Below are 115,544 nucleotides of genomic sequence, written 5' to 3' on the forward strand. Positions count from 1 at the left end.
TATGCCCACGTTGCTCGATCAGTTTCACAAGCTTAATTTTAATGCTCTTTTAGTGTGTGATTGGTTTCATATTAATTTTATCAAATTTTAATAGATAAATCACACATATGTGATGAATTTTTCCTTTTTTGTGACGTCCAAATTAATAGTCTTAAATATGGTTCATTGTGTACTATTTATTTTGTATGTAAAATGTCCACGTTCTCCAGTTTCACAACTATAATTTTATTGCTCTTTTAATGTCTAATTATTATATATCTATCACTACTATCATAATTTTTATTGCAAATAGCTTTCTTAAATTTGTTTTAAAATTTTCTACCTTTTTGTTATATTCAGAATAAGTTTTTTAATATATTTTATATTTCAAGTAACCTTATACATTTATCTTAAATATATACATTATTTTATTTTTGAGCACTTGATAGTATTTTTCTCTTTTTTTTGTCAACAGTATTTTTCTCTCTTTTTTTTTGGATATACCTTTGTTTAACAAAATTCACCTTTTTAAATTTTTAAAACGGTAAATAACATAGATCATATATAATGTGCACCAATTTTTTGCATCTTAATCAGTAATATGATATGATTTTTTTTATTTTAACAGTAACAAATATAGTCTTAAGTTTAAAATATATATATATATATATATATATATTATTTTATTATACTGTGACTCCAAATAATAATTTGCATCAAATCCTTCTACTTTTTAATTGGTGACATGAATATATAATTTAACACAAAATGAATAACTTCTTATTTTGATTACTAAACCATTTAATTCTTATGTTTTTTTAAAAGAAATTCTTATTAATCACTAATCTTATCAGATATGTGAGTCTTTCTTTCCAATTAAAATTTTAAAATTAAATCAATTTCAAATCTAATCTCAGTTTAAAGTGGAATTATTTACTTTTGAAATTAAAACCGGTTTGACCTTGGTTTATCTTGACACTGGCCATTAATTTTGGTCAATATAGATTACTTTGGTTAATTAATGAAGTTAACGTTGATTGAATTCGGTTAAGCTCTAAATCCTAGTACATGTCATATTGTAATCAAATAATCAAATGGCCCCGTCCAATATTAAAAAGTAGTGGACTTCACAAAATTAGTAAAATATATTGAAATGCTGATATGGATAACTTAGAGTGAGAGAAAACTCTGTTATTATATATATAGATTTTTTCTTGTTATACTGCCAAAGTACGAACGAAATACTCTATTCCCTACTATCATCAACAATATCCAGTAAAACCTCTATATACTAATACTGTCGGGACATTAAAAATCTACTAATTTATAGAGCGATCTTTTTAAAATTTAGTGATCTTTAAAATATATATATATATATATAAAACGAAGATTTAATTGTTAAAATCAATATCTTTTTAGAATCAATTACAATGAAAAAAAGTTATCTTGTCTTGAACAAAACACATGTAAAATTTGGCTAATATTTGGATTGATACATCTTAGCCTAGTCCATATCTTAACATAATTACTGTTTATGTACAGACTCGTATTAGAGCAGAATATGTATTACACCGCTATTTGCAACGTGCATCTTGCCTTTATAATTCATGGCGTGTGTAATTGGGTTTGAGGACGTGGCTAATATGCCGTGGCAAGGCAAAATTGTACTGGACCTTTCTAACTGTAGTAGAAGCCTTGCCCCTATTACCCGTCATTCCTCTCCCTTGCACTATGTGTATTATATCAAATTTTAATTTATATTTTATATAACACTAAAAGTAACTAAGCACAAAATATATTAGAAACCAAACACTGTTTTAAATATAATATATCCATACGCCATAATCTCATAAGTAATAAATTTATCTCATGTCAAACTAATTATATTTTTATTTAGGGCTATATTAATAAAAATACACTTCTTCAGTTATAACTATAAAATGTAATTATGCACAATTTGTTTAAAATGACCAAAATAAATATATAGATATATATATATTTTCGTTATCAAATGATATATATGTTTATAAAGTTCTTTTGAAAAAATAACTCATAAAACAAAAGAAAAATAACAACCAGACAACAAAACTCATCTCTTTAATAAATTCGATTCTCATCTACAAATCCCAATAACTAGACCTTCTTGTTCAACAAAACCAACATACATATATATATATATATATATATATATAAATCTATGTATCTCTACATATTTATTCCCAAAAATATACAAGTAACATAAGAATTCAAACACATTACCCAAAAAAGCAAAACAAGGTAACAAACAAACAACATTTAGGATCCTACTGAAAATGGCAAATGTTGTTGAATCTGCACCTTCTTACCTCTTTTGGGTAAAAAGGTCATAATAAGAACACTATTATGAACGTACAACTTTGTTCTCCTTCACACATTCCGGTGACTTTAGGTCCTTCTTACACTTCCATGATGGTCCTCCTATGACCTGAGCCGCCACACCACTATTAGAACCTTCTTCCGTCTTACTTACGCTTACATTTTTTTCGAGTAATGTGGTACCGTTTTCTTGATCTGTAGAGGCACACATACTCAAAGGTAGCTTCTTTAGCTTCACTCTTCCTCTTCTTTTCCCCAACGAGCTACCTTCTTCCCATGTTTTCTCCTTCAGCGTATTATCCCATAAGAGCAGCTTCCCGTTTACTCTGGTTCTGACTACTTCCTCGTCAATCGAACTGTCTGAATCCACAACACCAGCAACGTCGTCATTCCCATCGTACATAGTACTAGTCACGGTACTATTCGCATAGGATGTAACTAAACTCTTTTGCTTCTTGTTTCTGTGACCAGAACAATCCGTCAAGACTCTAGGAGAATTGTTTATAACACGATTCAACCTACGCGCTAAATCCTCATCCGCAAGTCCTCCTCTCGAATACAAAACCTGAACCGGGACATGTTTCTTCTTCCTTGGAGACCTCTCTTTACACCCAACAGGTAAAGAAGCAAACAAGTCCAAAGCACTCTTGGCTGCAGCCACTGCCTTTGAAGCAATCATGGCCTTCTCATTAGCAGCTGCTCTCGCCGCCTTTGCAACCTTAACCGCTAAAACCGCGTTGGCCTTGGACGTCTGAGCTAGCTCTTCGGGAGACCGAGACTGGTCATCATTGAGCTGGGAAGTCATTAGACTGGTCATCACTGTTGAAGCAGAGGAGGAGCCATTTGAATAAGTTGTAGTAGACGTAGAAGAAGAAGAAGAAGCGAAAGGAGGGCTCGGTGATTCATTGCCGCCGCCGGTTTTAGAGTTCTGTTTCTTGAATCCGGCGAGTAAACGCTTCCGTGGTGGTAAATGCGAATTAGATTCGAGCTGCTGATTCGCATCGCACGCATTTGTCGCCATTTGATGAAGCCAAATCTTTCCCGATCAGCTAATTCAATTAAATTACCAATTCAATCACAAATCAGGATCTGACTTCAAAATCATCAGCTCGATCAAATGAAATCAATCAGTATATTCACATTATAACAATTCAATACTTCAAAATCAAATCCTCAAAAACACCATAGATCAAAAATATTCATCCTTAAAAACCAAATTATCAAAACACACAAATTTTTATTGATCAAAAGATAGATTGTTCAAAATTCATGAGAGTGGCAGATGAAGAAGAAGCTGTTATTATTATATTGAGAGTACCTGAGACCTCCTTTTTTTTTTGTTCTTTTTTTTTTTGTAATTGCAAGGTGAATTCACGAAGCCTGCTTTGAAGTTTACTTTGCTATCTTCTCTGTTCATGGAAGAAACAGAGATGAGAGACAAAAAAAAAAACTCAATATGAATAAAAATTAGGGTTTTCAGAAAATGGGGGAAGAAGATAGATAGAAGATAGAGAGGAGATTTGTTTTCTTTTTGTTCTTGTTCTGTTGCAAATCTCTCTCTGATCCATTTTTTCGTTTTTATATGTAAACCCTACGAAATCAATTTTAATTATCTCTTAATTTCATTTTTTTCTAACTTACGTTTCTTTTTTTTTTTTTTTTACATTTACAATTCCGTTTTTATGAAGTAAATGTAACCTTTTTTTTTTTTTTTTGAACTAAAAGAAGTAAATGTAACCTATAGGACCTTTCTTTGAAGTAAAACCAGAATATTAACCCAAAAAAAACAAAATTCCGTTTTATAACATTCTGTTATTTTATTTGTTTTGGACAAATGTTTTTATTACATTCCGTTAAACTGTAATAATAACGGTCGTCAGCAATTGTTTATTTATTTCTTAGTTGAGCTACTTAATAATAGTACACTAGTATCTGAGAACTTTTTAATACTACTAGTTTTCCTAGTATTTGTTATTTGTTAAAGTTATAAAACATTTTATGAAAATTATAAATATTTAAATCGCGTTCTAAATAATAATTTTGTAGATGTAGCAAACGTCTTTCCATTAGTAGTTAATCAAATACTTAACTGTTTCTACATTAGGACTCGATTTTTGACTATGCGAATTTATTGTGAATGTCGATAACTTTTTTATTAATTTTTTTTTGATGCGATATTCAGGTTAGCAGTATAGGAAAGAAAACACTAAAACCATCGATAAATAGAGCTGTAAAAATAGGTTATCGACATTTATATAAATTTGTCCAATATTGACCATCTTGATTATAGACAAACAGTAATATTATGACCATATCCATTAACGATCATATCCAAATACTTATACTGTAAATTGTTTTTTTTCTTTTTTTCCCAAAAAATTCCTTTTATATCTGATATCAAAGTTACATCATCATCCATCAATGGAGAAACTATTTTGGAGAGCCAAAGTTATTACAGCAAAATTGAGAACAAACTTCTTTTAACTTACAACGTAACCACTATAATTAGTTGGAAGATAGTGAAGTAAGCCCATCACCATCACTTCTCAATAACACCTCCCATACAATGAAGATCATTGTACCTAGTCTTAAAGCATACATCATAACCAAGAGTAATGATAGATTCTTACACACCACCTCCGCATCTGCAAAATGATTTCATCCAAAGGTCTTCATGAATTTCTTCCATGACCTTTATCCTTGAACAAAAAAACCATAACCAAGGTACACCAATAGATGTAATAAGCATCCACAGTCTTAATCTAAAGAGAAGAGATTATTATTTAAGCAAACTAAAAACCTTAAACCAAAAGTAAAATCTCAGAGATAAGTGTTTGCTAATTCTCTGAGATTATTGACTTGTTTTTAAATTTCATGGAGGTTCATGATCAACCGGATAGAACCTCACTCCTGGATCCTTTCTGCATTGGCTAATGTTTCTTGCAAGCTCCATTTGTATTTGCTTCCCTTTCTTGCGCTTAGAACTCTCACCAATTTCACATTTTCCTAATGCTCTCCTTCCTTTAGCTATTTTAGAATCAGATAAGACTTTTAAAGAGGCTATGCTTTAGGAAGGACACCTTTGAAGATGGTTAACAGCTAGAAATTCTTCCAGATTAGGCCCAGGATTAGTAGGTATCAGTGGTTGTGAGATGGGAGAGTAAGAGGATAACTCAGAACTTTGATCAGAATGATTTTCTTCAGGAGCGTTGGGATGGTTGGAACCCTCTCTCTCTTCAGGAGCTGCTGGAACCTCTAAACATTCCTCATGAAAGATCGTGGGAGCAAGATACGGGTAATGATTAGAGTCATTATTGATGCGGCAACAATTGGTACATATCCTTATGAGTTTCTCATACTCAAAACCAATCATTGCCCCATCTCTTAATTCAAATCTGACTCTTCTGAAAAACCAAAGTCGGTCTGTGATTCCAATTCTTATCTTAATTCTGATAAAAGCAATTTGTGTAGATGTTTCTTCATTGAAATCCAGTTCAACAACCTCACCAAGTGTATTATTAGCAATGAACCTAACAATTGTTTCAGAAACATAAGGTAAGGGTATACCTCTGACTTGGACCCAAAAATCAATAAAGGTGAGGAAATCATCTTCAGGAAAGTCTTCCCACCTTTGCAGAGCAACAAACTGAAGATGTATTGGTCTGTTTGAAGTAGTGTCTGTGTGATACAAGAAGTGATACATGATTGCTGTTGTTTTATGTGACTGAGAAGTTTCTAGAAGGTTTGAGAAGACAATATTGAAATGACGGTTTGAGGATAAATTGAAGAGGAAAACTACTATTTCTTTGGTTGATTAAATTGGAGTTTTGCAAGGAAAAGGAAAATAGCAAAAAGGAAAAAGTATTTTTCTTATGAGAAGACTAAAGAGCTTAGAGAGCTTTCTGTTGGTGTGCGGTTTAGTTTAGCGGTTTGGTGCTTGTGTGATCAAGCTTCTTTGTTCGTCGGTGTGGCATATGTGTAAAGGTTGCTCAAAAGAGTTGAAGATCTGAAGTCTAGGCTCAGGGAGAGTTTAGCCCAAGGTTAGGTTATCTTGGTTTAAATCTAGGCTTGGTGTTAGTCTAGTTAAGGCTAGAGAATTATCTTTAAGATTTCATGTTATAGAACAGAGCGGTGATTTAAGAGGATTGTGCTTAATTTACGCGTTTGCAAATAGGTTGTATTTGCTTTCTTGTTCTAGTGGAATTGAAATGTGGACGTGGTCCCGGGGAGTAGGAAAAATTGAACCTCGTTAACAAAGTTCTTGTGTTATTTATTTTCTGCACTATATTTACGCCTCATCCACATATACACAAACCAGTTATTAAACAACCAAGGTCCCCTTCTGAGTACTGCTGATAATTCAAACTCCGAACGGAACTGAAACTGGACAAATACACACGCCCATGAACCCTAGCAGATACACCCCAAGAGTTACGCAAAGCAAGGATCACACGCATAAGCTCTTGATCGTTGGTATTAAGAGGACGCCCAATCAAACTAACCCAATTTCTAGCTAGAACTCCAGCATATGCTACATGGGGAATAAACAGTTCTGGATCGTCTCGGCCCAGAACCATATATTGCAAATTATTCGACAGTTCGTCAGCCATAAGAAAAGGTAGAAAAGGGAAGGAAAGTTACACTAAAAGAAAAACAAAGGAGGGTAATATATAGGAGTAAATAAGTAAAAGGAATATCTTAGTGTAATACTAGAAATTATTTGATAAGATTAAAAATGTCAATGAAGATAAAAAGGAGAGCAAACCAAAGAAAAAATGATTATATAGATATAATCACCGCTTAAAAACCCAAAAGTCTTCTCTTTTTGTTTTTTCCGAGAAGTTTCAAGAACACACATTCTATTCTAACTATGAACGACAATAATTAATGGGGTAACTTTTTTTTGTGTTCTTAGATTATATATATAGTGAAAATAATCTAAAATCAGTAGTTAAGATCATATGTTAAAAAAATGGGAGAACTAATTTTAATGTTCTTAGAATAAAGATATAATATTTATAAACATTTTACAAATTATAAAAACTTTTAAAATAACATTTAAATTGCAAACTTATAAACTTGTACTATAATTCAAAATACAATACCAAATTTTTATTAAACAAAAAAACATTGTAAATAAAATGTTAAAAAAACAAACAAACATACAACTCTTGTTGTTGTTGTTGTTGAGCCTTGAGGAGGAGCAGTTGAATTCATATTCGTGTTTGTACTGCTTGCTGAGATATCGGTCTCGGTTGAGGCATATTGCAGCGCGGGAAATGCGAAGGAGGACCTGAAGGAATTGGAGCTTCCGCTGTTGTGACTAAGGGTCAAGGAGGAGCAGCTGAATTCATAGTCATGTCCGTTTGTACTGCTTGCTGCTGCTGCGTTGGATGTTGGGAGCGGAAGTGAACACTTGTAAGCGTTCACCAAGAGACTGTTCATGGCTATCAAACTCCTAAAGGCTCCACTCGTACTCACTGCGTGCTTCAGCCATCTTTCTCTCGAGTTCAGCCTTCAACTCTAATGTCTGTTTACAAACAACAAGACAGTGAGCAGAGAAGACAGAAAACTGAATAAAGATTAGATTTTACCGAGAATAAACTAAACAACAACAAACTAACCGTTTCTTCAAAGTTTTTCCTTAAGGTCCCTTGCTCTTTGTTCAACTTCTCCAGTTCGTAGTCACATATGTCACTGCACGAAGGGAAATGTAACCGAGGAATCTGTCCCATAGGATTGTTGGGAAGAGATGTATCCGCTGATGCATTGACTGTTGATCCACTATATGAGATGTTAGGAGGCTGAACACCTGCTTCATGGACATCCTCAAACTAGTTAACTACATAACAATCAATAAACGCACCAAAGCCTTTACATTCTAGTAAACACCAACTATTTAGTTAAAACATTTTTAATCACTATCTCTAGCAAGATCATGACCTAAAGAAGCTGAGATTCTTCCACAACATAACATAATCCTATAGTTTTCGCTTAACCCACATTCAGTTTCAAACCAATGATTCTTACTTAGCTACGATTTTTTTGATTGATAACTAAAGATCGAAACCCTAATCCCCAAATAATCTCGTTTCCAGATACAGAAGCATCATCCTACTTAACCAAATTATCATCCAATCCAAATTTCAAACCCTAATTCCCAAATCCTCTTGTTTCACCAAATTGAAACCAAATCACCGACCTTCACCAACGGATCCATCGCCCAAACCACCTCCACCTGCAGCACACACATACACAAAGTACACTCCAATCAAAGTCTACTTCCCCAAATTTTACAACAAACTATCTCAAAAGAACCATCGTTGAATTTTTTAGTTACCTTTTTGGAATCGATGGAGATACCAAAAGAAGGCTCGTGACTACCAGCAATGGCTGCTTCTGCTGACTCCACGGTGCGGTACGAAACGGATCCAAACCCTTCTTTGTCAATTCGGATCCGGGAGATTGAACCGTAGATCTCGAATCGTGATTTCAGCTGGAGAGGTTGTTGGAGAGAAAGAGGAACAGAAGGTGAAATGAAAAATGAAAAAATTTCTTTCTTTCCAAAAAATCTCAACCAATGAGGTACTGCCACGTTCAATTAGAACTAGCTTTAAATCAGTTCTAATTGAAGAACAAAAAAAATGTTCTTAGACCACTGTTCAATTTATTTATGATTTAATTGGGCTAAGAACACACAATAGTTCTGCCGTTAATGATGGCCTGAACGACAAAACCAAAACTATAGATATAATAAAGATGTATAGATATATAAACGAAAACCCAAAAAAGACTGGTCAATGAAACAGTAAGAGATGGCTAGTTCAAATAGACCTTTCAGCCATATGGGGAATCCACGAGCAACATATGAAGACAGTCTCAGATCCACAGTAACACTTTTTGCAATCAGAAAGGCACCAGTGTTATAATTGGTTGGTTCAAAAAGAAGAAACCAGTTTGGTTTATCTTTACCATGAAGAATAAGAGGAGCAATGTAACTTATAATTGCTGGCCAATGACTAGGATTGTGCATAGCCTGGATAATTTCCAAAGTAGATGCTCCAAAAGTCATATTCTCCAAATACAAACTTACCATACTTTCCAAAGCCCATTCTCAACTCTTTATTTTAGCTTTAACACCTCTAGGGATGTTAAAAGTGGGTTAAAACCCGATGGGTACCCGAAATCCATAAATAATGTAGAGTTTTCAGACCTATTTTTCAATCAGAAAAAGTAGGTAAAAACGGGCGGGTACCCAAAACATTATAGTCTTACACGGTTTACCCTATAAGACTATGAGTACCCATCGGATTTTTTTTTCTTTCTAAAACCTTTTTATTAAAACGACACTGTTTTATTCATAATAGCCCTAGTCTAATTGCTTTCACTTGATTCCAACATCAAATCAGTTGTGTACTTGTGTTCTTCGTTGTTTCATCTTCGGATGGAGCTTCTATGGGTGATTTGCGGTGGATGCTTCTCTTAATTGATGAATTGGGTGGTTTGTTCGTGGATTTCTCGTGAGTCGTGACCCTCTCTTTGTTAACACCTCTCATGTACTACTCCTCTTTGATTTTTCATTTTTTAGGTTGGTTTTAAATTACAGCCTTTGATTTTGGGTGGAATCAAGTTTCAATTTTGATTTAGAGTTTTGAATTGTGAATTTTGATTTGTTATGTGGTTTTTTTTTCCTTCTTATTTCTCTATTTGACAGCCATAGTATAATGAGATATAGATATTAGACTTTAGTTCAAATTAAGATTGTTTATTGTGTTCAATATTGAGCGCTTTTTTGAAGAACTTGCTTTTAGTTTTTGCTTAATCTAATTAGAGATTATAAATTTTTGAAAATTGTCACCAATATAATAAAATACACAAAATATATAATATAAATCACATTTGTTTTTGGACAAAAAGCTATAGACACAAAAATACATAATGTAAAATATAATACATCAGATAAAACAAAAAAAATCGGGTATCCACAGATTTACCCACAAGACATAAAATCCGTTCGGATTTACCCACAAGACTTAAAACCTGTTGAGATTTTTAAAATTCGGATTTTCTTTGGATGGGTATTTTTGGGCTGGGATGAGTTTTTTCACCCACAACAACATCCCTAAATGCCCCAAATCATATTCCATCATAGTTTTGGAATTTGATTCTGTTCTTTTTTTAATCAAAATCATTTCATTATTTATTACAAATTATAACGGAATATGATTCACTGAAAAAATTGTAAGAAAGTGATGTTAGTGGAATTTTTAAAATCAAAGAATTCTTTCACAGAATCATATTCCATTATAATTACTAGGCAACTTGTTTATTTATGGATAGATACCAAACAAATTTGGAACTCCATGCGACTCGCTCCTTGTTTTTTTATAGATGATTTGCCGAACAAGAATGAAGAGTAAGAAAATAGCAATCATGTAAAATATTGTCATCAAATGGTGTTTTGAATTTTTATTTTCCTATTTTGTTCCTAACACATAGACCTTTTAATCTGAATACTTCGGAAGCTGCCATGGCTGTCGCATCCCTCCTTTGTTCTCACATCACTACTATATCCAGAAAATTTTCTGACACAACCTTTGCTGTTGACACCTCCTATCTTATTTTTTCTGCCTACATCTTCTTTACCATGCGGCTAGGTTTTGCTTTGTTTAAGCACTGGTTCAGTTCAAGCAAAAAATGCCATGAACACCTTGTTTACAAGTATCATTGATGCTCCTCAGGTGCCATCTCATACTATCTGTTTTTGTTTGCTCTTGCCTTTGGTACAACTTCTAACGGTTTCATTGGTGTAAGTCAAAACTTCTTTGGCTTAAGCTCTTTTCCAGAAGACTCACGCTGTGACTACGGATTTTTGTTTTCCAATGGACCTTCGCCTTCACAGTCTCTGGTATAACAAATGGATCTATGGCAGAGCGCACAAAGTATGCTGGTTACCTTCTATACTCCCCTTTTCTTATTGGTCTTGTCTATCCAACAATCTCCCATTGGTTCTAGTCAAATGATGAATGGGCTAGTCCAATACGGTCTGATAAGAAACCATTGTTGCTATAACATCGTAGAACCTTGGGCCGCAATCCTTTGTGGTTTTGTGGCGTCTTGAACTCTGATCGGACTCGAGGTGCTGGCTAAAAAACATAGATACGTACGATGATCCACTGCTGGCTGCACAGCTACATGGCGGCTGCGATGGCACCTGAGGCAGCAATAGCATCATTGCATCAATGATACTTGTTAACAAGGTGTTCATGGCGTTTTTTGCTGGTACAGAACCAGTTCTTAGCATAGCCTAGCTGCATGGTAAAGACGATGTGGGCGAGAAAATAAGATAGGAGGTGTCAACACTCAACATCAAAGGTTGTGAAAGAAAATTTTCTGGAGATAGTAGAGATGTGAGAACAGAGGAGGGATGCGGCAGCCATGGCAGGTGCCGAAGTATTCAGGTTAGAGGTCTATGTGTCAGTGGTAAAAGACAGGGCGTTGGCTAGATCAGATCACCAATCGAGCAGGCGGTGGTCATAGCACACAATAGATAAGAAATATTAATGTGTTTGTGAAATGAGTCTAAATTAGGTATATATATATAGTGATACTTGACGGAATCGGAATACTTATAAAGTGGCTTTTGCCCAACATATGCTGAGCACGCTTTATAACAAAAAAAAAAATATACAAAATACTCTTGAGATAAAATAATTCGTGAATATCAACACAAAATTATAATTATTTCTATTTTTGTTTTTCTTAAAATGATCCACGCAATCGTACGTCGTCAGTTAAACACGTCAGTAAGGTTCTGTTTTAGCGGTTTACGAGCCATGAGTACTACTAGTCCTATCCGAGAAGATGCTTTATCTTTTACTAGTATTAGCATGTGCTTTGCATGGGACAAAACAACATCAATAATATGTTTTGTTTATGTATAATCCATGCACCTATTACACCCTACCAATATCACAAAATACTGTTTATTTAGTTTTATTTTATCGAAATATATTGGTTGAATGTATTCAAAACTGTTTTGTACTCTAAAAGAAACAATCCCTAATTTAACCAAAATTGTGATATATTAGTGTCAAAATTGAGGAAACTTTCATTGCATTTTATAAATAGCCAAAGATTTTCCATAAATACAGAGAAAGAAAGAAAAAGAATAGATGAGATGAGAAAGAATAGATGAGAATGAATGAAGCCACTTTTTGAACAAAGGAAAGAGAAAGAATGAAGCCACTTTATTCTCCAACTTTAAAACAATAACAATCGTAGAAAAATGTTTTGTATCAAAACTCTTAAAAAATTTGAGCATATTAGATGGTTTCACATTTGATTTTTTCGCACGCTAGGCCGTGGAAGAAATGCCACCCATTTCTCAGATTGCTTTTTATTCTTCTTCTTTTGAATTGGAAGCCCCAAAACATTTGTTGTTGCGTTGCTTCACTATATAATATTCTCGCAAACTCTTGTGGTCAATTTGTCGAGCAGCTGGTTGTAAGAAAATAGTTATTGTATGTGGTCTTTTAGTTAATAGGTTATTTAATTAGCTTTGTTATATTTTGTTTTAATAATTTGGGAATCAAAAATGACAAGTGTTAAGCTATATGACATGTTTATGCTTATAAAAGGACAAGTATAAAGTTGCATGTTGTGTTTGAAGCAATGCTAGACACTTGTCCTCATCTTTATCACCAATATCTTCATCTCTATTATGATAGATGGTTGAGATTAAATTAGAAGACAAAATCCTTATGAGGAGTAAGGTCCTCTTCTCCCTTATAAATAGATGGTTTACTTCATCACAAATCATCACAAGAACAAAACAACACCTAAAGAAAGAGTTTATAGGAAAGGGGAGAGAAACCTTATTTTCCACCTAAAGATCATCTACTAGTTCCTTTCAAATCTTCAAGCCATTAAAGAAGAAAGCTTCAAGAAACTATTCATAAGAGCATCATTTCTATAATCATTGGAGGTATTACTTTAATCCTTTTTATGATTATATTATATGATTAATATAGATGTTTAAGATCTTGGGGTTCATGTTAAAGTATGTTTAACATGTGATATCAAAGCTTATGGTTATGAACATCTAACTAATCCATTAAAAATAATAGATTTACGGTTTAAGAAACTGGAAATTAAAGCTTTAAGTTATGATGTTTGTACACTTGAATTTTTGTTTATTTAAGCTTCAAGTTACAATATTTGTTCAAATTAAAAAAAAAAAAAAAATAATAATAATAATAATAATAATAATAAGTGATAAAAGATTGGTTTCTCTTAATGTGCATAATAAGAAATTGATATCACCGTAATGGTTTTATCTTATAATGATTTACACATAGAAAACCAAAATATTTAAATTTCGATATGTTTATGTATTAATTAGCTACCCACAGATAGGCTATTGACATAAAACATGATCAATAATTTATTAAAATGTTTGTATGTGAGTTAATTAAGTATATTCACAAATAACTTAATTAATCTGATACATCATTCGAGAAAAGTCTTTGAAAGCTACGACCTTAGGATATATTATAATGACGACCTATAGAAGCAGTATAATTTGAAGTCATACGCATTCAATAATTTTGTTAATGTGTTGTTTAAATTTTGAACCTCACTTAAAGCATCATTTCCTGCTAGTTTGCCATCTATGATCTCTATTGTTCCGATCTTCATTGGAACCAACTTCTCAGAATGGAAAGAGAAAGTTAAGTTCACATTAGGAGTACTAGATATGGATTTGGCACTTCGTGAAGAAGAGTCAGATCCCTTAACTATAATTAGTATTGAGGAAGAAAATGATCTCCATAAAGCTTGAGAGAAAGTGAACAGATTAAGCATGATGTTTTTTAAAAATGACAATAGCTAGCAATATTAATACTTCCCTTCCAGATGCAGATAAAGCTAAAACTTATCTAGCAGCTATACAAGAACGATTTAAGACTGTAGACAAATCCCTTACAGGGAAACTTTTTGCAGATCTTACAACCATTAAGTATGATGGGACAAGGTCTATGCATGAACATTGCATTGAAATGACCAACCTTGCGGCTAAACTAAAGAATTTAGGAATGAGTGTGGACGATTCATTTCTTGTCCAATTTATCCTAAATTCACTACCTCCTCAGTATGGACCATTTCAGATCAAATATAATGCAATTCATGAAAGGTGGACATCTAATGAATTGGCTAATTAACTAGTCCAAGAGGAGGCTAGACTTGGTCGTGAAGGCATTAAAGTTTCCCATTATGTTCAAGGAGATGGACCTAAAGTTGGGAAAAGGCATAAAAAGATCCATCAAAGAGCACTACCTACAATTGAATGAATCCGATCAAGTTAATCCGAAGAAAAAAGCAAAGAAAGATTACAGGTGCAACTTTTGTGAAAAGGTTGGACATTTTTAGAAAGATTGCGCTAAAAGAAGAGAATGGTTCGAAAAGAAAGGTAATCATATGGGTTTTGTAAGCTTTTTCGAATCTAATCTTACTCATGTTTCTTCCAAAACTTCGTGGATTGATGGCGGTGCTAATGTACATGTAATGAATTTCGTATAGGGATTCCTTACGATCTAGACCATAAATTCAAGTGAAAACTACTTACTAATGGGAAATCGAGACAAGGCACCAGCGAAGCTATTGGCACCTATCTTCTCATTTTAGATGGTGGATTTTGTCTAGATTTATATCAAACTCTTTATGTTCAATCTATTTTCCGTAATTTAGTTTCTGTAAGCAATTGGTGACAGCTTGTCCTGTGGGAAGGTTGTTAAAGGGTGGGGACCAGGGTTCGAGGAACGCCTGGCGCACCAATAACCTACTGGTGGATTTGGATGAATAGTTCCATTTCCACGGTGAGGGGTTAGGATCGATGCCCTGCAGGGCCAGCTTCGGGCCTATGGGGGCAAGCTAGCGGTGGGCTAGTGGGGTCAACGGGATGGTTTGTCACAACCAACAAGTTCGTGTAATTCCTTACACGAATCATCTTCTTCAACCTTGTTTCTCCTGATCTTAGAAACACTTATGAAGACCTTTACTTGATTCTCCTTGTTTCTCACAACAGCTCCACCTAGAACCAGAACTTCTGATTCACCCATAGGTAACACCTGAATTTCTTGTGAAACTTTGGTCTTGAAACCTTTAGAATAATAAAGCTTGAGAAATCAACCTCTCAGAACACGATTACAACAATCACACAACCTCTTCCATGGTTTCTGAGAAACGCCATAGACCTCTTATTATGATTGTATATCATATGTATCCGTCTGCAACCTGATTCACTTGGCCGACCTTTGATTCCTCTCATGTGCACCGAGCTTGAACAAAAATTCCTTGAATCCCATGCAGAACACATGAATCATACATGCTTCAATCCTGAAACAATCCCTGATTCATCATGTAAACAATCTCAACTCAATGCATTACTCCTGAGATTGAGTTTACATCCCATCTGTTTAACCAACTGACTCTTGAACCCAGCTTGTACGATCTGACAGTACAAACTCTTGTTCAACCTCATGTTAAAACGGATGTCCAACCAGCAGCTTCTGAAACTCTGCTAGTTTTCCAGTAACAGCCTTTAGTGCTTCAATCTAGAATCCTTGAAGCCACATCTGCTGTAACATAACCCTGCAATAGTTCTTCACAATTGCAGATCTTACCAAGAAGAAACTTGGTACCAATATCATACCTTTTCTCACCATCCATCAATACCACCTTGACATGTCTTCACCATTGATGAACCCTCACTTAACCTCCATGTAAGTGACCTTCCTGAGAAATTTAATGATGTTGCTAGACCCACTAGTCTTGTCTATTATAACATGCATCTTTAACCAACAGAGATCTACTTGAATCTTCCCCTTATACTCACGTGCTTCCTTATTAAGTGTCAACAAAACACTTAAACTTCCTGCAAGTGAAAACCTTCAAAAGATTCATCCACCAAATCATCTCTGTAGATGCAAACAGGCGAACCAAAACTTTACAGATTCTGATTCCCTTCTCAATGCAAAACCTAACCCCAGTCACCTTGCGCCAGCCTTGTAGATTCTTACACTTACTTGCAAATTCTTGCACAATCCTGCAACGTCTACAAAAGTCTTTTAGAGATTTTAAGTCACCTTGTAGAGCAAACTCCACCTTGACAAAGAAAATCTCACTGACTGCAACTTCGACTCTGGGTACTCTTCTCCATTCCCATTCACTGTAAACCTACCCAGATTGTAATCTTTTCAAATCTCTGACAACCTGATCCATTCATGAGACTTAACCATTCACCCAACACCTCTCAAATCTGATCACTTCAACACAAATTGTATGGTCATTTTCATACTTATCTGGATTTTGGACATAACCTGTTGACCTAACAACCCTCTTACACACATATTCACTTTAAGGCGTCCCTTAATAAATATATGACTCATGTAGTTGTACCTTCAACCAAATCCTGAACACCACCACACAAACGTTCAACAACCAGACCAAACAAGATACCATCTTGACTTTCCAATAGTTGAAGACGTCTACATCCTTGTGTTCTCCCAATGTCTAGATTCCTTAAACTAAGCAGCTTTGAGTATTCAGAAGCTTCAAAACAGAACATCACATGTATCTTGTGACCGTAGCAGAAATTGAGCTCCTGTTTTGATAAGTTTGAGCCTTTTGGATGATCCTTTGATTCACCTTTCACAGCCATGAACCAGAATCAAACACTGCATATAACTCCACCTTAAACCAACCCCATAATTGATTTAACCTTCGATCAAGAACACCTTCAAGATCATGAGTCTTCTGCAAAAATCACTAGATCTTTCTTGTATGCTTACAGCGTCAGACCTGATCTATGAAATCCTGAGCCTGAGCTCTGATACCACTTGTTGAGAATCGCAGACCCCAATTCACCTTTGTAGTGAACCGCATTCCGCGACTCTGCCCCTACTCCTCGTCTACTTCACAGATCAATCTGCATAACATAAACATAACACAGAGATTTAATGAGTTCCCCTCATGCAGAGAGTACATCTTGTGTGGGAACCTTCTCCCACAAACATCCACTATCAATCAACCAAGGTTTACACACAGTGTTTTCATATACAAGCTTAGAGAACTACTAACTACAAAGAAACCTAAAGAAGAAAACACATAATAGATCTAGTTTTTTTTTTTCCCATTTCTTTGTCTCTAGTTCAGCTCTCCCCTCCATGTATAACCCTGAAACACCTCCAGAACCCCAAAGAAGCAGCTCAACCTTCGTTTCTCATCAGAGTGTCCTGAAGATACCTTAAACCTAGACAAGGTTATGTCCGGCTCTCAGCCCTTCTACCCCAGCCGAGCTTATGCTCCTTTATCACGGTTCTGCGCACAGCTTCAAGCTCCATGTATGATGCTCTGCGCATGCTCTCTGCACTGCGTCCTGCATCTCTGCATTTGCCCTGCAGGGCGCTATGCCCTACAGCCGCCACCAAGGTACCACCAGCTTCTTCTAATGCCTGCGTGCATTCGGCTTCTTACAGTTTATCTGTTTCTTCAACCCTAGCTTCTCTTATATAGTGAAACTCTAGAGCTTATGTCGGTTGACTCCTGCAAGCCACACAACATAGATCTTGTATGGGCTACACATCAATATAGGTCCAGTTCATGATTCAGACCAAATAAGCCCATATAAAGCAAACATTTACAACACCTACGTACATAAGTGTATGTATACTTCTGTAACCTTGCAACCTTAATATATGAAGAGCTTACCTTGACATATCGCTGTATTATATATATTAAGAATGTTGGGTGAATTGTTGGTAATCGAAGTGGCTCTCACCAAGGGTCGGAACCCTTACTTAATCTCTAGCTAGAGTATTGCTTAAGCATATTGGTTTAGTACCAGTCCTTCTCAACTTTTGTTGCAGAAATCGTGAAGTTGCATTTTTATATAAGGGTTACTCTTTTTCTCTAGATAGAGTAAGCCTAACACACGATTCAAAGACCATGTCATGGTCTTTTATTTTCTTGTTCTTTTAATTTCAAGTTTTACAAATTCTGTAAGTATGGTGATGCTCTGTCCCTAGTTTTGTAGTAGCAGAAATTTAAATTAAGAATAATTTTTTTTTTAATGATTTTTTTTTTTTTTTTTTAAAGAGGTAATTAGGATTACCTCAATTCGGCTACCACCAAGAAGCATGATTTTCTCTGTGATAGACTTCCCCTACAAGAAATAAATTACCCAACTAAGGATCTTCACTTCCGGGAGCGTTCGGTAAAGCCAGAGTCGAAACATTCATATCTTCGACCCCCGTCGTCATCCCATGGAGGTGGAGAAAAGGTCTGGCTTTTTTTGCCTACTCCATTCGGGGGTACCAATATGGTTACTCGAACCCTAGTGAAATTCCAATATCATTGCTGAGTCACCACCACTTTGATGGTCGAGCATTGGTGGCCTAATGTCTATTTGATAACTACTTAATGTTATAAACACACGAATGTTTAAATATGTTGCAATCTCTATTAAAATTTAGAAACTCTTTTTAGTATTAGTAAAATCTATACTATTAAAAGGGAAACACTATTTCAAGGCAAAAATGAAACATGAGAATATATGACATAAAATAACCCTAAATAAATTAAAAAGCATACAATAGGAGAGGGATATTAAAGTAAATTTTATGGTAAAAATGAGAGGATTCTATTGTGAGCCGGATTGATTCTGTTTGGATCATGTATTAAGTGTAGGGAGCTGTTTTTCATAGTCCCATATCCAAACAGAATCGAAACAAGCATCTGTAATAATTGTACAACTTCTAAAATATGGATGTTGTGAAACAATCAAGTTATAATTGATTTTTTCTTACGATTTTTTTTGAATAGTAATAGTTTTTTATGTTAGTACTTATATATACATTAATTATAATAGTGTACTTTTGCTGCATGATTTTTTGTTTTTTTGTTTTTTAAAAACAATCTATGATTATATTGTTACACGTAGCCTATTGGTATTAAATCATATTAGTGTGATTGATTTCTTCTTTATATTTTCTCAAATCATAATGAATTTTACAGTGAACTACTCGGTTGTTATTTATCTATGTGGCAAGAATTACATAGAATTGGAAGAGGCGAAACAAATATATATTTTCAGAGCTAACATGGATTTGCATGTCTCGATGATGTTCACAGTGTTGAAGATGACTTCCCCCCTCCCCGATCAAGCTTTCTTCTTTGTATCTTAATGGGCATCATTAATACCTCAAATTACATTGTGTTCGGTTCTATTTTATGGGTGATTTTGCAGTTATTCGACTAAATCTTCATATATCCAATTAGAGTTTTTGTAATTTTTTATACTTTCAAATTTAATTTAGCATACTCAGCAATTCTATTGTTATTTATTTTAGTCAAATTATTTGATTAAAGATCATAAAATTTGGATTACTAAATTGACTTTCAGAACTTCAATGTTATAGGATTTCTGACCCTTTTATACTTATTTTCTTCTTTGAGTTTAATTTTAGTTTTTCTTTTTGGTTGGTGTATATAAAAATATTAACGATATTTTCATAAAACCCGTATAAATATGTTGGACTAATTTTCATACAAATTTTTAATATAAGGATAAAAGAGATAGAAGAGAATAGAACATCGCATGTGTTTAATATTTTTTAAAATAATTGGGATGATTGCAATCTTTCAACCTCAATCATTTGTATATATGATAACTTAATTAAGATATACATACGTTTGTTTCAAACGTATGTTACTACTTACCTATAACATATACATGCATAAATGTGCGGGTCTAAGAACATGTATAACTAAAATAAAACAACAGTATTTTTAATATGTTCTTTTTCTTCAGCTTAGCTTGCGGAAGCATGTACCAAATCCAGTTAACTGAATGCGATTGTGTGCTAAATTTTGTTTCATTTTGTTTCGAATCAAACAATTACATGATTGTGTGCTAAATTTTGGGAACATGATTCTGAGGAAATGATAAGAGAATAATGGGAAGGAAACGGGATGAAAAGAGACGAACAAGATGAGAATATATTTTTTCAAAAAATAAAGTCCAGGGTCATGTTAGAATTAAAATGAATTAATGCTTCCAATATATTATGTAACATATTTTTCAGTTTACATAACATAAAAATGTTCAATATAAAAAAATAAAAAACATTAAACCATGTTCTATAATAGTTAAAAATAAAAATAAAAACAAAGAAATGTAATCCAATATAAATTGACCATATATCAAAGAATAAGAATAAATAGGTCAACTAATTTTCTAATATTTTAATCATATGATATGATATATAAATATATTATGAATTATATTTGTGTTTGTCTCAAACGAGACTTCAAGAATTTATGTTTTCGTTCCGTCCCGTTTCTATTTTAGGAATATAAAATTTTTCCCATATCGGAAATGTATCATATTGCAACAGGCCATTACAAATGGGTATAAGATAAAATGGAACACAAAAGAACAAAACATGAATTACGCTCGCTCCTAAATTTTTTTATTTGTTTCTAACAAGTTTTAATCAGATTTTAATCAGGTAAGGAACACATAATCTGGAAAATAAAATTATTAGCTAAACTATTCCTGATAAAATACAGGACAAGAATTATGGGTAATACAAATTTAAGCAGGATATATACGGATCAGACATAATTTTTAGTCATGTGGATTACGTGGAACAGATTTTCCATTGGTCATAATGCTTTTATCCATTGCAAAGTAGGTATAGCGGACCGGTTTGACCTTTTTGACAACTACATATTGGTCATCCGGTTCATGAATATTTTATTTGTTAAACTAAAATATACAATTTTAAATGAAAAATTATTATTAAAATTATAGTTTTGAGATGGAAAAATACGACATATGCGGGATATGACGGAGTTTCTGCCCTATAGACATACTATCTTTCTCTTACTATTTTTTTAAAAAATAATTGTCTTTACTGATAACAAAAACAAATTTGATGATTCTTTTTATCTAAATCAAATTAAAAAACAAATCAAATATTAATTTAGTACGAGTTTGGATTATGAATGTTAATAAAATTCTTAATAAACGTTTACATACATAACCCACATGTACATACTAAATTATAAATATGTTAGTAAACTTAGTTTTTTAAATCAATCCCGCACGTGCGGGTCCGAATCTAGTAGTAATTTATGTAGCAATCAGAAAATCTTAGCTTCCTGGTACTGCAGGAAAACATTTACAGTTATCATGGAAACTCACTTCTTCAAGAAAAAAAAAAACACTCCATAAAAAAAAAACCCCCTATTTACAAAAAGAACACACCAAAATTAAACCATTCATATTCACCAAACCAAACCAATCAGATATGTTTAACTCTTATCTTATAAGTTCTTAGCTTCTTTGCCTTTTTAGATCCTTAACAAGTTCGTCAACAAGATCAGCCATGATCATGCCTTCAACTTCTCTCCCCAATACATTAACTTCTTCACCAATCAAACCACTCCATGGAAACCTATCCATGTCCCAACCAATGATCCCATCCAATGAACAAAAAGGTTTCTCTGGCTGAGAATATAAATACTCGGACATGATCCTCCATGTTGATTCCAACAGGTATTTACCTCGTATAGTCGTCGATTCAGACAAAGACGAACTCATAAGTTTTCTCTTGAACCCTGACTTTGTCAATGGTCCGAGCACCACCGTGAGCACTTCATTCAGAAGATCAAACAATATGTTATGATTTTCTTCACTTAGAGTACTCTCTTCGGCATCGTCGTCTTCTTGATTAATCTGATTGCTTCTTTTCTTAAGATTCTCTTTAGTTTCTTCGAGAACAGACCTTTTAATAAGCTTTGCTAATGGATCCCATCTAGACAATGATATATCTGATGTACCTTCATATAAACCAGAAGCCACAAGAAGATCTCTCACAAATGCTTTGTCTGGATTTCCTAAATCAACTATGGTCTCAATGTCTTGAATCGGTTCTTCATCCACTGGCGTTCGCACTTGTACATCGGATTCAAGCTCATTTATCTGTCTTCTTAGTTCTGAATCAGAAGAAACAGAGAATGAGAAACATTTCAAGATAGTGTGTGAAACATTTCAAGAAAATGGTGAAAAACTTTGTTTATAGTTTTCTTACCAGTTAGATTGGAACTGATGTCTCTGAAGACTTGAGGCATACCGTTCTCATCCGATACAGTCACGTCAGGTGTTGAAACTTGGCTGAGATAATCCACATTTCTCCAGAACTCGTCTGGTGTACTGCTGCAGACTGATGCAGGGCTTGGAGGCACTTCTGTTGAGTTCTCCTGAGAAAGACACAACTTGTCTTAATTTAGATTATAAGGACCAAGAAATTGAACATATATATATACAGAAGAGAGAGTTAAGAAGTTCTTACATTTCGATCATAAAAGTTGTTAAACTTGGATCCTGTCACGAAATCTTTGATCGATTCATCCTCAAAACTGTTTGATTCGATCATTGAACGTATCTTTTTACCAAAGATTCTTCCTCTAAGAGTTGATCTAAAGCTTGAAACTTTTTTCCTGAGATTGAATCTTTCTTTCCTCCTGATCGGATCCACAACAACTGGTTTTGTTTCTGATTCTGTTTCTTCTCGCTCTGTTATTGTAGCCTCATGCTTTCTCATGATCTGTGCGCCTGTCAAAACATGCCGGTCCTCTAACAGAAGCTTACCAAACGACATCCCTGAGACTGGAGCAGATAGTGATCTTTTGAGATTTCTTGGTGATGAAGAATCTTTCTTAGGAACATCTCTGTTAGTTCTAGAGTCTTCTTGATTGATTTCATCAAGTTGCTTCGCTGCATCCGACACGGTAGGTCGCAAACGGCTACTACATTTGATCATAGAATCATCGGAAGGACTCATCTCTTTTCTCAAAACATTATTCAATCTCTCTGCCAAGAGTTTTCTAGTATCTCTACTTATAAACTCAGTAGGAGAGTCTGGTGCATTGCACTGAACCTCACTATTGCCGTATGGTCTCATCGGTTCAGACCTCGGAGAAGGTCTTTCGCTGAAAGGAGTCTCGATTCCGCTTCCTCTCACCGATGAACTTCTCTTGAGAGCTGCTTTTCCTTGAAGCTCACCTTTTAACCTCTCTTTAACTTCCTCAAGAAACTCTTCGATGCTGCTTCCTCTGCTTCCTTCCATTGTCGTCCCTGAAGAAGTAGTCAACGAATCTTCGTAATCATACGCTCTATGAAGACCAGGTCTCAGAACCACAATCCTAGTTGGAGCAGTTCTATCTGACTTCAAGTTAAAATCCCGACCAAAGCTTCTAGTTCTAGTGAAAAGCCTCTCTTTATCATCCCGAGCCCCCACGCAACCCGAATCAACGATTCTTGAACAATCTTGAAACCTTTTATCAGCTTGCCAAGCTTCAAGCTCTCTTCTGAATCTTTGAAGCTCCTCTTCTTGAGGATGTTCACGACGCATTGGTGTCTCCATCACATCTAACGCAGTCACCGTCGAGGAAGACAACCTCCCTTTTCTACTTTTTCTTCCTCCTCCTTTCTCATTATCAAACCGATGATCCGCTTTACTCTGACGAGGAGGATAGATCCAAGGGGATGACTTAGCAGTAGAATCCAAAGGAAGTGCATCCATTCCCATCAGCTTAGCTACAAGACTAGGAGTGTTGTTGTGTTTATCGTTGGAACGTTTTTTAGAAAGCTCATCGATGATCTTCTTCTTCATTGATTCCTCAATCGGGTAACAACTTCTCTCGTACCATTCCTCTTCCTCTAATTTATCACTCTTCTTTTGTTACCAAAAGAAAAAAGTCAAAAACATTAAATCATATTACCAAAAAAAAAATTATGTTTTTCAATTTCAGATATTAAAAAAAATAACAAAAGTTGAGTTCGTTATTTAATTTACCGGTTTAACTTTCTCGTTATGGTATGACTGAAAGTTATCGACTTGTAGCTCGAAACTATTCCTCGGAGCTTCCAGATCTGCAGAAGAGAACAAAAACAAAAACAAAAAAACGATTGATTCAATAATGATCAAAGATTTGTATTTTTTTTTCAATTAAGTGAATTTAACCTTCGTCGCGGCTTTTGTGATGAGAGAAAACTTTCCGGGAGAAACTGTTGTTGTGGAAATCGAAGAGATGCAATAATCCTCCCATTTTCTCCGGCGATTTTGGATCTTTCAAACAGAGATCTGATGAATCATGAGACGAAATCCCGACAAGAGAGAGTGAAGCTCGGGAAACTAAACGTCTTTAAAGAGAGAAACTTTATTAAAGACAGACAGAACAGAAACAGAAACAGAGTATAAGAGAGACAGAGTCTGAAACAAGGAACAGAACAGAATCAGGTTTATTATTACGCAACGTATCGATCGAGAGAGAGAGAGAGATGGGGAAAATATTAAAAGAAAAATATCAGAAAAAAAAACTGAATTGTGTTTTCTCGTGAATCAATGAAGCATCGAAAAAAGGAGATTGTGAAAGGATGATAGAAGAAGAAGAAGAAATATGGGGAGGGGAACAGAGGAGAGAGGAGAGTCGTTTTCAGACAGAGAGAGAGAGAAGACTAATGGTAAGTAGACGAAGAAGAAGAAGGAGGAAACTGACGAAACAGCGAGACGAAACACATCTCATCCAAAGTACGGAACTCTGGTCGCTTTCTCACTTTTGTTCAAGAGAGAGAGAGAAAAATATAAAAACGGAATTTTTGGAGAGAAGAAACGTGGAGATTGGAAGATAAAAACAGAGTATTCTCTCTTCTCCGGTACGTACGTGGTTCCTCTGAGCCGCTCCAAAAATTTCACTTATTATTATGATGTTCCAGATTCATTATTGTTGATTTTCATTATTATTAGTTGAGTTTTTTTTTCCTTCCTGTTAACCGTTATCATTATTCTCATTTTTTATTTTATTTTAAAGAAACAACTTATCATTCATTATTGTCATTATTGTAAGAAATAAATCATCAGAAATTATTGAAATTAATTTTTCTGTTTTTTCTTTTTCTTTGTTTTGGTTGTATAAAGACGTTTTGAAGATTGATTAGTTTGGCAGAACCTTTTCGTGATGTATATATATATCATGAATAAAAAGTGTACATGGATGGAATGGAAGGTTGTTTTGAAAATATATCTAATTTGAGTAAACTTATAATATCGAAAATTCGTGAGAGAGAAGTTGAAAGATTCCTTTATACTACTATTTTTTATTGAGGGGAAAAAAATAGTAATAAAGTGAGAAATATGAAATGAAATAAATGAAGAATGAATAAGACTTCTTTCATTCTCTTTTGTAAGTTGGAACGTGAACAGAAGGGTAGTTGGATTGTGAAATCAGTCTCTTCGGGTACTAACTTTTAATTAATAATTTAACAAACTAAGTGCGATAAAGAGATTAAGGAAAAAAAAAAAAAAAAAAAAAGTTGACCCAATTAAAAAGAGATTATGGAAAATGATGCTTCTATTAAACTTGAACAACATAAAGAAACCATGTAACGAACAGAACAGCTCATGGAAGAGACATTTGGACCGTCATTTTTTTGTAATTATTGTTAATATTTAAGCAAACTTTGTATCAACCATAGTTTTCTATTGGTCTACCACTAGTTACTAATATCAAATGCTTGAGAGGTTGAGACTAAAAATTTAAAGTGATTTAAAAATTTAAAGTTATATAGTTATTGATTGGGTTACAAACGCTTGCGAGTTGCAAATGGTTGGAGAGAAGAACCATCTAACATTATTAATTGCATCCTAGACTGGGGCTGCGATAGAATTAAACATCGAGAAAAGGACATGTTGTGGTGCTTAGTTACATGTCATGCATATGTAACGGGTGATTTGTTTCTTCCAAATAATATGAACAGGCAAAAAAGATCTAACATGTTTTGTAACACAAAAATTTCTAAAACTTTTTAAGTCCAAAATCTATACACATTAGGGACCATTACACTTAACAATTATTTCTCCATATAGAAATTCGAATCCCAAAATATTTTTCGTTTTAAATATGCATGGTTTTATTAGTTGTGAGAAGAGAACATCCTAAAATCTCAGTAAGAATATCTTTTACGAACGAAATTACCCAAATAGTTCACTGAGTAAAAAATAATTACATAAAAACAGGCACCTATATAATCTATAGACGTTGCTGCATACATGCAAAACACTAATGACCCATTACTAGATTTAGTTATGTATATTTCCAAATTAATATATATGCATGTATTGTTCGTCAAAGCAGAGACCCGCCCCTAATTGCAAAAAAAAATCTAGTTTAAAAAAATCATTGTAATAATCTAGTGGGTCTTACGATTAGTTAATATTAAACCATCTACGTACATGGTCAATAACCCTCAAATTAGTGTCATAGAACATGTTATAACATTAAAAATAATTTTGATATCACTCAACTACATAAAAATGTACATAAATTTTCTCTTTTTTTTTTTTGTCTAGAATTCATGAATGCATATGACGTAAGTAAAAATCAGTAGGCTACAATCATAAACCAGAAATCAAAACACAAATATCATTTGTTTTTAGTGTTTTTTTTTCTCTTAAAGAAAACTTAAAGAGCACCAACTCAAGTTCCGCACAAAAAAATCTAATTCACAATGTTAACACCTAACACAAACATTATTATATCTCATGAAAGCCTAAATACTAAATAACTAGGTACTAACCCGCGGAGAACCGCGGGTTGAACATTATTTTAATAAAAAATTATAATAATTTATTTTATTATTATGTTATTTATAATAGTTTGTGATTAAAAATTTGGTTTGTTTATAATATAATTTCTATATTTTAATTGAAAACCAGTCAATAAAACATTTGTATGTAATGAATAAAATTGTTTAAATCTTTGTCAACTAAACACAATCTTTATTAACGTGTAAAAAAAAACAACTAAACATTGCTAATAAAAGTTTTAAAAAGTCTCTTTGAAAACAACATTCGTTGTTTTTTTATGTGTCTTCATTTTTTTGTCTGTAATAATTTTAACTTGTGGTAGAATTTTTTTTGATAAAATTTGTAGCTGTATATTTTATTCGATTTGGTTTTTAAAATCTTACCTGTTAATTGTTCTTTAAGTATGAATTAGTTTTGATTCTAATAGATTTTTTTTTACTTTTCTACAATTTATTTTATTTGATGTGTCCACAATTTTCATGTTTTAAGTAATTTTATTTATTTAATTAATTAATCAATCTTAATTAAGTTTTTTTAATGGCAATTGAATGTAATTTTTACACATTTTAATGTTAGTTTCATATTTGTACTTCCCAATTACTATAGTAGGATACAATTTGTAGTTGTAGATTTTATTTGATTAGATTTTAAAAATTTTAGCTGTTAATTTTTTTTTATACGGATTAGTTTTGATTCTAATAGATTTTTTTTTACTTTTCTACAATTTATTCTATTTAATGTATCCCTGATTTTCGTTTTTTAATTAATTATACATATTTAATTAATTTATTAATCTTAATTAAGTTTTTCTAATGGCAATTAAATGTAATTTTTTACACATTTAAGGTTAGTTTCATATTTGTACTTCTCAATTAATATAGTAGGATTAATTCACATACTACAAAGAAATGAAAAGGTTGGGAATCGATAAGAATACAATATACATACAACTCATGGTGATGGTGATGGCATTGTGGGGGCTTTTAGTTGTAAAGTTATGACTCAAAACACGCTTTGTTTATTTTTTGTTTATATTTATTTAATTATATAATGTATTAATGATGGATCGTCATGTGCTTCGTATCCCTGGCCTCCTTCGACTCTCCTCCATTATTACATCTTTTTATTTCATCTCATTTTTTTCATTATTTATTGTTATTAAAAGTTCATACAACCTTCACATCTGTATATGTATTTACGAATCCAAACTGTGCATAGGTTTTAGACATTTTAAAGCTATAGGGGCACGACTCCCCCCTATATTTTGCATACCTAGAACGCTCATTCTGATTCTTATTTGTTTTTACGTGCCTAACTACGTACTATTGTGATTTGTGAAACTCAATACAACAAATCAATACCGTTGAATGGACACAGTAGACAGAATTGTAATTTCTTAGGTCAAGTGTGAATGTGTAGAATTTTGGTGAATTACAATAAACGCATACAAATGTATGTGTGTGTAGTTTAATTTAGTGATTTTTTTTTTATTCTACGATGCAACAATGTTGTAGAAACAAAGTGATGATATTGGTTCAATTTTAATTCATTCACGTTAGTGCTTACTTTCAACGTCTTTTTAGAGATCCAGAGTCGTAATATCTTTTATGAACTATTTTTGTTTTGTTATATTTATTGAATATATAATACTCGTAAGATAAAAAAATTTATACCACACAAAAAAAACTAATGACGCATTCCAGTGATATGGATGGTTTTTGAGTAGTTATTGAAGAGATTAATAACATTATACAATAGGAAAATTTCACTTGAATGTCCTAATTCTTTTCGACTTATGGGGGGAGGTATATGAATAGGGGTTTATAAATATGTTTGGTCTTGTCATTTTTAACGTATCACTTTTATTTGTTTGAACTTATGCAAATAATGTAGTTTAATCCGTAAACAGGTAGAATCGGGTGGTTTGATTCGAAATGCACACACTTGTCAAAAAGAAGTCTATTATATATTCCCTCCCTTCTAAAATATAAGATGTTTTGAGCAAAACACGCAGATTAAAAAATGACCACTTGAAAAAAGTTTAACCAATTACAAACAAGTCTACATAATATAAAGTATTAAATTAATCTAAAAGTTACATAGAAACTTGAAAACATTCTATATTATGAAACAAAAATTGTTTTAAACATCCTATATTATGAAACGGAAGGAGTAGTATTCTTTACAACAAAAAATGCACTAAACCCAAACTTACACAACTAAAATATCTATGGGGCCGACCATAATAATATTTTGTCTTTGATCACATCAGTTCCTAAAAGTCGCATCAGACTCACATGCAATCGAATTCTTCCTCTCCTCGCGGCTTCTTTAATCATATCACAAAAATATGGAATAGTACTTTATATCATTTTGTTCCTTTATAGGTTGGTCCCAAATAGACTTATTAATAAGTATCTAAATAGACTTATCAATAGAGATCTACTAAGAGGCACCAAAGTATATTAGAAAACCATAATATCGGGCTTCTCATATATAGCCCAATTATTTAAGATAGTGATCCAAAACATCTCGTACCACATTCTCCGGAAGATAAAAAGTAGCGGTTTACCATCGAAGGAAGGGTAGGAAACAAACAATGACTAATGACGAGAATGCTCAAAGACCATTACCATTACGTCAAAGGTTTGGATGTACTCCACAGCTAAGGCTAAGGAACACTTTTTTTTTTTTTTGCTCAACAACAACTTTTCCATTCACCAATGATTAAACAGTGTCTACATTCACAATGGGTCTTAACCAACTAGGCACAATAGCGTACAACTTAGGATCAAGGGTAGGCTAAGGAACACTTATGAGTACTGATGATGAGATCAATAGGACTGGACAAATAAACAACAAAACACGAAAAAGAAAACACATCGAAACAAAACCAACCAAAATTTACTTGCCTGGACGAGGTCAACTCGTGATCAAGAAGACGAGTGGCCTAGGCTACTGACCTCACGTCATTATTTGTGGCAGGGGGTTTGCGTTCGCACAGCCCCTTAAATAAATTAAAAAAAAACCAACCAAAATTTTGACTATAGTCCCGAAAAATAAAATGATTTTACTAGTTAATGACATGAAAACCGAAACCAACTCAAACCCAAACAAAGAACCCATGGTTTATATTATTAAAATTGCATTTTTAAATTATATGTATTATAAAAATCAGTTGAAATCGTAATGCCTACTGTATAAATTCATATTCATTACTAATTTGAAATTTTCTTGTTATTGAACTATCGTACCTATAGTAAAACTAAACTGACTCCAACTCAAAAATCAAATCAATTCAAACAGAATTTGTGTTTAACAAAAGAAAACAAAACATATTTTAATAAAATAAAAACCACAAACAAACCAAACCACAAATCACATCGACTCTTCTAGACTCTACGTGTTCAAAAGGAAGATCCAAACAATAAAAATGGAATTCGTAGATTTCCTAAATATATTATAAGAAATTTGAAAGCAATATTCAGGAAATTTCTTCAAAATTGATACTCACCCTAACAAGCAGCGATTTACCACACAAGAAATAACAATGAATAATAGACTCCAACATAATGCCAAAAGCTCAAAAGCAAACAGACAGATAGATTGTATCATGGCGTACGATCCAATCCAGCAAAGAAGATTCTGTCCCAATCAAAAGTTGGATCAAATATTCCCTTAGGAAAAGCCAGATAAGTTTAAGCTTTCCACAGTCATAAGAGTCAAATACCACAAGATGACAAAATCAGTGACAAGTAGAAACAGAAGTCAACAATAAGTATAATAGGTAGATATAAAGCTGATACTAAATAACCAATACCACACACGAAAAGTTGAAACACATGAATCCTAGTGAAAATAAGGAAAAGGGGGAAAATATAGCAGTCAAGTGATATTATCCCTAAACACTGGCCTAAAAAACACATAGCAATAGCAAATGAGGTTCAATATCACAAACACAAAGCATAACCATAGTTTTAGTTTTTGGTTCATAATCTAAGAAAGTTTACAATCTCAAATCTGAGTCAAGTCAATGGCAAGACCTAGATGCCTCAATCATCATCTTCCTCCTGCAAAGCAAAAAAATCCAAGAGAACACAATGTCATACATCATAATACATGTAAAACATACCAAAACAATAGTAGTTAAAAAGTCTCAGTAAAAAACCTCTTCGCTCCCTGCTTCATCCACTTCAGACTTGTCATCCTCTTCACCTCTATTGGTTCCACTAGCCTAAACAATATTCACACAATAATAAAACTACTTAGCAACTATAAGAAACAACAGTCTCTCCCCAAAGTGAAAGCTATCAATGACAAATTCATACCAGTTTCATGTTGTACTGTTGCATAGTCTTGAGATACTCAGTCTTCCTGCTCTCAGCCTTGGCGACATAAGGAGCTTTATCCTGTAATACAGATTCAAACAGCCACAAAGTTTTGAATACAGATCCACAAAAACCTAATTATACAAATCAAGCATTAGAATAGCCACAACTACTCACTTCCTCAGTCATAGACTTCCATCTAGCTCCAGCCGCCTTACCAACCTAATATACGCACGAAAACTAGGTTTGAGATTACAGATCTGAGAAAATTTCCAGAAATCACGGAGAAATGTACTTACAGTAGCGACGGATTTGTTATTGGGATTCGCAGTGTTGAACTCTTTTCGGAAATCCTCACTTAGATCAACAACAAAGAATCAGTTGAGAAAATTTGATAAAATTCAAATCAATTCGAAAAAATTCAAAAATCGGAAGGAGGAGATTCGTGAGATTACTTACAGGAATACGAAGAAAGCACTTGGAGGTCTCTTAGGCTGATTTGGATCCTTCTTAGTCTTCTTCCCAGGCTTCCTACCTCTGGTTTTGAGTCTACGAAATAAAATAAAAAACGAGAAAATCAGAAATCTGAAGATCTGGATCTCAGATGTAACAGAGGAAACGAGGAAGAGTTTGAGAAGATGAAAAAAAAACCTCTGATCAGTGCTCGTCGATTCAGCTTTGGATTCGCCGCCTTTCATCTGCGATGGAAGAGAAACAAAAAAACGAAGAAGAATCGTTAGTAAGAGAATCGGATTGACTCGGGACTGAGTTTGGGCGAAACGGTAGGAGCGAGTTTTTTTTTTTTTTTACCTTTAGGGTTCTTTTTTTTTTGTTTGACGAAGAGAGAAGAGAGAGCGTATGACTAGTGTTGAGTAATAGGGTTTTTGTTTTTATTTGCTGGGGGCTTTTATGATGATAAAATATTACTATATTTTTAATTTTTTAATGTAAAAAGAGATTGAAAATTTTGCACAGTGGCGGGATTTTTTTCGTGGAAGAGCGGAAATAATTTGACACGTAAGGGGGAGAAGGAAGAGCAACGGACGGGAATAATGGATTGGTGCTCTCTTCGAATCTTGACCGTTCATATTACACGTGTACTTGAGTTTTGCAGATCTCATCCCTTTTAAGTACATTTATAAAGCTTTGTTTGACCAAAAAAGATTTTAAAAAACAATCTTAAAATGATTTGCTTAAATATGTAATATGGTAATTTTAAAGCTTAAAAACTAACAATTCACATTAGTTCCAAATTATATAAAATTTGGAGGTATTTTTAAAAAAATCAGTTATTTTTACAAAAATATATCCTACTATATTAATTGGGAAGTACAAATATAAAATTAACCTTAAAATGGGTAAAAAATTACATTCAATTGCCACTAGAAAATTTTAATTAAGCTTAATTAATTAATTAATTAAATATAATTAATTTTTTTTAAAAAAAAACACTCACAGATAAAATATAAAAAAATTTAGAAAAATATATTTTCTCTCTCTAATAAATTATGGACGAATTACTAAATATTTTTTTTTAAATAAATAAACCAATCAGAATTTTAAAAACTAAGATTTTATATCCAAATATACAATATAATTTGTTTTTAATAACTAAATTTCGAAAATTTTGTTAAAATTTCAAAATATGATTCTCCTATCATCTTTATTTTATTTTATTTACAAATTGTTTGGAATTTTTATATAATATTTATGATTAATAAAGTACAGAATTTTTTCTGCATTTGTTGTGATTTGAATTTTTAAAAAACGAAAATATATTAATTAATCTATGAAAAATGTATGTTTTAATTTCTACATTGGCGGGATGGTAAAACTAAATTTATATAGATAATAAATTAATAATTTTTATTTGCTCACAATTATAATATTAAAATTACTACTTTATATTTCACAAAATAATGAATCAAATACAAGAAACAAACAATATAAAACTGTAATATAAGTTAATAAAAAAATAGACTAATAGATTTACAGAACAATTAAAAATAAATATTATCTCAAAAAAAAATATTTTTAAAAATATGTAACAATAAATTTTATTATTATATTAGAAATTTTTAAAAAAATGTTGATCCGTGCTTAAAGCACGGGGTATCTCCTAGTTAGTAGAACAATTTTAATTGACAAAAGCTTGACTGTTACCGGTTTTCTCCAATCGATTATGGCCAAAAGCTGAATTGTAAATTTGTGCAAATAAAGAAAAAGTTAAAAATAAATGGGTATTCCAAACATTTTGAGATTAGAACTAAAAATGTAGAATCATATATGAGCAAGAGACTTTTTTTCTTTTTTTATAGTGGCACTAGATTTATAACCCGCGCGTTGTTAGGGATTATAATTTTTTTATTATTATTAATACGAATTGTTGAATATAATTATAACATTTTTCAATATTTTCACAATTAATTAGTTTTTAACCATATTTTCCGGTATACACTCGTCATTTCTTGCATATACTCTCTTTTCACATTCTATTATTTTACTTATAGTATATCGATTATGAAGACATATCATAACTATTTTTCATCTTCCAATATTTTTTTTTTTTTATTGGTTGAGTGATCATCACTTACTAACGTAGACGTAAAAAAAGTCTTAGAGAATGTACCCACCATTTGTCATGAAGTTTCTTTGAGAGTATTGTAATACATATAAATTTTGCTTCCTAGTAATGAATCTCATTATTGGACTCGTTTCTATCCATAAGCATTATATTATAACATCAAATATTACATTTTTATCTTAATTGTTTGATAAAAAAAATTATGTTTACATATATAACTTTTTCTACTTTGAAATATGTATAGTCTACTATGCTTCTATATAGCGTTCTTTTATTTTGGTTCTACTAAATCTACAACCTCATAAGATTATTCTAACTTTTAAATATGTGTATTTATCCAAAAATAATTCTTTTAAAATTTTAATTAAAATTCTACAATCTACAATCTACAATCTGTCACTACTATTATAATTGTTTCTTTCTTACAAATACCTTTCTCAATTTTTTCTTAGTATTTTTCACTATTTTTTTTGGGTGTGTGATGTTCAGAATAAGTTTTCTCTAATAAGTTTTAGGGAAATTACCTAGAATATTACATAAAAGTAGGTTTATTACTAGACTAACACGTTGAGATTTTCGACTTACTAGAATAACAAATAAAAGTTTGTAAATTACTTCTATACCAAGCTCTTCTGGGATTGGACCGAAGAAGAAGTTGTTAGAGAGTATCAACATCTCTAGCTTCTCGCCTCTGCATAAATCCATGAGGATAAGTCCGGTGAGGTGGTTGTAAGAGACATCAAGCTTTTTCAGATTCCCGTTCCGGCCAAGATTCGTCCCTGCGTCTGATATGATTCGGGGCATTGTCACAGAGTGTGGGGTTGATTTCGATGAGGTTGGTTCCTCAGAACGTGGATTTATCTTTTTTTTTTTTTTTGTGGGAACAAAATGCGACCTAGGATTATTGATTTATTAGCTGTTTGTTTTCTTAGGATTCTTCAGCTATGCTTATTGATCATACTAGCTTCTCCGTCTTTGATGTTGACGGCAACCACACCTTGATTGCTGCCGACGATTTAGTGAAATCTGATGTCATCTTAGGAAAAGCCAAAATCGAGGTACCTTCCTTGCTTTCTAGCTGAGTTGTGTCGCTAATGCTCACAATTGTCTCTGATGGTTTTGGATTTAAGATAATGTTTGAAAATTTGGGGTTTTGGGGGTTTCTGATTAGTGAGAACTAAGTTCATTTTTGTGTTTGGTTTATGAATTACAGGCTCCCGTTCTCTTCAGAGGAGTTGCACATTCGTTGAACCCTACCAACAGTCTGGTAAGTTGAAGGAATGAAGAAGATACCTGTTTGTTCCATTGAGTAGATTTACAATATTAATGTTTCTTATGAATAGCTATGCCTTGATGTGGGAAATAAATTGTGCTAATCTATGCCTCGTACTCTATTACTAGGTTTTCAAAGTTCTTTCAGCCTCTCCCTCAGCTTATTCTGCTAACCCAAGCTCGAAGTTGTCTAGTCCTCCTCAGCTCACTGGGTCTGCAATTTCGCTAGTCTCGGTCATGCAGGTTTGTCTCTCTTCTTCTACCAGATATATGTACCCCTGGATAATTCGATGTTCTTGTGAAGCCTGAACTATCATGTTTTTTGGCTGCTGTTAGCGCTCTTCTTCTGAACAGTATTTTTATTCACTGCCTTGAGCTCTCATTCTCATATTTTGATATTTGTAACTGCAGGCTAGGAACAATGCTAGGGTTGTGATCTCAGGCTCTTTGCAGTTGTTTAGTGATAGGTGAGCAAATGTTCGATGGTATTCCTCCAACTAATTTTATGCCTATGGATGTTTCTGATTCATAGTTTGGTTTGCACGAGACATGTTAATCAGATCTGGTGTCCAGAAAGCAGGGAGTCAGAATCAGTAAGTAGACACATAGTTCGTCAAGTGAAACTTGTAGTTCGAATGATACGTAACTACACAGATTTAAGGATTCTTTTGTCAAAGATACTATGATAGATGTCACAATACGTTTTGAAATAACATTAACTGATCTTATTCAACACTTTTCCAGATACGAAAAATCTGGCAATGAACAGTTTGTGACTAAACTTAGCAAATGGGTCTTCCACGAAAGAGGCCATTTGAAGGTATATACTTGTCTTGCTCTCTCCTTTAAACCTTCAAATCTGCAGATGTTAATTGCTTACACTCCTTTACATAATCAGATGATAGCTTGTTTGTTCAATTAGTCACCTCTGTTACTTTCATTAGTATGTTCTTCACCTATCTTCTTTGTCCCAGGCTGGTATTCTTGTACACCATAGGGTTGGAGAAACAGATGAGCCAGCGATATACAAGATAAAGGATGACCTGGTATGGCTTTAGATATACAAGATAAGTTGTGTGCTTAATCCTCTCTCTCTTTCTCTCTTTCTCTCTTTCTTCTTCTTCAAAAACTCTCTCTTTCAGATTTCAAGAAACCCTTAAAATCCTCTCTCTGTCTCTTTCTGTTTGTTTGTTTTCTTGTTTCCTTCTCCCTCTCTCTCTCTCTCTTTCTTTCTTTGTCTGCTTTCCCAGGTTTTTTCTTTTGCTCTCTCTCTGCTCTGCGTTCTTGACTCTCAAAAGACTCTCTCTTTTGTGTTGATTTTGGATTCTTAGGGCTCTTTCTTTTTGTGTTTCTGTTGTTGTTGTTGTTGTTGTTGTTGTCTGTCTCTGATGATTACTGAACTTGAGATGGGGAAAGGTGAGAGTGAGCTTGAGCTTGGTCTTGGGCTGAGTCTCGGCGGTGGAACGGCGGCCAAGATTGCTGGTAAATCAGGTGGTGGCGCGTGGGGAGAGCGTGGTAGGCTTTTGACTGCTAAGGATTTTCCTTCTGTTGGCTCTAAACGTGCTGCTGACTCTGCTTCTCATGCTGGTTCATCTCCTCCTCGTTCAAGGTTCGTTTTTTTTCAACTAAATCAAGTGTTTGATGTGAAATTGTTATTCTTCTCGGAACAGAGTTTGTTTAGGAGTTTCTTAAAGACTCTTTAGTGTGTTTAGCTGTTGTTAAAGAGCTCTAGCTCAATCATTCAGAAAGATTTAGTGTATTCTTGATGTAGGAACAAGGGCTCTGTTTTTGGAATTAGGAATCTTGATTAGCTGAATCTGTTCTTGGTTGTTCTTGAATTTGGATATAGGAACAAGTCCTGACTGATATGTTTGCTTTGTTTGTAGCAGTCAAGTTGTGGGATGGCCTCCTATTGGGTCACATAGGATGAACAGTTTGGTTAATAACCAAGCTACAAAGTCGGCAAGAGAAGAAGAAGAAGCTGGTAAGAAGAAAGTGAATGATGATCATCAGCCTAAAGATGTGACAAAGAAAGTGAATGGGAAAGTGCAACTTGGGTTTATTAAGGTGAACATGGATGGAGTTGCTATTGGAAGAAAAGTTGATTTGAATGCTCATTCTTCTTACGAGAATTTGGCCCAAACACTAGAAGATATGTTCTTTCGCACTAATCCGGGCACTATCGGGTTAACTGGTCAGTTCACTAAACCGTTGAGGCTTTTGGATGGATCGTCTGAGTTTGTACTTACTTATGAAGATAAGGAAGGAGACTGGATGCTTGTTGGCGATGTTCCTTGGAGGTAGTAGAATGTTTTATTATCTCTTCTATCTGATAAATGTGTTTCAATGATCTAAAATGTTTTCGTCATCTTTTTAGAATGTTCATCACCTCGGTGAAAAGGCTTAGAGTGATGAAAACCTCTGAAGCTAATGGACTCGGTATGTAAACTATTTTGTCTTGATGTCTCTTATTGTTTGTTGAAAAGATGGGATGAAAAGGTTGGATTGACTGAAACATGTTAATATATGCAGCTGCAAGACATCAAGAACCGAAAGAGAGACAACGAAACCAGCAGGCTTAGAGCTCTTTTTCGACAATACGCTGTTACAGGTTTTATATTTTGGGTTTTTTTTGCAAGTCTAGTAGTATACTTATGAAGCAAGACATAAGGGAGAAGAAGCATAAGCTAGATTGATCTTTATATCCAGTTTGTGTATTTATCTTGGTTCTTCTAATGGTTTTTTTCCTTTTCTGTGGTTGTCTTTAGGTTTCTTTTTTTTGGGCTGTCTTTTTTTTTTTTAATTTGCGGTTGCGATTAAACCAGCAGGCTTTTTTTTTTTTCCAAAAAGTTCATCTTATATATGAGCTTATACTGTTACATTCATCAGAGAAGAAACCAAGTTGGAGAGTCAAGTTATTACAACAAGCTTGGAAACACAGCAGATTTAAACTACAACATAACTGCTAAAATAAGGTAGATGCTAGTGAAGTAAGTCTGTCTTCATCACTCTCTCATTAAGACCATCAAAACAATGTAATTCATTGCAGCCGGTCTTAAAGCATACTTCATAAGTAAAGAGGAATGACAGAACCTTACATCTCACCACATCATCTTCAAAAAACAGTCATCAAAGGTCTTCATGAATTTCTTCCACGACCTTTACCTTCATCAAAATAACCATAGCCAAGGCACCAAGAGGTGAACCAAACACCATTGTCAACATAAAAAAAACTAAAGCAAGACACATCTTACAAAAGGATTAAACCAAAAAGAAGAATCTCAGAAATAAAGGCTATTAGTTCCTGAGATTCCTGACTTGTTAATCATTTTCCTTAGAGGTTTATGGTAAAACCGGATAGAACCTCAGTCCTGGATCCTTTCTGCATTGACGTGTGTTCCTATCAGTCTCCATGTGCACCTGTTTCCCTTTTTTCCTCTTTGAGCTCTCACCAATTTCATAATTTTCTTTTGGATTTCCAGTTTTAGAAAACAGAGAATCTGATGAGATTTTGATGGAGGCTGAACTTGAAGACGGGAAACATTGGAGAGGGTTAGCAGCTAAAAACTCCTCAAGATTCGGCGCTGGAGAAGCAGGTCTCGGCGGCTGAGAGATAGGGGAATAGGAAGAGATTGCGGAGCTCTGATCTGATTTAATGTCTCCATTACAGCTGTTGTGAACGGATAACACTTCTTCTTCCTGACCAGGAGCCAGAGGAACATCGAGGTAATCATCATCAAAAGCCGGAGGAGCAAGATACGGACAGTGAGCCAAGTCGTGATTGAAGCAACAACAGTTGGTGCATACTTTTTTGAGTTTTTCATACTCAAAACCTATCATGGCTCTTTCTCCAGTTTCAAATCTGACCTTTCTCTGATTTGAACCCACAGGTCAATAGATGTAAGGAAATCCTCTCCAGGAAAGTCTTCCCACCTTTGAAGAGCAACAAACCATTTTTCAAACACCCAGGGTCCCCTTCTGAGAACAGAGGCTAAGTCACTCTCTGAACTAAACCTGAATTGAACATAACTATCATCCAGAATTCGACCGTGCACCCTGTCGTAAAGCTCCCATTGAGCAGGTAGGGCAGTTAAGACACGCCCACGGTCTTGGAGAGTAGGGTTAAGCAGACGCCCAATAAGGCTGCGTCTATTCCTTGCCAGAGCACTATCATAAGCTGAACTAGGAATAAACAGTTCCGGATCATCACGACCAAGAACCATATATTGAAGATCATTCCAAAGTTCATCAGCCATGATAGATAAATAAAAAACGAGAGAAAGGGTAACTACTAAGGAAAGAGAAGCGAGAGAGGGTGGTAATATATATGGGTGACTAAGAGGGAATAAGTTAAAATAGGACTAGAAAATATGAGATAAGGAGAGAAGAAGGTCAAAGAAGATAAGACTTTTTTGTGGGAACTGAGTCAAAACTTCTAAGGAAGGAAGAGAAAAGATTAAGAAACCAAGATAATCACCGCTTTAGAATCAAAAAGTCTTCTAGATTTGTTTTTTTCTGAAAGTCAGAATATAAACCATTCTAACGATGAAAAACAAAAAAATTTTACTATTAACACTAGATAAGAGAAATAATATAAGAAATTTCTGGAAGAAGAGCAAAAGGAAAATACTAATGCAAAGAATTAAAAATCATGCTTTGCTCATGATCAAAAAAACCTTTCAACCACATAGGCTTACCAGAAGCTACGTAAGAAGATAATCTCAAGTCCAGAGTGACACTTTTTGCAATCATCATAGCTCCCGAATTGCTTTTTAAAGGTTCAAAGCTAAGAAACCAAAATGGTTTCCCTTTACTATATAAGATGAGGGGAGAGATGAAGCTTACAATTGATGGCCAATGACTTGGGTCATGTATAGCTTGAATAATTTCGAAAGTAGACGCGGCAAAAGTCACATTCGCGAAATGCAAGCTTGTCATACTCTCTAAAGCCCACTCCCAACTCTTGATTTTAGCTTCAAAGACAGAATTGACAGAGGCAAAGGATCTTCTACTATGCATGAGTACATTACCTGTAGGATCTCTTACTACCCAAGAAGCTCCAGATAATGAAAACTTTTTGGACCATGAAAAGCCAATGTTACATTTCACTTCATCATGTAAAGGGGGAAGCCATCTTTCGTCCTGGTTTGAAGGGTCAATCTCGTGGCAGCGGTTTAGAGTCTGCGCTGCACTCCATTCCGAAGAAGCCTCCCATGCTTTTTGGACAACATCAAGTGGTGAAAAACAGACTCCTTGAAAGAGTAAGGAATTCCTGTTTTTCCACAATTGCCACAGAATCCAAGAAAAAGATGAACTAGGTTCTGCAACAAAGTTCCCTTGACTCTTTAAACTCAATACGTGATGCATATTTTCAAAAATTGAGTTGCCAAAACCCAAGAACGGAGATGGAGTATTGGAAAGAGCCCAAACTTGTCTTGCGAAAGGACAGAGGAACAAAATGTGGTTGATAGATTCTATCTCTGCACCACATATCATACAACCATCAAAAATTCTCATTGCTCTAGTCCTAAGTCTTTCTGTAACAGCAAGAGCTCCAAGTAAAGCTTTCCAGAGAAATATTCTAATTTTTGGAGATGTAGCCACCTCCCAACAAGCTCTTAAGACTGGATTTCTAGAAGGGCAGGCACATGCAATCTGCAGACTTTCCTTTTTTCTCACTTTAAACATCAAATTGTAACCAGAGCTCACTGAGTAAATTCCATTCCTTGTTTCCCCCCAGCAGAAAGAGTCTCTATAACCTAACCTAGATTTTATAGCTTTAATGCTTTTTATCTCAGAATGATGAAAAAGAGCACTTAAGAGATGATCATCCCATTTTCCGGATTGCTGATTGAAAAGATCAGACACTTTAAGTTCAATATTCATCAGAGAATGAATACCAACAGGTCTTGTAGGGCTACCATCATATAACCACTTATCAACCCAAACAAGAGTGTCTTTACCATTTCCAATAACCCGGCGAAGATTATTTGAAAGAAGTTCTTTACCAAAAAGAATACTCCTCCACCCAAAAGAAGGGCTTCTTCCAAATGAGGCATCAAGAAAGTCAGTATAAGGAAAATATCTGCTTTTTAAGAATTTGGAGAAGAGACAATTTGTATCATGTAAAAGCCTCCAAGCTTGTTTTGCTAGCATCGCTTGATTAAAAATTTCCAAATCTTTAAAACCAAAACCACCATCTACCTTTGGTATAGTCATCTTCTCATAGCTTAGCCAATGGATTTTTTTTTTTCTTGATTATTATTCCACCAGTAATCCATCATGACAGAAATCAGATTCTTGATAGTATACTTAGGCAATTTGTAGCAGGACATTGCATAAACTGGTAAAGCCAAAGCAATAGACTTTAGAAGAGTTTCTTTACCTCCTTGAGAAAGATTCTTGGCATACCAACCAGTTAATTTAGACTGGAGTCTCTCCTTGATAAAACCTAGAAGCTGTTTTTTGGAGCCACTCAAACATTCAGGAAGACCAAGATATCTACCCTCCCCACCTTCTAAGCTAATCCCTGTTTTGTTCTTTATCCAATTCCAATCTTGAATCTCTGACTTTGATCCAAATGTAATTGCTGATTTTTGCCTATTTATCATTTGACCCGATATCTTTTCATAGTTCTGAAGGCAATTCAACATTTCAGCACATTGAATCCTATTGGCTTTACAAATGAAGAGGCTATCGTCTGCAAAAAGCAAGTGATTGATGGCTGGACCAGAATGATGAAACTGAATCCCAGAAATTTTATCCTCACTTGCCGCTTGATTGAACAAGTGAATCAGCGCCTCAGTACACAACACAAAAAGAAAAGGCGATAAAGGATCACCCTGTCTAATGCCCCTAGCCGGTTTGATCAAACCATAGGATTCTCCATTGATTACCACTGCATAGCTAACTGAAGAAACACAAGCCATAACCCAAGAGATCCAACGTTCATTAAATCCAAGAGCGATAAGCATATCCTTCAAAAAAATCCATTCTACTCTATCATATGCTTTTGACATGTCAGTTTTAATCAACATAAACTCTTGAGATATCCTTGGATGTGTGTGAAGACTATGAACAATTTCATGAGCTATCAAGATATTGTCTGAAATCCATCTTTCTGAAACAAATGCTGCTTGAGTAGGAGAGACAATGGATGGTAGATGTCTTTTCAGCCTAAGCACAAGGATTTTTGAAACAATCTTGTAGATCACTGAGCATAAACTAATAGGTCTAAGATCTGACATACGTTTTGGATCTGGGATTTTCGGAATGAGACAAAGAAGAGTGTGATTCCAATCCTCAGGGAGATTACCAGTAGCAACCAGCAGGCTTAGAGCTCTTTTTTTCAACAATATGCTCTTTATTTCTTTTTACTACACTGTAAATATTTGAAGCGCTTATCTAATAGTATCGTCTTAAGGGTTTTTTGTTTATGAGTTTGCTCTTGTTTTTGATCCGAGAAACTATGTCATTTGTGGATACTTTATCCTCCTCAAATATTACAATCATGAGCATTTAGATCAAATATGTTTTCAGAAACAAATAACAAAGTTATGGTGTAAATAATATTGTGTTTACAACTCAAAAACGTTCCTTACCTCCTAAAGTAATGGATTACACTAATCTGTTAACGAACGTTGTCACTTACATGCCTTTGGTGGTGAAATTCTTGGTGGTCTTGATCTTTAATGCTCTTCCTCAAACGGTGGAGATGCAGAACTGCAGATTTTTTTTCCTATGTTTGTGCTTTGTGAGATGCTCAAGTAGTTGAGCTGGCGGGCTAACTTGCGAGTAAAGAAAGTGTGTACGCATATTAATGGTCTGACCGTCTGACCCATAAAACACTTTGACCATAATACTTAGAATAGTTTTTTAAATATTATGACAGAGACGAAGGACAGAGATTTGTTTGGTTGTAATTAATGGAATTTTAGGGTGAATGTGAGGTCATATGTATAACAAGATCACTTAGGTAGAAAATTTCAGTATAACTTGAACTATTTGGTGCAACTGTAGTAGAATTATTAAAAAAAATTTCAATATGGATCATGTGAAAACGAATAAAAAATAGATTTTGGCGGTGGAATATTCATTTAAAATCATCACACTGTGGTAAAATGAACCAAAGACAACATGATATTAGAAAAAAGTTATTTGGTATACACATAATTATACATAGTTATCCAGTTGTACTCTCATATCCATAGTTGAACTTTGCATTTTTTTCGTATTTCCAGTTGGACTATAATATAAATTATTAATTAGCAGTTGGCCACAAGATTTATCAGTATTAATTAGCATATACAATGTTTTCATAACACAATGTTCATAAAAACTTGGGTTTCACCTCTTTTGCTTCATTTGAGGTGATCACTTACTAAGTCTTCCTTATACTATAAAGAGTGTTTTATGTGAAAACGATAGTATATATTAGAAAGTGATAAATTCTTGTATTGTTGATTAAACATGGTTCTTTAATAGTTCAATATGTTTTAGAAATTCTTATAAACCTTAATTATCATTTTCATATTTTAAATATAAATGCAAATCTAAATATATATTTAGTTGTACCTAGTTGAACTGAGTATTATATATTTATGTTATCTAAATATTACCCTCTATAGTTAAAATGTAATTTTGTATGGTTATTGTTCATTACCTCTCGAAAATATGATAAATAAACAATTACGAATTACATAGGTTGTTCTAGTAACATCTCTTACTTTTTCTAGTAACATCTCTTACTTGTTCCATTTCCGGTGAACAACAACGACAATTTTAGCTAGGGTTATAGAAGAAGATATGTTGAAGATGACTACAAAATTACAATAATATCGTTCATTAAAACGGATTTATGGACCTACACTAAGAAAAAGAACGTTATGTACGTACTCTATCTCAAGAACATTATGTACGTATGCGTTCATATGTACGTACACGTTTATATGTACGTACACGTTCGATTTTAGGTTTAATGAACCCGAAATTACCAGAATATCCTCGTCTTCTACCTCTAACATACGACTGAAAACCCTAATTTTCCCTGCCTCACTTTATTTTTTTACGACTTATGTCTATTTTTTTGGTTTCACTTGTGGGTTTTTTATTCAACTATTATAGATTTTCATCTCAACATCTGATTTCTAAATTAAAAACCTATAAAAAGTGAGTTATATAGATTTTCGAACAAATATCTAGCTCTTCCATGGATGAACCCAGAGGAAAGATTAACGAAACAGAGTAGGAAAAAGACGTCTGCTACAAACGTTATTACATGAACACCATAGATCGGAAGAACAGCAAACGTGTTTAGATCTATCTCCAATAAGTCTATCGCAACGCTAGACTGTCTTTGACAGCTCAAACAAATTCGTGTTATTCTGGTAAGACTTTACAGCTGTCAAAAATGCTTACTAAATCTACCACGGACAAGAAACCTACCATCACACTCCGAAAACTATTTCAAAAAAACAAACAAGTATACCAAAAATATCTGTAAGGAGAGAAGGCTGTCGCAAAAATCTGTCGCAACAGGCCATTAGTCTACCATAAATATCTTCCCACCCTTTTACGTTTGCCGCTACACGCGCTAAAAACAAAAGTCTATCATCAAAGGGAAATTCCTCTACCAACTTAATCTACCGAATCGATTTCATGTACGTCCACCGATAAGTGTACCAACACTACAACTAAGTGTACCATCTACAATGACCGATAAGTGTACCAAGACTACAACTAAGTGTATCAAAAATATCTGACGTACACCTTTAATCAGTCCACGTGTATAAATCTACCATCAAAAGATCGGTAGACTTAGTCCCAACTTCCAATGTTTTTTTTTTTTTTTTCTAATGGCATTAGCCGTAATTACGTTTTTTCTCAACACTAGTTTCAGGGGTAGTATAGGTACAATGTGTTAGTCTAGTCATTACAAACAATTGTATGTTGCTTTTGTAATAAGGAAGCTTTTATGCAATATTCTAGTAACTCACCCTAAGTTTTATTTCAAGTAACCTTATACATTTCTCTTAAATATATACATTATTTTAATTTTTGAGCACTTGATTAATATTTTCTCCTTTTTTGATATACCTTTTAGAGCAAATTTAACCATTTTCAATTTTGAAAACGATAAATAATATAGATCACTCAAACTATTTTAATTATTTATATTATTTTGATTTCTAAATAATAATATAAACCAAATCCTTCTGGTTCTAATTGAATACTAACAAACATAGTCTCAAGTTTTAAATACATATACATATATTATTAATTATATTATACTATAATTGAAAAAAAAAATATACACTAACTTTTAGTCGATAACATGAATTTATAATTTAACACCAAGAATTGAATAACATTTTGACTTAAAAACCCTTTAAATTTTTGTGTGTTTTTTAAAAAAAAACTCTTATTTTTTTTACCTAATAATTGTAACTCTTTAAAGTAATTATTGTTCCAATAAATATATGATAGATTTATTTTCCCCTTTTTCTAGTTTTTTACAAATGTTTACACAATTATTATATGTTATGATAGAAATATTTAATTTTATATTTATGTAATATCTATTCATATTTTATTTTGATATTTTCTGGGTTGTAATTTTTTTTTCGTTTTTGGTTTAAATTTTAGTTTAAGTTATATAATAATTAAAATATTACAGAAATGAGTGAATTAATTGATGCATTAAATTTAGATTTTATGGTACTTTGATAATGTGAATTAATTAATTTGTTAAAATTGAAAATAAGAAGTGATGAAGTGAAGGAAAGAGAAGAGAGAAAAGCCAACTTCATATATATATAAAAATTAGTTGTTTTTGGCATTTTTCTTTAAACGCTTTAAATTTGGCATATTTTTTAAAACGTTTTAAATTTGTCATTCCTTATATCTCAAAACAGAATTTTACACATTATATTTGATTTTATTTGGTTCCATTCTTTTCTAGGATATAGTATTTGCTATTAAGTAGTATATATTTTGTGAAACCATTTTCCCAAATGTCTAGTTTTAACTTTTGAGTGACAAAATATGAAAAATCTAAAAAACTGAAGCACATGGCAAATTCAAAAATTGTTGAGCCAAAAATAGCATATTCAGTAATAATCTAAAAATGAATAATATATGGAAGTTGCAAACAAACAAACAGAAGTGGAGATTCACACAACAAGACTAATGAGTATGGTGATTACAAACGACATATAACATGTTTACACAATGAATACGAAAGATGATTTTGTCTATATATCTTTGAGATTGATTGGGTTTTTGATTTATGCTAACCTTGTCTCTGATAACCTTGTTTTTATAAGAGAATTTTTATGTGTTTGTCGTGAGTGAGTCATCTTTAAGATTCTTGATTTGCATTAATCAGTCTCCTTCATCCAATTCTTACATTTACATCGAAATGTATTTGGCTTGGAACATGGTTTTTAATTAAATTGCAAATGAGGAGGTGATCTTGTGTCCATTTCTTTGTTATTGAATTGGTTTTTAATTTGTGATGATTATGTCTTTTGATATCCTTGGTTCTAAAACTGATATTTTCTGTGTTTATCCTGAGTAAGTTATTGGTCTGGATCTGTTAGACCTAATAATCTTTAGCGTTCTTGGTTTGCACTCAAAACTAATTTGATTCAATTTTAAAAGTTTAGTTTACCCAAAAAAATATTTAAAGCAAATCATTTTTAAAAAAAATACGGTAATTCAAAACTTAAAATATGAAAATTTCACATTGTTTCAGAAAATATAAGAGTTCGAGGTAATTTTTTTCAAATCAATTATTATTACAAACCATATATATATATATATATATATATATATATAGATTTTTAATTGATGAAAGCTTGATTGTTTCTTCCGATCGATTATAACCAAAAGTTGAATTGTAAGTAACGAAAGAAATATAAAAATGAAATAGTTAGTCCAGTAATTTTGTGATTAAAATTAAAATTGTACAATCATAAAAAATTACAATCGAACTGAAATTATTACCATGCCACTTTTTAAAACGAAGGAAACCAAGGTAAGAAGAATTTTGTAGTTATTTGCCACAAAAAAAAATAGTAGTTAATGTCATCATTGATGCTTTAGGGAATTGATGTTGGCCCTGCAGCAAGAACTATTTGCTACTTGTATATCAATACTAGGGGCTATTCCGCACGCGGTTTAATTTCTAATTATTTGTTATTTTAAGTATATTTCTATAATATTTTTTTTTGTTTAAGTAGAATTAATTTATTTGATTTGAACTGTGAGTTTTTGGACAATACTACTCTCAAATAGTTTGATTTCAATTTTTTTTTGTTTCTGTCAGGCATACACAATTAAATGAGTTTACAATATAATGGACAGGAGAAATAAGAAAAATTTTTAACTTGATGGTTAAGATTCTACTGATAATATGCATACATATTTAGCAGATGCTTTCACATAATGAACCAATGTAACTTACTAAAATATTATGGTTATTAGAAAATGTATTAACTTTTGCACCACAATCACGCATGTGTCCGTACCAATTAGTTAAGACTTAAGAGCCGAAAATATCAATACATTTTGTTTTTATAACAAAAATAAAATCACCATTGAATATCAATCCATCTTTCACTACCTAAAACAAAAAAGAGATTCTTTACACTCCATCAAAATGCTCATGAGATACTTCAAAAAGACAAAACTTCATTATTGTTTACAACTTCCTCTGCATAAAAAAACAAAAGTATACACAAAAGATACAAAACCTTACCTTTGCATCAAGGGCTTAGTACAGTTTCCAGCTTAACTAATTATTTGGTTCATAAGCAATTGAAAGTCTGTTATCCTGAAATTAGTCACTTATTGTAGATGGCTTGTTAAAAAGCCAAAGACTTTGTTTCAACCACAACAAGTGATGATTACTGTATACACCAAGTAAATACAAATAGACAATGTTATATTGGATTTCAAATTTTAAATGTTTTTGTACTAATTAGGAATGAGGATCAACCATGGAATATAATATAGGTTTGTGATTACTTTTTGTAGCCTTAAAAATAAAGTTGTGGACATCTATATATTCTCAGATTCTCTAGCAGGTTCTTGTGAAACTGAGCACTTACCATTAAAAGCATTTTTCAATTATGTGGAAGGTGTCCAATGTCTATACTCTATAGTCTATATAGTACTCGAATGTAATCTCTCTCTCTCTCTCTCTTCTTTGAGCTAAAATATGTATACATTTTTGGTAATGTAATTAGCAATAGCATGATATACTTTGAAGGTCATAGTATAGAGTCCATAGACTAACAAATATTTCCAGTTTAGTAGTCGTAGAAACACACATCACATATTATTTGGAACTCTATTGATTCACTTGTTGAAGAGGAAGCTTAAATGTGTGGTAGTGTTGGAAAAAGCATCAAATCTGAGATTTGTCTTCTCGACCTTGACATAAAGAGATCATGATATCACTTAAAATCAAAAACCATAAGCAAATCACAAAAAAAAGCACAATTTTTAATTCTAGTATAACATGGTTTACCTTACTGTTGATTTATTTTATGGTGTATTCATCATATAATCGGGGAATGGTTTATCTTTTTGAAAACTCAGATTTCTCCTCTATCCATTGTGTAACATCCACAAACTCTATATGTATGGACCACTTGAATTGCAGTCCATTAAAGGCCCATTTTGAAAAGAAAAAAAAAAATATTGAAACGACAAGGGTTTGGTCGTTGAGTGAGGCCGTATATATGTATAAGCGTAATCATCTCCCTCTTCGTTTGGACAAGAGTAAAAACCTAGTCTAAGCCGCCAATAGAGAGAGAGAGAGAAGAATTGTTGAGAACCAAAGGCATCTACCACCACCAAAGCTACACCGTTAGTCACCGTCACACACAGGAGACACCAGAGATTGTCACCGCGCTCAGCCTGTGCTGCCGTGTGAAACGTCTTCACCGAAAAGGTAAGATCCGTGAACCAAACCTGAGAACTATGTTGTGTTTCATAGATTGTTGGAACCAATCTAATCACCAAGCTTGAACCACCGCAGATCTGTGCTGCCGAGTCCTCCACTTCGCCGTTCAGTTCGTCAAGGCCGTCGAGAAAGGTTGCAGAAAGAGGTAACAACGAAGCTTTACGTCTCGTGTTGTTGTCGTTGTTAGGTTTTTCGTTTATAGCTAAACCAATACTTAACCAACTAAACCAGAAAATTATGGAACGTACGTGCATGAGTTGTTTGTGGTGTCATGCATCGTTAATTACGTACGTTCTCGTTGACGATGGTTAATTAAATATTGGTGGATCGTGTATTATGGCTGGTTTAGGAGTTGGTATTAAATCGGGAGCATGTGATTGTGGAGTAAATTACGGTGTTATGAATTATTAGATTGTTGGTTTGATTTAATTATTAAACTACATCTAATTAATTTATTTGGGAAACACCAACACAATTAAATTGGGTTGATAATTAGATTAAATCATGGATTATTATTGGAATATAATCTTTGATGTTTAATCTAACCATTGCAGATTGAGGTTGTTGTTGGATCGGATTCTTTCGTTGCTAGCTTCTACTTGAGAATCAACCAAATTGCTAAGGTGAGGGCGGGATTTGCGGAAATACATTGGTTACTTTCTAAGCATAATTTCATGAATTGCTTGTATAGGCTTGGAAACTATGTGATTGGTTATGTCTATTATTTGGTATTGTGTGTTATGATGTGATGACTTGATCTATGATAATAGAAGTGTGATGACATGGTATGATGATATGATGCATGATAGAATGAGTTGATGTGTAACATGATAATTGTTGAATGATGATATGAAATGAGATTATGTAAAGGGGGTGTGAACATGAAATTTGTTTCGCGTCTCGTGAGGGTGCGAACATGAGATTTGTTTCGTGACTCGTGATGGGCAAACCTGAGATTGGTTTTGTGCCTGGTGATTGGACGAACATGAGATTTTTTTCGTGCCGTGTGATTGGACGAGCCTGAGATTGGTTTTGTGCCATGCTAAACTGATGAGATTTCGGTTTAGCGTTGTTTGATGATGATATGAGAAATATGGTTTAAATATTATTGGTATGTACTAGGTTGAGATTATGTGAAAACGTTATGCTTGCTAGATGTATATCAAGAATGTGGAGTCTGATTCTATGCTATGCAATTATTGTTGAATGTGAGTAGATTGTCGTCATTGTATTCCAGTGGGCAGTGTTGACCCCCCTCACTGAGTAATTAATTACTCACCCCTCCTTTCTATTTATTTTTCTCAGGTTAGTTGTGTTCATTATTTGAATTTTAGAGATTGCGGTTTTGAGCCAAACCAAGAAGTCAACCCGCTGACCAATTCCGGATACCGAGTTTGGGTATTACAATTTTGGTATCAGAGCCTCAGGTTATGTCAAACCGGTTCCGACCCGGGAGGCAGTCCTGAGGAGGGTTACTAATTTGGCTTGTTTCCAATTTGTCTAGATGCCACCAAAGGGAAAACGTGGAGGACAAGCAAAGGATGCTACACAACCAAGAGTGAGGGCTGAGAGCCCAGTGCATGAAGAACAGCCGGAAGTCGTGCATGTCAATGTAGCTCGGGCGGGAGAGCCTAATGAGATGGCTATGTTTGAGCAATTTCGTCGGTTCCAGGAATTCATGCAAAGGGAGCCAAATTTGAGAGGAGCACCAGGAGTGATTCCACCACAACATGATGCACCAGTGAATGATGCACCAGAGAGGGTAGCCCCACCTCCGCCCCCACCGGTCCAGGTGCAGGGTCCGTCATACTGGGAGGCTATGAGGAATTTGAAGGACATGGGCATGGAAACTTTTGGTGGAAAGTCTAATCCTATTGATGCTGACAACTGGAGGAAGAGATTAGAGAGGAATTTGGATAACACTAGGTGTCCACATGAGTATCGTAGGGACTTGGCGGTGCAATATCTGAAGGATGAGGCACTGGTATGGTGGGAAAAGGTGGTAGAACAAGCACAAGGACGGTATGAGCTGACTTGGGAGGATTTTAAGACCGAATTCTCAAGGAAGTATTTTCCTAGAGAGGCTATGGATCGTATGGAGAATGAGTTTCTGGAGCTTCGTCAAGGCTCCACGACGGTGCGAGACTATGATAGGGAGTTTGATCGACTGAGCAGGTTTGCTGGTAGATTCATGAATGAGGATGAGTTGATTCGTAGGTTTCTGAGGGGTTTGAGGATTGAGCTCAAGAATCGATGTGAGATGTACGACTATCACAGTAAGATTGAACTAGTGGAAAAAGCTGCTAATTTGGAGATCGGGTTGGAAAAGGAGATGAATCAAAACAAAGAAGCACATGCAAAAGCTACAAAGGGGACAATCTCTAGTAAGAAGACTTGGGATAACCAAATTGATGGACCAATGCAGGATCAAGGACTAGCATGTGGTACTTGTGGAAAGTCACACCGTGGAGTTTGTTGGATAACTTTAGGAGGTTGCATGAAGTGTGGTGAGTTGGGGCATAAAAGGGAGAACTGTCCAAAAGGTGTTGATTATTGCCATAAGTGTGGGCGACTCGGCCACTATGCCAGGGATTGCAGAGTGAAACAATACAACAGAGATGAAGAGCAATTGCCACCATCACCAAAAAGATTAGCCTTGGGGAAACGGCTAGATTGATGTAGGATTGGATTTATGTTTGGAATTTGTTTCTTTTCTTTTACCTTTATCAGATTTTGGGATTTTCGATTTATGTTTTATTCAGTTATTGTAACACTACTTGTTATTCGATTCTTTAAAGGACAATTGAATCGTTTTAAGAGTTATGTTAAGAATGCCATAAGCTCGTTAAGGATGAAAACATAGTTGACGTGCAAACCTGAATTCGAGGACGAATTCCATTTAAGTGAGGGAGAATTGTAACATCCACAAACTCAATAAGTATGGACCACTTGAACTGCAGTCCATTAAAGGCCCATTTTGAAAAGAAAAAAAAGAAAAATATTGAAACGACAAGGGTTTGGTCGTTGAGTGAGGCCGTATATATGTATAAGCGTAATCATCTCCCTCTTCGTTTGGACAAGAGTAAAAACCTAGTCTAAGCCGCCAATAGAGAGAGAGAGAGAGAGAGAGAGAGAAAGAGAGAGAGAGAAGAATTGTTGAGAACCAAAGGCATCTACCACCACCGTAGCTACACCGTTAGTCACCGTCACACACCGGAGACACCAGAGATTGTCACCGCGCTCAGCCTGTGCCGCCGTGTGAAACGTCTTCACCGAAGAGGTAAGATCCGTGAACCAAACCTGAGAACTATGTTGTGTTTCATAGATTGTTGGAACCAATCTAATCACCAAGCTTGAACCACCGCAGATCTGTGCTGCCGAGTCCTCCACTTCGCCGTTCAGTTCGTCAAGGCCGTCGAGAAAGGTTGCAGAAAGAGGTAACAACGAAGCTTTACGTCTCGTGTTGTTGTCGTTGTTAGGTTTTTCGTTTCTAGCTAAACCAATACTTAACCAACTAAACCAGAAAATTATGGAACGTACGTGCATGAGTTGTTTGTTGTGTCATGCATGGTTAATTACGTACATTCTCGTTGACGATGGTTAATTAAATATTGGTGGATCGTGTATTATGGCTGGTTTAGGAGTTGGTATTAAATCGGGAGCATGTGATTGTGGAGTAAATTATGGTGTTATGAATTATTAGATTATTGGTTTGATTTAGTTATTAAACTACATCTAATTAATTTATTTGGGAAACACCAACACAATTAAATTGGGTTGATAATTAGATTAAATCATGGATTATTATTGGAATATAATCTTTGATGTTTAATCTAACCATTGTAGATTGAGGTTGTTGTTGGATCGGATTCTTTCGTTGCTAGCTTCTACTTGAGAATCAACCAAATTGCTAAGGTGAGGGCGGGATTTGCGGAAATACATTGGTTACTTTCTAAGCATAATTTCATGAATTGCTTGTATAGGCTTGGAAACTATGTGATTGGTTATGTCTATTATTTGGTATTGTGTGTTATGATGTGATGACTTGATCTATGATAATAGAAGTGTGATGACATGGTATGATGATATGATGCATGATAGAATGAGTTGATGTGTAACATGATAATTGTTGAATGATGATATGAAATGAGATTATGTAAAGGGGGTGTGAACATGAAATTTGTTTCGCGTCTCGTGAGGGTGCGAACATGAGATTTGTTTCGTGACTCGTGATGGGCAAACCTGAGATTGGTTTTGTGCCTGGTGATTGGACGAACATGAGATTTGTTTCGTGCCGTGTGATTGGACGAGCCTGAGATTGGTTTTGTGCCATGCTAAACTGATGAGATTTCGGTTTAGCGTTGTTTGATGATGATATGAGAAATATGGTTTAAATATTATTGGTATGTACTAGGTTGAGATTATGTGAAAACGTTATGCTTGCTAGATGTATATCAAGAATGTGGAGTCTGATTCTATGCTATGCAATTATTGTTGAATGTGAGTAAATTGTCGTCATTGTATTCCAGTGGGCAGTGTTGACCCCCCTCACTGAGTAATTAATTACTCACCCCTCCTTTCTATTTATTTTTCTCAGGTTAGTTGTGTTCATTATTTGAATTTTAGAGATTGCGGTTTTGAGCCAAACCAAGAAGTCAACCCGCTGACCAATTCCGGATACCGAGTTCGGGTATTACACATTGTTTGCATATGTCGAGTGTTAAGATTGTTTATTCCTATGCTCAACAAAAAACAGTTGGTTACTTGTTAAAGCGGGGAAACACAATCATAATTCACTATATTATAGAAATCTACTTACAAAAACAGAGAAGAAATGCATAGTAGCTATTACGACGTTGAGGTTTGATTCTTCGAGCTCGTCAAGCACAATAACATGTTACTCGTCATAGGTTAAGTGAGTTTAAACCTTGTAGTCCATTAAAGTGCTCTATTTCCAAGAGCGGTATATCTTGGGTACAGAAACTGGCAAAAGAAGATAAAAATGTTGAGAAAAAAGCGTTTGGTTACAACTTATGAAGAGTAATAGCTGACATAAAATTTTGTTACCCAAATCATGTGAGCCAAAGGGCGTCGGAACTCCATGACTGAACCACCATTAGATGTCTTCAGTGTTGTAAGTTTGTTATTTAGAAGCAGCCAGATTATTAGTTACTTCCATCATAAACTATCTTGTATTTCACTGTAGGAGATAGGGGATATTGATAGTTTAATTATAACCTAACCAGAGAAAATAAGCAAAACTGAATAGTGATGAGTTGGTGCACACGATACTCTATGATCTGATCCTGATCAAATATAGCTATATGTTGTGGAACCACATATTTGATAGCAATTAATGATCAAAGTTAGATGATGGCATGATGCATATGCTGATGTGGTTTAAGCCAACGACACAAATATATTATATAAACATCACAACAATCAATAAGATATCAAGCCTACCAAAAAAAATCAATAAGATATCAATATTAAACTAAAGTCGGAGCTTACTTTAGGATAATGAAGTCGGATGATTTTAATCACCAGCGCTTCCGCTTGTTTCTCACTTTCTCTCCATGGATAAGTTGTCTTCAAAGTTTAAAAACTTGATCCTCCATCAACGTTTCAACCTTTTTGATTATTTTCTCGGTCTTCTCTATAGAAATCATGTGCGTGGGAATGCTTGTTTCAACGGAAAATTAACAACTAAAATTAGAAGAAAACCAAATAGGTTCAAAGAATCATTAGGAAGGGAGATATTAATACAGGTTGAGGTATAGAGGGAGAAGAAACGATTCAGCTTCGACCTATTAAAAGTTTGCATTTTGGGTTTTGAGTTTGGTACCTATATTTATTTGCAAAATTGCATTGATAAAAGTTAATGAATGACATGGGTTGTAGAAAATTGTGAGTGAAAGAAATTTTGAGAATATGATGTGGCAACTTGAGAACATAGACCGAAAAAACTGATGTAGACACTGTTAGAGGGCTCAAATTGTCCCTTTTATTAGTAGTAATTTACTAGGATTGTCACTGAACTAAAAAAGCGGGTTTGAAGATTTCACTTGTAGATCATATAACTGCCAACTGATTCTTCAACCAAGTACTGCCGACTGATTCTTCAACCAAGTTATCAAGGAAGAATGCTTAAAGAAAAAAAAGGTTAATGTAGGGAAAACGTTAATTTTTGGAGATTATTATTATGAATTTGCATGTATATGACTCTTTTACATAATATGACTATATGTTACCTTATCCAAAACGCTATATACAAAAATTCTCTCTCAGAGTTTCGATATCCCCCAAAACAGAGAGAACTTTTCAAAAAACCAAATCTCACCAACTCCCTTTTAGCGGTTAATAGTATTATCCCCTGGACTTCTTTCGGGGCTCAAACAAAACACGCTGGTCCATGTGATGGCTCCGACGAACTCAGGCGCTGCTTCTTCCTCGTCCGGCGCTCTCAACCTCCAAACTCCCCTCCTGAACACTCAGAACACTAGTAAGCACTCTGCTATGCAATTGCTCTAACTCGTTTCCCATTCTTGATAACCCTTATAAACTGTTATAACCCTTGAAACCCTGGTAAACTGTATAACCCTGCAAATCTCATCATCCTTGTAAGTTTCCTCTTCGCAACCCTGAGATAATTTCCAACCTCACATCAAAAGGAATCATGGAGAACATAATCCCACATCACCTCAAAGGAAAAGAAATTGCCCCAAGTTACTCCCCCCTCCTCGAAAGAGAATCCAAGCTCCTGCTTTAGATACCTCTGCTTTGATAGAGGAGAACTCCCTCACCCTTATGGGACGCCTAACAAACCCTACGGCACAAAGAATTTGGTCACTCTTCCCGTTCCTCGCCAATCGATGATGGAACCTGAAAGGAAAAGCTACTGGATCAGATCTGGGCCGTGGCTGCTTCCAATTCTGATTCGATTTTGAAGAAGATATGCAACAGGTACTGAATAATAGACCTTACCATTATGGTCAGTGGATGGTTATCCTCCAAAAATGGAAGCCTGTGATCTCTGACACGTTTCCCTCCAAGATCCCCTTCTGGATCGAACTGCAAGGACTACCAAAACACTACTGGCAGCCTCAAATGCTGGAAGTGATAAGTAAAGAGCTAGGCGAGCTTGAAGAAATGGAAATTACCTGTGACTCTGCTAAGATCCAGGTTCACATCGATGGTCTCCAACCCTTGACCAAAAAAACTATTGTGGATTTCCCGGATGGCAAGGAAGCATTAGTAACCCTAGACTACAAAAACTTGAAGAACCACTGCTCCCACTGTTTCAGACTCACGCATGAGACGAGACTATGTCTTGGTCTTGCAAGTGAAAAGCGCATTCCTGAACCAAGTGTCATATCACCAAGACCCTCACACCATGAAGTTCGAAGAAATTACTATACTCCGGAGAATAACTTTAGAGCTCCTAGAACTATCTCAGGCCAATCAGACTTAAAAAACTATGTGTCTGCTAATGGAAACTACTCGAATCGGGCCTCCTTGTTGGTGGATAGTAGAAGAGCCTATTTTTCAAGAGATATTAACCATGAACGCAGTGCTCATACGACTAGAAGGCATCCGGAGAGGGAAATATCCCACCCTTATCAAAGAAGAGAGTACAATAGAGATTCTTACCAATCCCACCATCTCTCAAGGGATCACCGACGGATAACAAACCGAAACCTCTAGTCGAGAGAAAAACCTGTAACTGAGAGTGTAGAAGCAGGGGAGCGCTCAGATTCCTCGAGACCAAGACAACCTCCACTGGAGAGAAGTTGGGAAGAACCGTACCAAAACTCACCTCCCACACGTGAGTCTCCAGCCCCAGCACCACATGACAACCTTTTATCTGATCACCCTGCTACTCCAACTGTAATTTTTACAAAAGAACAAGTTATGGATGAGCTTAGAGATGTTACTATCCAATACCTTGCAGTCCCTGACCCGACAGAGAAAGCGGCTAGAAAACAAAGAGTGATTATTGGAGAGGGAAAAAATCTGATGGCTGAAACAGCAGACAAAATTGTTCAGGCTGCATCTATTTATGCCTCGGCTGAACCCATGACTCCTCAACCTGAAGGGACCACCATGGAAACTATAACAACAACTGCCATGCAGAACAATGACAACATGGAGCTCCCAATCCCCCCCCTCAAAGCGAGGACGGGGACAACTACCTTCAGCAAAAGCCTCTCCCAGAAAAAACCTAAAACTAGATGGTGCTAAGAGTCAAAAAAGGAATTTAGCTATTGGATCCCCAAAGAAAGCACAAATGCAAAAAACTGCTTCACATAAAAGTGGTTCCTTACCTAGTTCCAGCCGCAAGACTAACGAGAAGGGACGATCTACACTGCAAAATGCTAACCCTTCAATCCCTCTACGCTCTATAGTTCCAGCTATTACGAAGAAAAAGGTGGATATTCACAATCCACCACCTCCTCTTCCTTAAAGGTATTGAGCTGGAACTGTTGTAGTTTGGAGAATCCCACAACAGGCCGGCGACTCTGTGAGATAAACTCCACTATCTCACCTGATGTAATTTTCCTCATGGAGACAAAAAACTCTGATGAGAATGTTATCTCTTCTCTCAACTAGATGCATTACTCGAACCATTTTCTGGTTTCCCCCCATACTCCTGGGAGAGGGGGGCTTGTTCTCTTATGGAAACAACATATGGGCATTGTTGTTCTGTCTTCCTGCAAAGATTTCATTGACACCCGCATAACTGCTGTAGGAAAATCCTTTTTCTCCACCTTTGTGTACGGGTAACCTGATATAACAAAAAGGAAGGTTGTGTGGAATGAACTTACCAAGCTGGGCACTGCTAGAGAAGATCCTTGGTTCTTGACTGGAGACTTCAATGACATCATAGACTCATCAGAGAAACAGGGGGGGACCAGACTTGCATGAAGGAACATATGTTGATATCCGATCATTCATGACGGAGTGTGATCTCTATGACCTAAGACATTCTGGTAACTTTCTCTCTTGGAGAGGGAAGAGACACGATCACATCGTCCACTGTCGCCTAGATAGAGCAATGGCTAACGGTCTATGGGCAGAGGAATTCCCTCATAGTCGAAGTGAATACCTCCGTTTCGAAGGATCTGATCATAGACCTCTTCTCACTTGCCTTGATCTGTCAAAAAGAAAAAAGAAAGGCATGTTTAGATACGACAGACACCTAAAAGGGAATCTCGAAGTTAAAGAGCTGGTATCTAAGGCTTGGAGTTATGATGAGCTTGAATCAGTGCAAAATAAAATAGCCCGATGCAGAAGAGAAATCATAACCTGGTCCCGACAGAAACACCAAGATAGCCAGAAGGAGATTGAACTGCACCGACAACAACTAGAGGAAGCCATGACAAACCAAGCTCCGATGGATGAGTTAATCTCCACCATTAACTTAAAACTGCTAAAGGCGTATAAAGACGAGGAAGAGTTCTGGAAGCAGAGAAGCAGACAATTATGGCAAACTTTGGGAGATAAAAACTCTGGATACTTTTATGTTGTAACCAGAGGAAGACAGGCAATTAATAAATTTTCAGTAATTGAAGATGAAAGTGGGGTTGCTTTTCACAAAGAAGAACAAATACTTACTGTCATCACTAAGTACTTCCAAAACCTCTTCACATCTGAAGGTGGTGACCGTGAAGGTATCATCCGGGAAGCAATAGAACCTTGTGTTACACCTGAAGAAAACCAAACACTCATAACTATCCCGCCTCCGGAAGAAATAAAAAACGCATGTTTCTCTATTCACCCTGATAAAGCTCCTGGTCCAGATGGATTTTCTGCCAGCTTCTTCCAGTCCAACTGGAACACAGTGGGAGACAATGTAGTCCTGGAAGTCCAGAGTTTCTTTCTATCAAACAGAATTCCTGCAACTAGTAATGAAACTCACATCAGACTCATTCCCAAGATTCAAAGCCCCCAGTAAATGTCTGATTACCATTGCTCAGTCTTCTACAAGATCATCTCAAAAGTGTTAGCAAAGCGACTCCAACCTATGCTCCAGACGATAATTTCAGAAAACCAGTCAGCATTTGTACCTAAAAGAGAAATAACAGATAATGTGCTAATAACACATGAGAACCTTCACTACGTCAAGACCTCTGGAGCTAAGGTTAGGTGTTATATGGCGGTAAAGACTGACATGAGTAAGGCGTATGACCGTATTGAGTGGGACTGCATCCGCTTGGTTTTGGAAAGAATGGGCTTCTACCAAACCTGGATCCAGTGGATAATGCTATGCATAACTACAGTCTCCTACTCTTACCTCCTAAACGGATCTGCACAAGGAAATGTTGAACCACAAAGAGGAATTAGACAGGGAGACCCACTCTCACCCTACATCTTCATCCTTTGCAGTGAGATCTTATCCGGATTATGTAATAAGGCTCAACAAGAGAAACACCTACCTGGAATCAGAGTGTAAAAAAAGAGCCCGCGAGTTAACCATCTCCTGTTTGCAGATGACACCATGTTCTTCTGCAAATCAGACAAACAAAGTTGCAGTGAGTTAATGGCCATCCTTCAGAAATATCAACGAGCCTCTAGACAAAAGATAAACAAACTGAAATATGTTGTTACCTTTTCCGCAAAGACGTGTGAGCACACACAAGAGGCGGCTATGCAATTACTTGGAGTGAGACAAGTAGGTGGACTTGGTAAGTATCTGGGCCTCCCGGAGTTATTTGGTCAAAAAAAACGAGATATGTTCAACTCCATCGTGGATATGATTAAGCAACGATCAAGAAGTTGGTCTAATCGGTCACTCTCCTCTACTAGGAAGACTACCATGCTCAAGTCAGTTCTTGCTTCAATGCCTACCTACACTATGTCGTGTTTTAAGCTACGTGGATCCCTGTGTAAAGGTATCCAATCTTCCCTCACCCGTTTCTGGTGGGATGAATCTGAGGAAAAACGAAAAATGTGCTGGTTATCTTGGTCAAAGATGACAAATCTTAAAAAGATTGGTGGCCTAGGTTTCCGAGACATACCTGATTTCAATGATGCACCCTTAGCTAAGGTAAGCTAGTGAATCTTAACTCAACCAGAAAGCCTCCTAGCTTTCTTTCTTATTGATGGGCAAGTACTGTGGTGATGCTTCTTTCTTAGACTGTGAGGTGCCTGCCTCAGCCTCCCATGGATGGTGAGGAATTTGTATTGGCAGAGACTTGATCAAATCTCAACTAGAGAAAGCAATAGGGTCCGAGACCTCAACCCGTATATGGTATGATCCATGGCTATCTCTATCATCACCCACATGCCGATGGGTCCTCCGCCTGAGAATTCCCAGTACTCCACTGTGGCAGACCTCATATGCTCATCCACCATGACTTGGAATCCAGAGAGATTAGAATCAATGCTTCCTGAATACAAAGATGACATTATGGCCATTAGACCCAGTAAACATGGAGCAGAAAATCGATACATATGGCTACTTACAAAATCTGGAGACTATACAGCTAAGTCAGGCTATCACACTTTATCTTTGAAACAAGATCAACAAGCACAACAGGAGAATATGTACCAGGATTTTAACTGGGAGAAAGAGATTTGGACTTTACTTTGCTTACCAAAAATCAGATTCTTCCTTTGGAAGTTACTGAGGAATGCGCTTCCAACGGGTGAGAATTTAGTAAGTCGCGGTATTAACCAAGCTGCCACTTCCCTTTCTGTGGCCACAAGGAGACTTGTCTCCACTTGTTTTTTCACTGTCCTTTTGCCAGGGATGTTTGGATGCGACACCAACAAAAACCCCCTCGACCCATCGATGATCAAGAGTTTGGACATGGGACTCAAGACAGCCCAACTTCTGGTCTGCCTCCCACCGACTGGAATCGCAATAGGGGCTCTTGGGGCTTGGATTCTGTGGTCCATTTGGACATGCCGTAATAAGCTAATTTTCGAACAAAGATCTATTTCCCCGAAAAAGGCAATGACTCAAGCAATTACACAAACCCGAGAATGGTACTTAAGCCAAACCCTAGAAAATCCTATGACCCATACCTGTGCTAACCGACAGCGTCTCGAAGAAACCCCAGATCTGATTCGCTGCTTCACTGATGCGGCTTGGAGGGAGGAATCCCAAGATGCGGGTTTTGGCTGGATCTTCAAAGGCTTTCCTCTACACTCTTAACAAACAGGCAGTGCAAGCTCTCACCATATCCGATCGCCACTTATGGCGGAAGCGGTAGCAGTGTATTTGGCTTTACAACACGCCTCTGAGCTTGGCTGTCTAATTTACTTTCAATTAATGGTTTACATCTATCTATCCCATATTAGAGAGGGGGAGGAGGGGTATTCATTCATTTGTAAATCAATATAGGATTTGAAAATTCTTATTGATTTTGAAACAACATGTTTTACCCATAGATTTTAATTATTTAATTCTTCACTTTCAAATCCACTCAAATTTATTTAAATTATAATGTTGATTTTGAAATTCAAAAACAAATAACTAAAGGAATAACATAGGATTTTACCTGATATTTATAATTATTAATTGAATAACACAAGATTTTGATAAGAAATTTGAAATCAATGATTAAATAACAAATAATTTTTTTTGGATTGGATATTTTTCATAAAATTTAAATCCATAATTGGATCACCCCCTCTAGACTCATTTTCTCATGTTTTTTACAATTAAAATCTATGATTGGATAAACAAAATTTGTTCACACAATACAAAACAATGATTAAATGACGATATCTTGTGTACGTGTCTGGAGATTCACACAGCTAATGATGTTTATGACTACAATGACATCTAACATAATGATATAACATGGGATTTTCGAGTTTATTTTTAACATAATAGACTATTAGAATTGTGATTCCGCAAAGGTGTTTGTTGCAACACCAAAAACTGCAATAATTAAGAGCGTCATGATCTCGTTCAAATAAATAGATACTTAGAAGTTCTAAAAATTATTTAGAATAATATGAATTTTTAAATTTACAATTACCATATTTTTAAGAGGTTTTTAGTTGCGTATCTTGTGGATGGTTTGAGGCTTCCACATGTGTTACTGGTAATCAATCTCACATATCCAACAACCGCTAACACGATAGCCTAACATGGCATCTTTGGGTTCGCTTTAGACCTTCTTTACCGGCAGGTTCATAGGAGAGTTCTTAGCATTTTGGGGCAAAAAATAAATCAGAACAAAAGAAAAAAATCTAAGAGAGCCCCTTATATAAGAGACTGAAACTTGGTTTAAAGGACGCTACGTGTCGGTATTTTGTTGGGCGGGAGAAAAATACAAAAGGGGAAAAAAAAATTGGGAAGCTCGATTTTTTTTTTTCTTCTCTCTCTCTCTTTCTCTCGCGATTGAATTCCCGAAACGACAAAGGCATTTGGAATCAGAGGAAGGGTTTGTAATCGAAGGATCTAGAATCAGAGGAAGGGTTGAGTAGCGAAGGCGATTGACTCGGCGGAGGCCAATCGCGATAGACAGAATCGAGTCCGAGATTTGGAGATGGATGCGATTGAATCAATTTGAAACACAAGGTAAGTTTCTCAGTACAATAGTATGAAATCGCAAATTGTTTTATGATTAGGGTTCTTTGTTGAGACTATGTACAATATAATATAACTGTAAGCTGCTGCTTCGTAATCTCTTGTCCGTATAGAAACCTTGCCATCGTGTTGTTGTTACTGTTTATTTCGGTCGGAAAAAATTTCTCTTTGTCGTCGTTTGATTCGGGTTCATCTGCTTTGTGGTGGTGTCCAAGCGAAGAAAGAGATGTTGGGAGCTGGATTTCAGTTGACTCAGCAGATACTGAGAGCTCAGAGCGACCTTTCCAATGGCTGCAGATTGATTCACACTAAGGAACGAGATAACGGGTCTGCATTGCATAAATCCAATGTCCCCGAGGCGTCCTCAAGTAATGTCGAACGGTTTTTTGAAGTCGGTCACACCATCTGTGCCTGCTCACTATTTCTCTAAGGTACTACTACATCATGTCAAGCAAGTCAAAACCTTTTCTTTGTAATCAGTAGCTTGTTCATCTGAATGATATGAAATTTTTTATGAGCAGACAACAGTAAAGGAAAGAAGAGGTAGTGATGTTGAGTTGCAGGTTCCTTACTTTGTTCTTGGGGTTAGGAATAACGATTTGGGGTTTTCTTTTATTGGTTTTAGGTTATTTGCACAAATCTAGCTCACTCTTCTTTGTTTAATCGATGTAGTTATGACTGTTAAGGATATGATTATGTGTGTGGGATTTTGTTGCAGCTTGGTTCTATTGCTATTGGAGTAAAGACTAAAGAAGGAGTTGTGCTTGCTGTCGAGAAGCGTATCACTTCTACATTGCTGGTTTAGTTTCTAACATTGAATTCTCTGTTTTTCGATTTGTTGAATAACTTCCAATGGAATTTGAAAAAGTGGTGAAGTATTAGCGTTGTGTGTTCTTTGTTAAAATGCTTTTTCTTTTACTAGGAACCGAGCAGTGTGGAGAAGATTATGGAAATTGATGACCATATTGGTTCTCTTAATACTTTTTTAAAAGGTCCATTTTCTGCTGCTTTTAATCATTCTTGTAGTATTGTTTTGCAGGATGAAAGGAGACCCATTTGAGAACCATGACTTCACAGAGCAAGCCTCAGGAAAATAACAACTTCCAATGATGTAGAGGTCTACATCAAGACCGCAGATCGGCCAGGTTGGTGGAAAATGGAAACCACAAACCGGTGTTATATGTCAATAAAGACTCTGATGTGTGTTTTATATGTACTGTCAGAAAATTTGGAACACGACGATGGTGAACAAACCTGGAAACTGCAGAGAGAGTATGATGGAGAGTAAGAAAGAAGAAGGTGAAGAAGAAGAAGAAGCAATCAGATTGAGAGTGAAGAAAGCGGTTTTGTTTCCGCAAGAAGCAGAGAAAGGACTATGGCCGGAGAACTACAATATCTCGGATCATGCTTGCCTGACCGTACAATTCTCTCCGGTCAAAATGCTATGTAGCTAAATTTTGTTGATTACCGGCTCTTTGTGAAAAACATGTAAAGAAGCAATGAGATTGAGAATTGCAGAGAGAGAGAAGTTTACAAACCTAAAACTTTTGTAATTTTGTATAGTTTTTCTTTTTGTAATTGCATCATTTTGTATGATATAAAGGTTTAATTTGTAGCAAATCAGTATTAAAATTAATCATTTTTTCCATTTATGAATTTCACTTCTATTGTAATATGTATCAATGTTTTTATTATATTTTGTATATTTGAAAATTAATTAAAATGCAATATTTTCTAATTTTATAAAATCTTAAATGTTTACACATTTATACCACTTCTATTCTAAAAAATTAAAAAAAAAAATTTTTTTTTTTAAAATATTTTAAAAAATAAGAGACCCAAAATTAGAAGTTATCAATGGAAGAGAAAATTTTATCTAAGAGATTATGAGTTCTTATATTCAAAACTATACACAATTAATTCATATAATAATCAAACAGTGTTTAAGAGACTGAAATTATCATACTACTGATAATCTTGCTCTTAGGCCAATATAATAGCTTATCTTCACTATTTGGTTAAGGTAACAACAATAAACCGAGTAAAACTAGTTTGTGTGGTTATTTAGTTGAATATTATTATTCTGTAGAAATATAGGTTTCGAGCAATGCATTCATTAGAATGATATAGGTTGAGAAATATTTTTTTCGAGGACATTTAAAACGTAATCATAGACTAGATTATACGTGGTGCGATGTGATTTTTCATAGAAAAAAAAAAAGTAAATTTGTATTTATTAGTGGTGAATGGTGGTGATTGGTGTATCGTACTTTGTAGATTTGGTTCAAACAAATTCAAATCATATATATAAAAAAGTAGAGTTTCAGTCTCTCCTTATTGGTCCACTTGACAATTTCAATTTTAACAAAAAAAAAATTATATTAAAACACAAATTTAAAACAATTAATTTTCACATTTAACTCACATAATATAAAACTGAAATCTTTGTAGCTTCTCCCTATAAATTATGCATTAACTTTATTTCTCCACTAAGTTGTACTCCCTCCGTTTCAAAATATAAGATGTTTTAGAGAAGTTTGTTGTTTCATAATATAAGATGTTTTCAAATTTCAATGCAACTTTTAGATTAGTTTAGTATTTTATATTATGCAATATTGTTTTTGATTGGTTGAACTTATTAAAAGTAAAGTCTTCTTATTCTGCGTGCTTTGCTTAAAACATCCTATATTTTGAAACGGAGGGAGTATTAATCAATTGTATTAAAACAAAACAATAAATTAGAATTGTAACTCTTATTTTTCTAAATGTAATTTTTCATCATTTCTCTTCCTATAAATACTCATTATTTTATTCTCTTAGTCTATCACTCTTTCATTCTCTCATCTTCTTCCACTACTCTCAAATCTCTTTTTTGTTTTGTTTTGTTTTGTATTTTTGTTGTTATTGTTGTTGTATGGGTTATAAAAAATCAAATCAAATATCATTGTAAAAGCTTAGTTTTAGAGTTTGTATGATATGTATATTTTATATATTTATTTTAATCTTTTAAAATGTTCATCTCCATTTTTTTTGTATTTTTTTTGTTATTGTTGTTGTATGGGTTATAAAAAATCAAATCAAATATCATTGTAAAAGCTTAGTTTTAGAGTTTGTATGATATGTATATTTTATATATTTATTTTAATCTTTTAAAATGTTTATCTCCATTTTCTTTGTATTTTTTTTGTTATTATTGTTGTATGGGTTATAAAAAATCAAATCAAATATCATTGTAAAAGCTTAGTTTTAGAGTTTGTATGATATGTATATCTTATATATTTATTTTAATCTTTTAAAATGTTTATCTCCATTTTCTATTTTATATTAACATCTTATAAGTCATTATGTTCATGCTTCCTTACAATATTCACCACACAATAAGATCATAAAGTTGAAATGATCCATATGTAATTATCTATTATGTCTCTGGTTATCTCACATATTCATGTATCATTTTAAATAATTTATAAAGATCAATATAATATTTAAAGATCAATATAATTATCAATTTATCCATTTATAAAGACTATTTTGTTTTGTGATCCAATTGTAAATCTGCAGAGATCAATATATTTTTTTTTTTTATGATTTGAGGTTTTTGAAAACAAAAAGAACATAATTAAACAATTGGTTTTTGTGTCTTTAATCAAAATAAAAATGATCCAAAAAACAAAACATATTCAACTGGAACTTAAATATAAAAATAAAATATAATTTTAAAAATATCATTTCACTAAATTCTCTAAAGATGAAACCATTAGTATGAAATCTAGCACTATAAATTAAATTGATGAGTGAAAACCAAAAAAATATAAGTTATCTTTGGGATTTTAAAAATTATTGAGATTGAAGAATTCATATAATTTTATAAGAAAACTAATTTAGTTTGTCACTTAAAAAGTAATATTTTTTATTTTGAAATATTATGTGTAAGTGTTGAGTTTATATCAACAAACAACCAAATCATGTGAATTTTGATTCAGTCACTTGGTATTCCTTTTATTTTAGGTTATAAAAAATTAAAATATTTATTTATAATTAAAGACATGTAACTCCATTTAACTCAAATGTAACTCATATCCAATAATTGTACATTAATTCATTCCTCCTACTAACTTATTATCTTTCAAGAGAAATTATTTTTGGTTAAATTTTAATATTTTTTATTTATTTTGGTTGGCTAAACTTATCTCAACTTATATTCATATTTTGGTTGGCTAAATTAATATATTTCTCATGTAAAACTATTGTTTATAATATATTTCTCATTTCAAAGTTTAAAGCAATATATCATATATATAAAAGTAAGGTTTTGGTCTCTCCTTATTGGTTGATTTTCATTTAATGTTTTCTAATTTTTTTTTTATATTTTTTATTTGCTTTCTAATTGCTTTAAACAATATTTAAGATCCAATAAACACAATACATTTAACTCACACATTAAAATAAAATTATAACTGAAAATAAAATAAATTATGCATTAATCATATTCTACCACTCAATAAGCATTCTTATTATTGTAACTCCATAGTTCTAAATGTAACTTCCATCATTTCTTATCATATAAATAAGCATTCTCTCAATCTATCATTATCTCATATTGACATTCTTTTACTATCTCATTTTCACATTCTCTCATTCTCTTCTACAATACCTCAAATCATTTTTCATTTTTTTTTGTTATTTTTGATTTCTTATTTTTGTTGTATGGGTTGTAAAAAAAAATGAAATATCATTGTAAATTGTTAATGCTAAATTTTAATTTTAGAGACTACATGATATATATTTTACATTGTTCTTATTTTAAAAGATTTATCTCCTTTATCTAATTTGGATTATTATCTTATAAGTAATCATTCTCTCTTCCTCTCCCACCAATATCAAATGTTGTTATATCTCATATGTGTTGTAAGAGTTTGATTCTATATTTTAATTTAGAAAGTATTATATTTATATAGATATTACATTGTTCTATTTTTTAAAGATTCATCTCCATTAATTTGGATTACCATCTTATAGTAAACATTCTCTCTTCCTCTCCTACCAATATCAAATGTTGTTATATCTCATATGTGTTGTAACTTGTAAGAGTTTGATTCTATATTTTAATGTAGAAAGTATTATATATATTTAACATTGTTTTCAATTTTTATTTTATTTATATAAAAAATATTTCTTTTATATTTCTTGCCTTTCTAATTTATTCATATTTATTTTTTAAATTTGCATAGTTAAATTTAAATTCACATATGTTGGTTTTAACAAAACAATCAACTTTATTTGAGAATTAGATGTTCCTATTCATTTTTAAACGATCAATGTGTAACATATAAGCATTTTGTCTTGCAATCACAAGTTCCATTTCCATTGCTTAACTCCATGGTTAAACTATAATATATGTTGTCCTATTTGTAGGAATAACAACATACTTATTTAATTTATTTAAAAGAGCCGATGATTAAACGAAATAAACATTTCTCCAAATTTTATAATTCAATCAGTGAGTGTACTTATTACTTTGAAAAACTTTTACATTAAAGTTCATAAAATCATATAAGAAAACTAAAATACTATATCACTTCAAATTTGGAAGGAAACACTTGGTATTCCTTTTAAAAAAAGTCAAGACACATATAAAAATTTATTAATATTTAACTCACTTTAAAGACATTAAAGGTCATTTAACTCAAAAAATAACTTCTATCCAATATTTGCATACATTCCTCCCAGAAATAAAAAAATATATATATATATGTTCAAGATTGTATTTAAATATTACATAATTTTTTAGTTAGCTAAATTTATAGTCACATATATACAATATATATACATAAGAATTTATATTACTTATTAACACCATAATTCGACCCATTATTTGCTTAACTTAATATTGGTTTCAAAGCCAACTAAAGAAAAACAGAAACGATCTTATTGATATTAGACCAAAACATGGGCATACAAACATAATCACTTACACGGAAGATATTTTTAAAAAATAACTTATTATTGCAACATCAACGTATGAAGGGTTTACATAAGCAATTAATTAAAAAATCTATAATACAATAAATGTATTGGAAACAATATCAGTCAATGATAAGATTGGATCCTCAAAAGCAAGAAACAATATCTTCATAATTCATAAAAACTAAATGCCACAATTATACACATCTGAACGAAATGGTATAAACATATAGTGTATAAATAAAAGTGACGGCAAAGCCCGTATATGCCTAATTAAAACGAAATAATACAAAAGAGAAAACGAAAAAGACCAAAAAAAACAAGAAAGTACCAACTACACTACAACCCACGCGTTGCGTGGGGAAGCACCTAGTCTAATATGAATCGAAAGAGAACGTAAACTGTAAAGAGATAAATCCGGTAAATAAATTTAGAACTCGAAACGTAGAAGTCAGTTCATACTTCTTCACACGTAGGGTTAGTTTTTACATTTGAAATCCAAAAACCTAAAATAAAATGCAATGCAATGCAGAATGCACCAAACTTTCTAATAGGAAGTCCCGAACCGGGTTATACCGGACTAATCAGATTTAACCGGTACTGGTTTTTATATATTTCTTCCCTAGTAAAAAAATATTCCTTACTCTCTCTTCTCTTCTCTCTGCCTTTCTCTTTCACAGTCAGAGCTCTTGAACGGAGAATCTCTGTCGACTGTCGCCGCCGTCAACTATTTGTAAAGAAGAAATATTCATCTGTTTTCGATTCAAAGAGTGAAGAGCTTTTGATTCCGAAATCGATTTCCTTTACAAGCTAGGCACGGCGCTTGATCTCGTTATCTCTCAGGTAGGATCGAACTGTTTAACACCTTGCTTTACCAAAAATTTTCTGGATATACTTGCTTTGGAGTATTTTAAGAGTTCTCACGCTTCTGGGTATTGTTAATATCGGAGTTTTGTTTCTTTGTGTTCTGAATCTGTTGATTGAATTCGTTTGATCCAATCGATGTTTGTTTCGATATTCAAAAGCATGCAAATTGATTGATTGTTTTGTTCGTCTTGTGCTGATTCTGTTTTGGTATTGTGTTTCAAGTGTTAGTTGTTTTTTTGTATTCTTCTATTTGAGGGATATTTTAACTAACTCCATGGGTTTGTGTGAAGCAGCCAAAACTATTTATATTGGTGACGTCAGTTTCTTGATAAAAGAATTCGAATTCTTCACCTAATACTGATATAGAACTTAGTACTGATATTTTCAACATATTGTAACTTGTAGGATTGGTAATAAATAAAGGGCAAGTTTTATTATCTGTTGTTAAATTTTAGTTGTTCCAAGAGCATCATCTATCTTGGTTTGGCGTTACATGTGGATACTTTTGGATGATACTTGTGCAGAACTAATTTTAGGTTGCATTGTGTGCTGTTGATGTAGCTTTGTCTTTTATCCTTTTACTGATAATGGCTTTTGAATGTTTTGCATTCCCTTAGAGATAGCTGAGGATACTAGAAGGTGGAATCTCAAATGGCTGAACTTGCGGGTCAAATAAAACGTATGAACGGTGGAATTAACCAACTGCTCGAGCAAATATTCGGGTTTTCAAGAAGATGTTTGTTTCGTGTCATATCTATGGGTCCTATACCTAACCATCTCGCCTTTATCATGGATGGGAATCGTAGATATGCAAAGAAGTGTGGTCTTGAAGAAGGGTCTGGTCATAAAGCTGGGTTTTCTGCGCTTATGTTGATGCTACAATACTGCTACGAGCTTGGTATTAAGTATGTAACGATATACGCATTTAGCATTGATAATTTTAGAAGACAACCTGAGGAGGTACAGTGTCTAATGGATTTGATGCTGGAAAAGATTAAGTCTTTGCTTGAGAAAGAGAGTATCGTGCATCAGTATGGGATTCGGGTGTATTTTATTGGTAACTTGGCGCTTCTAAATGACCAAGTGAGAGATGCTGCAGAAGAAGTCATGAAGGCCACAGCTAAGAATAGTCGGGTAGTGCTTCTTATCTGCATTGCCTATAACTCGACAGATGAGATCTTACAAGCTGTCAAGAAATCTTGTATTAACAAGTTAGATAATATTGAAGCGTCTGGTAGTTATAAACATGAGGATAGTGATATAGAAGCAAAGGATATGGAGAACCAAGAGAAGAAGATACAGTTGGTGGATATTGAGGAGAATATGCAGATGAGTGTGGCGCCGAATCCTGATATACTCATCAGGAGTTCAGGAGAGACGAGGTTGAGCAATTTTCTCTTATGGCAAACAGGTAATTCCCAGCTCTGTTCTCCGGCTGCTCTGTGGCCTGAGATCGGTCTGAGGCATTTGGTCTGGGCTATATTGAACTTCCAGAGAAGCCACTCATACTTAGAGAAGAGAAAGAAACAATTGTGATTTGTCATGAAGGATATACAAAAGCTCTCTTCTCTATTTGGCTTCGTACTCTGGTGTGATGCTTTTGTGGTATACTATCAAAAGGAAACTTGGGATTACAAAGAACAACAAACAATGTATTTTACACACAAACTCATTCGAGATTTTGTTTATGAACCATTAACGAGAAAGTCCCACCCACCTAATGACATCTTACTTCCTGGTTTTATTCTTAATCTCTTTAAGTTTTGTTATGTACATAGACTCTTTTCTATCCTGCAAAAAAAAAAGATTATAGATAACCACTTCTGTCTACAAATCCAGTCATGTACATACATAAAACTCAGTTCATAACTATATTACACTTCTTCATTTGCGCTCCCACAAGCTTGGAACCGTTACTATTACGATATAAGGCCTCATCATCAAGAACCTACCAAACATTCCTTTTGATCTGTGATTGGATCCTTTGAAACCCCAAAGAACACAACCAAATCGTTTTGAAACAAAGAACCTTGACTAAAGACAATGTTCCCTCACAAAACACTATTTTAACTGTGTGCCGCAACAAGCTTGTTGTAGTGATGAAACAATTTGACTGCTGTTTTTCAAAACCAAAATAAGATCTGAAGCAATAAATTTAGATCTTTACCGGTTCAGCCTTGATTGCAATATGAAATTTCGGTTTAGCTATAATAAAACCCGAAAAACCGGGATTGATACTTAAACCGTACCGGGTTTGAACTCTGGTTCGGTAGGTTAGAGTAGTACACACTCGTGACTTAAACTCGCAATTGAAACCTAAAACGTCGCGACTCTCTCTGCTCTCCGCAAAAAAATGGTTCTACTTTTGGCTTAAAAGAGCCATGTTTTTGAGTCTTTGCCATGGCGGGTTTCATTAGGCGCAAAGGAAACTTATTATTTCGGTCTCAAAACTTAACTGCGGTCTACTCCAAGGTGGGTAACTTTCTCCTCTTCGGATTCTCTCGTTTAGTTGATTTAATCTCTTTGCGGCAATTGGTCGAACACTTCATCTGCGGGTTTCTTCTCGTCTCTAGTTGCAGAGAAGTAACTGCACGCTTGCTGAGGGAGTCATGGAGAAGTGTTCTACCATCCGTCCAGTTATTGATGAAGATATAAATTCAGGTGCTTTTGTGTTTTTGTTGGTACTTGTAAGCTGGATTGGACGTAACTACAAGTTCAAAGTTAAAGGTTGTTCCTTTTTTGTTTTTTTTCTTTCTTTATGGATTGATTTTGACAGTTGATACATCGAAGTGGAAGAAGGTACGAGCAAGTGATGCTGGAATTAGAAATTCAATGATCCCAGAATCCTCTATGAATGTCTTGAGACTCCTTAGACGTCAAGGTTTGTATTTTGTATGTTTTAGGATTTAGGTTTACTGTTAGCATTGATGTGGAAGAGTAAGAAGAAGCTGAACTGTTTGATCATTGCCTTAGGTTTCGATGCATACCTTGTGGGTGGATGTGTAAGGGATTTGATACTACATAGAGTGCCAAAAGACTATGATGTGATCACTACAGCTAATCTTAAGCAGGTTTAGTGCATTTATTTTCTGATTATGTTACATTGTTTAGGACTTTATGTATTATGGCTTCACGTATCTCGTTTGTTTTGTAGATCCGACGGCTGTTTCATCGTGCTCAGGTTATTGGGAAACGGTTCCCTATTTGTCATGTGTGGATGAGAGGTTCAATAATTGAGGTCAGTTTTATGGCCATATAATTTTATGCTTTTCGCAGTTTTCTTTGTGTATTACTTGACACTTCTCTTATAGGTATCCAGTTTTGATACCGTGGCACACAGTGACAGTGAGCCTGAAAATGATTTGGAGAAGCCTTTTCCACTAGCTATCGAGGCAGACAAGAATAAAAGCCTCTTCAAATTGTATTCTGGTTGCGATGTAAAAGACTTCAATCGTTGGAGGAATAGCTTGCAGCGCGATTTCACAATTAACAGGTGTAGTTTCTGAAATACTTGTATGTGCGGAAACGGACTGTTGTATATTTGGCTGAATCATACACTCCCAACTTATTTGTGGTATTTAAATCTTGGTGCAGTTTATTCTATGATCCCTTTGAACTTAAAATTTATGACTACACCAACGGAATGGAAGACTTGACGGATCTTAAGGTGACTAACTCAGCTTACTTTTCCTGGATACATCTATTTGTTTTTTCTTATGTTATTAATCATTGTTTGCTATTGCAAATGCAGCTTCGTACACTTATCCCTGCAAATTTTTCATTCAAGGAAGATTGTGGTATGCCCTTACATATTGTACTCACGGCCTTGTATCTAGACAGTTATGTAGTTTAAAGTCCTAACCATTGTGTCATGGTTTTATTTCCAAATACAGCTAGAATTCTTAGGGGGTTAAGAATTGCAGCACGATTGGGTCTATCATTATCAAATGATGTTGAGACTGCAATACCTGAATTTGTATCTTCCGTTGCGAATTTGGACCAGGTACTTTGACTGCTTGAACTGTGATATACTTGGAATCACTTCCTTTTTGTTAAATGAAATATGTTCATGGTCTCAGCTATTAAAATCCTCCTCTGTCTTTGCTCAGTTTAGATTAATCATGGAAATGAATTATATGCTTGCGTATGGAGCTGCTGCTCCTTCCATCCTTCTTCTCATGAAGTTCAAACTACTTCACGTGTTACTTCCTTTTCAGGTATGTCATTTGTCAATCTTCAACTATCTCTCTCTCTCTCTCTGTCTCTTCATTTTAACACTTTTAACTTGGATAAATTTGGATTTCAGGCAGCTTACCTGGAACAAGCTAGTGAAACATCTCTATCGAGTTCCTTGCTAGCGGTACGTGATATCTTCATGCAGAAGCATTTTATAGTGAATCCATTTTGATATTTCTGAGTTTTGTTTATGGTTTATGTAGAGGTTATTCTCCAATATGGACAAACTGATTTCCTGCGATCAACCTGCAGATTCCAAACTATGGTGCGTCATATCTGTATATCAATGGGAATATGAATCTTCTCGTCGATGAGCTCTGGTTAATGTCTTGATTTGTTTTACACAGGATTGCAGTGTTAGCTTTTCACATTGCACTAGTGCGTAACCCCCAGGAGGCTATTGTGGTGCGCGCTTTCGCTGCTTTGCTCTACCATAGAGACTGGAGCAAAGCTGTTGAATTTGCTAGAGAAGATGAAACTTCAGTAGTCGGATACACTCCTGAGGTATATAAATCTTTGAGAAGGAGATCTGATGAAGATCTTGTTGAAGCCGTTTCAGAATTCACATGTCTATTAAAAGATACTCAGTACGTTCTGACTGGTATAGAGGCTCTCCGCGAATCCCTATACCTATACCCGGATTTCAAATTCTCTGGTCTGGTTAGTACAAAGTGCATATTTACTTCTCAGTATGAGTACACAGATTCATTGTGTTAAGACATATATTCTTTATTCAAGTATGCTAATCTATGTTTGAATCAAACCAGCTAATAATGGTTATAATTGATGGATGTGGTTTTTCAGGTGTTCATACCGAAGAGAAAGGGGAGAGATGTAGCAGAAGGGTTTGCGAGATTGAGTGATGTCAAATCATACGAAAGCAAAAAGGAGGGATTCTCTATTGACTATCTCTCACTTGGGAAGGGAAATCCATGCGAAGTAAGATTTGTTCTTGGCAAAATCATTCTGGACACCATCACAGAAGGTATCGTCATGGAACCTCTAAACTCAGTCAAGGAGCAAAGCACCAGTGAGCAAATTGTTCCAGCGGCTTGCTTGGAGAAGAAGGATGAGTTGGTAGTTTCTAAATCCTCCAAGGAGGATAACAACAATCAAGCTCCAGTCCATGGCTCAAATGCATCATCTGTTTTAAAAATTTTGAAGAAGACGAGAGAAGACAGTGAGAACAAGAATGATCAAGAGACCGAGGTATGTCCAAGAACCCTTACTGGTCCAGCAAAGAATCAAGATCAGTCTGTAGTTCAAAAGCTGAAAAGACGGCGTAGCAAAGAAGCACCGGTCTCTGAGCCGCCTAAGCAAAAGACTTCAAAGAGGTCGAGATCAGATGACCAAGAGGCGTTTGGAAGTCTCTCTGTTTCAGCAGCAGAAAATCAGCATCAGAGTAATAAGCATGGCAAAAATGCACCGATCTGTGAGCCGCCTAAGCCAAAGACTTCAAAGAACCGTTCAAAGGAAACACAAAAAGTAAAACACAACGACTTGCCTGTGAAGGAGCTTCAAGAAGCAAACAGCAGCTTTGTTTCTGACAAATCTATGAGCGATCTTCTAAAAGTTCTTGAGAAATCAAGTCAGCACGCGTCTAGCAAAGAGGAGAGCGACTCCTTATCATCAGAGAAGACAAAGAGACCAAAAAGTCTCTCAAGTCTGTTCAGGTGAAATTGGTAACCCTACTCGTGTTTGGGGGCCTGAAGTCAAGCTGCACCTTCAGAACGAGTCAGAAGGTCTCTCGTCAGTCACGGTCTCACTTCACAATTTGTAGGTACGACATGTTGTTGTAACTTGAACCAATTTGTTTCTTTTCGTTTTTATTTGGTCACTGGTAGAGAGAAATTTTGGCCGTGAGTAATATAATAGTCGCAAATTAGATATTTATTCGTATCTTTGTTTCATTTAGATTTCAAATAATTTTCTTCCTTTCTATCAAATCAGATTCATTCACGATTCCATCGTTCTTGTTCTTTGGATCCTGTTTACTACACATTTGTTCAATTTCTTTATACTTAAATGAAAACGATTTATTGTTCTAGACGTTTACAAACTAAATATACCAAATCTGTGATTTTCTTAACATTTAATCCATAATTTGAAATGAAATTTTTTTATAGGAGTTAAGGAATAAAATGCCATTTTGAACATAATATAAAATATATCTCAATACTAAAAATTTATAGTGTAAAGGTTAAATTTCTAATAGACTCTAAAATATACAATCAATTTTTTTATTATTATTATTTTGTTCAACATCTTTGTGAATGTTATATTTGTATTTGTGTGAACGAGTAAATTAATTAGCGTCACAATTTCATATATAGAATAAAGGTTGTTTTTTTGTCAACAACGTACAAGATCAGCTCAAACGAGCCAATTGGAAATAAAATCGTTTACAAAAAAGTTTATATAATTAAGAATAGCTACAATATCCCAATTCGCTATTTGCAAGAGTTATGAAGAATAGATATTATAGAGATGATACAATATTAGATGCTTGTGCTCGGAAAAATCAATCCTATGGTTGGTCATCTATATTGATAGGGTTGGATCTTATTAAGAAAGGGTCACGGTACATAGTGGGAGATGGGAAGAACATACGACTTGGTATTGATAATATTTTCGATTCTGATCCTCCGAGACCAGTACAAACATTAAACCCTCACACTACGTTACTCCTTGAAAAGCTGATCTCAACTAGTGGCGATATTCAGACCTGGAACAAAGAAAAACTAAAGATTTTCATTCTAGAAATAGAGCATAATTCGATCCAAAACATTCATCTATCTCTGGCTAAAGACATGGATGAACTTATATGGAACTACTCAAGATCGGGTCAATATACTGTCAAAACGGGATATTGGTTTCTCACTCATTACCCTTTTGATCCTGGAGACATACCTTTAACACCACATGGATCGGCAGAGCTCAAAAACAGAATCTGGAGATTGAAGATCCTACCAAAAATAAAACACTTCCTTTGGCGAATTATTACAAAAACTTTACCAGTAACCACAAGATTACGCAAGAAACGTATGAATATTGAATCAAAATGTCCAAGATGCAAACAGACAGACGAAACAGATCACCATGCCTTATTCTCATGTCCTTTCGCAGCTATGACATGGCGGATGTCAAGTACAACACTTTTGAATATCAACCAACTACCGGCTTCCGTTGAGGAGATGATATCTAACATCATATCACTATCAGCTAAGACAACAAACTCGTTTGATTCCCTACTACCTTTTTTCCTTCTGTGGCGAATCTGGAAGGCACGGAATAACATCATCTTTAATAACTACCGCGAAAGTGTAACCAAAACTGTTCTTATGGCCAAATCGGAAACGAAAGAATGGATTAAAACTATACAACCTAAGGAGTCAGCACACAACGCCGGTCACAACATACAACTTTGGAAGCCATCAACCTATCCGTTTATAAAATGCAATTTTGATGCAGGGTATAATGATCAGGCGAAACAGGGTACATGTGGATGGATTTTCAGGAATCATCAAGGAGAATCGTTGATGTGGGGTGCATCAAAAATATATGCAGGATCAGCTTTGGAGGCTGAAACAAAAGGTCTCCTTATATCTTTGCAACAAGCTTGGGTCAGAGATTATCATTCAATAATCTTTGAAGGAGACTGTGAAGTATTGATTAACATGGTGCATAAACGACAGCCAAATGGTTCTTTACGAAATTTATTGAAAGATATTGACCTGTGGGCATCACGTTGGAACAATATTTCTTTTAACTTTGTCAAGAGAGAATGTAATAATGTGGCTCATGTATTGGCTAAGAATGGTTGTATTGACAATAATTTTTACGTTAATTCTGTAGTAAAACCAGTTTGGCTCTTAGAAGCTCTATGTAAAGACAATTGTTAAATTAATAAAGTTAATCTTTGTGGAAAAAAAAAATTAAGAATAGCTACAATATATATATATATATATATATATATATATATATATATATATATTTACCCAAGCATGTTAACGAGATCCTATATGACAACCATTAACAAGAGTTCAATATTCCTAAATTATGTGTTATAATGAATGATGTTTGCGTTGATGAAAGAGATATTCATAGCCAGTAATTAAAAGTGAGTGAAATCTGTTGAAAACCCTCAAATCTTAATCTTCGTCGATTTTGTGGTAACATCGAATTAAACGGTGATAAAGAAAACATTATGATCATTAACTGTTTATCGATCTTGCACTGACTTATAAAATGCAATTAGGTAAGTTCGATAAACAACAATGATCAAGTAACATCATACATTTATTTCTTTGTCACAGTATAATTCTATGTTACCAAAAGATTAACGAAGATCAGATTTAAGGGCGTTCATGTGAATTCAGTATGATGGTTTAGTTGTCTAATGTTGTGTTCTAATAGTACAAGTTTGAATCCATACTGTGTACTTTATGAGTCTTCTTTTATTTTTCTTGACTCATATTTTCCTTTTATTTTGCTCACATTTTTCTTTTGTTTGGCTCACATTTTCTTTTTGTTCTTTGTTCTATAGACTTTTTTATATACATGTGTTTTAATTCGAGAAAATATGGTTTCCAAATGAATATTTTTTATATAGGCTAATTATATGAATAAGTCTCTTTGTATCAAATGTATACAATCTATAGGACACTTACAACAAGATATTAATTAGTAACTAAACAGCTAGCATAAATCAGAAGAAATATAGAACACTTACAACAAGAGATTTTGCAGAATCTCCCTCTACTAAAATCAATGTGCAGAGTCTGGATTTTTCCCCTCCAGCTTCTTTAGCATCATCTAATTTTTCGACGTAAACCATGCCAAGATTTGCTATTTCAGCATCTTTGTCATGCTTAGAAGTTTTTCATGGAAGCACTGCTTCGCCAGAAAAAAGATTCTCATCTAGAAGAAACATAAAACAACAAAGGAATTAAACATTACGTACATCACTGACCTAACAAGGCAAATTAAACATGTGCATACATTTCTTTAGAATATAGGCTAATTATATGAATAAGTCTCTTTGTATCAAATGTAAGATTTCAATATGTTTAATCCAAACAATTTGAATTTCAATATCCAATTGTATTATATTCTCTAGATATTTTAACATACATCTTTCTAAATTTATAGAATTTTCTGTAATTCTTGATCTAAATGAAAATTTTAGAAATAATAATAATAATGTAATATTCTAACTTTAAATATAAAATTTTAATAAAGATACTAACAATTTTTTTATCATAACTAGACAACTTATACTGTGAATTTTTTGATTTAACAATTTTTTTAAATAGAACGAAATTTGATGGTGCCTTAGGCCATCATTAGTGGTGGTTGCTTCCCCCAAATTCCTTTAATAAAAAATACAAACAGGAGAGAGAAAGAGAAGAACCGTTGCTGAAGTTACCGGGGAAAGAATCGTTGCTCAATATTTTTCAACACATGTCAATTTCTTACTAGTCATATATTAAATATTAATTTTTTTCTTTGAGCAACGGTGACATGTTCTCTCCAGTAATGATGCTTTTAATAATACTACAAATTAAGAGGTTGTGTTAACATATCTATTATATTTTTCATCAGTCTTAAAAGCCTTCACCAATCGGGGCCATAGTATTAAGTTATTAACAATCATTCCATCATTAGTTGGATTTAGTTTTAGAGTAAATTGCAACACCATGTAATTGTAAGGGCATGTGATAGTTTTCACCATTACAAAAGTAAAAAAATAATGAAAAATAGGAGCGAGAAGTAGTGAAAAGTGAGAATCAATTGTCAAATGAAATTTTTTGAGAACTTCATGAGAGACTACACATACATGTGGCAACAGATAATTGATTTAAATTTTTATTTTTCTTAAAATTTAAATAAATAACTAAATTAATCAATTAACATTAAAATAATATATTTGAGAGACCGTGGAAATCTCTCCCCACTGCAAATGCTCTAATTATGCTTTTGAAACTTCACAATATAGCTCATGACAAAGATATTTCCCGAGGAAGTAGCTAAAGATAAACCAAAATAGAATTAACTTCTTCCAAAGATAATTGATGTTATTACAAAAGAACTATCTTCGCGGTTCAGAAACCATCTAAGGTTTATTCTATCTCAAAACTGTCCATGCTGGATGTCCAAATACAAAACCAAGAACAAAAATCCTTCTCGAACAATTTGTAGTATATGGAGTTCGGGCAACGCTGGTCACACTTATAACAAATCGGTCGAGTATGACTATTGTTGCCAAGAATTTTCATCGATTCAGAGCCAAAATAGAACGTGTAACCTGACTTGACGTAAATGGAAGATTCAAATATACACTCGAGGTGGACAGTGATGCAACATTTGTTGCATGAGTAGAACCATTCTCTTGGATTTACTTCTTTCTCGCATACTTCACACCAATATGCTTTCTCTGCATCTTCTCCGTAGCATAGTGAGAGAGGATGTGCATCATATTTGTAATTTAACTCATACGGAATTGTAGCGCATCGATAACACATAGCAAATGAACATGTAGTGCATTGTAGATAATACTCACTACGAACACTATCTTTGCAGCCAGGGCAATAAATGATACCTTTTCTTGAATATGATGTTGAGATGAATATAGGATGCTCATGATTTTTGTGGGTGAATAACTCAGGAACTAAAATGCAACGAACATCTAACTGAAAGTCATCATCGTCGCAATCAGTTTTTGATGAGCATTTGTACCTGAAACCAGTGGACTCACGGGCACAAGTCGAACAACTTGTGGAATTGTAATCGAATATGGGAGAAGGGTCTAGAACCAGAGGATGCTTATGCAATGCATGAGCCAATTTTCTAGGAAGACCAGCACATACCTCATGAAGAAAGAACTCACATTGTATACAATTGTAGAAATCATAAGAGTCTATACGAAGGATGCACGCTTGACATTGTTTCTTTGCGTCTCGAACACTATCATACTTCTCAAGCTTTAGATGATGTTCATGACAAAAGTACTTTATCATATTATCACCCACTTTCTTGAATGGCGCAATATCTTCACTTTCATCGGGTTCTTCTGGTTCCCATTCGAGTTCTCTCCCGTCCCAAACGTTCCTATGTGTTGCACATTTCGAATGGGCAACATAAGAACAACCTTCATGATCGCAAGAATACTGGCCATATTTGATGTCGACCATCTTGTAGCAAACTCGACAAGATGGAGTTGTGGGTGGAAGGAAAGGAGTGTGAGAGAGACGATGTGGGTGACGCGTGATTTTTATGACACGCGGTATGTCAATACAACTCTTATGAACCACATAGTTGCATTGGAAACAAGCATAACTTGGTTCCAACAAACTAACCAGCCCACAAGCTACACATGGAATTAAGAGGGGCCAAGGGAATAAAGAGAGTGAATGATGATGGCTTTTTGGTTTTGCGATAGTAAGAGTTGGAAAACCGTGGGAGCAAGAAAGATCCAAACAAAAGTTACATATAGAACAACAATAGAATTGTGATCCATCTCCCAAATCATCTCCACACCAATTACATTTCTTGAATATGTAACCATGTTCGGCTTTGTTAGATATGATCTCTATTTGAGTGGTGAGGGTGAGAGGATGTTAAAGGTGATAAGGGTGTGTCAGCTTCCTCGGATACAAATGACAAGTATCGTGGAACTCCACATCGCAAGTAGTACAAGAGTAATAGAAGGTAGCCAACGGTGAGGGTTCTTCTTTGTCGCACGCGAAGCAACCTGATGGAGGGATTCTTCCAGCTCTACGGGAAAGGGTGTGAGGGTGGGTTGGATGAGATAAACGGCATATTGGCTCTTCCTCATCAGCAGCCATTTTTTTTTTACAGTTTTGGTTATGATCCAATATGTTTGTATGAAACAGATATACTCACACCTCTCCCATCGTGTGGAGATGACTTCACTAAATGTGGGCACAAGTTAACATGGTTAGCGAATAAATAATGTAGACTCAATATACAAATTATATAAAGTACAAATTGTACCAATACAAATGACACAAAATTAAATTTATAGACAACTTCATTAAAGTTTTCTCCATGATCTGTGTCTCTCCAGACTGTCCATATCAACGATTAACAATAATTTATTTTGGCCAACGAATTTATCACTACAAGTGTTTTAGTATTAACTAAATTAGAAGAATACGTAAGAGTTACAGGGTGTTTTGATCTTACTTTCAAACATTAATATAGAAAGAAAATGAAAAGTCTTTGTTTATTTGAAAGCATGGAATTGTGAGCAGTCGACAACTTGTCACGGAAACCAACGCGAGGGTGGTCGGTCCCGTTCACCCCGCGACCATTGACTTTAAATAGAGTGGGTTGGGCTTCAGTATGGTTTCAATAATTAAGCTTATGTATTTGAGATCTAACTGTGACACACAAATTAATATGAAATTTGCCTGACTTCACAAGATTGATAGGTCCATCTATTTTGTCATCGTATAGGTTTGAGTAATTTTGAACATGGTAAACAATACCAGTCTACTTACCAAATCATCACTAGGGTTATCACTTATCAGGGTCTGATAACACTAGCAATGGGCTAACAAATTACTTTGCTTTGTGTAATCACTGATTCGTTGATATATCTGGTCTACAGTGAATAATTACTTGTTTCCCCGTAACTGTTTTGGCGACAAGTCGTCGCTGAAATATACCACAGAACCAATAACTACTAAACAAATAATTAGTAACCATGATACAAACAATCAAAATGTTGTTTCTCGTCGTTAGTAACTAGAACTTCAGCAACAATGAAATAAACATGGTAATTAAACAACAAGCTTTACGCTTCTTGTCAGTCATTCTGCCTGAACATCAAAATTTAGTATTCGATCATCAGTTTATATTATTTTCGGTTTGGTTTTGGCTTTCCGGACAAGCAATTATATTTAGTACTTTAGTAGGATTAAAACTGATTCCGGTTTTTGGGTGGACGGTTTGGATCGGTTGGTTCAGGTTTTCCAGACTCCAGACTGGATAATATTTCGTTAGTGCTAATCAAAGCCTACACGAAATTATTCATAACCACATCGTAATACTATTTTGAACAATAATATCAAAAGACATATCATTAGAAAAATAAAATCCGCAGACTGATAGTATGGAACTGACAGTTTGAGTCATATAAACTAGCCTAACCTAATCAATGAGTTAAATCCGAACGACCAAATCAGCTAGTTTGGTCCAGTTCTTTTGTGCATGACAAACAATGATATTTATTTACCCACGAACAACAATGACAAGACATGGTCCCCTCTTTTTCTTAAGTCTTAACATATATACGCGTTTGGTTTGAAAAATATTTCCTTTTCTACTTATAATTACTTTATCAAAAATCCTAAATGATAAGGAGGCTCCCCCATGTTCACGGTTTCATTCCCTAGCATTACCCGTTATGTCTAGATTTTCGTAAACATTGACTATTCCTCCTTTTATGCTTATGCTTATATGATGGTAGATGACTAACTTTTTTGGTGCTGAAAAGTACAAAACATTTTTTTTTAGAGTATATGTAGTAGATAGCACAATTTTTAAAAGAAATTAAGGAACTACCATTTGACCAAATAGTACCCAATATATACAGTATTATTGTCTTCATCTTCTCCATAATACCTTTTTTTTTTTTTAGTTCAAAGATACAACAACTTCCATTTCTGTTCATCTTCATCCCTTACTTTTTTTCTTCTCTCTTTTTAACCATTAACTACAGTTATGAAGACCAACACCACCATCACTTCCTCTCTTTTCATTCTCCAACTGCTCTTGATTCTCCACCTTTTTTACCTCTCCTATGCCATCAACAGTAGTGTTATCCTAACTCTCTACATACTTATATGTGCATTCTCCCTTTAATAGTCAAAGATCTTCATTTTTATTTCACTGAATCTCAAATTCTAAGATCTCCGTCGTCTTTTGTTTTTATAACATGTATTTTTTTTGTATTACACGTTATTTATTAAGATCACATGTAATGCTGATACATCTTTTGTTTTTGTTTGAGGGCAGTTTTGATTTTTCACATCACTGAAAAATGGTAGTTTCCAAAGTTTTGTGACTCAGTGGTATTTTCTCAATTCTTTTTGAGTCTAGTGGTAGTTACTAATATTACTCTTTTTTTACTAGTTTTTGTTTTGGTTCGAACAAGTTTTACAAGCACGTTGCACTTTGTCAGTTGTCTAAGGCCATCATTAATGGGAGAACACACTATGTGTTCTAAGCCCAAAAAAATTAATAAAAAAGTGAATAGTGGGTTTAGATCAAATTTTCTGATCTTGAATAAGAACTGATCCAAACCCAGTTCTCATTTGTCGTGGCTCATCCTCATTGGTCGATATGTTTTGGAAAGAAAGAAAAATTTTCATTTCTTCCCTTCTATCCGAAATCGAACGAAGCTTCTTCACTCTCCCTCTCAGACCAATCGTGATTTTGCATACTCCGGTAATCGATCTCTGTCTTTGAATGCTTTTCAATTCTAGATTCCTTGATGGGTTCTCTTATTTTTCTTTAGTTGAATTGATCTGATGATCAAGTTTCGTTTTTTTCTTCTGTTTGTATTAATTTCAATCAAACGTTTTGGATTGGCTCTGCTTTGGGGTTAAAGTAGATAAGAATTGAAGTTGAACACTTTGTGGGAGAGTATAAGTTTTGTAGCAAGTTTGAATCTCTAACTTTGTGTCCTCTTTGAATTCTTATTCTAGCGAGGGAGAAAGTTCAGCAATTCCTGAATGCAGCCATAACAGGGTTAATCTGGGCTCTCCAGAGGTGTTCCTGTTGATTCTGAAAGTGAAGCTGGCACGCCATTATGTTTTGTTGTTGTTGTTGTTGTTCGAGATTTTGAGTTTCTGATGCTTAGTTTCTGGCGTTATTGTTCACTTTCAGATCGGAAGTGACTACGAAATCTGATAAGAAGTTCGATAAGAAGCTTCAATTCTACACAAGTAAGCCCTGATCCGTTTGTTTAGTTCTTGGTGTTATTGTTCAGGCATTGTAGGAGAGAACATTGGAGGATTATGAATCTTTCTTGGAAAGTTTAGACCAGAAACTTAGCAGAATTGAAGCTGCTAAAACAGAATTGTAGCATTCTTGAGATTCATTATCTGTACCATGGTGATGCTAGTGTACTATTTGTTCGTTGGTCTTCAATATTCATATGATACATGAATATTCATGTAGCTTCAGTATGGTTGGTAAATTGTATAAACTTCCATGTTTTTTCTTACATTATTTCACTATATCTTTATTTTAAGAACACCAAAATTAGTTCCCCCATTTTTTTTACCTATGATCTTAACAACTGATCTTAGATTATTTTCACTATATATTTAATCTAAGAACACAAAAAAAAGTTCTCCCATTAAAGATGCCCTAAATAGAAATATCATCTTAGTTTTTGGTAAAAGAATATAGAAACACTGTACAGACAAAATTAATAAACAAGATCGACTAAAGTAAATAAAACCTCAACCATACTTTAGACGTTGGTCAGAAGTTTTGCCTCTTTTCCATTCATTTTTTTTTGTCTTAACTTTCGATTCAGATCCAATTTGTTTAGCCATGCTCTGAAGAATATATAATCCGAACCGGAATGATTATTTCCATTAATTGAACTTCTTTCTCTAAGCTCACACATATGCATATTGAGCCACAACGCCTTATTGATATGACTTAAAACTCAATATTCTCTTTCCCTCCTCCAACTTTTCTTGGTTCTTTACCTAGTCACATGACTTTTTTTACTCGAAGGTGGAAGAGATTTTGGGAGGACAACCTCACTTTTGTCCACCCGAACTATGTTACTTTTATGATGTTATTATTTCAGGCCCCATAACAATACTTAGAGGCCAACTTCCGAGAACCATATCCTGAACAAATTGCCCTCCGGCAATCGAGCCATTAACCAAAACAAAGACATTTTTTGTGACGAGCAATCTTCAAAAAAAAAAAAAAAAAAAAAAAAGAGTTGTGAAATCTGATGATTTGTCTTGAATAGAGAGCACAAAACCATAACTTCATTTTCTCAATTAGCATCCTATGATTTTTCATTTTTTTTTAAAGTTACAGTAGTCAATACATTTTGATGGAAATACCCTTGAGTCGACATAATTTTACTGTTTATGTGCTTAATCGAAGGACAGTGTTTTCATGCTAGCTAGTGGTGATGGACAACAATAACTTCTGAACCATTTTTTTATTGTTGTTGCAAACTTTCACAATGTTTCCAAAATATTTAACAAGTTTTAATTGGAAAGCTTCAGAGGTTCTCAAAAAATTTCAAATTGTTTTTCTAAAAAAAGCTAGCAAAATTGTTGTTGATAATAAACATGCATAGTACATCTCGTTTTCAGAATATATTTTTCAAAAATAACCGTAAATATTAAAAATATCTTTTTAAACATAAATACAACAGTTTATTTAGCAAGTTTTAAAATTTTGACAATCAAGCCAGAAAGAAAATCACAAGCAGGCTTTCGAAAACTTCCATAATTCTCTAGAAACTTTTACGCGTAGCCAAATTATTTATATACATTTTTAAACTCTAAATCGTGAAATTAATTTAAGCTCTGATCATTAATTCAAAATAACTCTCACAGACACATGCCAGCAAAATTCCAAATACTACTTTATTAAATATTCACATATACAAAAAAATAATTTCAAATGGGAAATACAAGATAGTAAATCTCTCACGGGCCAGCATATAATTCTCAGTACGGAATCTGGTCTGGTCTCCCTAACGAATTTTTCACTGAACAGAGGACTGAGAGAGCATGATTAGCTCTGTAAATGTGATTTAATTAATAAGTTAAGATTATTGATTGTTAATTATATTCTTACTCTAAGAATATTAATTAATAAGCTAAGTTTTTAATCAAAAAGTTGGTTAGGGGAGCGCATATGGAGCGTACGATTTCGTCTTAAAAAAAAGTCGAAGCCACTTAAAAAAAAAAAAAAAAGAATAATAAAAATTTTGAAATAAGAAAGAGAAGAAACGAAGCCACATGCCTTGAACCAAAGTTACCGTTTGTCTTATACAAACTTAGAAGTAAATCGTTTCTTTCCCCTAATCATCCAACGGTTATATTCTCATCCTAGCCGTCCCTTTTTAAAAATTAAACACTTTTTCTAATATCTTTTTTTTTTTTTTTTTTATCTTTCTTCTTTTGCTTATTTCATCCCCTTGTTCAGATTCGTCTGTATCAGACTTTTAGATTCTCTTCGTTTTCTTAATGCTCTTCTCCTTCTTGTTCTCTCTTTGTGGGTTTCTCTTGGAATAATCAAAATTTTAAAAAATGGTTAATTCATGTGAGAACAAAGTCTCTGTTGTTGAATCCACTACAACTACGATTCTTCAAGGTAAGTCTTGTATGAGAATTTCGAGGTGTCTTATATACCAATGGAGAATTCTGACAGAATGTGTTGTGTTCTTTCTTTTGTTCTGTTTAGATGAAACGAGAAGTAGAAAAATCGGACAAGAGATGATGAAGAGAGAGAAGAGAAGAGTGTTGGGTGTGATTAACCATAATAATCTTGTTGGTGGTGCAAGTGTTGTTACCAAGAGAGGAAGCTTATTATTATCTAAGTACGTTTGATTTAACTTCAATCTCTAATCTCACAAGTTTTTCTCTTGTAATCTGATTGTGCTTATGGGTTTTGATTAATTTGAATCAGTAATCAAGAAGAAGAAGGAATTCAAAAGAAGAAGTTTAATTCTCTGCGTCCACCAGTTACAAGGTATATAAAGATTGAATCTTTTTCAATTTGTGTTTCATTTTGTTTTGATTTGAAAAAGATAGAAAGATCTAAGATTGTTTTGAATCTGCAGATCTGGAGTTGAAGAGGAGACTAAGAAGAGGCTGAAGCCAACAGTTCCAAGTTCAAATGATTTTGGTGACTCTATATTTGTTGATGAAGAGGAAGATGAGGCTACATTGGACCAACCGATGCCTGAAGCTGATCTAATGGTAAAACAAGAACATTCACAATGCTGAATTTGTAGCTTTAGTTCAATCTATAAATCAATGATTTTAATGGAAACTTTGATTTGGATAGGAGGAAATTGAGATGGAGGATGTAACAGTGGAAGAACCGGTTTTGGATATTGATGTCTTAGATGCGAAGAACTCACTTGCAGCTGTTGAATATGTCCAAGATCTTTACGCATTCTACCGAACAATGGAGGTAAAGTATTGTTTTACTGTATCTGTGTTTTGAAGTGGCTTGAGCGCTTGTTTAAGATAGTTCTTTGATTTGAATATGCAGAGCTTTAGCTGTGTACCAGTAGATTATATGATGCACCAAATCGATTTAAACGACAAGATGAGAGCAATACTAATAGACTGGTTAATCGAGGTAATATGATCCACAACATTTTACAGTTCTCTCTCTCTCTCTGCATTGTACTGTGTAGTTTTGATAGAGGCTTATGTAAAATTTTCAGGTACATGACAAGTTTGATCTGATGAACGAGACACTGTTTCTCACAGTGAATCTCATAGATAGATTCTTGTCCAAGCAAGCTGTTATGAGAAAGAAGCTTCAGCTTGTAGGTTTAGTGGCTTTGCTCTTAGCTTGCAAGTACGAAGAGGTTTCTGTTCCTGTTGTTGAAGATTTAGTACTCATTTCAGACAAAGCTTATACGAGGGAAGACGTTCTTGAGATGGTAAAGACTAGGGTGGTTTTTTACATACAAGCTTCATTTATGTTGAGACATTCTCTGATTGAATGATTTTGTTTCTCTCTAACAGGAGAAAGCAATGTTGAGCACTTTGCAATTCAATATTTCGTTGCCGACACAGTACCCTTTCTTGAAGAGATTTCTTAAGGCAGCTCAAGCAGACAAGAAGGTAAGTTATAAAGACAATTTATCTCATGAATCAGTTTTAAATAGAAGTCTTAATTTAGAAAAGGAACTAACTGTTGAAACTGAAAAACAAAACAGTGTGAGGTCTTGGCATCCTTCTTGATAGAGCTTGCCCTTGTAGATTACGAGATGCTTCGGTTTCAACCATCATTATTAGCTGCCACATCTGTGTACACTGCTCAATGTACACTTGATGGTTTCAGGCAATGGAACAGTACATGTGAATTCTACTGTCATTACTCTGAAGATCAGCTCATGTAAGTCTCTCTCAAATAAACTGATCTTTTACAAAGATCATTATCCTTTGACAAAAGACTGATCTTTTAAATTGTAATCACAGGGAATGTTCACGGAAGCTGGTGAGTCTTCATCAGAGGGCGGCGACGGGAAACTTGACAGGAGTATATAGGAAGTACAACACATCCAAATTTGGGTACATAGCAAAATGTGAAGCTGCACACTTTCTAGTACTGTCCTCCTAGTCTCATCATCATTTTTTTGAAAAGCCAAAAGGCCAATTAAGTAGTTTTGTATAGCTTGTTGACATAGTTCCTCATTTCACCTTGTAGCACAAATAACAAAAAAGAGAAAAAAAGCCAAGTTCAATTTCTTTACTTCTATTGTAACAATCTCTTCACTTCACTTAAAATGATTATATCATTCTTTTACATGAAATGTTTTACAACGTATGTTGTTTTTAATGGTTTGTGTATCACTGTTTGTCTTGTAGGTAAATACAAAAATACATTTCAAAATCTATGTGTATTAAATGTATTTTTGTATTTGAGATACTTGCAAAAACAGCGTCGTTTTCGTTGTTTTAACTTTGACCTGTTTGAGATCTCTCTCCCACCAACTCTCTCTTTCACACTTCACTTCTACATCATCAGATATATTATAAAGAAAAAAACCAAAACTTTTTGAAGATTCTTCAAGATCAACGACAATGGCGGCGACGACGAACTCATTCCTCATCGGAAACCAAACTAAGATCCCTTCCTTGAAACCCAAATCAATTTCCCAATCTTTTATCCACTTCACCAAACCCAACACCATCAACCTCACCACCACCACCAGAAGAAGAACCAATTCCGTTTCAATCCGATGCGCTTCCGCTTCAACCGCCGTCGGATCCGAGCAACGGGTCTTCAATTTCGCCGCCGGTCCAGCCGCATTACCCGAAAACGTCCTCCTCAAAGCTCAATCAGATCTCTATAACTGGCGTGGATCTGGTATGAGTGTCATGGAGATGAGTCACCGTGGTAAAGAGTTTCTCTCAATCATTCAAAAAGCCGAATCTGATCTCCGTCAGCTTCTCGAGATTCCATCGGAATATTCCGTTTTGTTCTTACAAGGTGGCGCCACAACTCAGTTCGCTGCTCTGCCTCTCAATCTCTGTAAACCCGATGACTCTGTTGATTACATTGTTACTGGATCTTGGGGAGATAAAGCTTTCAAGGAAGCTCAAAAGTATTGTAACCCTAAAGTGATTTGGTCTGGTAAATCTGAGAAATACACTAAAGTTCCATCTTTTGATGGGTTGGAGCAGAGTACGCACGCCAAGTATTTGCATATATGCGCCAATGAGACTATTCATGGAGTTGAGTTTAAAGACTACCCTGTTGTTGGAAACCCTGATGGTGTTCTTATTGCTGATATGTCTTCCAACTTCTGTTCCAAGCCTGTGGATGTATCCAAGTTTGGTGTGATTTATGCTGGTGCTCAGAAGAACGTTGGTCCTTCTGGTGTCACTATTGTGATCATTCGAAAGGATTTGATTGGGAATGCTAGAGATATCACTCCGGTGATGCTTGATTACAAGATTCATGATGAGAACAGTTCGTTGTACAACACGCCTCCTTGTTTCGGGATTTATATGTGTGGTCTTGTGTTTGATGATTTGCTGGAGCAAGGTGGTTTGAAAGAAGTGGAGAAGAAGAACCAGAGGAAAGCTGAGTTGTTGTACAATGCGATTGATGAGAGTAGAGGGTTTTTCAGGTGTCCTGTTGAGAAGTCTGTGAGGTCTTTGATGAATGTTCCTTTTACGTTGGAGAAATCGGAATTGGAAGCTGAGTTTATTAAAGAAGCTGCTAAGGAGAAGATGGTGCAGCTCAAGGGACATAGATCAGTGGGAGGTATGAGAGCTTCCATTTACAATGCAATGCCTTTGGCTGGTGTCGAAAAGCTTGTAGCTTTCATGAAGGATTTTCAGGCAAGGCATGCTTGATTCTTTTTTTTTGCTTTCTGGTCATCTTGTTGTGTATTAAGCTTTGATGCTTATGATTTTTGAGTTTTTTTCCTTTATTTTGTCTGTACTTGAATTCCAATTGTCTGTTGTGGATTTTTTCCAATAATAATAAGTTGAGATGCTAGGTTTCAATTTCAAGCAAGAATCATTTACACTTTTATGGTTGTCTGAGACTCTTGAGTTGAGACTGAAGACAAATGAACTGATGACAACTTCCAAGTAGTCAAAATCTTGTGTTAAACAACTTATTGAGAAAATGCTGAGATTAGCTTATGATGATAAGCAAATACAAACAAGGATCATCTTATGATGATAAGCAAATGCATACAAGGATCAGCTTATGATGATAAGCAAGTGCATACAAGGATCTCATGCTGTGCAGATAGTGTGTCCTTTCTCTGTTTCTCCTGCTGAGACTGATGGTCCTGTTTCCAAGAAGCGAGTAAATAAGTGATTCAGGTTTTCAAAATCCCAACTAAACTGTAATTTTAGATTCTTTATATGAGAGTTCACTGTGAGCGTGTAAGTTACCGTTAGAATGTGCCCCTTTGTAACCATCAGCTACATGTCGAAAGAACTCTTTGGTAGCATCTGCATATTCATTCAAGAATAATCACTACTACATCCAGCCAGAAGAACAAAAATATCTGCAAACTCACCGTGTTTTGTTGTAAGAGACGGGTCTTGCCCATCCATGACCCTGATCAGTTTTGCAGGATTTCCAGCCACCACGCTTCAAATACAAAGAGGGTGTCCATTGTTACTAAACAAAACATTGCCAAGTCATGAAGATTTGTCAGATGCATTTTTCTCTTTTATACCAATGGGAAGGAACGTCCTTTAACACAAGTGAACCTGCAGCTACCATTGCTCCAGCACCTATGCTTATGTTGCCAAGTATAGTCACACAAGCTCCAAGCAATGCACCTTCACCTATTTTTGGGTGACGATCGCCGGTTTCCTTTCCGGTTCCTCCTAATGTCACACCCTGTGACAGTGAAAACTCAAGTAGCCTTGAAAAGCTAAAAAAAATCCTGATTTCGGTAATGCAATGATTTGGAGAATACTGTAGATGCTTACGTGTAAGATTGAGACACAATTTCCAATTACAGCAGTCTCACCAATAACCACTCCAGTTCCATGATCCAACAATATTCCCTGCCCAATTCTTGCCGCTATGCAAAAAGAGATATAAACCAATATGTATAACCAGCAATCAATTCACTGATAAACTCATCAACTAATACACCAGAGAGGGGAAATTGAAAATAATGAGAGCAAGATATGAAGCTCAAACTCTACCTGGATGAATGTCGATTCCAAAAACCTGAGAGAAAAACCACAGCATATATCAGACATTGAGATAAAAGATACACCTCAAGCGAGACTCTAAATGCAGTAACCAAACGACAATGACTGCGAAAACTACCTCGCTTATCCGGCTTTGCAATGCAAGAGCTAATAGTATCCGCCCTTCATTCCACAATTTATGTGCAACTCTATATGCTTGCAACGCATGATACCCCTGTAGAACAAAACCACCTCAGCAGTCACTTCTTCCTAGTGAGAAATGTTCTGTCTCTAAAATTCGATCAAAGATTTTTTACCTTCAGATGTAAGATGGCAGAACTATACGACAAACAAGCAGGATCCCGGTCTTTAAATGCCTGCAAATCATTGAATCACATGAGGAAACAGCCTCAAACAAACAAAGATCATGTCTTTCACATGTACTAGATAAGTGCTTTTACCTGAATATCATGGCGAATAGAACTCTGAATACCTTTGTCATGCATCATAACACCATAAAATATATCCAAGAGTTGAGTAGCCAACAAAGTTGGGTTTTGGAGACGGTTGGCTAGAACAAACCCTAAAGCTTGCTCCAAACAGTCATGAGCCAAGATACCAGCATACAAGAAGCTACTCAAAATAGGCTCTTTCTCTGCCTGTAACCACAACAAGCTTCAGCAATGTAAGATACCAAACTATATAAAGCATAGAACACTAACACTGCACTCAAACTTGAATGCTTTCAATCAAACAACATTCAAAGTCAAAACATCAAGAGAATCTCAAACTTCAAAGTGTATCCATGTGTGATGATGATCAATGGGAGGGGATTGAACATTCAAGTCCTATGATTTGGTCGGATTAAATATCAAAGCTTGCAAGGAGACAAACAAGACTGACTAATTCCTAACCCTAATGAAGACAGTTACTACTAGTATAACAACTGTGGGTTAACATAGAGACACAAAACCATAACTTTTTTCTTCTAAATAAGACTAAGAATCGATGAAGCAGAGAAAGTGTTAGAATTGAGGGTAGACCTCAAGCTTAGCTTCTTCTCTGATAGCATCCCAGATAGGATCAGAACCAGAATCAAGCAAATTCGAGTCAAACTCTGACTTATGCATTCCCTTAGCGTAAACCTCGAAGCCCCTCTCGAAAGGAAGCTCATCGCCGTTCATATCTCCCGGGATAGTTTACAATACACTTCCCGGAAGACGATGGAAGAATCACAAACTCTATTGATTGGAGGAGAGAAAAGAGAAAAGAGAAAAGAGAATGAGAAAGTGTTAAAAAAAAGGAGGCTACTTTAATGGATATGATGCGAAACTGACAAAACCCTTTATCATCTTTTAACTTTTGATTCTCTATTGATGGTCGTTGTTGTTTGGTTTCTCGTTGTAAACAAGTCATATGTTGTGTTGTGTTGTGTCCAGTGTCCACCGCTTTGAAATGGTTCTACGATGATATCATATCATTGTTGTACTGTAATTATTTTTATTTTTATTTTCCTTTGGCCTTATCTGGTCGCGACCGTGATTGTGTCCAAGTTCGTAATGTGATTAGGGGGTCTCTCTTAATCGTATTCCTCGGTGAAGATGATTAGTGGAATTTGTAAAAACTGTACAAGGTAGAGAGACACACCACAAATTATGCCAACTTGTCTTATATTTATAGATTGATTATATAAAGAAATGTCTCAGGTCGCCGGATAAGGTCATATATTCGTACTCTAATCCCATGGATTCTTTAAGCCTTAACTTTATTATTACTTCTTTTGATTCCGATGGCTACACAAACTTGTACTTCATTCCTAATCAACACTTATCACTTTGTCTTTGATTGTATCCAAGAACAAGATCATGCCAAGCATTAATATCATCCATCCATATTTGGGTGACACAGGACAAAACACAAAGTTTGTAGATCCCAACAAGGAGAATGGTAAACATAACAACATAAATAGTATAAACGTGTACCTCTAATTGTGGCTTAGGACGACACCCGTATTGGGAAAAATGGATAGCTCGAAGAATTACAATCACTTTGGCATTTCTCCGGTCAGTTTATATCATATACAACAACGTTAATTACGAGGCATGATTATCCTTAGCTTATTTAATTTGTAATCCAATCGTTTTGACTGAACACTTGAGTGTTCCTGGAGAGTCCAGAGCAGAATCAAAACCTGTCTTGATCAATTCAAAAAGAGCAAAAAATTTCAATCCAACAAAGGGCAACTAGAGTGAGATTTAAACCATGAGATTCTTGTTAACCAAAAGGGCATTCAAAACCTTCACCCCACGTTTCCAGAGACTCTGGTTAACACATACTTCCTTCTCCTCAACCTCAGACTCCGGCGGATATTGCGGCGATTCTGAGCCGGGATCATGGAGAACTATGGAGGGTCTACTCCGATCGCCCGCAAATTTCTCTCCTTTATCCCCAATCACGTTCTTGGAACGATCCGCCAAGGTTTACAGAGACAGAACCTCTCTTGTATTTGGTTCGGACAATCACACTTGGTTCCAGACTTATCAGCGTTGTCTCCGTCTTGCCTCTGCTCTTACCCATCTCGGAACCTCTCCTGGCGATGTGGTTAGTCTTTAAAAATTGTTCAATTTCTGCTCCGATTAGGTTTCCGATGTAGTTTTAGTGATAAAAGAGGATCCTTTTTTTTAGGTTGCAGCTTTGGCTCCGAATGTTCCAGCTATGCATGAGCTTCACTTCGCTGTACCAATTGCTGGTTTGATTCTCTGTCCGCTTAATACTCGACTTGATCCTTCCACATTGTCAGTTCTGCTAGCTCACTCCGAGGCGAAGATCCTCTTTGTTGATCAACAGTTACTTGAGCTTGCTCATGGAGCTCTTGATCTTCTTGTCAAATCAGACAGAACAAGAAAAAGTCCAAAGCTTGTGTTGATCTCTCAGTCCAATGATGATGATGATGAGAATGATGAGAGCTCATCAAGCTTTGCTTCAAAGTACTCTTTTGATTACGAATATGAAACTCTGGTTAAATCCGGAAACAGCGGATTTGAGGTGATCAAACCGAGAAGCGAATGGGATCCCATTAGTATAAACTACACTTCAGGGACGACTTCGAGACCTAAAGGCGTAGTGTATAGCCACAGAGGAGCTTATCTCAATTCTCTTGCGACAGTCTTTCTTCACCAGATGTCTATTTATCCGGTCTATCTATGGACGGTGCCGATGTTTCATTGTAACGGATGGTGCCTTATTTGGGGAGTAGCAGCGCAAGGCGGTACTAATATCTGTCTTAGAAAAGTCTCTCCTAAGTTGATCTTTAAGAACATTGCTATGCATAAAGTGACTCACATGGGAGGAGCCCCTACGGTTCTGAACATGATTGTGAACTCTCCTGTGACCGAACATAAACCGCTTCCTCACAAGGTTGAGATCATGACAGGTGGGTCACCGCCTCAACCGCAAATCCTGGCAAAGATGGAAGAGTTAGGTTTCAATGTGTCTCATCTTTATGGTTTGACAGAGACATATGGTCCAGGGACACACTGCGTGTGGAAACCTGAATGGGATTCTCTTTCTTTGGAGGAGAGAAGTAAGTTAAAGGCTAGACAAGGAGTGCAGCATTTGGGTCTAGAAGGGCTCGAAGTGAAAGATCCGGTTACAATGGAGACTGTACCTGATAACGGTTTAACCATGGGTGAGGTTATGTTCAGAGGAAACACCGTGATGAGTGGATATTTCAAGGACTTAGAGGCAACAAGAAAAGCATTTGAGGGAGATTGGTTCCACAGTGGTGATCTCGCTGTGAAACATCCGGACGGGTACATAGAGATAAAAGATCGGTTAAAAGATGTGATCATCTCAGGAGGAGAAAACATAAGCTCGGTGGAGGTGGAAAGAGTTTTGTGTAGCCATCAAGCGGTTCTTGAAGCAGCTGTTGTAGCACGTCCGGATAATCACTGGGGACAGACTCCTTGCGGGTTTGTGAAACTGAAAGATGGGTTTGATGGTACCAAACCCGAGGAGATTATTGGTTTCTGTAGAGATCATTTGCCTCATTACATGGCTCCAAAGACTATTGTTTTCGGAGACATACCTAAAACCTCGACGGGTAAGGTACAAAAGTATCTTCTGAGAAAGAGAGCCGATGAAATGGGGAGCTTGTGATTGCCATGTAAGAAAAAAAAAAAAGAAAAAAAACATGGTATGTAGTTAATGTTTGTGTATATATAAGGAAACAAAAATGTGAGAATCATAAACCACCGCGTGAAAAAGAAAGAAACAGATCAGCCATGGATATGATTTGGCTATAATTAGATTTGTTACGCGGAAAGGCCAACGATTTTGTACCTCACAAAAGATTTACAAGACATTAATAAAGAAAGAAGAAGCTTAATAGAATATTCCGCCGTGTCTGAAACGGGTCCAATTCGTAGGAAGGTTTCAAACACAATCTTACTTATCTGTCTTTTTTTTTCTTCTAAATCTCTCTATTATAAATCTGCATTTGGACTCTTTAAACAAAATCATCAACTCATCCAAACAGAAGAAGAGAAAAGATTTTGTTTGTTTTCTTTTTGAGAAGATTGTTTATACTTTTCTTGATAGAAAAAATGGCATCGAACGAAGCTGGAAGGCCATTGCCGAAATTTGGAGAATGGGATGTGAATGATCCGGCGACGGCTGATGGATTCACGGTGATATTTAGCAAGGCCGGTGAAGATAAAAAGACAGGAAGGAGTTCGACCAAGACGAATTCGCAGAGGAAACAAGATAATGATAAACCAACGGTCAAGAAATGGCTCTGTTTCACTTTTGCTTGATATTTTTTTTGTGGTTTTTGTTTGTAAGAGAACTTAGCTTTGAGCCTTATTGAGAGCCCTTTGACAACTTTTGTGTTAGAACTTTTGTCATTTTGTTTCGTAGTCATCTAATAAACAAATGATAAGGTTTTGTTTCCTAATGATAGATTTTCACTTTTATAATACAGAATCAACAAAATGACAAAACTCATAAAAAGTATCTTTGATTTTGTGGGGAACACCAAGTTCTTGAACATCTTTCTTGTTCAAATTCAGACAAAATGTGTTCTTCTTTCTTCCTTACAAAACAGTTCTTTAATCTCTCTTGCTTTTCGTTTTTTACGGCAAAAAGCTTCATATAGGTTTAATGGCAAAATCAGAGGAAAAAAATCCACATTTAGCCTCTAACTATGGTTTGCACCTAGGGTTTTCGCTCACATATACTTGTACAAAAAGCAAAGGAAATTTACATGTTGGGGGAGAGAGGCTATCGCACACACTAAATAAGGCTCGCTATTAGTAAAGCCCAATAGGTCGAATAAGCCAAAGTTATTTCGACGGTTTCTTTGATTCGCTAACTGAAGCAACTTGAGTGCGAGTGCGAACGACTACCATGCGCTTTCCTCTGTCTCAATTTTGAACCCTAGAATCGGAATTCGCAAAAACATCTCCAAGAACCCTAAAAGCTAAAAAAATTTGCGGTCAAATCAAAATGGAGAAAGATCCGCCGTCGTCTCACTCTATTCCTCATCTGCATAATCCAACTGCTCCTGCCTTTGTGATAACATGTAACGCATGCCACCTCGATATTGAAAGTGGTCAAGGCTGGCGCTGTGAAGTTTGCCCAGACTATGATGTGTGCAATGCGTGTTTCAATAAAGAGGCCGGTTGTGTTAATCATCCTCACATGTTAACAAATTATCCATCACTAGCTGATCAAAACGCTCAGAATAAAGAAGCTAGGCAATTGCGGGGCTTACAGGTATTGTAATATTCATATTCAGTGATTGTTTTGTTAAAAAGCTGCCTCTTCTTCTCTTGCTTTAGGCTTCTCCTGATTTAAGAAATGGATGGATATGGCTCCCTCCACAGTGTCTCTGAAATGCTAAAGTTTTTCATTTATATATCTAAAATATGCAGCTCAAGAAAATGCTCGATCTTCTGGTGCATACGTCGCAATGCCGTTCTGGACATTGCCAATATCCCAATTGCCCCAAAGTGAAGGATCTATTTCGACATGGTCTCCGTTGCAAAGTACGTGCCTCAGGAGGTTGTTTTCTATGCAAGAATATGTGGTATTTCTTGCAACTCCATGCTCGGGCCTGCAAGGACTCCAATTGTTACGTACCTCGATGCAGGTAAACTCTTTTAACTTCTGAGATGTCCCTGTCTTCTGTCCACGTTCGAGAATCGCAATCTCAACACACAATTTTGGATATTAGAACCCGGGCATATATATTACATATGACATATTCATATTGTATTGATCATTGTATATCTCTCTCTTTGTATTGGTTTGTATTGATCATTGTACATCTCTCTTTTCAGGGACCTAAAGGAACATATCGAGAAGGTTGCAACAGCAACCACGGCGCAGAGCTGCTGTCATGGAGATGATGAGAAAGAGAGCTGCAGAGAAGTCCCTGGAACCTCTGGTTGATTAGTTCGTATATACTAAATCTATATAGGATCTAAGAAGAAGTGGAATTGTTATCTTCTTCCCCAAGTTTAAGAAGATGAAATAAGCTGGTGTTTCTGAATAACACCTGAAACAAACCCTATAACAGTTTGTTTAATTTAGATGGATTCGTATGTTCTGTTTTATCATTTGCATAACAAGCATTTTTCATTTGTTCAATCTCTGTTGATTTTTATTTTGTTTTCTGCAAATTTGCCTCTCAAGCCTCCAACTACACATTGTTGTTTCTAGCGATTGGCTCTCACAAATCACAATCACATACTTGTGCAAAAAGCATATGTCGAGGCCCGTTAATATGAAAGCCCAATAGGCCCAATGTGTTTCTACGGTTTCTCCGATCCGCTTTTACTCTGTCCCATCCCATTTTGAAACACTAGAGTCGCAAAACCCTCTCTGCAAGAAGAACCCTAAAAGCTAAAACCTTTTTTGCGGTCAAAATCGAAATGGGGAAAGTTCCGCCGTCGTTTCGCTCTTTTACGACGACCCAACTGGTCAGAAAACCCACACCATCTCCTCCAGCGCCGCCGCGTGATTTTCGTAACAGAACCGCCGTGAGAGATTCAACTAGACTCCCCCAGACTACTCATCAACCACTTCATCGCGAGCCTTTTAGGAACCCTTTCAAGTCACCAAGTCTCTCAGACGCCAAAAGCCTCTTCAATTCAATCGCCGCCACTTCGAGAATCCCACTCGATCTCAAATTCCACAACTCTGTTCTTCAATCCTACGCCTCAATCGCCGCCGTCGACGATACCGTGAAATTGTTTCAGCACATCTTGAAATCTCAGCCTAAGTTCTCACCTGGGCGTTCCACTTACCTTATCTTGCTCTCACATGCTTGTAGAGCTCCTGATTCGTCGATTGCGAATATTCATAGAGTTCTTAATCTCATGGTCAATAGTGGTTGCGAGCCTGATCATGTAACAACCGATATCGTGGTTAGGTCTCTTTGCGAAACGGGTCGGGTTGATGAAGCTAAGGATTTGATGAAGGAGCTTACGGAGAAACACTCGCCTCCTGATACGTATACTTATAACTTTCTACTTAAGTATATGTGCAAAAGCAAATCACTTGGTGTTGTTTATGAGTTTGTTGATGAGATGAGAGAGTCTTTTGGTGTGAAGCCTGACCTCGTCAGCTTCACTATCTTGATTGATAATGTTTGTAACTCTAAGAATCTGAGGGAGGCAATGTTTTTAGTTGATGTCTTAGGTAACTCTCATAATGGGTTTAAGCCTGATTGTTTCGTCTATAACACCATTATGAAAGGGTTTTGCACACTGAGTAAAGGGAGTGAGGCGATTGGTGTTTATAAGAAAATGAAGGAAGAAGGTATTGAGCCGGATCATATTACTTATAATACTTTGATTTTTGGGTTGTCGAAATCTGGGAGAGTTGAGGAAGCTAGGAAGTACTTGAAACTTATGGTTGAAGCTGGTTATGAGCCAGATACTGCTACTTACACGTCGCTGATGAATGGAATGTGTAGAAAAGGCGAGACTTTAGGTGCGTTGAGTTTGTTGGAAGAGATGGAAGCGAAAGGGTGTGTTCCAAACGATGTTACTTATAATACTTTGCTTCATGGATTGTGCAAGGCGAGGTTGATGGATAAAGGGATGGAGTTATATGAGTTGATGAAAGCGAACGGTGTAAAGCTTGAGACTAATGGTTATGCTACGCTTGTGAGGTCTCTGGTTAAATGTGGCAAGGTGGCAGAGGCTTATGAAGTGTTTGATTATGCAGTTGAGAGTAAGAGTTTGACAGATGCTTCTGCGTACACGACTCTTGAAACTACCTTGAAATGGTTGAAGAAAGCGAAAGAAAAAGGCTTGGTTGTCTAAGTGGTATTCTCTAGCTAAGGCTTACCAACTTTCTTCTTTGTGCAAGTCCTTGTTATTTTCTATAAAAGGAATGATATTTGATTCGTTATATTGAAATTAACAGTTAAATCCTCAAGGAACCAGTATTGATTTATGATAATAGGTGGTTGGTTATCTATGTTGGTAATATTCTTGTCACATGAGATCTCTAAAGGGTTCCTTAAACACTCGACATTTTTTCTGCTATGTTTCTATAAAAAAAAAAATGTCATTTTCTGCTATTCGATTGGTATCAGCTTCTTGTTTAGTGTCATGTACTCTGTTCTTACAAGCTATGGTAAATGCTATAATTTTGGTTATTGATCTTGTCTGGGGTTGTATCCTGATAGAGATTTGCTTTGATAATTACCCCATGTGTTCCTGGGGAAGAGTATCTGAATAAAGATCGTTTCTTTTCTCTAGCTGCAGGAAGAGACTGTGAACAAACTTATCTTATATGTTCTGTTTTAACACTAAGCAGCCAAGTGCAGAGTATCATGAATTATCAGTTGAAATACAAAACCAAATCATTGAGGGGGCAAGAAAACAGAGGACAACGTTTGGTGGAATCATGAAGTAGACTTTTCACAAATGGTCAACAACATTATGGTATTAGTCTATTTCATTTTTCTAAGTGACCAATTCCAATCATTTGGTGAATATACTATTTTGTTTATTTTGATATCTCTTCTGTCATGTTTCATTATCTATTGTCTCCCCACCATTAAACAATAGAACACTACGGAGAAAATACACGTATTGGGAAGAAACGTACGTACCGCGAGGTCCACGAATACAAGATTCTGATACCCTTATTGTAAAACGCATAGATTCTTAAATCAGTAAATCTACAATAGTCTCCAGCTTTTTTCTTGAGTAGTATAAGTTTCTCCGAGCTGTCATGTTCTTGTATACATCTCTCGTACAGATCTTTTTGTAAATGCCAGAGATGATAAAAGAAGCAAGAATAGACAATAATGGGGACAAGATAATCAGAAAAATCTGAGAGCTTCACGTTGCCGGGTTCGTGATCACAGAGAAAAAAATAATAAAACACAATGACAATGGTGCAAAGAAGATCCTCATTTTCCATAAGATTTTAAATATTTAACACATGCCCAATTGCTATTGCTGCCCAAGAGATTAGATTTATGACTCAGGGAGCTTCGACTATAAGCTGAGTTGCTTATGAAGACTACTTATCCAACATAGTCATTGTTAAACAGTATGACGCTAAAAGAGATGTAGCTTTTTAAAAGAAATACACAGTACATGACACCGTGTTGAGTTATGTACAATGTTCAAAAAAGCGGTCTAGGCGGCGTCTAGGCGCTAGGCGCTCAGCAGACGCCTAGATGACCGCCTAAACCGCTTAAAATTACATTAATTTAATTTTAATATTTATTTTTGATTTTTAATTATATATATATTTATATTATTAAGTTTTATATCTGTATATGTAATTATAAATGTTTATATGTTGTTAAAATAACTTAATAAATATATTTTTCTTAATTTTGTTTATAATTTATAATTTTTTTATATTTCTAACATATATTTGTATATAATTTTATATATATAATGTTTTATGTTGTAAACGCCTAAACTGCCTAAAAACCGTCTCGACTTCGATTAGGCGTTTTAGGCTCTAGACGCTGAGTCACCACCCAGATATCGTCTAGCGCTTTCTTGAACACTGGAAATACATGATTGTATAGTTTCAATCCAATCTTGTAACTTCAAAAAGTAGATTATTGTCGGCTCTTATGCTAACCCGGCTCATTTTCTAAGCCAAGGAACCGGAGTTTTAACAAAATTGGATGCTACTGCTATCCGTTTATGTATCTAGATGCCAACTTTGGTTAATTTAGCATCCGTGTTTGTATGCAAAATTCTATTATTTTAATAAGAAATAAAACTGAATTTTGATATGATTTTTGTATATGAAGTTTAAACTTGCAAAAGATCAAGATACCTTTACAATATTAGTTTTGTTATTAAAAAAAAAGGGTGAATTACTCAAATGTTATTAATTTTAGGTAATATTACCTGAATCTAAAAAAAACTTTTTTATTACTAGAATGTTTCGGGTATTTTCAAAATACCGAGCGTGCTCCTGTTTTATGTAATCGGAAAAAACGTAATTACAAAAATATCATTGCCACGTCAGACGCCACGTCAGAAATCGCTGACGTGTAACCATAACTCAGCCGTAACGCGTTACAGAGTATGTTGCGGTTGAGTTATAGGTATGTTGCGGCTGAGTTATCGGAAAAACATTTGAGTAAGAGCGGACAGCTGACTTATTAAAATCAGACTGAGTTATGCTCATAAGTCAGCCAAGCGTTACGGCTGACTTATTAAATCTGGCTGAGTTATGCGCATAACTCAGCCGTAGTTACGGCTGAGTTTTCACCTGATGGTTATGTTGTCAAAATTTTGGCTGAGTTATCACAACGACATGGTTGAGTTGTCATAATTTTGGCTGAGTTATCACAATGACACGGCTGAGTTAACATTTTTCGCCTGGCTGAGTTATGAAAAACGGCTGACTTATGATGTTGTTACGGCTGAGTTATGGTAAAAAAAACTCTAACTCAGCCGTCATAGGCTGACTTATTTTTTGCTTTTTAATTACTGTAATGTTTTTCATGATGTGGCTGAGTTTTTATTAGGCCGAGTTATGCTATTGTTTGTTGGCTGACTTGCCACGTCGGACGTAGCATCCATGTCAGCATTCCATGTCATCATCTTTTTTCTCCGGAAATACGAAACGTCGTTCGACTCTTGTTCTTCAACTGGTTAATAAGTGAACTATTTACCTTCTTATTCACCTTGTTCTTCTACTTCTTCTTCACTTTCTTCTTCACCTTTTTCTTCTACTTCTTCTCCACCTTGTTCTTCATTATCTTTCATGGATTCAGTTCCGGTACTAGTTGTGTCCGGTAATTGGATAAAGACACAGAGATATGTATTTAACTTCGACGATAGAGGGTGTAAAGTTGTGCAGATAGATGGAGGCACAACACACGAGAAGCTTGTTCTTGAAGACTACGGATTGGACTCGTTTAAACATGAGCTAAAGCTGAGCTATATGTTCTCGAACAAGGCATTAAAACATATGGCGCATGATACTCCACCAGTTTTTGTCTCCAATGATCGACAGTTGCAATGTTTTTTGGGGCTATGGAAAACCGATCAGCTACGTCTCTGTGTAGAGTTTTCGGCGAAAGCGATTGGTCAAGTGTATTTGTTGGCTTCGCGTGGCATTTGCACTTACCATATGTATAAGAACATCTTGGTGAAGTTCAAAGGAAAACATTTGTTCCCTCTCGTGAAAAAAGCGGCAAAGTGTTTTAGGCTAACTGATTTTAATGAGGTTTTCAATGAGATTGAAGCACGTCATCCTGAACTACATGGATACCTCCAACGAGCTGGTGTCCGAAAGTGGGCGCGTGTTCATTTCCCGGGTGAAAGGTACAGTTTAATGACAACGAATATTGCAGAATCAATGAACAACGCACTGTCAAATGCTAGAAGTCTTCCCATAGTTCGACTTCTAGAATCGATACGGGATATGATGACCAGATGGTTTTCTGAACGGAGAGAGGATGCAAAATCGCAGCTAACAACGCTCACTCGAGGTGTTGAGAAACTGTTACAGGTAAGTATACATAAGTCAGTCGTCAATGTTGATAACTCAGTCATAACAGTTACAATATCTCAGCCGTTATTGTTTCCTTATCTCAGCCATTACCATTATAGTTTCCATAACTCAACCATGTTTGTTTCAATAACTCAGCCGTAATTGTTTTCATAACTCAGCCTAAAACGTTTTTTCTTAATAGGACCGTGTCACCGCAACAAGACTTATGGAGGTACAAACGATTGATGTTGTACACGTGCAAGTAAAATATGGATCATCTTTGCATGTTGTAAATTTAGAAATAAAAAGTTGCACATGCCGTCATTTTGACCACGAGAAAATACTATGCATCCATGCAATCGTAGCTGCAGAGCATATGGATGTGTCTCGTATATCCATGTGCGATCCAAAATTTAGGAGTGTAGATTTGGTTAACGGATGGGCTGGTTCAATCATGCCTCCAGATGAATCATTCCCTGCTCCTGAAGTTATGGATAATCAGAAGTGCTTGCCTCCGATTGTTGTGAACCAGCCAGGAAGGCCAAAGAAGCGTAGGATTAAATCATCTTTGGAAGTTGCCACTGAAAATAAACGCCCTAGGAAACAACACGCATGTTCGCGATGTAAGCAAGTTGGGCACAATGCGAAAACTTGTGCTCTATAGTTAGGGAGATTTATTTTATTTTGTGTTATTACTCATCTATCAAGTATTATAACTCAGCCATAACTCACTATAACTCAACCTTACCTCAATATAACTCAGCCATCACATGAATCGACGAGACATTTTGTCCCGTATCATGATAACTCAGCCGTCATAAAATATAACTCAGCCGTAACATAGTTGTTAATTTAACTGACTATCCTAAGTCAGTCGTGTAAAGAACACAACTCAGCCTTCAAGTATATTACTGTCAAACGATGTCGTTCGATATATTGTTTTAGTATAAATTATGGGATTTCTTGTGATATATTGCTTCAGTAATCGAGATCGAGTCAAGATGATGGCAAATAGAGATATCTACGGCGGCAACTCTAGGGCTGATGAGAAAACTGCTTCTAAAGCACTAGCTGAGGTAGATCTCTGGACTATCTGAAATCTCAAAGCATTATCTTAATATTGTGTTTGTGGAACTGTAGGAGCTGAATCGTAATGAAATAAATATGAAAATGAGGTACGGCGAAATCCGGAGGCGTGACAAGGCCGTTCCAATCGGATGTAATTGCGATGCGGTGCTTCTCGTTGCCACTTCTAATGATCCTACCACGAGAGGAGAACGTTATTTCAGTTGTCCGTATGACATCACAGATGTAAAGATTTTTGTACTCTTATTTTTGAGTTTTGTGTTCTGCTTCTGACTTTTTTTTAGTCTAATATGAATTATGTACTATTTGTAAGGGTCCCGGTCAAGGCTGCAGTTTCAGAAAGTGGTGGACTGATGCAGTGCGTGAAGAGTTTAGGGTTATTCAGGAGGAGAAGAATGAGATGAAGCAGGACTTGGATGCATCCAAGAAGCGCATCGAGATTCAAGAAGAATTGATCTTGTATTTGGAAAAGAAATATGACGCGTTGGAGAAGAAGTTTGACAGCTTGAACAAGTATCTGTGAGATTAGTCAAGCTCCGTTGTTTTATTTTTTATTTGGAATTGATACGAACTTTCTATGTTGTGGTGTTTTATCAATCTATTTTAATAACTCAGTCATGATTAATTATAACTCAGCCGTCATAAACGATATCTCAGCCAATTTGATATTTTTGAATTGGTATGTTTGATTAATTTCGGTTATATTCGGCTTAATTTTGGTTATATTAGGCTAATCTACTTAATTACAATATATTTTGGGTTATTTATTGTTAGATATTAATATAACAGACCCATAACCGGAAATAACCAAATTTGTTTTTTTGATTTTTTAAAAAAATATTCAAATGGTAATAATATTAGTATATCCATATTACCACCTTAAACCATACACATTAAAACACATTAGAACCAAAACCAAAAATCAAATGATGTTACTCATCTGAACCCTACATCTCAAACCCTAAACCCTAACCCTAACCCTAACCCAAACCCCTAAACGTCATGAGTTGTATGTTTTACACATTCTTGGTGAGAATGTGTAAAAATCAATCTTTCTCTATAATTATTACTTTTTATTGGTTATAATAATTGTAATATTCATAATTCAACTGTACATTTAAATGTTGAGTTATAATAATGTAAGTTTTCGAATATTTCATAAGTCAGCCGTATAAGTCAATAACTCAGCCATAACTTAGTCACTTTGTCGGAATTTTTAGATTTTTTATTCGAATTTTGAGTTCAATATTTTTAATTATTTTGTATATTATATTGTGAAAAAGCTAACTTTATAAATTTATTACGCGTGTGGATCTGAGCAGGCACAGAATTATTGTTTGGGCTTCCCCAACAACACTTTTTGTAATATCGAGGCACGGCACGAAAGACTAAACAAAGCCATACCAAGTACATAACTCAGCCATAACTCACTCAGCTGTTCGAAATATATAACTCAGCCATAACATATATGTTTATTTAATATTTAATTTTAACTCAGCCGTGTGAAGTACATAACTCAGACGTAACATTGAAAAGATACTAAACAAACGACTTTCTTATCCAAGTACAATTCCTACCAAAAGAAATCCAAAATGTTTCAATATCTAAGTACAATTCCTACCAAAAGAAATCCAAATGTTTTTTTACATATCCAAGTGCAATTCCTACCAAAAGAAATCCAAATGTTTTTTTACATATCCAAGTGCAAGTCCTACCTACCAAAAGAAATACAAATGTTTTTTACATGAACTGACTCATAAAATCAGGTGACTCATCGTAGATTTCTGCTACCATTTTAACCCGTATACCCTGGATGTTTTGATCACAGATTCCATTGAAAGACACACCAAGCGCTAGACATTCTATAAACTTTAAAGCGTACACGCCACAGTCACCAACCTGTACGTTATGCGGGACCTTGGAGACTGTCCTCCTCCTGAAGGTAAACTGTTTGAAAGTAGGTGTACGAATTTCATAAGGAACGTTCGCGTTCATCTTTGCTGGAATCATCCGCGTAAACGCCCTACAAGCATTCAGCATTCTAAGCTCACTGTCTTTGGTTACTTGTCCCACGATGCTATCATAGCAATCAATATGCCTTCTGTTGAGATCCACGTGCAGCGCCACCCAGTGATCGCCTCCAGTTTGTGGAGCAATATACAGGTGATCCACATCTTCTATCCACTTCAAATTAGTCGGTTCATCTGGTGGAATCAAACCTTTAACTAAATCTTCATAACTATTGCTAGTCATTATAAAAAACTTGGGTCTCATCTCGAACATCGGATAATGACGGTGAACCATTTCACTGGTGAACCACGGGTCTATAAACGCAATGCGTTTGTTGTAGAATGGGAATGGATCTCGTTTGTACCTACACCTAAGGACTCTCATAAATGCGCTCAAGTGCTGTACAACAGAAAACTGAGTAGTAAACAACAACGCAGCCATAATGTAATATAAGTCAGAAAACGACAACAATAACTAAGACATTAAGATAAACTTCCTTCATCAGTAAGCCACCCAATTTAGCATATTCTCCTGGCCTCACTGGCCAGTCCTTTCGTTCGGTGATTAGCACCCTATAGAATTCAATTTCAATTCCGCCTTCGCTTAACGGAATATTCCTAACAAACAAAAAAACACAAGTTAAAATATAATGTTAACAAGCTGTTATTAACTTGCTAAGCAAAAGGGTCTAAAGGGTCATACTCGGCGCTCTTCAGGAACTCCAAAAGTTTCTGCAACTTGACCGGATCAACAAGTGCCAGAGGATCATATATTCCATGTCCAGGTGAACAGTTCTTCCTCATGCACGTCAGTCCGTTGTCTCCAATATTAGGGAAAATCCAGCTTGGATGATCTTGTTGTGTATTCAATGCACTCCCATCCGCTGACAGCTTAAGACTCTCCAGCCTTAAAGCTTTAATTCTATCAAGCCTAATCTTTTCCTCCTCATCATCCTCAGTTTCAGGTTCAAGTGAGTTGGCTTCAGCAATAAACTCGTCTGTAATATCATAAAGCTAAGCACCTTCTGCACCAGATTCTCCCTTATTCAAACCTCCAGGTAGTACAAATTTCAACGGCTTAACAACAGCAGCAGTAGGATTTTTAGGCGGCCTACCACCTCTACCTCTACCTCTACCTCTACCTCCAGCCGCAGCTACTTCTTTGGCCTTCTTTGCCGCCTCTAACTCTGTGGCCTTCTCTGCCGCCTCTAACTCTTTGGCCTTCTCTGCCGCCTCTAACTCTTTGGCCTTCTCTGCCGCCTCTAAAAGTTTGTAATTTCTCCTCGTGTAAGGCCGTGTTGTCATATCAGCTGGAGACTTCTTAGCAGCTGGAGAAGTCAAAGAGTTCTTTTCCTGTATATCATAGCGAAGACAATTCAAATTATGATAACTCAGCCTAAACATTCTAAAAACTCAGCCATAAAACAAAGATAAATTAGACATTATGATAACTCAGCCTAAACATTCTGAAAATAAGCCATAAAACAAAGATAAATCAGACATTACCTTCTCTGCCGCCTCTAACTCTTTGGCCTTCTCTGACGCCTCTAACTCTTTGGGATTTCTCCTCCTGGAAGGCCGTGTTTTCGTATCAGTTGGTTTCTTAGCAGCTGGAGACTTCTTAGCAGCTGGAGACTTCTTAGCAGCTGGAGACTTCTTAGCAGCTGGAGAAGTCAAAGAGTTTTTTTTGCTGTATATCATAGCGAAGAAAATTAAAATTATAATAACTCAGCCTAAACATTCTGAAAAATCAGCCATAAAACAAATATAAATCTGGCATTACTTTTGATGTCTGAAGTTCCTGTCCATGTCCCAAATGTAAAATCTGGTCAGTCGTGTTTTGACCAGTTTGTCCTAAATCCATTGAAATCCATTGAAAGCCATAAAACAAATATTCTCCAGATTCGCCGATACATTCTCAATGTTTCTATCAATGGTGTCAAACCTTGTGTTTAACTTAGAGATCAATTCGTAGATAGTGCTAACCGACCCATCTTCCCCAGCATCTTCATCCTCACTTACCTTTTTTCCTTTTTTCTTCTTCTTCTCCTGTTCAACTCCTTCACTAGTTTCACCACCCTGACTGTTGGAAACTTTTATCTTCTGGACTTTCCGCTTCTTTGCGGGAGGAGATTCAGACTCAACAACTGCTTCAGCTTTCTTTTTCTTTTTCTTCTTATCACTCCCCTTAACATCCCAAAAACCTTTAACAAACGTATTCATATGTATGTCTTCGATCAGGCGATCAATTGCTGGGTCGTCTTCTTGTTCTGGCTACGAATGAAATAGCTTGCAGCCATTTTCCTTCATAACCATTTTAATCACACGCAGCTGTAACATAAGAGATTATGAAACCCATCAGTAAGTTTTAACTCAGCCAACACTAAAGCATAAATCAGCCATTACTAAACCATAACTCAGTCATCACTAAACCATAACTCAGCCATTACTAAATCATAACTCATCCATTACTAAACAATCACTCAACTAAACCCTAAACCTTACCTCACCAAGCGCTTTGATCTCTTCAGCAATTACGGTTCCCAGCGATGAACGTGTACGGTTTCCACCCCATTTAAGCATCGGTATGCCACCATCTTCAGCTGATGCATTCCCAAACCGTTCTCCAAAGCATTTGATGGACTCATACGCCCAAGCCTGTAACACGGGTGTAAACCCACTAAGGGTGTACGACTTTCCCATAGGGTTCAACATCTTTATGGAATCAACCAGAGCTTCAAATGCTGACCGACCCCACGGATATGTCTTCATTGCTTCATCATCAAAAACTCTTGTGGCACTTTCATATGGAATTCTAGAGTTATGATGCAAACTATAAAGTCCAATGTGTTGAAGTAGCAACAACCCCAACCATTTATGATGATCAGGGTTAACCCACCCCCGACACACTTTTAATGCTTCCCTGAGTTCAAATAGCGTTGGACCTGCCCCACCAGACACTTTCAAAAGTCTGAAGAACTCTTTGTGTTCTTCTTCAAGTTCAAACCGTTCAGTAGGCATTGGGTCTATGTTTAACCCCGTCAGATAATGAAATTCATTCAACCCAAACCTGATAGGTTGACTGCTGACCACAAACCAAAGCTCCTTCTTATGTACCCTTAACTGGTTACATAGTAGGAAATGAACAACCTTACCAGACCAGACGAATTGGCTATCAACTAGCTTAGAGATTATTCCAATAGGTACATCCTTCGTTTTTTCCCACGCATCCAGTCCTATTGATTCCCTAATCTGAGGGAATTCTCTCATCCTGAAATTGGTGTTAATATCTCTACACTCTATATTAGGGTTTCCTTCAGCGTATAGTCTTGGGGGGGTAATCCCTTGCTTGTTCTTCAGAAATAATCACCATCGACATCTGTTATAGTTCATAAGTAAATCATAAAATAAATCAGCCATAACATAAAACAAACTCATACACAAAGCATAACATAACTCAGCCACAAACACATAACTCATATCTAAAGCACAAAATATCTCAGTCACAACTCAGCCGTAACTCAGCCGCAAAATAAAACAAACAGTAAATCAGCTATCAAATCAAATAAATCTAACAAATCAGTCATAAACCCTAAAATAACTGAACCGCAACATAAAACAAAAAGTAAATCAGTCATCGAATCGAATAGATCTAACAAATCAGCCGTCATTAACAACGGCGACAATCAGCCGTAAATCATCAAAAACCCCACATTCAGCCAGAAAACTCGAAACTAAAGAGTCGACACATACCGGATAGACGAAGACGAAGAAGACGAAGAGAGAGAGAGAGCGACGACGAAGATAGAGAGAACAAGTAAAGACGGCGAGAGATGACGGCTGGAGATTGACGCAAGAGAGTGGACAATGACAGAATATCGCCGGCGACGAGAGATGACGAGAGTTTCGATATTTTTTTTTTCTGGTTTGTGAACAGTTAAAACTATTCACTTTCCCTCTCTTTGATATAAACAAGAGAAAACAAAACTGTGGATCTAAAAAAACTGCTTAATGACGTGTTAAATCATATCTGATGTGTATTTTTTTTTTAAATTTTTTACTCAAATTCGAGAAACAAAACCCAAGGGGTAAATTGTAATTACATTCAAAGCACTAAACATTCTAGTAATTTTCAAAAGATTTATAGATATGAGTAATAAACCAACTTTTAGATAACATTTCAGTAATTTTTTCAAAAAAAAACTCAAATAACTTTACTAAATTTCATGTCAAGTTCTATACTTCTATGCACACCTACAATTTTAGGTTAAAATATATAAAACAAAATGTTGCGTTGAAATTGCAGGATACAAAGTTGTGAAACGCAAATTCAATTTGGTGTTAAAAATCACAGAATCTTCCAAATGTAGAATTCAAATACAAATATTAACGGAAAACTGATATAGTTTTGCATTTGAATCTTCGTAAGAGAAAAAAAAAGGTTCTTGATTTTCTAAATTTTGTTTACATAACAATTCCATTATATCATCAAAAAAAAAAATCATTATTTTGTAGTTTAAATTAAACTTAGTTTTAATTTTTTTGTATTACTTCAATAGTTTTTCACTTTTGTATGATGATGACCCACGACCACGATATAAGCATAACTCAACAAAAAACTTGTTTTATAGTTGTATATATTATGCCATTACCAACGTCCACTCTTCCCACCTACATATTCTTCTCTTAATTAATTAGAGAAATCGGTAGGCGAAGAAAAACAAAAAATGGGAGATCATTCTCATTGTTACAGGTTGCTTTTTGATTAAATAACGTTAACACATCTTTGTCACAGATTCAACTTCCTAAATACTAATAATATATATCATACTATATTTCTACTTCTTTTTTAATAAATGGCTTTTTATTTTTATTTTTCCGCTCGACCAACGAAACAATATATAGCCACCAGGTGATAGCCACTAGCTAAAAACTATCATATGTAAACCAATTCAGCTGGTTCTATGAATCCAAAAATTGTTTAGTTGGTTAAAGCCATTTTAGTGTTGGAGCTACTTTAGGGAACACACCTGACATGCGCCACAAAAAATAACCTTAGAAAAGAATGTTTTTGGAGATCTATGCTATATACAATGTACGTAACATGATTGATGCATGCAATTATTGGTGACTGCCAATGAGATCTTAAACAATGATAAACGCAGCTTTTACACGTGTCGATAGTGCCGGTGACTTGGACAAATGGTGATGTCCGTTTACAAGTCCATGAACGGTGGAATTTTACAATCTACGAGAGAAATTAGAAATATTATTGGAACGGTGGTATTTTTCAGTTTGACAATAAAAAAAAAAACTAAATTACTTTTGTTCCTTTTTTTGTGTGTGTTAAATAGCCAAAAATTTGGTAAAATTGTAAAAAGAAGATACGCCGTACGCGCAAAGTAGATGTACACAGTAAGTAGTTTTCCTTTTGCATGTAATTTAAACAGATAACATGATACTGTATAAAATAAATCTTAGGAAATATATGGTATTTTTCTTGTTTTTATTAGTAGATTCTTTAATTTACCAACATGTAGCATACCAATTTAGATTGACTTACAACATCACTAGAACAAACCGCTAATCTGTGTATCTTATCTTTTCACTTAATTCATTTCAAAGTAATTACTAAGAACAACAAATTTGTTTTTAAAAAGTCCAACATTTATTTTAAATGACAGTTAAGTAATTAAATATTACTAATATTTTAAAGTCTTTTAATACAAAAGATACTCAAATGATGTTAGATATGTAATTTGTATATTATAATTATCTAATTAAAATGGGAGACAAGATAATTTTGAGTTTGAGACTTTTAATCCAAACCAAAAGGTCGGGAAAAAAAATTAATACATAAAATTCATAGTTAAATAGAAAATCATGTGTACCTAAGTGTTGGGATACAAACAATGTCCCACATCTGAAGATTAGAAAAGAAGTTTATAATATATAAATCAAGACCAACTCCAATTAGTATGAGACCTTTTGGGAAGGAGCCCAATAAAAAATCCGTGCGGGCTTTGCCACCTGGGCCCAAAGCGGACAATATCATATTAATAGGGGAGTTGGTTTGGACTTAGAAAGCCCAACAATTGGTATCAGAGCCTAGGTCGAAAAGTGGACCTAGGTGAGTGGGTGTGGTGCCTCAAGAATACTTCAGGAATAAGAGGGTACCGGAGCCTAGGTACCTAGGTTTCACTGAAGGGGAGGCTAAAGTATCGTGGTACATAGTTTGAGGGGAGGTTTGTTGGGATACAAACAATGTCCCACATTTGAAGATTAGAAAAGAAGTTTCTAATATATAAGCCAAGACCAACTCCAATTAGTATGAGGCCTTTTGGGAAGAAGCCCAATAAGAAATCTGTACGGGCTTTGCCACCTGGACCCAAAGCGGATAATATCATATTAATAAGGGAGTTGGCTTGGGCTTGGAAAGCCCAACACTAAGTATATGTAAAAGATCTACGCACTTACGTTACTTTAATAAAAAATTGCTACTTATAATAAATTCACTTTGCCCTTTGTTGAACTTTTCATGTATATCTATTAATTTTAAAAATACAGATAGAATTATCAGATGAATCAGGTATATGGAATTAAAGTTTAAAATATCTGTTCAACAATTTTATGTTACACTTAAGTTGGAAGAAAATAAAATTGCTAGTGTTTTTAACTTTCCGCTAAAATGTTAAGATTTGGTTTGGAAACCATATATGTATAAAAATTAAATTGAAAAGCATTTTCTAATGCAACACCATCGTCTAGTTTATCAAGTTCATTTCTAAAAAAATTATTATATATAAGAACACATATCTCTAATGCAACTATCTTGCGCACCTCAAGAGTCAAGGCTCAATGCGCTTTTATGTTATATTTTGAAAATATAACTACTCTTGAACATTTTTGTAATAAATTTACGTTTTAAATATATATATGTATTATCACAATTCAAAAATATATATTTCTAGATAACAACTTACATATGTAAAATTCTTATATTTGTAATCAGGTTTTCCCTTGTTACATTTATTTATATATATAGTTCAGAAATACACATCTTTTTAGTATATTTATTTTGATAGCAGCTCCCCTTTTGGAACTACCAAATTATACTATTACCAAACACACACAAAAAAATTTTTGATTCCATAAAATCTTACATTTAAATTCTGTTCTGTAAGTTTTTCATTTGAAAATCATTTACATTAGTATTTCAGAATGTAAATTTAATTTTTATGTTTTCAGTATTATTATTGACTGGAACTTTTGCCACACCCAACCCATGGAAAAAGGAGAAATTTCATAAATACACATTTTTCAATCCACATTTCAAAAATATTCCATTCTAAAAAATTTATCTAAAATGTTTCTAGAAATTTTGAATACACACAAATAAGTGTATAACCTTAGTTATTAAATATACTCAAACTATCTTTGATATGTTCAAATTAAACCCTAGAACTACTCTCTCACATTAATAGATCACTGTAGTACTTAGGGGTCAAATTCCACAAAGACTCAAGACTACACAATAAATTATAGAGTTTTCCAATTATGCTAAACATATTTAATTGAATTAAAATAAATAATGCAAAATATTAAATAAAAGATGTTGTAAATTCAGAAGATCAAAAAGCTAGGTCTAGGGAATTTCTCAGGAAATTTTGAAATATTAAATCAATCAATAAATTAGGATTCAAGCAATTAAGAACAGATCTAGAACTCTAATCACTTTTGTAAATTAAATCAGTTCTCACTGCAAATTATATCTGAATTTAAAACCAGAAAATCCAAATCTCTTTGCAAAATTCTAGGTAATAAATCAGCTTTAAAAACATGTTTAGATTGTTCACAAAATTATTAAGTCAAATCTCTTTGCAAGAAATAATTTTGCTCATCAAAAGGTTTTATCATGAAAATCAATTATATTCTCATATCAATTTATTTTCCTTGATTATTAATTCTAGATGGCCAATCAAGGATTAATATGAAAAACAACCTAAGATGAAGATCTAGCAAGATAATGAATCCTAAATAAACAGATCTAATAATTCATAAAAACCCTATGAAAAACCCTGAACCTAACAAGCAAACTACTCATACATGATCAATGAAGAACAAAACATCTTTCTGAATAATAAGCAACTGAAATTAAAAAGAGTAAGAAGGAGTTCAAAAATTCTTCTCTATAAAGCA

At 35.1% G+C, this 115,544-nt stretch overlaps 15 protein-coding genes, 4 long non-coding RNA genes and 6 pseudogenes across 44 annotated transcripts; 18 read left to right on the forward strand and 7 right to left on the reverse strand.

Annotated features, from left to right (window-relative positions):
• Positions 1–2,165: 2,165 nt before the first annotated feature.
• Positions 2,166–3,927, reverse strand: LOC104747575 (uncharacterized). The gene is made up of 2 exons (XM_010469226.2): positions 3,653–3,927; positions 2,166–3,383 (listed from the first exon to the last, which is right to left on the reverse strand). The coding sequence occupies exon 2, from the start codon at positions 3,353–3,355 to the stop codon at positions 2,360–2,362; it is 996 nt and encodes a 331-aa protein (XP_010467528.1). The 5' UTR covers positions 3,356–3,383; positions 3,653–3,927; the 3' UTR covers positions 2,166–2,359.
• A 1,474-nt stretch (positions 3,928–5,401) lies between these two features.
• On the reverse strand, positions 5,402–6,944 carry LOC104748810 (uncharacterized; annotated as a pseudogene).
• An 871-nt stretch (positions 6,945–7,815) lies between these two features.
• On the reverse strand, positions 7,816–7,989 carry LOC147927252 (uncharacterized). The gene is made up of 2 exons (XR_015581969.1): positions 7,959–7,989; positions 7,816–7,864 (listed from the first exon to the last, which is right to left on the reverse strand). It is a non-coding gene; the product is annotated as an uncharacterized LOC147927252 (long non-coding RNA).
• A 2,192-nt stretch (positions 7,990–10,181) lies between these two features.
• On the forward strand, positions 10,182–11,987 carry LOC147927253 (uncharacterized). Its single transcript, XR_015581748.1, has 2 exons — positions 10,182–11,276; positions 11,415–11,987. It is a non-coding gene; the product is annotated as an uncharacterized LOC147927253 (long non-coding RNA).
• A 1,167-nt stretch (positions 11,988–13,154) lies between these two features.
• On the forward strand, positions 13,155–18,921 carry LOC104747576 (uncharacterized). Of its 2 annotated transcripts, none has more exons than XR_015581901.1 (3): positions 13,155–13,321; positions 14,338–14,803; positions 14,914–18,921. It is a non-coding gene; the product is annotated as an uncharacterized LOC104747576 (long non-coding RNA). The 2 variants fall into 2 exon arrangements; XR_002035583.2 differs by having other exon boundaries at positions 14,487–14,803; positions 14,914–15,412.
• Positions 18,922–21,357: 2,436 nt separating this feature from the next.
• On the reverse strand, positions 21,358–25,239 carry LOC104747577 (uncharacterized). Of its 2 annotated transcripts, none has more exons than XM_010469227.2 (5): positions 24,426–25,239; positions 24,258–24,334; positions 22,752–24,137; positions 22,491–22,659; positions 21,358–22,395 (listed from the first exon to the last, which is right to left on the reverse strand). In XM_010469227.2, the coding sequence occupies exons 1-5, from the start codon at positions 24,508–24,510 to the stop codon at positions 21,734–21,736; spliced, it is 2,379 nt and encodes a 792-aa protein (XP_010467529.2). In that variant the 5' UTR covers positions 24,511–25,239; the 3' UTR covers positions 21,358–21,733. The 2 variants fall into 2 exon arrangements, with proteins under 2 accessions (XP_010467529.2, XP_010467530.2); XM_010469228.3 differs by having other exon boundaries at positions 21,376–22,395; positions 22,752–24,134; positions 24,426–25,177.
• Positions 25,240–29,951: 4,712 nt separating this feature from the next.
• Positions 29,952–30,058, forward strand: LOC147927254 (U1 spliceosomal RNA; annotated as a pseudogene).
• Positions 30,059–30,978: 920 nt separating this feature from the next.
• On the reverse strand, positions 30,979–32,394 carry LOC104747578 (high mobility group B protein 4). Its single transcript, XM_010469229.3, has 8 exons — positions 32,186–32,394; positions 32,027–32,073; positions 31,835–31,924; positions 31,675–31,732; positions 31,553–31,597; positions 31,376–31,456; positions 31,216–31,281; positions 30,979–31,117 (listed from the first exon to the last, which is right to left on the reverse strand). The coding sequence occupies exons 2-8, from the start codon at positions 32,071–32,073 to the stop codon at positions 31,100–31,102; spliced, it is 405 nt and encodes a 134-aa protein (XP_010467531.1). The 5' UTR covers positions 32,186–32,394; the 3' UTR covers positions 30,979–31,099.
• A 2,029-nt stretch (positions 32,395–34,423) lies between these two features.
• LOC147927255 (auxin-responsive protein IAA13-like) lies at positions 34,424–38,155 on the forward strand. Of its 10 annotated transcripts, none has more exons than XM_087487650.1 (12): positions 34,529–34,794; positions 34,892–35,017; positions 35,173–35,226; positions 35,361–35,474; positions 35,643–35,698; positions 35,792–35,824; positions 35,976–36,051; positions 36,206–36,277; positions 36,638–36,840; positions 37,121–37,531; positions 37,609–37,670; positions 37,764–38,155. In XM_087487650.1, the coding sequence occupies exons 1-12, from the start codon at positions 34,750–34,752 to the stop codon at positions 37,811–37,813; spliced, it is 1,302 nt and encodes a 433-aa protein (XP_087343776.1). In that variant the 5' UTR covers positions 34,529–34,749; the 3' UTR covers positions 37,814–38,155. The 10 variants fall into 10 exon arrangements, 6 of the variants coding, with proteins under 6 accessions (XP_087343776.1, XP_087343775.1, XP_087343777.1 ...); XR_015581749.1 differs by having other exon boundaries at positions 34,551–34,794; positions 36,648–36,840; XR_015581750.1 differs by having other exon boundaries at positions 34,573–34,794; positions 36,648–36,840; positions 37,118–37,531.
• Positions 38,156–38,713: 558 nt separating this feature from the next.
• Positions 38,714–39,731, forward strand: LOC147927256 (uncharacterized). Its single transcript, XR_015581753.1, has 2 exons — positions 38,714–39,030; positions 39,122–39,731. It is a non-coding gene; the product is annotated as an uncharacterized LOC147927256 (long non-coding RNA).
• Positions 39,732–50,143: 10,412 nt separating this feature from the next.
• On the forward strand, positions 50,144–50,280 carry LOC147927257 (uncharacterized; annotated as a pseudogene).
• A 3,155-nt stretch (positions 50,281–53,435) lies between these two features.
• On the forward strand, positions 53,436–53,572 carry LOC147927258 (uncharacterized; annotated as a pseudogene).
• Positions 53,573–58,156: 4,584 nt separating this feature from the next.
• LOC147927259 (uncharacterized) lies at positions 58,157–59,158 on the forward strand. The gene has a single exon (XM_087487371.1). It carries the CDS (start codon positions 58,157–58,159, stop codon positions 59,156–59,158), a length of 1,002 nt encoding a protein of 333 aa, XP_087343497.1.
• Positions 59,159–60,463: 1,305 nt separating this feature from the next.
• On the forward strand, positions 60,464–61,363 carry LOC109129168 (uncharacterized). Its single transcript, XM_019236822.2, has one exon. It carries the CDS (start codon positions 60,464–60,466, stop codon positions 61,361–61,363), a length of 900 nt encoding a protein of 299 aa, XP_019092367.2.
• Positions 61,364–61,416: 53 nt separating this feature from the next.
• Positions 61,417–64,397, forward strand: LOC147927260 (proteasome subunit alpha type-5-A-like). Of its 8 annotated transcripts, none has more exons than XM_087489012.1 (6): positions 61,417–62,740; positions 62,970–63,180; positions 63,271–63,312; positions 63,468–63,548; positions 63,672–63,894; positions 63,973–64,397. In XM_087489012.1, exons 2-5 carry the CDS (start codon positions 63,097–63,099, stop codon positions 63,807–63,809), a joined length of 345 nt encoding a protein of 114 aa, XP_087345138.1. In that variant the 5' UTR covers positions 61,417–62,740; positions 62,970–63,096; the 3' UTR covers positions 63,810–63,894; positions 63,973–64,397. The 8 variants fall into 8 exon arrangements, 7 of the variants coding, with proteins under 7 accessions (XP_087345138.1, XP_087345140.1, XP_087345137.1 ...); XM_087489011.1 differs by having other exon boundaries at positions 62,332–62,740; positions 62,965–63,180; XM_087489016.1 differs by having other exon boundaries at positions 62,522–63,180; positions 63,672–63,717; positions 63,789–63,894.
• A 4,951-nt stretch (positions 64,398–69,348) lies between these two features.
• On the forward strand, positions 69,349–71,324 carry LOC104747582 (dehydrodolichyl diphosphate synthase 6). The gene is made up of 2 exons (XM_010469234.3): positions 69,349–69,556; positions 70,198–71,324. The coding sequence occupies exon 2, from the start codon at positions 70,232–70,234 to the stop codon at positions 71,114–71,116; it is 885 nt and encodes a 294-aa protein (XP_010467536.1). The 5' UTR covers positions 69,349–69,556; positions 70,198–70,231; the 3' UTR covers positions 71,117–71,324.
• Positions 71,325–71,848: 524 nt separating this feature from the next.
• Positions 71,849–75,781, forward strand: LOC104747583 (uncharacterized). Of its 3 annotated transcripts, none has more exons than XM_010469235.3 (14): positions 71,849–72,052; positions 72,154–72,241; positions 72,357–72,461; positions 72,554–72,651; positions 72,735–72,818; positions 72,892–73,073; positions 73,175–73,247; positions 73,332–73,377; positions 73,474–73,583; positions 73,690–73,797; positions 73,887–73,940; positions 74,020–74,081; positions 74,164–74,476; positions 74,621–75,781. In XM_010469235.3, the coding sequence occupies exons 1-14, from the start codon at positions 71,981–71,983 to the stop codon at positions 75,491–75,493; spliced, it is 2,268 nt and encodes a 755-aa protein (XP_010467537.1). In that variant the 5' UTR covers positions 71,849–71,980; the 3' UTR covers positions 75,494–75,781. The 3 variants fall into 3 exon arrangements, with proteins under 3 accessions (XP_010467537.1, XP_087345365.1, XP_087345366.1); XM_087489239.1 differs by having other exon boundaries at positions 71,886–72,052; positions 72,900–73,073; XM_087489240.1 differs by having other exon boundaries at positions 71,907–72,052; positions 72,900–73,073; positions 73,695–73,797.
• Positions 75,782–79,938: 4,157 nt separating this feature from the next.
• On the reverse strand, positions 79,939–81,675 carry LOC104748812 (uncharacterized; annotated as a pseudogene).
• A 5,185-nt stretch (positions 81,676–86,860) lies between these two features.
• Positions 86,861–89,416, forward strand: LOC104747584 (cyclin-B2-1-like). Of its 2 annotated transcripts, XM_010469236.3 has the most exons (10): positions 86,861–87,208; positions 87,299–87,434; positions 87,524–87,586; positions 87,678–87,816; positions 87,905–88,033; positions 88,115–88,204; positions 88,293–88,514; positions 88,600–88,698; positions 88,794–88,972; positions 89,056–89,416. In XM_010469236.3, exons 1-10 carry the CDS (start codon positions 87,145–87,147, stop codon positions 89,195–89,197), a joined length of 1,263 nt encoding a protein of 420 aa, XP_010467538.1. In that variant the 5' UTR covers positions 86,861–87,144; the 3' UTR covers positions 89,198–89,416. The 2 variants fall into 2 exon arrangements, with proteins under 2 accessions (XP_010467538.1, XP_087344759.1); XM_087488633.1 differs by lacking the exon at positions 89,056–89,416 and having other exon boundaries at positions 86,986–87,208; positions 88,794–88,976.
• Positions 89,417–89,515: 99 nt separating this feature from the next.
• LOC104747586 (phosphoserine aminotransferase 2, chloroplastic) lies at positions 89,516–91,101 on the forward strand. The gene has a single exon (XM_010469238.3). It carries the CDS (start codon positions 89,662–89,664, stop codon positions 90,940–90,942), a length of 1,281 nt encoding a protein of 426 aa, XP_010467540.2. The 5' UTR covers positions 89,516–89,661; the 3' UTR covers positions 90,943–91,101.
• Positions 91,102–91,144: 43 nt separating this feature from the next.
• On the reverse strand, positions 91,145–93,803 carry LOC104747585 (serine acetyltransferase 2). Of its 2 annotated transcripts, none has more exons than XR_015582334.1 (10): positions 93,297–93,803; positions 92,715–92,912; positions 92,571–92,630; positions 92,393–92,488; positions 92,266–92,290; positions 92,044–92,138; positions 91,785–91,938; positions 91,623–91,696; positions 91,495–91,554; positions 91,145–91,388 (listed from the first exon to the last, which is right to left on the reverse strand). XR_015582334.1 is itself a non-coding variant. In XM_010469237.3 (10 exons), the coding sequence occupies exons 1-10, from the start codon at positions 93,435–93,437 to the stop codon at positions 91,333–91,335; spliced, it is 972 nt and encodes a 323-aa protein (XP_010467539.1). In that variant the 5' UTR covers positions 93,438–93,803; the 3' UTR covers positions 91,145–91,332. The 2 variants fall into 2 exon arrangements, 1 of the variants encoding a protein (XP_010467539.1); XM_010469237.3 differs by having other exon boundaries at positions 91,785–91,951.
• A 184-nt stretch (positions 93,804–93,987) lies between these two features.
• Positions 93,988–97,207, forward strand: LOC104747587 (isovalerate--CoA ligase AAE2). Of its 2 annotated transcripts, XR_015582702.1 has the most exons (3): positions 93,988–94,854; positions 94,939–96,684; positions 96,853–97,207. XR_015582702.1 is itself a non-coding variant. In XM_010469239.3 (2 exons), exons 1-2 carry the CDS (start codon positions 94,516–94,518, stop codon positions 96,409–96,411), a joined length of 1,812 nt encoding a protein of 603 aa, XP_010467541.1. In that variant the 5' UTR covers positions 93,988–94,515; the 3' UTR covers positions 96,412–97,207. The 2 variants fall into 2 exon arrangements, 1 of the variants encoding a protein (XP_010467541.1); XM_010469239.3 differs by having other exon boundaries at positions 94,939–97,207.
• Positions 96,858–97,207, forward strand: LOC109129028 (protein NOI4 pseudogene; annotated as a pseudogene). The gene has a single exon (XR_015582703.1). The product of XR_015582703.1 is annotated as a protein NOI4 pseudogene (transcript).
• A 409-nt stretch (positions 97,208–97,616) lies between these two features.
• Positions 97,617–98,936, forward strand: LOC147927261 (histone acetyltransferase HAC1-like). Its single transcript, XM_087486722.1, has 3 exons — positions 97,617–98,028; positions 98,187–98,404; positions 98,595–98,936. Exons 1-3 carry the CDS (start codon positions 97,759–97,761, stop codon positions 98,704–98,706), a joined length of 600 nt encoding a protein of 199 aa, XP_087342848.1. The 5' UTR covers positions 97,617–97,758; the 3' UTR covers positions 98,707–98,936.
• Positions 98,937–99,096: 160 nt separating this feature from the next.
• On the forward strand, positions 99,097–101,582 carry LOC104747589 (pentatricopeptide repeat-containing protein At2g17670). 2 transcript variants are annotated; one of them, XR_015581337.1, is made up of 3 exons: positions 99,097–100,589; positions 101,028–101,213; positions 101,340–101,582. XR_015581337.1 is itself a non-coding variant. In XM_010469240.3 (2 exons), exon 1 carries the CDS (start codon positions 99,189–99,191, stop codon positions 100,584–100,586), a length of 1,398 nt encoding a protein of 465 aa, XP_010467542.1. In that variant the 5' UTR covers positions 99,097–99,188; the 3' UTR covers positions 100,587–100,589; positions 101,028–101,582. The 2 variants fall into 2 exon arrangements, 1 of the variants encoding a protein (XP_010467542.1); XM_010469240.3 differs by having other exon boundaries at positions 101,028–101,582.
• The last annotated feature ends 13,962 nt before the right edge of the window (positions 101,583–115,544 follow it).

This window comes from Camelina sativa, chromosome 15, assembly GCF_030686135.1.
Source record: "Camelina sativa cultivar CO46 ecotype springtype chromosome 15, ASM3068613v1".
Lineage (NCBI taxonomy): Eukaryota > Viridiplantae > Streptophyta > Magnoliopsida > Brassicales > Brassicaceae > Camelina > Camelina sativa.

Excerpts from the sequence above, each read along its gene's own strand:
- LOC104747589 (XM_010469240.3), top strand. The coding sequence starts at position 99,189 with ATGGGGAAAGTTCCGCCGTCGTTTCGCTCTTTTACGACGACCCAACTG.
- LOC104747578 (XM_010469229.3), bottom strand. The coding sequence starts at position 32,073 with ATGAAAGGCGGCGAATCCAAAGCTGAATCGACGAGCACTGATCAGAG. Across the intron at positions 31,733-31,834 it reads AGTGCTTTCTTCGTATTCCT|TGAGGATTTCCGAAAAGAGT; the intron begins GTAAGTAATCTC and ends TGTTGATCTAAG. Across the intron at positions 31,598-31,674 it reads ATAACAAATCCGTCGCTACT|GTTGGTAAGGCGGCTGGAGC; the intron begins GTAAGTACATTT and ends TGCGTATATTAG.
- LOC104747586 (XM_010469238.3), top strand. The coding sequence starts at position 89,662 with ATGGCGGCGACGACGAACTCATTCCTCATCGGAAACCAAACTAAGATC.
- LOC104747587 (XM_010469239.3), top strand. The coding sequence starts at position 94,516 with ATGAGATTCTTGTTAACCAAAAGGGCATTCAAAACCTTCACCCCACGT. Across the intron at positions 94,855-94,938 it reads GAACCTCTCCTGGCGATGTG|GTTGCAGCTTTGGCTCCGAA; the intron begins GTTAGTCTTTAA and ends CCTTTTTTTTAG.
- LOC147927260 (XM_087489012.1), top strand. The coding sequence starts at position 63,097 with ATGTCCCCGAGGCGTCCTCAAGTAATGTCGAACGGTTTTTTGAAGTCG. Across the intron at positions 63,181-63,270 it reads CTGCTCACTATTTCTCTAAG|ACAACAGTAAAGGAAAGAAG; the intron begins GTACTACTACAT and ends TTTTATGAGCAG. Across the intron at positions 63,549-63,671 it reads GTATCACTTCTACATTGCTG|GAACCGAGCAGTGTGGAGAA; the intron begins GTTTAGTTTCTA and ends TTCTTTTACTAG.
- LOC104747585 (XM_010469237.3), bottom strand. The coding sequence starts at position 93,437 with ATGAACGGCGATGAGCTTCCTTTCGAGAGGGGCTTCGAGGTTTACGCT. Across the intron at positions 91,697-91,784 it reads AAGGACGTTCCTTCCCATTG|CGTGGTGGCTGGAAATCCTG; the intron begins GTATAAAAGAGA and ends TTGTATTTGAAG. Across the intron at positions 91,389-91,494 it reads CAAAGGGGCACATTCTAACG|GACCATCAGTCTCAGCAGGA; the intron begins GTAACTTACACG and ends TCTTGGAAACAG.
- LOC104747577 (XM_010469227.2), bottom strand. The coding sequence starts at position 24,510 with ATGGGAGGATTATTGCATCTCTTCGATTTCCACAACAACAGTTTCTCC. Across the intron at positions 22,660-22,751 it reads ACAACTTTTATGATCGAAAT|GAGAACTCAACAGAAGTGCC; the intron begins GTAAGAACTTCT and ends TGTCTTTCTCAG. Across the intron at positions 22,396-22,490 it reads CATCAGTTCCAATCTAACTG|AACTAAGAAGACAGATAAAT; the intron begins GTAAGAAAACTA and ends CTTCTGATTCAG.
- LOC147927259 (XM_087487371.1), top strand. The coding sequence starts at position 58,157 with ATGACGGAGTGTGATCTCTATGACCTAAGACATTCTGGTAACTTTCTC.
- LOC147927261 (XM_087486722.1), top strand. The coding sequence starts at position 97,759 with ATGGAGAAAGATCCGCCGTCGTCTCACTCTATTCCTCATCTGCATAAT. Across the intron at positions 98,029-98,186 it reads GGCAATTGCGGGGCTTACAG|CTCAAGAAAATGCTCGATCT; the intron begins GTATTGTAATAT and ends TAAAATATGCAG. Across the intron at positions 98,405-98,594 it reads TGTTACGTACCTCGATGCAG|GGACCTAAAGGAACATATCG; the intron begins GTAAACTCTTTT and ends CTCTCTTTTCAG.
- LOC104747584 (XM_010469236.3), top strand. The coding sequence starts at position 87,145 with ATGGTTAATTCATGTGAGAACAAAGTCTCTGTTGTTGAATCCACTACA. Across the intron at positions 87,209-87,298 it reads TACAACTACGATTCTTCAAG|ATGAAACGAGAAGTAGAAAA; the intron begins GTAAGTCTTGTA and ends TGTTCTGTTTAG. Across the intron at positions 88,515-88,599 it reads GGGAAGACGTTCTTGAGATG|GAGAAAGCAATGTTGAGCAC; the intron begins GTAAAGACTAGG and ends TCTCTCTAACAG.
- LOC104747582 (XM_010469234.3), top strand. The coding sequence starts at position 70,232 with ATGGCTGAACTTGCGGGTCAAATAAAACGTATGAACGGTGGAATTAAC.
- LOC104747575 (XM_010469226.2), bottom strand. The coding sequence starts at position 3,355 with ATGGCGACAAATGCGTGCGATGCGAATCAGCAGCTCGAATCTAATTCG.
- LOC109129168 (XM_019236822.2), top strand. The coding sequence starts at position 60,464 with ATGGCTATCTCTATCATCACCCACATGCCGATGGGTCCTCCGCCTGAG.
- LOC104747583 (XM_010469235.3), top strand. The coding sequence starts at position 71,981 with ATGGCGGGTTTCATTAGGCGCAAAGGAAACTTATTATTTCGGTCTCAA. Across the intron at positions 73,941-74,019 it reads TATCGAGTTCCTTGCTAGCG|AGGTTATTCTCCAATATGGA; the intron begins GTACGTGATATC and ends TGGTTTATGTAG. Across the intron at positions 74,477-74,620 it reads ATTTCAAATTCTCTGGTCTG|GTGTTCATACCGAAGAGAAA; the intron begins GTTAGTACAAAG and ends GTGGTTTTTCAG.
- LOC147927255 (XM_087487649.1), top strand. The coding sequence starts at position 34,750 with ATGATTCGGGGCATTGTCACAGAGTGTGGGGTTGATTTCGATGAG. Across the intron at positions 34,795-34,891 it reads GTGGGGTTGATTTCGATGAG|GATTCTTCAGCTATGCTTAT; the intron begins GTTGGTTCCTCA and ends TTGTTTTCTTAG. Across the intron at positions 36,278-36,637 it reads ACAAGATAAAGGATGACCTG|ATGGGGAAAGGTGAGAGTGA; the intron begins GTATGGCTTTAG and ends ACTGAACTTGAG.